The following is a 121,896-nucleotide window of genomic DNA, read 5'->3' as shown; positions in this document are numbered from 1 at the left end:
TACTTCTGAAAGGTCTCACATCATCGATTGTTTCCTCAGTTTGTTATTTCAAGAATAGAGGAAGTGCATCATACTATAAGAGCTGCTTGATTGCTAATTAGATCTGATAAGATGTGACAATAAAAATCATACTTTCTGCTCTCTTAACAGTTTAATCACAGTGCAATTAGAGCTTTATTGTGAGATAATGTTTTGGTCTACTATACTCAGTGGTGGTTGCAGCATGAAGATCTACAGCAGCTATAAAAAACCATTCATATAATTCAAAATGGTGCAATAAAATGTTTCCACGCTCTTTGGATTTTTGCAATTTGGCGCCCCCTTGTTGAATCCAAGTTATTTTGTTATACTCACAGCTCACTGTATTCTTTCTACTCTACTCTTTTTTTAAAACACAAAATTTAAAACAAAAAAAAATGACAACATGCATTTGGTCACACCTTTTATTAACCCATTAAAATTTCACAAACCAGTTAAATGCACACTCTACAAGAGCATTTTATATCATGAAAATCATTTATGTACAGCAATACAAAAAATATGCAAGGATTCAACACCAAAAATATTCTAGGCCCTTCACATCTATCTATATGTAAGAGCAGATACATTGTGGTTACAGATTACTGGAAATATTTTAGAGTGGAATATTAATATTATTAAATGTTTAGATAAGCAAGAGTGTCCTAAAATGGAAAGTGGTTTGGAGTTTACTTGTAACTTTGTCTTAAACTTGGACCTTGGACTTTAAGATACTGCTAAAGTTAAGACTGTTGAGCAAAATATGAGAATTTACTTACAACGTCCTGCACTGGGACTAATGCAGTGCCTTGCAAATCTATTTATACTCCTTATTCAACATTTTTGATGCGTTGTGTATTTCACTGGGATTTTATGAGATAAAACAACACAAGTTGTGCTCCTGAAGGAAAACACGTGGTTCTGAAATAGTTTCCACAAAAAAAAAAATCTGAAAGGTGTGGCTTCCTTTTGTTTTGAGACCCCTATACAAACTCTAGTACAACCAGGTAGTAAATAACTTGTGTGTATTCTTATCTCAGTATAAATCTAGTTGCTCTTTGAAGGCCTCAGATGTCAATTAGAGAGGTTTGGAGCAGATTTTGGTTATAAAATAACATTGCAAGGTTTTTTTGTTGTTGAAATGGATGGAGATAATACATGGAGTAATAGCAGGAGACAATCTTTTAGAACCTGCAACATACATAAGGCTAAAGGATGTGGGTGTGAGAGAGTTTGTTGGGGTCGGGGATGACCCTACACATACAGCCGGAGCCACAGTTGAATACAATGAAGCGGAATAGTCAAAGCACAGACCTAAATTTGACTGAGATTTGACTGAGCTAACTGTTGCTGTGTTGATTTAGCTATAAAACCCCTAGAAAACATGTTGATAAAATGTGAACATTTCTAGAGCTTTTAATAGTTTTGCAAGGCACACCAAGACTACAAAGCTTCAGGCAGGCAATATAGTTCTGTCCAGGTGAGCAAAAGGACAAGGCCCCTTCAAACAGGTAAATGCTGCTTATTGCATAGAGCACTGAGGGAAATCTGCCAGCTACCGTAAGAAAAACACACACGTCATCGGATCCTCTGCGTATTCGCCCCTGGGTTTCCCCAGCTGACCAACCTGCTGTTTAATGAAGCTAACAGGGACAGAGAATGCCAGACAAAGCAGAAATAAAAATAAAAAAAACACCAGAACTGGTAGTTTCTTGTCCCAAATCAGTCAGAAAAAATTTGGTCCCGTCTTTCTAATGAAAACATGCGAAACCTCAGTCGTCCGGTTCGTATCTGGAACAGAAAGCAAAACGCGTGATGGTAAACAAAACTGATCGTAACTGATAAACGTCATGCAAGATGCATCACAGTAACTGAGGACTGTGTTATTTTTAGAATATCAGTGTAAATGTGAAAACCCACTTCTGCAATCGTTTCCTAATTTCTTTTATCTGCTCGTTCTTCTTGGTCAGAATCTCCTTCATGTTGCGGTACGCTGCAGTTTGCTGGAATTTCTTCTCCAACTCCTACACACAATCCACAAATGCCAAAACATTAAGAGGGGAAAGAAAAAACGACAATAGCGCTACAAATTAGAAATCTCACCAAGACTGAACTTCAAATGTGATCTGATCAGTTCAGGGGGAAGTGCAGGAGAAAATAACTCTCGTTGGCACGACATTTTGCGCGCTTTTCGCACGCACAAAAACACCGAAGGTAAAAGGGAAAAACACAAAACTCCTGAGATGAAGTCAGCTGTCTGATCTTATGATGTTAGTGATCATGGAAAAGTCTTGCTTCCTCCATACCAGTGTCAAAAAGAGGAAGGCTTAGAGTATTAGAATAAACATTCAAAATACAGGATCTCAGAAATGTATTAATATCTCGAACTCTTTGTTTTTATTTTAGATTTAGTTGTGTTAAAAACACAAACTTCCCTCTTTTTATGTGATACATCAACACAAAGTAGTGCACAATTTTGAAGTAAAAGGAAAATGGAGAATGTTTTTTAAAGTTCATCTCATTTCTATGCATTTAAATGCATTCTAATTGATCCAAGTTATCAAACAGTATATTAAACTCAGTTTATGATTCAAATCAGTTTAAAACGTTTCTATCTAAGGAACCACCAACAGATTACATCCAGTTATTGACCTTACAGCATTACCTCAAACTGAGCATGCATGTAGCGACAGCGGAGAGGAAAAGCTCTGCTTTAACAGGAAGAAACCTGGTTCAGTATTAGCAGGCCTCATCTACCACGACCAACTGGGGGTGTATATTTTTATAAGTTGTGGGGTGTGTTTGTATTTAGCCACCCCGAGTAAATACTTTGTAGAACCACTGCCCCTTTACCAGTTTGAATAAGCTGAAATTATTCAAAAATAGCTCAAGTAGATTTATTGGAGAGTGTCTGTAAACACCAGTTTTCTAGTCTTTGCCACCGACTAGAAAGCGGATGTCGTACCCAAGTCTGGGTTTTAACTGGGCCGTTCTAATCTGCACCCTCACAACATGAAGCTACCACCACTATGCTTAATCCTGTTAGAACAGGTTTTCCACCACATGGGGATTTTTTATGTAGGTCAATAAAACCGATTTGATCAGAGCAGCTTCTTCCACAAGGCATCTGAAAGCAGGATTTTCTTGCTGTTTTGTGATCAGGTTTTCAACTTGAGCAGCTCCTGCAGAGCTACATGGAGCTCCTGAATGCCTCTTTGATTAATGCTTTCCTTGCTAAGCCTGTCTGTTTAATAGATTGAACAGAGCTCTTCGCTCCAGCACTTTGTGTTACAGCTCTCTGTATGAAACGGCCTCTACAAATAACGAGACAAAATGTGAGGATATTTAAGGGCTTTTTCTACTTGTGTCTCATCTCACAGACTGAACCAAAATGATCTGAGGATCACAAGGTGAGTCCATGGAGTCCAACTTCATTAATGCTTGTTGCATTAATTTATCAGAAAGAGAAAAGGCTCTACAGCAGGTACCTTCTCTGCCAAGGCCAGCTGCTCCTGCACTCGCAGAAGTTCATGCTTGGCAGTGATTAGACTCTCCTTCAGTTCCTTTTGGGTTGCCTTGTTGGCACTAAGCGATCTTTCATAGTCCTCCGTCAGAGCTGCTACTGTGTCCTCCAGGTTGTTGATTTCCTTTGTTTGAGCAGAAAGCTGAAACGTAGAAGAAAACCAGTTACGGCCTGAAAGGCAATCACTGGCATTACACGGCAAAACAGCATCCACAGAGTTCATCCAGGTTCATACATACCATGCAGATAATAGCAAATGGTGGGAAGCATGCAGGCGACAAAAATCAAAAATAAATAGTAAAGATAAAATAAAGGAAATGGAAAGCAGTAGTGAAAAGTAGCACAGCATTTTAAATGCAATACCTTTTGCTCTCCTTGTGTCCTCTGGACATCCTTCAGAGTTCTCTCTAATTTTGCTTTCTCATCTAGTGCACTCATGGCCTGATGAAATTAATCACATATAAAAAAAATTATCAACTAGCTAACTGAGAAAGATAAAAGACTAAGTTTAAAAGGCCTTTTTTTTAACCTGTGATTCTAAAGTCCGCAGCCTGGATTTCAGTTTGTCATTGTCCTCTTGTAGTTTCGCTATCTCCTAAAACAGGATAGAAATAGATTTGTTGGTTTGGAGCATTTTATTGAACTTTGTAACCAGAGAACAAACGCTCATCAAGGGTATAGAAGCCATTAATGTTGGACTATTAATGATGCATTTGAGAATCTGACCACTCTTGTTATCAGAAATGGCAATTAGTTTAAAGGGCTTGTTTTCCTTTGGACAGATACTCTAAACAATAGTCCATATATTTTCAAAGGGTTCCGGTCCAAGGCAATCCCAGGTGCGTGGGAGGCAAAAACTTAGATGGAGACTGGACTGAGGGAATGTACAAGGAATGTTCGAGGATCTTCAACAACAGCCCAGTAGCTAACTGTCAAGCAAGTTAGCTACTGGGTAGAGGAGCAACCAGTGGCACTGGTGCGCTGCACCAACTGAGAAAGGAGCAATAAAGAAGGACAACTTTGGACACAGTTAAGTTTTCCAAGAGAAGAAAATAACCCCAAACATCCTGTCAGAAGCTTTTATGATCAGAACCTCGTAAGACACCCAGCCTGCATTGCACCTGATTCTGATGTGTCTTTGTGCAGCTGGTGGGCCCACATCTCTTACTTTGCTGGTACTTTTTGGACTATGTCAAACTCCAGGATCCACAGCTCAGCGGTCGGCTCACTCCAGGTTAAGTTTACTAATTATTTTAGTCTTCCAGTCACAAATGACTAAGAGCTGTCATTTGTGACTTAGCCAGAGACTTATTAGCCATTGGAGCTGAAACCCTTAATAATGTAACCCCTACAATCTTAATGATACAAAAAAAGATCAGCTCTGTTGCAGAAAACCAACTAGTTTTAATGAGCTCAACCATTTCTGATGAGAAAAGTGGTCAATCATCACCACCAGATTTTTTTGCCTGGGTCTTACTGATGGATCTAAAAAAAGTTTAGCTAAGGTCCAACTTTCTAGGCAACAATAACACAAATGTTAAATGTTTAAAGTCATCAGCCTCAAACAGTAACTTCATAACCATCATTATGGCTATGATGACTATGGCTGGAAGCGTACACAAAAAAATAATTTTACCTTGTTAAGAAGCTCAGACACCCCACCCTCATTCAGTGGTGCCAACTTGAGTTTACTTGCTTCCTGGTTTAGCTAGAAATGAATTCAAGAGTCATACAGTCATGCAAAAGCATTGCATTGCACTGCAACATTTATTTATTCGTTTTAGACATGGCAACATAAAACCACAGGTGAACCTCAGTGACGCGTGACTTCTGAACCACACTTCTACAAATATAGGCCAGGCAGCCTGACATTTACAACAAATGTGGGGGCAGGTAATCTAAGAAGAGGTGAATTTCGCCTGATGTCTGAAGAAGAAAGTGTTTTGCAAACCTTATTAGTTATTTTAAAGTCAGTCTTCTCAAATTCAGCCACTTGCTCTAACAGCTCCCTAAAAGGGCGAGAGAGAAAAAAAGATATTAAATGCTCATTATCTGAAAAATTAAGTGGATAAACAAAAGCTTACATGCTTAAAAAGTGTAAACTGATTCTACAACCACAATTGGTGAGCAACACTGAAGCACTAATAAGACGTTCATTTCACAACAGTTGTGTAACCTCTGTGTTGATGTTCATCTGTGCTAACCCTCACAATCTACTATTTGGCGGTCGTGAATGTTTGGCAAAGGAAAAGTGAACTCCCTCGGTCCTGGCGGCAGTTTAGCACTTATGTTGTAAAGGCACATGCTTGTGGTGAGCAGCACTGTTCTCTACAAAGCTTGTATGTGGTTTTTTAAAAAGCATTTGAAGACACGTAGCCCTATCACAAGGGGCGTTTTCCTAGCTTTAGACACCTATTCAGTCACGTACAGCTGTAGCCTGGAGAGGAAAACAAAAAGGGTTCATGAGTTGCTCATCCACCCACCATGTGCCTGCTATACTATAAACAAAGTATCTTCATCAAAACACTGTGTTTTATAAGGTGAGAGGTCACGAGGGCAAAAGTTATATTAAGTTCAGTGAGTTTGAACCTCACAGTCAGATCAAACAGGTCTTCAGTATTAAATTTGATGAACAGAAAGCGGTTTTGTAATGTTTAATTTAAGTGAGTATCATTGAAAATGGGGTTTAATTCAATTTAAATGTTGTCATAAGTCATATTTTCTAAGTTTCTTAAAAGAGTTGTTGTAGATGCTTATAACTGTGGGTAGGAAGGATCTACTGTAGCAGTCAGTATTACAGTGATTCCAAAGATGCCTCTGACTGAAGGAGTTTAACTCTACATTGTTTCCTCATACTTGTTCAAACACTTTATCGCGTCTTGTCCATCCCTCTTAATAATCGAAAAGTTACATTTATTTCAGTCATTCCATTCAAAAGGGGAATTTGCTATATATTGTATTTGTTAGATTTATGTTTGTTAGAAAATAAAAAAGTCAAACACCCAAGTCAAAACATTCTTTGATACAGAAATGTCTGCGTTAGACATTAGTTTTCAGGTTTTACTTCAAAAACAAGTTATCTCAAGTGATGTTTTCTTCTAGGAACTAATGCAGAGGTTCCCAAACTTTTTGCCACTCAGGCCAAATCTGTGACCTTTGTCTAGACACAATGATACAGTGAAAATGTCGGTAATAACTTTTAAATTGACTTTTCTTTCTGGTAAAATATAAAATAACATAAAAAAATTTATTTAAATAAGATGCAATTCCTTCTGAGAATTAATCTCTGAAACATAAGCTTCTATTTTTGCAAACAAATTCATTTACGAGGTAAAATCCAAACAAAATATGTAGCTTATAACCTACCAAAATTAATTTGAAAATGCAATGAAAAAGGTGACAGTTTGTGGTTTTTAGCCCAACCAACTGCAGATCTAAAGGGAAACCGACACGATGGAAACCTGGGTTGCACACATGTAGATCAGTAAAGACTGCTGACCTTTTTACCCGGTGAATGACATGCTAAGAGATCTGGATCTGAAAAGAACTGAAGAGGAAGTAAAATGTGATACAGTTCAACGTAACTGTTAACATTTAAAGGGCTGCCTGTTTCAGGCGCTACTGTTAACTTAGAGTTCACATGAAAAAGAAGAGAACGGTTGAAAAATGTCCACCAAAGCAGTGATAACGAGTGAGTACGGCTATAACGTTTGGATTCTAACAGCCACCCATGCTATGACTGTCTGGATGCCAGTGTGAGTTTCACTGTCAGGGTCTTTCCAGCTCACCTGTTCTCCAGCTCAGAGACATCGCTCTGGAGTCGAAGGTAAAACTTCTCAGCCTGAGAGAAAAGCTGCCTGAGCAGCAGCACGTTAGTGTGGGCCGTGTTGATCAGCTCCATCTCCACCTCCCCCCGGACCACCATCTGCAGCCCGTCCAGCATCTCCCTAACCTCGTCCACTGTGTAGGTGTCCTCCACCAGCCTTCAGACGGAAATTCAGGCATAAAAATCAATGTACAGAGCCGTCCACATTCACTTATTGTCACCCATGATAAAGATTTTTTTTTGTTGCTCTTCCATAAGCTTAAACTCCTCTTTATTAAAGCCAACCCTTGTTTTGAGTACATTGATTGAGTGAATTAAGAATATTCTGGATTTGGATATGGTAGAAGGTGGATTTGTGTCTGAGGATATAAATCTGTGTTGATTTGGGCATAAGTTCTGGATCATTACTATGCTAAAAGATACAATTACGGTATATTTCCTGTGTTAATTTCCCTTATTTAGATGGGTTTTTTTCAAAATCTCTCAGTATTTTAAAGAGTTCCTGCTGACATTTTTAGATAAGAAACAGGCCCACTGCATCACAGATCTTCCACTGGACAGGTGATGTTACACATATTCATTCTCAGTTTCATGCCAAACCCACATGGTGTGTTTGTTGCCAATAAGATCAATCTCAGTCTCATCTGACAAACCATTCAGTTCTAGTTAACTGGTACTTTATTGAGTAAAAATATCAAAGTTTTTTTGTTTGTTTGTGTTTTGTTTTTTCCAGAAATGTTCAGTTCTGTAGATGTTTTTCCCACCATCTGTCGTCTGTACTGTATAATGTAGGGTCTCTGGTGCCTACCTGCAGTGGTCATTAAACTCTGTAGACAGGTAACCAGTCCATCACAGTTCAACACAGAGACCTACAGGACTAACAAGCATGGACAGTCACACCGAAGGGGAATTTAGAGTAACCTAACAGGTACTCTGTGGGACTGTGGGAGGAAGTCGGAGTGAAGCATTGAAAAGTCCATAAGGAAACATTCAAAGCTGTGATTTGAACCTCTTTTTGCTGCAAAGCGACAGAAAGACTGTGTCACCATGCAAAAAGACCATTATTACTATTTTTTCTAGCTTTAGGCATGGCTAAAAGACAACATGGAATAAAAGAGTAAAATTTCCTTGATAGTCTGATCGACTTTAAAAAGTGAAATATTAACTTAAAAGCTTCAAGTAGACCTCTTTTTAATTCAAGCTGTCATGGAATGCTGCTAATTTTTTTATTTTTATTTTTTATAGCTTGGGATTTCTTTTGACTTGTCTGCTGTGTTCTGTAATCTTCACAATGCTTTGTTTACTGATATTCCCTAACAATCTTACAAAAGCTCAGTTAAGTAAATTAATTTTTTTGGTTGTAAAGTAACAACAGCTGACAAAGATCAGGGAGTGTGAATACTTGCATGGTACTGGAATTTGTCTTCAGCACGTGATTATACAATTGGTATTAAATATGAATACAAGGCAATATTTTCACACCAGTGCTCTGTCCACTCCAGTACAAGCTCTCTCTATGGATGTACATAAACATCTAAATAAAAGTACATGATCACAATGACGGAGAAGTTTATGACCAATCACCTGCTGTCTTTGAGTTCTTCAAAACATGAATCAATAGCCTTGAGCCTTAAGAGCCTCTTTGAACGAGCAAATCGCATGTAGTTGATGATTTCAGACTGATGGTGTTCGTTAAACCCAAAGTCAGCCTTTGTGGAGACAAAAAGAAAACAGATTAGCAAATAAATTGTGCATCAGGGTGCATAAGAAGACAGAAGGTTGATGTAATAGCAACACCAATTAGCTTATCAGCTAACTTGAAGAGGATTTCCTCTTCCCAATACGTTACAGGGCCTTTCCACATGAGCTGGTAATTCCATAGAGCTGCATGCTAGCTATAGCGTTCTACTCTAATGGCAATTTATTTAAAAATAGGATCATTCAACACTTCTACAAGGAAAGAGGAAGCTAGCAGCGAAGCTCGCAGCAGCTACTTACCATAATGGCTGTTTTGCAACGTAACTAAATTAGCTTGAGCTGATCCTTAAAAAAAAGAAGCAGAATCTATCTAATTTAGAGAACGTGCGCAAGGAAGACTAAAAGCCAGAGTCGATATGATGAGTTCGAAATCCAGTAAAATCTTTTATATGTTTGTTTAAGTAAACAAATTGAGAAAAATGTCCGTTGTGCCACAGCTGTAAGATTATCCTGGAGATATGCTAGCCTAGCTAACCAGCTAGTGTTTGCCTTGAGAATGCCTTGGTAACGGAATATAGCGTCATCACCTTGGTTACCGGAGGTGCGTTCACGGGCTTCACGGACAGGTTGTGACACGGGAAAATAGTCTCACTAAAAATGAATTATTTCATGTAAAATTCCGGATTTTCATGAATAAAGTCAATATAAAGCGCAAAAATTATTTCTATCCGTATTATTGTAGGTATAAATTTAACTTTTTAGGTAAATGACCAATCGCTTTTGTACTAATCGCTAATGTAGCGCAAACAGTTCCTTTTTATTTTCTTTTATATATCACGTTTAATACTGTATATTTATTAATTTTTTTTTACCAAAATACATTCGTGAATTATTATTATTATTATTATTATTATTATTATTATTATTATTATTATTATTACTTCTACTACTACTACTACTAATAATAATAATAATAATAATAATAATAATAATAATAACAACCACGTACTCTTTCGTATTTTGGGGGTCATTAATGTTATTACCATATTGTGTGGTTGCATAAATACATTGGTTTGTTAATATTATTAAGTGTTTTTTTGTATCTGTGTATGCTTTGCTTATTTACATTACTATTTCTTTCGCTTGGTAAGCAAGGCTGCTGCAGGTTACAGTAGAAACCAGTAGATGGCAGTGTAATGCAGGAAAAATTCAGGGGAAAAATAACTAGCAAAGCGGGTCTTTTAATCCTATTACACTGGAGTAATAGTCCCATGACACACAATAATTAATTTTATTCACTTTGAGGCCGTATCTGTTTCCATTGCAGGTCATATGTTAAATCAGTAGTCCCCAACCCTGGTCCTCAGGGACCACTGTCCTGCATGTTTTTGATGAGTTCGGACTCCAGCACAGCTGATTCATATGATTGTATTATCTCCTTTGCATTCCTGCAATTGCTATAGAAGTCGGTTAATCACCTATTCATTTAACCCAGGTGTGCAGCAGGGCAACACCTAAAACATGGAGGGCAGTGGGCCCTGAGGACCAGGGTTGTGGACCACTGTGTTAAATGACAACGTTTGCAATATAATTTCTCTGCATATAAGAAATATGCGTAAAACATAAAAATAACCGTATTTGTGCTGCAGAAACCCCATCGACTTTACCTGAGCCAAATAAAGTTTTCACAGTAATTGAGTGGGAAAGTCTTGTCATACTAACGAAAGCCTAAAGAGCTTCACTCTCCATCCTGTTAAGGGGAGACTCAAATGGGGAAAGAAGAAGGAAACTTTTCTTTTCCTCATGCCTCTCTTGCTATAACTGAATTAGTCTAACAGGCAGCGCATGGTTTGTCACCCAGGCAGATGCCTTATAACGTGACCTCTCTGTGCTGCTCCGCTTGAGTTTTAGTGTAACAGATCAGTCATTAAGAGAGGCCAGGATGTTTCCTCTATATCTTCAGTCGCGGTGAGTTGCTGACAGTTTAAGAGAAGGATCAAATGCTGTTGATTATTTTTGCTTACTATGTTTCTGTGATATTACATGTTAAGGCTTCTGTACTGTTCTGACTGTATCTTGTGATAGTTGCACCTATTTTTGATGACATGCCATCAGTAACACGAAGACATTTATTCGGAAGATGCCAAACGGTGACTGCATTGTAGAATGAAAAGGTCAGAAGAATGAAATATGTGTACTTACAATAAATTACACATGTAGAATGAGTGATGCAACTTCAAAGCTAGAAGAAATAATAATTAGAAAGTCTAGATTGCTTAAAAATTGAGTAATATAGGAATAAATATATACTTTGATCATTTAAAAAATTTAAATGGTATTTATTGTAGCTGGGATTTAACTTTTTTCCAAATATGTTACATTGAACATACTTGACTGTGAACTTCACTTGAAATTTGGTTAAATATCTTTGATTGTTGATAATAAATAGATTGTATCTGGATGCTTAGAGTTGTTTTAAATGTATATCTGTGGTAGACCTGTGTGCTCTGAAGCAGCCTGTAAGATGCGTGCGTTGATTGGGAACTCTCGCTAGATGGCGCAATAGTCGCTTTTTTTTTTTTTTTTTTAGCAAAGCTTACAGAAATAAAGCCTTTTTTTTAACCTTTTTACCCAAATGAATTTGCTGTTTCATGCTGTTGACTATTCAGCTATTTTAATTAATTTTGCTTAAACCATAACCAAATGTACCATCAAAGAGATTCAGAGTTCAGAATTTTCAAACTGGAATTCTGTGGAAAAGTTCTGAGCAATTAACCACCTACTTTTAATAAATAACTTCATTCAATGTATTTCTTTTGTATACATAAATATCAGTTTCTCCCAGAGATTAAAACTACATTATAAGTTGCTGTACAGTGTAACAATTGCAAGCACTGTTGCCTTTAACCAAGGTCTTGGGTCTGAATCCCAGTCCAGGATCTTTTTACATAAAGTCTGCATGTTCTCCTCATGCTCGTGTTGATTCTCTCTGTCTTCCACCCCACAGTCCAAAAGCATGTCTCTTTATGGTTAATTGGGCTGTCTGATTAATCCCTAAGAGTGTGTGCGTGGTTGTGTGTTTTTGTGTTGCCCCATGATGACTGAATGCATGTCTGAATAAATATCTAAGATATACTGTTGTTATCATGATGCACATTAAAGCTTCTTTGTGGGATGGATGGTACATCTTTTTATGACTATACTTTTCCAGCAGAATGGCCATGTTACTCTGTAGATATATGAAGTTATTTTAATGGATTTTACAAATAAGTGTGATTAGTACCTTAAAATCAATGTAAATAATGTAAATAATATTATAAAATAATAAAATTACAAATAACAATTTTCCAAATCAATATTTTTCAAAATGAAATCTATGACACCAATACTTACTGTAGGTATTTGTGTCTGTTGTACAAGCAGGGAAATGCATTACAGTGATAAGCTATTGTTTTATGTATCTTCAATTGACCTCCAAATAGCCTCAGGAAATTGAAAATTACATTAAGGCCGAGTGCATGAAGTCTCACTTTAATATAGGTGTGTTTCTGTGTCTTGTATTTTTTTGTTTCAAGAACGTTTGTTATTCATTCAGTGAAGTTGCTTGCAGCAGCCAGAAAATTTTACTTAAGAGTTGCGATACTTCATAAGTAAATGTAAAGTGTAGTGTAGTAAAACCATAGAAGTAAATTTTTCCTAAACGTTACTCAAGTAAATGTAACAATTACAATGCGCCTGTGATTTTAACATCTCATAATCTTTAAAAAAAGGCCCATAAAAAATTGTGGTTTACCCCTTTAAAAACGCTGCGTTTTGACAGAATCGCAAAAGCTGCTTTAAGGTCTGCTTTGGTAGTATCCCTCCATTCAAACGTCAAATGAAAACCAAATGAAAACTGTTCTAAGATCAGCTTGACACTTCCGCAATCACCAATCAGCTGACAGCCGCATGACAGGGTAGGTCTCGCGCCTGCGCACTTTATTGCCTTTTGGTCTAAGGAATATGGCAGCGTCCTGACTCTTGTTGGGGGGAAACACAGCGGAACTGAGTAGGTACCTGTCTTCAGCGTCACGGTGGGAAAACTGAGGAGCACTGGCCGCGGTCAGAGGAGGGAGGGGGGCTGAGGGACGGCTACATTTAACACCCATTAGTGATTTGACAGGTAAATGCTATCGTTAGCACGTGCCACTTCTGTCTGCTTCGTGTTTTCTTGATTGAGCTCCGGTGCTAGGATCTAATTGATGCGCTAGTTAGCCGCTAACCTGTAGCTAACCCAATCTTAGCCTACCGCTGCCTCCACCTATTTCAATGCAACAAACGCTGATTTAAATGTATTTCTGGTGTGGCTACCGTCCGGGTTAGATGAAGCACTAGCGTCAACATACCAAAAGAGCTGCTGTGTTTGTTTTTGACCGTGGAGGCCTGCTGCAAAGAAGTAGCTTCCTGGGAGACAGGTAACGTTAATTCTGTCTGTCATGGATTTACTGCAGCTCACGCACACACTGGGGCTTAAACAAGTGACATTATCCTGCAAACGCTCTTATGGCAATTAGATTTAGGCTTTATTTTTTTAAAAGATTCAACGTGTAAATTATTTAGCGCTCAGAATCTTAATTGAGCCCCCCAAAAAATAAAGTGAGGGTAAGTTCCTGGCCTTTATGTTCCTGTGTTGGAAGAGTGATTGCTTCATGTAATTGGCAAATACAGGGGGGTGTTGCAACGCTTGGTCAGATGAAAATACTAGAAAGGCATCACACTCTGATATTCCTGTAACGTTTTACTTAATTGATGTCATTCAGAATATCTTAATCAGCTCTTCATAACGCAGGTGTCACGAGTTTAACAATTGTAGCTGGACATAAAAGCAGCAGATAGGACTAAACTGATGTCATGGCACATGACTATTTGAACCTTGAACCTCACACTGATGCTTAAGTAGTTTTCCAGTGATGGCCTCTGAATTAAAACTCTTTCCAAACAGCTCTGAAAGCTGAAAGTGTAACATGAACATCTCTTTGCAATTTGAAATAACTTTTTTTTAAAACAATTGTAAATGTTTCAAGACAAACTAAATCCGTAGCTTGTGTTGATCTTTCTGAATGGGTCTGGGTTGCATTGGATCACATACAGTGACGACATCTGTCCCATCGTTTTATTATCATTTACTGTTTATTTGTAGAGTTAATTATACCCCAGAGTTGTGGCTATAATTTCCAAGATGAATACAAACAAGCTTAATTTTGATATAAAGCTATTGGTGACCACATAAAAAGCACTTGATACCCTTAATGATCAGATTAATTATCAGTCCCAAGCCTTGGGATTGTGTCAGAGGAGGTGATCCAAGGGGCTGGAGTGAGGGAAGACAGAGCCTCTCTGCTTTGGCTGCTGTCTTTGCGACATGAATTGGATGTCTACCATTAGGTGTAATTGGCCATATTAGATTATCTTGGTCATAAATCTCAGACCTTTTAAATTGTTATTCCCACCTGAGGAAACTTCTTTTTTTCTAGCTTTAAGCTTGGAAATGGAATGCATAAATGAATTGAAACCTTTAACAAATTCCAGTTTTTCTTTTTTATGACATAATGCACTGAACAAATAAGTCAAATTCATGTCTATTGCTGTTTTGTAAAATGTTTGTTGAAATTCTGCAACAAAAGTTTAGTATCTACACGCGTTATAAACACTTAGATATGCTTTGTTTTGAGCTATGATCCACACAAAGTTTTCTCCTCAGTTCTCTAGTTATTGTATGTTTTAACAACCTGAGAGTGATCCAGAAGAAGTAGGAAGGGCAATCACATGACCCAGTCCTGATTACTAGCCACTCTCATCACAGTAAATTTATGACAGCCTACTACATACAGCAAACTTCCCAGTTGTGCATGTAGCCAGTTCATAGACGTGCATTTAATTAAAACTTTGTGTAATTTCCATAATAAAGGGATACCTGAATGATTTGCCAGTTCTTATCTAAAATGGCACTTCTAAAACTCACCTCAGCACTCTAGGAATCCCTCACCATTCAGTCAATAATGCAGCTTCATTTGCACACTGGAATGAAGAGGAAGGAAAACTGTAGTAGGACTTTTCCAGGATCCTGGCTGAGTGCTGACACAGGTTCCCCTTGTCACAGTTCAGCTAGCAAAAGCAAGTGACTGTACTCAGAATAAGAAAGGCAGCTATTTCCTCCTCTTGCTCTACTATATTATGGTTTCTTTGAAAGGTTAAACTTTCAGATGTTCCCATTTAGTTTGCAAGCTTAACTAAATCATGTAGCTTCTGAATAACTTCCAAATACTTGTGCTTTTATTCTTTCATTGAACACAAACATATTTTTATTTTGAACTAATCAACAAATATCACTGACTGGATTGACATGTATTCCTCTGGTTCACTGTAATACATTTTCAGGTGGTAGACAGATCCAGTGGCTTTTAACAGTGGAATTGGACAGCAATCATGGGATGGCTCTCACTGTTATTTAATAGCTGTTTACAGTGTTTCCTCTCTGACTTGAGATTCTCCCTCCGAGTTAAAAAATGTTGAATGATGCTGTGAAGAACTGTGTGTTGGAGTGTGTCTTGTAAATAAGTAGTAATGACTTGCAAAGAATCCCCCTGGATCAAAGTTTGTGTTGTAATAAACAGTTTAATCCCCGCTACCATAAAAGGGTCATACTAAAAACATAATTTTCTGCCTATGTTTTAGGTCTTGGGAAAAGATGAATATCCTGAAAGACAACAAAGACCTGGCCTGTTTCTACACCACTAAACACTCTTGGAGAGGAAAGTAAGGCGCACATTTTTGTATTCTTTTTAAACATAACCAGTTTGTATTATAAACTGACCAAAATCTCAGCTCTGATTAATGTGGTTAGGGAGAAAATCCTGACTCAGGGCTTCTATTGTGTTATCTTTGTTGAGGATAATGGGTCCTCAGACCTCAGTCTGCAGGCATGTGATTGATCTGTTTTGCTTCACTTTCGGGTGAAACCGATAGTGCACAGAGGAAAAATATAGTCTTTTGCAAGAATTCAGTATGTTGATATGCAGTTGTTTTCTGGAAGGTAAATTATATACATCCCCTTTTCTGAAACATAAGTTATGCCGATTTAATCTTTGGACAGTAACACTTTTCTGTTGGCAGAGGGTACACAGGGTGACGGAACTGCATGTGATGCCTTGCAGAAGTGTTCCTACCCTTAAATATTTTTAGATTTTTTTTCATTTTACAACCACAAACATGAGCAGCTTGCTTTATTGGTTTAGGTGACAGATCTTCAGGGCTGGATCTCTTCACACGTCTGAAGTCTTGGCTTGCTCTTATTGGCCAGATATTTTAGTACTCTATCCATTTTCAGACAGTGGATTGAACTGAGCTCTGTGAGATGGTCAGAGTCCCTTTGATTTAAAAAAATAAATCCTAATATATAACATTAAAGTTTGTGGTTGTAATGTACTGTATTGCTCTGCATGTGTAATAGTGTCCATTCTTCTAGAAAGTCTGGTTTATTTGTGGAGGTGCGAATGTGCTATCTGATGCAATTTATAAAAGCAAACTTGGGTCACGGTTCCGTTGAAGTGAACTGTGTTGCTGTTAAAGTACATATGTAAAGAGACCGCTCCAAAAGTAGGAAGTGAGCTAAATGCCAGGGTATTCTGCGTAAATGCAACCAAAACAAAAACACGAGAGTGTGGTGGTAGCAGGAGAAATGGCTCATAATCTTTTTCCAAGGACAAAAGAGAAATCCTACAACTTCTAAAATCTGACACGACTCCATTTTTGTTCATTTTTGAGGTGAAGAAGGAAGTTGCTATCATGTCGTCTTCAGAGGTTTTTGTTCCTTAAGTGGTGGTTGGTGCACCACAGGTGGGAGGGGAGACATTTTTGAAGGATTAGTGTGTTTGACACAATGCAGTGTGAAAATGAACCGCACCAGCTGAAAGTGTAAGAAATGTTGCACTTTTGGTCCCCAATCCAACAGAGTCCATCAGGTGTGAAAACACCCGTAAAGCATTAAATGCTATGGTGTATGAATTCTAGAAATGGATAAAATGTTTAAGAACTGTGTTTCAGAGATGGTGGATAATGGAGGCCCTCTGTGCTGATATAATGCACGCTGCAGTTCAAGTCGTGTGCTTGTCAGATCACATTACCAATACATGCTTTCTAAATGTTTTTGTCCCGTTAAGGCCTCTCGCTGACTTAAGTAATTTAAGCAGGGCTGCAGGGCATCACTCACTCAGCCTCCTAATGCTTCCTGGTGAGTCCAGTTGATGCAGCGATACAGTATAAGGCTCTTGTGTTTATCTAAATTGATCTGTGTCCTGACTTGTCATCAGTATAACGAATCTAACCCAGTTTTGGTGAAATTATCTTACTGAGAGAAATCAGATAGCATTGCTTTTTCTGAAGAAACACAAAAGTTGAAAGATGTGCGATTGAAGTGGGCAAGTCTGAACGAGTCAGAAAGCTGAAAGAAATGAAAATGAAACCTGACTTGGTGCATGTGTAGTGCAGATATTTGGGATTAGCAAAGCTATGTGGTTGCATTCACTGACGTAAAAGTATGAATGCTGGCAGATCAAGCACAGCTGGGGTGGAGCAGGCTTTTATGAATTGGGTCAAACACAATACATTGGATCCATCTGACTTTCATTAGCTCAATAGAAGAAGAAATAGTTTGCATGTTTTCTTTTCATCTGACTTCATAATGTTTGATTTCCCAAGACAGGCCTGTGTGGGTTATGTAATATGCAAGTGGTTTTCTGTGAATTTTTTTGTTAAAAATATGAATTTACTTCTGCTTTCTCTTTTATTTTGCTCAGGTTGAAATTTAAAACTGTTTTCTGCTCTAAGTTTTTCTCTTCTTTTTTTAAAGGCAACGTGAGGCCGACTACTAAACAGTATTTTGTTGCTTTGATGGTTTTAATTAGCTTTTTTTTGTTTCTAAAGTTGTTTTGGGGATATAAATTGGTAAACATTGCTGCATGTCTGGAAGACCTAATTATGACCTGTTTGTGCTCGTTTACTAAGTCTTGTGACTGTCTTGGAAGTTACTGGGTCTTTATGTTTGTATCCTCTGAATGGAAGGCTTTCCCTTTCTGTAAAAATGGATTCTCCATGGACTCTGTCACATTTAAGAGTTTATCAAACATCTGTCTATTCATCTTTTTGTGCAACCATCCTTTGTTCTGCTCATTTGCATTTATCCATTCGTCTGTCTATTCCTGTTTGTTTCTCCACCTGTATCAGCCCACTAGTGTTTACTCAGCACGCCTGCAGCTTGATTCAGCCTTACTGCTATAAGAATTTTCCACCAGTGACAGTTATGTGGTACCAACCCCTCTTTTATACCCTCCTTTCCTGGGGCTAAAGCATGCAGAGTCAGCCTTCAAAAAACACCACCTAAGAAGACTGTCACTGATTGGCTAGGGGGCGGTGTCACTGGTTGCACCACAAGTGATTCCATTACAAAACTGTGACTGAGTTGAACAATAAGTCATAAACTGAATGTTCAACAAAGCTTTCGTGTCCTCCCATTTGTCTGTGTGTCCATTCATTCATTCATTGTCAGCTCGTCTTCCTTCCTGTCTCCCTCCGTCTAGGTCTTGCAGATTTCCCCATTTAAAGGCTCATAGTGGTTCAAGCATTTGCCATAAAGTTCATGTTCAATCATTTTATACCTTAAACAATATCTAGTAACCACTGCAAATTATGGGAATATTATTTTGAAAAATTATTCAAATATGTTTAGAAGCCCGGCTTAATCTTTTTTATGTATATATTTATATCATAACTTCTCCTTTTTGTGCATGCATATGTAAATCACAGCTTGTTTTCACTCTTCTCTGAATGCTGTCGTGACTTTAGTGTTACTGTAAAACCTACTTTATCATGTTGGTGCATGGGCTGTTTGTCCTGTGGGTAAAATGACGCTTTGTTTGTATAATCATATGTGGTGTGGTTACTGGGCTCTTCTTCAGTTATCGTTTGATTCACTCTTTGTGAACAATGTTTGTTTGTTTTGTTTAGTATAAAATGGAGTTGTACTTATCTGTGCTTCTCAGTCTGTGTTATTTGTGCAAAATAGGGGATAATTTGCTTACAGATGGGAGGCGGTAGTGAGGAGTCCTCTACAGGAAGTTGCCTAATGTGATTTATTATGAAACTTTTGAAGGAAAGAAAAGCTTTAAAGACATGCGGTTTGCTTGCACCATCTTCAGAATTATGCACTCTAAATGAAGCTTGTTGTATGATGTACTTAAATGAAGTATATAGGAAAACTATGCTAGGATACCTATCACAGAGCTCTTTGTGCTTTGGTATCTTAATTGAGGGATGGAAAATTGGGTTCTGAATTGATTCATCTCTTTATTCCCTGTAGCTGGAGCAAAGGCAGAAATATGGCCGAAAAGAAGACTCTGCTCCATTCAAATCCTATTATCATCTTACAGTTTTCATTCTATGTAATCAAATTACAGCATGGTGCTGATGAATGGGATATCTTTATTTTTATGCACATATAGTGCAATAAGGCTTGTAAAAGGGCTCATGAAAGCTCAGGTTTCTCCAGGTTGATTTACGTGTCTTCCAGGGAATGCAAATCTGAGGTTTATTTGTGAAATCAAACGCCAGTGTTACTTTTGCCTTACTGGTTGCAGAATCACTGAGTTAACTGAATAAATCCCAAGCTGTGGTGAGATGACTTAAGCAGTTCTGAGTCTTTTAATGCTATTATTTCTGTTATATCACGTTTAAAATCCCCCCCAACAAATTCTGGGCACAGTGTGGACATGAACTCAGCTTCTCAAAGGAATTAGTCAAGGATATTTGGATTTTGTCACTGTGCTAAAATAGAAAGTCAGCCCACAGTCTATGAATAATTAACAAACTTTGTGCTGATACTCATTTCGGACCAGTCTGAACCAAGGTCAAGACAGAAGAGGAGATGCATGGCCCAAAATATCTAAACCAGAAGCGCCCCAATTAGTGCAGGTGCATTTTTAAAAAGCAGATTGATTGGATGTTAATTAGTTTTCTGCTTGGTATTTTTTTTTCCCATAAGCAGTTTTGCGAATATATCTACAAGTTTGATGCTGTGATGTTTAAACCCTGAAATGGGAATATGCCAATATGCATGCAGTCACATTACCTCAACTTAACCATTTCAAACCCAGATGTCTGGGTTTTTGTCTGGTTAGCCAAAATGGCAGATTTGCTCTAGATATGTTATTTCTGGCTTGCTTACAATATTCTCATGGTATGATTACCTACACTATAAATATCTCATTGCATGGTGCATAGACATACATTTATAACAAACTTGCATTAATATAATCTTTTTGCTTTTATTTAAAGTAGAAAAAACATAAATTGCTGCAGTTATGCATGCCTCAGATTTTTTTTTTGTTACACTCATTTTGATATAGACTTAAACAGCCGTGTAGAATAAACACCTGCTTAATGTTGTTGTAGTTTTCTGTAGTGCAGAATAACTTTATGTGCAACAATGCAACCTAATTGTTTAGCTCCTTTTATTTGTCATTCTTTTTCACTACTGTAAATATTTCCAAACCAAGGTGAACGTGGTTGGAGAAACCCACCAGGCCTGGAGGCTACACAGTTGTTTGCTATAGATTCCACTTATTTTGATCGTCCTGTCAGTGCACTTTAATTCACCAAACAGATGAATCACTTAGCCTCTTAACTTTATCATCATTTCAGTGGTGATAGTGCTTTGGAGTAATTTTACAGGGCGTATGATGCCAATCCTAATGTTCTACTTTAGCCTCGCCTCAGGTCACTGCCTGTCCTGTCTGTTTGTATTTGTCAGGCACTTCAGCCTCAGCTGCAAATGCATTATGTAGAAGTAGCCTCTCAATTATGCCCCCCAGCCCCAACCTGCTCCCTAGCAGTTGGACAGCTGCTGAAACGGTCTCTGCACCGCACCTCCTGCTGTCCTGCCATAATGAGGATGTGCAAAAAGGAAAGATGCCAAGTCGGCATGTTCTGCGAACAGTATCAATATAAGGGAAACGGCATGAATGTAGGACTGACTGGCATGTTTCTTATATTTGAACTTTAAAATCTCTGTTTTACACAATGGAAGATGTCAAATAATTATACATTTTCAAATCCGTCAACAGAATGTGATGAATTACTCGAGCATGCCAAGTGAAACTATTTCCAAACCGCGATGAGACACACTTCAATTTGGCTGTTGGTTCGTGCACATCCCCACAAGCATTCACTGTTTGGCACACACACACACACACACACACACACACACACATATCTTTCACACTTCCTTCCTACTGTGTGAGAAAGACCAACTGTAACAGTTAATGAATTAGTGTTTGTTGCCTCGGTGTCAGTGACTTGTTTTATAGGATCCAAAGTCGCCAACATCAAACCGTTACCTTTCTCAGTCATTAATAGGATGGAGAAAGCAGCAAATCTCAAGTGATTAAAGCTTCTGCTGCCTTTACTGCAGTCTGGGACTGGTGATGTGTTGATGGAAACAGTTGGTGAGATGTTAGTCATCTTATCTGTATCATATTTCATATTGACTCAAACATGCCGGAAATGAGCTAAGCAATGATGGGTTTGATAGCTGAGTGCTGTTTGCGTCATTTTTCTGTCTTTCCAAGAGCTATTGTACCTTTAAATGTCATTACTTTGGGCTATTGAGCCAAACCTGTTGTTTTTTTAAAAGGGAAATCTTAACACATTAGTGAATTTGTAAAACTAGGAGCTGGGTTCTCAAATCTTAATTTATTTCCAATCTATACAAAATTATTTATAAAACTCAAGTATTAAGATGCATCCCACTAATACACTGCCTGGCCAAAAGAGGAGTTGCATCCAAATAGGTACAAGGTTCCCATTGGATAATTACTGGATAGGCCATTATCTTTCAACCAAGCACACAGCACAATGTGTAGCTTCTCATTTCTTAAAAAACATGTTGAAAGACACGTCCTGTGGTCATGGAAAGTATGCAAGTCTGTTTCAGAAGTGTTGAATCATTGGCACCAAGCAGAGAAAACATCTATAGAGACTGCAGACACGACTGAGTTTGGGTTGAGAACTGTCCAACGTATTATTAAAAAGTGGAAGGAAAGTGGTGAACCATCGTCTGAGAGGAAGAAATGTGGTTGGAAAAAATCTGGAATGATGGTGATTGGTGATCAGTTAAGCATTAGATGACCCCAAAGCGAAGAAACACAACAGTAGAACTCAGGACTATGTTTAATGGGGACAGTAAGACCATTTCCATGTGTAAAATGCGAAGGGAAGTCAATGGATTTGGATTGAACAGCTGTGAGGCCATAAGAAAACCACTAATCAGTGAGGCTAACCAAAGAAAAAGGCTTTAGTTTGTGAGGGAGCATAAAGATTGGACTCTGGAGGACTGGAAGAAGGTCATGTGGTCTGATGAGTCCAGATTTACCCTCTTCCAAAGTATTGGGTGCATCAGGATAAGAAAAGAGGCAGATGAAGTGTTGCACCCGTCATATGCCTAGTGTCTACTGTACAACCTGTTCTATTATACAGGGACCAGGAGCCCAGTCTTTGTCTCATCTGACCATTGAACACTTATCTAGAAGGGATCGTACCGACTGCAAATTTCAGTCCATTTGAAGGTTTTTGTGGTAGGAATTTCTCTCCTGGTCGGCACGTTCTCAGTCCATGGTGATGTAATACCAGCATCAGAGTGTACACTGATAGCTGTTTTCCAGTTCATTTGATCCTTGATTGTTCATAAACGTCCTAACTAATCTCCTTTCATCGAAGGCTGTTAGTTGGGGTCCGATGGTTGAAGCTTTAGATACGATCAGGTGTTCCAGTAAGACAATCAAAGATATTCTTCAAAACTGGTTTTGTAACAGGTTAAACAAGCTAAGATAAGGTGTCAGTGATGGCCTTATCAAACCCCAACCTCAGTTCTGTAGTATATCCTATATTTGAATGAATGCTACAAATTCTGCAACAAAATGGGCAAAATGTCAGCTTATTGATTTTTGCAAAGTGTGTTGCTTCTTAAGGGGCATTTAGCCAAGAAATTAAGGGTTTATGAATATATTTGACCATGTTTTAAAGTCTAAAGTACAAAAAAATATACAAATTATATAAAAATAATTGTTTTTAGGTCTTCAAAGACATCATAAATCATTACAGAACAAAAAACTGGGTCACAGGAACTGTATATTCTGACCTGTCTCCTCTTTATGTTGCAGATACAAGCGAGTCTTTTCAGTGGGAACGCATGGCATTACCACTTATAACCCAACAACGCTAGAAGTAACAAATCAGGTCAGTACCTACAAATCAGGCTTTACAGAAACTCTGGTCTTACAGGAACCCCACTCTGTCTGCTGTTGCTGTCTGAGATTTTGTGATGCACTGGAAATGGATTTTTAACTATTAAAAATCCACTTGAAGTGCATTACTTCAAGCTGTGGTATGCCTTCACATATTGTAAGGTTTTAGTATGCTGCAGACTGCAGGAAAAGATATATTCCAGTTCTGATCAGGCCAGCATATGGAACTATATTTCATAATCAATAACCATTAAGCAACTCCTCATTGAAACCTCTCATTCTAACAGAAGACGGCATCATTTTAATTTTCATCAAGTAACTGTAGAGAGTGCTGTAAAGCAGGATTTTAAGTGACAAAATGATAAATGAATCCAGATTATTGGTGAGAAATTGTAATCGTTTTCTTTTTTAAGGATATATGTATTAGCGGTTCATCGAGAATGAGATGGTGATCAACTGGTCTGAAATCCAGAAATCAAATGGTTTTCAAATCAATGAACTAACATTACCAAAGCTCCCAGTTTGTGCTAACTAAAGGTGTGGTTGTTAGTGAGTAAATAAGACTTAAGCTGATGTTTTCAGGATATAATTTGCTGGTTCGATTAAAATGGAGCTGAGAAATCAGCCACAAAATTCAAACAAGTGCGCTCCTAATTCTTTTTTTATCATACGTCAGTTGATTTAATTTCTTTCTCTGCTGCCAGTGGCCTTATGGAGACATCTGTGGCATCGGTCCAGTCGGAAAAGGCCAAGGGACAGAGTTCAGCCTCACATTCCGCAAAGGCAGCGGCAAGAAGTCAGAAACGCTCAAGTTCTCAACGGAGCACCGGACAGAGCTACTCACAGAAGCACTGGTCAGGAAAAATACTGTCATCAATATTTTCTCTGTTTTTGTCTGTGCAGAATTCAGCCAAATATTTTTATGAATGGCCAAATGATTCTCTAGTTTTGAAACCCAAATATGAATCAGCAGATAAGGTGGTTTCAAATTGTAGGTTGGTGAGTTCAGCATTGAAAAACGCCAACAAAAATGAATTTTGTTTGTGTGTCTTTCTATTTTTGATTTGCAGAGATTCAGAACTGAGTTTTCAGAAGGGAAGATTACTGGTAGGGTAAGTACCGATATCTAATCAAGACACTAAAAATAAGGGAAAATGAAACTCACTAGATCCTGGTTTACTGAATTTTGCTAAGTAAATAAACACCCACTTTCAAATGGAGGTTTAAAAAAAAATCTCAAATTATCTGGTCTTTAGAAGATATCATTGTGAAGATGAGATGAAAAATGTGCATAAACACATGTAAATAAACTGAAGCAACATTTAGTTTACTGAAATTCCTTGACAATCCTGGGAACCGAGAGAACCAGTTGAATCAGAACTAATGGCCAGAAATATAATGTGTTGTTCTTATCTTAGATTTTCTAAGAGATAAAGTCTTGACCTGAATGTTTGCCATATTAATGACTGTTGTTGTTTTATAACATACGTGTGATTAACATTTCACAGCGTTACAACTGCTACAAGCATCACTGGAGCGACACTCGGAAGCCGGTTAATTTAGAGGTGACCCCTGGTGGCATCGACCAAATCGACCCTCACACTAACCGAGTGGTGTGTTCCTACGACTACAGAAACATAGAGGGCTTTGTCGAGGTTTCTGATTACCAGGGAGGATTCTGCATCCTTTACGGCGGCTTCAGCAGACTAGTATGCATCATTAAAAAGGATATAGAAAAGTTTAATTATGTGCTTGGCTGTGTGTTTTTATTTTCCTATACTGACTTTGCACATTCAGGATTCTCGGTTTCTTGTTTCTTTTAGCATCTTTTTGCCTCTGAGCATCGAGATGACTTCATCCGGAGCGCCATCGAACATGCCGGAAACTACATCGGCATTATGCTGCGCCTGAGGAAGGAGGCTCTAACCTTTGAGGGTTTTGTGACCGACAGGTTGGGAAAGTACAGCTCAGACGAGAGCATCACGTCTCTGGCAGAGTTTGTGGTGCAGAAGATCACAACACGGCACTCGGTAGGAAGTATAAGAAATGTTTAATAAACTAAAGATGCATCTGACTTTGTTTAGTTTTGCTTCATTTCTGTTCATTTGACCACTTCTACTTGGTGTAAAGGTTTATACACCAAATTTTACTTTTTTTATATCATAATGTCACTTCCATCTTCTTTTAATTGGGTCCTTTTGACTTAGCAGGTTGAAATATTTAGTTCAGGGTCAACTGCTTGCTTCAGCAGTTTATGTTTATTATATCGGTGTGTTGTTGTGCCTTCCAGGAGCCGGTTAAGCGAATCCTTGCCCTCACAGAAACGTGTCTAGTGGAGCGCGATCCTGCTTCCTACAACATAGTCACACTCAAACCCTTTGGAGAGGTGGGATGCAACACAAACATCATAAAGTCATAAAAATGTTACTGCTCAGTTTTACTCTGACAAATCGGAATGTTGAATTATATTTGTTTCATTGCGATTAACTGCAAGTAAACATCTAGAATAGTAAAGTTTTTTTTCTCCAACTCTGCGTTGCTGTTCCCTCAGGTGTTTGCTCTCATCTGTGACGCAGATAACCCTCAGGTGTTTACAGTGGAATTCATCCGAGGCCAGATTAGGAAGTACTCCTCCACTGAAAGGTCTGCAAACACAAATCTCTGTGTGTTTGCTTTAGATTTACAACCCTGAGTGTTTTTTTACTTTGCATAGATGTGGCTGTGCTTCTCAGCCTTTAATCTGCTTTGCACATAATAACACAGACTTGTTTTTTAATTGTGTGTCCAGGGACTCCCTTCTAGCCAGCCTCCTGGATGGAGTCAGAGCATCGGGCAACAGGGACGTGTGTGTCAAGATGGCCCCCACGCAGAGAGGGCAGAGATGGGGTTTGCTCAGCATGCCGGTGGATGAGGAGGTGGAGAGTTTGCATCTCAGATTCCTGGCAGCGCCTCCTCCTGGTGAGTTAAAGCTCTTTTTCTGAATGGGGTTTCATTTCAGACAGAAACACTGAGCTTTCCAAAATCTATATTTCACCCAATTGTCATGTGTATTTTGAGCCAAATTTTAAAATGAAAATGCAGTTAGGCGTGTTTTTATCTACTGGTCTGGTTCATCACCCCAATAATGAACAAGATATAGAGGTTGCAAACTAGCATAGACCACATGACACAGAAAGCTGGAGAAAGTCCTCCGCTTCTGTTCTGGAAGTTTGGACTGGGAGAGTTCACTATGTCAGAACTTTTTGGGCAAATGTGTTTCCATTTCTGCTTTGGGGCATTAACTCTTTTTGAAGATGCCAAAAACCACCTCAAATGACTGAAAACATTTTTTATAAAGTTGAGAAAATTATTTAAAGTTTTTCTGTGATACTCCAAAATGCACATAAAAATATTTTATAAAAATACTGCTATAATGAGTAAAGAGACAGATTTATACATTTCTTTCGTGGACATGTTGTAACTTGGGGTGTAGAAAAGATAATATAAAATGATGCTGTCATATTTAGACTTCTAACTCTTTCAGGAACAGATGCCAGTTTAAAAGCATTGATTTCTCTCTTTGAGGTTTTTAATAAGTTAGTTGTATATTAAAGAAAAGATTACTGTAAAAACATGTTTGTAATATTGGTAAACCTCCCAAAAGTCTTGACAATGTAATTCTGCAAAAGTTTGAATTTTTTCAGAAAGTTTATCTCTTTTTATATTTAAATGCTTTTATATTTTTTAGGTGGAAACTTTGCAGATGCAGTGTTCAGATTCAATGCCAATATATCCTACAGTGGAGTTCTCCATGCAGTTACCCAAGATGTGAGTTTGATCAGTTTTTGTTGCTCTGTCCAGCTTGAACTTGGACTGAAACCCTTGTCTTTTTTCGGTCCAGGGTCTTTTTTCTGAGAACAAGGAGAAGCTCATCAACAACGCCATCCTGGCCCTGCTGGCCCAGGAAGTGGAGCTACCGGCTCTGAACTCGGAGCTGGAAAGCCATTTCCAGGCCATTCGACGCCTTGTGGCATCCAAGGCCGGCTTCCAGGCCTTCACCCAGCTGCCTAAGTAAGATGGCAGCACTTTGTTCCTCATTTATTAAAATCTTACAGTGCGGAGCTGCTGGTGGTAACAGGCATGCTCTGTCATTCCAAGGTCTGGTCAAGGGTCTGGACTCACAGATGCAACGTAAATATGAATCCATGCATCTCAGTCTGCCCTTTTTGTCTGTATTTTATATTTTTCCCCTCTTTTTTACTGTCATCCATCACTTTTTATTGAAGCTTTTAGACAAGCAAGACAGAAATTAGATCATTTTCAGCCTGACAGTCTGTCTTAATACATCTTGGCCTCCTGTCTTCAGCATTTTATCATTTTCATTTTTATGCTTCCATTTCACTTTTCATTATTTGCTGTTGCCAATTCAGCTTTCTGCTCCTTTTTTTCTATTTTGTCATTCTTATTGGGTCACTGAGATGTATGAGAGGAACTGTAATTGACCATTTTTCCTTGTAGCTTTTGAGGCTGATGAGCCAGAATTGGCTTCCCTGACAGATTCATTGCTGTTGTAGCTTGCTGTTTCCTCTCACAGACTCATAAAAACATCCAAACCTTTCAGAAATGTTGATTTGATTATTTAAGCAAAAGAAACAACAAGTCGCTTAAGAAGCAATGAATTATTTGTGTATCCAACCCCAGACCTGCATTTATATTAATTTGTTGGTTATTCTCATGAACAGCGATGAATTTATTGGAGCATGAATTTAAATAAAAATGTACATCTTTATTTAAATTTGTATATGTGTTTGTATGTTGCAGGTTCAGGGAAAAGTTGGGAGTAAAAACAGTCAAAGCTTTAAAAAGGAACAACAATGGTGTGACTCATGCTGCTATTGACATGCTCTGTGCTCTTATGTGTGTAAGTGTATTTTAAATATTATTTCTACTATATATTGTATTTACAGCAACCTCCATGATTACTGAAATCTCTGTAAAGATGTGCAAAAAATAGGCTAATTCAGTACCTTTTATGGAAATTATTTTAAAACTGGAAAAAATATCCTAATTTTAGGAAAAAACTCCCACTAACAATTTAACTGACACACATAACGATTCCTTGAAATTATGTATGAGCATTTATTATTTACATTTTGTTGACTTGGTCAGTGTCTCTTCTTGTAAAAAATAAGTAGGTCCTTCCAAACCATAGGGTTGCCCTACCATTACAAACGTGAACACGTTATCTCCACTCTTTGGGAGTTACAGCCAATCGGCACTAAGGAAAATAAATGTTGCCTCTTGGCTGGCTGCTTTCCAAACACCAACCAATAGCATGTCAAGTAGAGTTGCATTTTGGTGTTTGAGCTTCCTAAGCTGCATTTCCCACAGAAAAAGCCACCAAGTTAGTCAGGGGTCCACTATATTGCAATGAAAGATAAATAGGAGGTAGAAGTAATTGTGGAAGGGACTGCATCATAGTTTACCGAGGTTGAGATTATTCTGCTGTTTTTTTGTAGCCCATGCACGATGACTATGACCTGAGACAGGAGCAGCTAAACAAGGCCTCTCTTCTGTCCTCCAAGAAGTTTCTGGAAAACCTTCTTGAAAAGTTTATCACCAATGTGGTAAATATTCTTCCAGTTGTCAGGAGCTTTGCTGGAGCTTAAACTTCAATGCAGTTTGGTGTTCGGTTATGAGTTTGGGTTTTTTTATGTTTTTTTTTTTTTTTCATTTGTTTTTGACAGGACCATGGAACTGGAGCTCTGGTCATCAGCTCCTTATTGGACTTCTTAACGTTTGCGCTTTGCGCCCCCTACAGTGAAACCACTGAAGGGCAGCAGTTTGACATGCTGCTGGAGATGGTTGCCTCTGACGGACGAACATTATTCAAACTATTCCAGGCAAGAAGGCTGAGTCTGCAGATAATTCAGATTCTTTGTTACAATTAATTTTTTGCACTTTAAGTGATTTAAATCAAACTAATCCCATCTCCAGCATCCTTCCATGGCGATCGTTAAAGGAGCTGGTCTTGTGATGAAAGCTATAATTGAGGCAAGTGTTTTGTTAGGAGAACTTATTCTCTAAATCCTTGGTCATTTTTATTAGGTATTGATCTGTGTTTCTAAATGTTTATATTTAGGAAGGAGATAAGGAAATTGCCACCAAGATGCAGGAGCTGGCTCTGAGTGAAGGGGCCTTACCAAGACACCTGCACACATCTTTATTCACAGTCAGCGCAGACCAGCGGATGCTCACTAACAGGTCAGCTCTCAATAAATGAACACATTAATGTGCTTCTGTAGAGTTAAATAGTTATTTTGAACTAACTTAGATATTTTTTATTACTCGTGAGAAGCGTTTAACTTGAAATGAATGCCAGATGTCTAATCTGTGTGTTTCAGGCAGCTGAGTCGTCACCTGGTGGGACTGTGGACAGCAGAGAACCCTGTGGCTATGAACCTCCTCAAGAGAATCCTGGTACGCTTCTTAACTCTTACATTGATGCTGTGTGTGAAGAATGACTTCCAATGTTTATATCTGCCTGCCTGTCACTTGTTTTGGTATTTTTGTACACTAAAGTCACTGATTTGGTTTTATGCCTGCAGCCAACCGGCCTGCTGGCTTACTTGGACAGTCCTGACTCAGTTCCAGAGAAAGACGTGGACAGAATGCACATCCGGGACAACTTAAAAATCGCTTCAGTATGTCTTTTCCTAACATATTTTCATTTTAATTGCAGTTCGCTTTAAAATAATTTCCTGTTACTCTTCTGCTCTTCCTTCCTGCAGGATCAGCTGAATCGCAACAAGGTGCCCGAGTGGCAGAGAATTGCAGGTAAAGCAGCCAAAGAGGTGGAGAAGTTTGCCAAGGAGAAAGCTGACCTGGTGCTGATGCACTGGAGGGATAAAATGGGCATTGCCCAGAAGGAGGTGAACATGTTTTCTTTTATTAGAGCTCAGTTGTAGCTTTTGCCTTGAGACAGATCTCTGCTTCTGTTGCTGGCTGCTGAGATGTTGCTCCTGCTGCTGCTACAGATTGCAGAGCCAAACTCATTCCTGCTGTTATTTTGCATGAAAGCAGTGTCTGCTGTGGTGCTGGATTTTGCAGGGTATCTTAGTAAAGATTACATTTTTCATCTAAGGTCTGTGCTCTCTTTTAGAGACATTACTGGGAAGTTTTTTGAGATTAACTTTAAATGCAATCTAAGTGTTTATAAAAACCACTTTGCTATTTGGCCTTAATACGTGTTTTGCAGGAAATGAGTGGGTGTGTGTTGGCATTTAAACTGGTTCATGAAACCTTGGTTCAGTTTTGCTTGTCCGTTGATGTCTTGGTTGCTTAAATCCATTCCTCTTTCAGGTTTTCTGTTACAATCTGACATCTTTTGCATCTTCCTTACTTTTCAATTGCTGGAAATCATCAGTCAACACTGAGGGTGTTTGATCTGCTCGCTCTCTTCACTGTTCCTCAACCACATGCATCCATTTCTTAACTTTTAACCTGTTGATTTGTTTTGCTGTGATTAAAAACACAGACATCTACTCACCCTTTGAATATTAAAGATTTAGCTACTGCTTTGCACGTCAGTCTCTTTAATATTCACAAAGTAATGACCTATGACCCTTGTTGTGATTGATCTGTTTGATCTGAGGAACAATAACCTCTCTGTGTCTCTATCCCCAACCCTCCCCTCTGTCACATCTGGTTTCTGTGCTGTCAAACATGCAGCAGGACAGAAACAACTTGGTAAGTAGGACTAACCAATGAGTTTCACGTCTTCCTGTTCATTTTATTCTCTCCCAGTTCATAAATGCACCATTTTCCAGTTTTCATCTCACATTCTGGGGCCTTTCTTTCCTCTATTTTGCCAGTTACCAGTTGGTATCCTAACCAAATGAAAAATGGGGAAAAAAAATGATGAAAATACAGTTGAGTAGATAATAAATCATATTCCACTTGTATTACAGGCAGCTAATTAACACTCAGTGAATTAGGTATGAGTAACAAATGTAGCAATATTTTATTCAGGTGGGAAATGTTTGTCATACTCTTTAAGTCTGTTACACAGATCAGGTTAACTAGATGAATAATTTATTTACAGGGACAAAATAAAAGTTGGACAAAATGAGGTGAATTGGTGAAGTGGCAAATTGACCCTTGAAGTGTTTTAACTTCCATCGTCTTTTTCTAAAAGTTTACTCATGTTGTTGCCGTTTCATCTTCAGTTTTACTGAAATGTTGGAGATCTGATGCTGTGATATTAAGTAACTAAAGCAGCCATTAAAATGTTTGTTTTTTTGTTTTCAGAATCCAAACCAAAAGCCTGTCATCCTGAGAAAGAGAAGACAGAGAATTAAGATTGAAGCAAACTGGGAGCTTTTTTATTACAGGTATCTCATTTTGATCACAAATCTAATTTAATATGCGACACATGACTTACTTTTGTCCCATTTTTACAGCAAACTTTTGTAACTGAAGTTCTGCTTGTTTGATTTTAAATGTCCATAAACTGTTTGGTAGAAATTATACATTGGTAGTGTTCCAGCTTGTGCAGGAATAAAACAGTTATGTTACAGATTCCAGCTGGACCATGCGCGCTCCAACCTCATCTGGAACCTCAAAACGAGGGAGGAGCTGCGTGACGCTCTGGAGGGAGAGATGCGCGCTTTCAGTGTGGACCGCGAGCTCGGCAACGCCACCGTCATTTCCTGGAACCACCAGGAGTTTGAGGTTTGGACACGCTTCCACCCTGAATGGGTTTTTTTACTTGTTCAGAAATCACAGAAGATGTGCATGTGAATCTGTGCAGGTGAAATACGAGTGCCTTTCTGATGAGATAAAAATAGGAGATTATTACCTGCGGCTGCTGCTGGAAGAAGATGAAAATGAAGAATCGAGTGCCATCAAGAGATCGTAAGATTCCAGTTCCCCCCTCTGTCCACAGTGATTATTGAACACCAGGTCCTTAAAATATGATTCAAGTCATGCCTCTTTTTATTTGCAGATATGAGTTTTTCAATGAGCTCTACCATCGCTTTTTGCTCACTCCCAAAGTCATGATGAAGTGCCTGTGCCTACAGGCGCTTGCAATTGTGTACGGCAAGTGCTTTGAGGAGATCGGTCCTTTCGCCGACACTAAATACATTGTTGGCATGCTGGACCGGGTATGTGCAGCCAAACGGTGCAGGTGATGATATTTTTTTGTGTACTGTCCACAAGTAAATTGTGAAATCTTGTTCTTTTCATAGTGTACAGACAAACTAGAGAGGGACAGGCTGATCCTCTTCCTCAACAAGCTCATTCTACATAAGGTAACCTGGAAAAAGGGAACAAATTTGCACAAGTGTGTTATCTTACTCACATTTTTGTGATTCCTTTTTATTTATTTTTCGTGTAGAAAAATGTGAAGGATGTGATGGATTCAAACGGAGTTCGTATCATGGTGGACTTGCTTACTTTAGCCCACCTGCACACCAGCAGAGCTACCGTTCCACTTCAGGTAAAAACTGTAAAGTTATGAGTTCCTGCACTGAGTTTGATTTAAGACCATAATAAATAATTCCAGTTGTTTTTCCACTTTTTAATTTTTACTAATATCACACAAATACATATACAAATCAAATTAGGTTATTATGGTTTATAATCTTGACCAGCAGGCTCTGGGTGCCAAAGGCCCCAATTTTGGAACGCCTGATTTAAAAACTGTCTCTTTAGTCTTAAACATGATTCTTGTATTTTTCCACAGAGCAACGTTCTGGAGGCATCACCAGACATGAAGAGGGAGGGTGAAAAAGAGTGGTACTTTGGGAATGCAGATAAAGAAAGAAGAGGACCTTTTAGTTTTGAGGAGGTGAACAGAAATCAAATTGGCTTTTGGATTATCTTTTTTTTTATTTTTTTATACACTTTATTTTTTTACTACTTGTATGTATTTTTTTCCTTCCTTGTTTAGGTTCTAGTTCATATGCAATCTTTTCTTTCTATCTTCTTTCCAGATGCAGGAGTTTTGGAACACAGGTGTCCTGACAGCAAAGACGCGCTGCTGGGCTCAAGGGATGGACGGTTGGCGCCCCCTACAGGCCATCCCTCAGCTGAAGTGGTGCCTCCTGGCCACAGGCCAGCCAGTGATGAACGAGTCCGACTTGGCTACAATGATCCTCAACATGCTCATCACCATGTGCTCGTATTACCCCAGCAGGTGCTTGCTGCTGCTTTTCTGGTGTTTTCCTCCAGTTTCTAGAAAAAGCTCATGAAGACTAATAATCTGGACGATTGCTTTTATTTCTTGTGCAGGGACGAGGATAACGCCATCATCCGACCTTTACCTAAAATCAAGAGGATGATTAGCGACAATGCCTGTCTCCCACATATTGTCCAGGTATGTCTGCAGTTTGGGTGCTACAGGTGTATTATACATGGGCAGAATTTCATTTGTTGGTTTCTCTTGTTCCTCTCAGTTGCTGCTGACATTTGACCCAATTCTGGTGGAAAAGGTTGCCAACCTGTTGTACTTGGTGATGCAGGACAACCCAAATCTGCAGCGCCTCTATTTAACAGGGGTTTTCTTCTTCATCATGATGTACACAGGCTCCAACGTGCTTCCTGTAGCGAGGTAATAACGCATCATAGGGATTATTATTAGGGGCTTACCTCATCTTGGAATGTTGCTCTTTTCAGCCTGCATGCTTGCTTGGAGATAAAACTCAGTGTTAAGTTTTAATCTTGCTAGGGACATTTTAAACGTTTGGACTTGGCGTCATGGTTTTAGAACGGTGTGAAATACAACTTAAGTTGTTTTCCAGATTTGCAAAAGTATGGAAGAAGGAAATGGAGTCTGAAAAAATATTTCCATTTTCTATAAATTACATCATTTCATCCATCTGGGCTTTACATTATATCACAGACAAATGAAGTGTCACAAAATCACACCATTCTGCTGTTTTTACTTTTTCTTTTTGTTTTTCCTTGTCTACCTTTGTGTCTTTTTCTTTTTCTCTTATCTATCTATCTTTCTTTCTTTCTCTCTCCCTCTATTTTTGACTCATAATGATTGAAACGTGGATTTTAAAGGATAAACAATCAGTTTTCACCCTTTGAACATTGGCTTAAAAGCAATAAGAACATTAGATGTTAAAGTCTGGAAGAGTCTGGAATTTTCTCAGCTAGGTGCTTAGAAATCCTGGTGTGCCGGATGCATGAAATAAAATCTGTGAAATTCCTCTTTTCTCTGTAGGTTCCTGAAGTACACTCATTTAAAACAGGCCTTCAAATCAGAGGAGGTGACTATCATGACGCTGACATTTTAATTCAAGATTCTGTGACAGAATGAGATCAGAATGTTATTTAATTTATGTTGCTTGTGCAGTCCAAAGGTCAGGACATCGTGCAGCGCAGCGTTCTGGGACCAGCTTTACCAGAAGCCATGGTGTGTTACCTGGAGAACTATGAAGCTGAGCGCTTCTCTGAGATATTCCTTGGTGAATTTGACACACCTGAGGCCATTTGGAGCAGTGAGATGAGGTGAGAAGTGACCTCTGCTTTGTAAAACAAGTTTATTTGCAACATTATTGTCGCAGCAATGAATGCTTCCGTCACTTGATCTACACCTGCTTCTTATTTTGTTTCAGGCGAATGATGATCGAGAAGATTGCCGCCCACATTGCTGACTTTAGCCCCAGGCTGCAGAGCAACACTCGGGCTCTCTACCAGTACTGCCCCATCCCTGTGATCAGCTTCCCTCAGCTAGACAACGAGCTCTTCTGCAACATTTACTACCTCAGGCATCTGTGCGACACCACCCGCTTCCCCAACTGGCCTATTAGAGACGCTGTGAGTTTTCCTTGCCTTCTGTGGTCTGAGACTCTTATTATTTCAGTATTATAATCGACTGCTGTGACTGCTGATGAAGGTGAAGCTGCTGAAAGACACTCTTGAAGCCTGGAAGCGGGAGGTGGAGAAGAAGCCGCCCTCCATGTCTGTGGACGACGCATACGATGTCCTCAACCTCCCCAAAGGACAGGGCCAGTGAGTGGAAGGAATTCACTGCTGTAGTTTTCAAAGTGCACTGAAAAAGGGGAAACTGACTCAAATATTCATCAATATTACCTTTTTGGTGCAACTTCATCTACAAGAGATTTGGGTGGTGTCAATCTCTACACACGTAGAGATTAAATTTCTGCTCATGTTTCTTTGCAAAATAGTTGAGGGTCAATCAGATTGGATAGAGAGCTTCTGTGCACTTTCATTTTCAATCCATGCCACAGATTTAGAATCAATTTTAGGTCGGGATTTTTAACATTTTAACACACCAACAAGTTTTGATCCATCACAAAACAATGAACCTCTGAGACCTTTAGAGAACATCTGGATTTATTTTTAGGTGTTGAATGATGGCTAATGGTTGGACTGGATTTTATTAGAAAGAAATGTAGAAAACTATGTCAACAAATACTTAATGCAGCCCTTTGTGTTTTCAGACATGAGGAGAGTAAAATCAGGAAGGCTTACTTCAGACTGGCGCAGAAGTACCATCCGGACAAAAACCCAGAAGGAAGGGTGTGTAAAATGATTATTTTCATGCTAAATGTTTGCTTACGCTTGGAATCCTTATTGTAATTCCTCTCATCTTCCAGGACATGTTTGAGAAAGTTAACAAAGCGTACGAGTTCCTTTGCACAAAGTCTGCCCGGATCGTAGACGGTCCCGACCCAGAAAACATCATTCTGATCCTCAAAACTCAGAGCATCCTCTTCAATCGACATCAGCAAGGTTTCAGCATGGATTTAAGCATCAGCTCTACCCATGTGAAAGCAGCTAGCACTGATATGTTCTGCTAATACTGACACTTTGGCTACTTCTCCAGAACTGGAGCCGTACAAGTACGCCGGTTATCCCATGCTCATCAAAACGATCAAAATGGAGACGGACGACGAGCAGCTTTTCTCCAAAACATCGCCTCTGCTCCCGGCCGCCGCTGAGCTGGCCTTCCACACGGTGAACTGCTCGGCTCTTAACGCCGAGGAGCTGCGGCGGGAGAACGGGATTGAGGTATCGGCACTTTAACCAGCTCTGAATGTCGCCATGTTCAGATGAAACATCCACCTTTACCCTGTTGGTTAATGAGGGAAAAAATAACAAACTGTGTTTGTGCAGATTTTACTGGAGGCTCTTTCTCGGTGTGTTGCTGTGCTGACTGCGTCCAGTAAGCCTAATGACATGGCTGTTCAGGTAACACACTTATAGGTTGATGACTGTAAACATCTTTTCTATCATTTCATGCAGGTGTTTTTGTGTGTATGATTTAAAAATGCAATAAAAAGATTTGAGAACTCTGAAATGTTCAGTCTTTAAAAGAGTAAAGATTTACCCTGAGAGCCATGTTCTTTGTTTGCTGTAATCTCTAAAACCTGGTTTCCATGACGACTCCATGCAGGTGTGCGGGCACATCTGCAGGTGCTACAGTGTGGCAGCCCAGTTTGAGGAATGCAGGGAAAAGATAATCGAGCTGCCAAACATCATCCGGGACCTCTGTCACATTTTGTTCTACGGAAAGGTGAGCATCCTTCATGGGTCACTTGTGTCGGGAAAAAGTATTTTCCTAAAGGAGAAATGATCCTGAAAACACAATTTTTATGGTATTTAATTTAACTTATTGGCATTTTAATTGAGGCAATAAAATGTGTTGCAGTTTTACAGCATCTAAATCAGCAGAATGTTTTTTGAGGAATAATTATTTGGCTGCTTACATAAGATATAACACAAAATATATATTTGTATGAGAAGACATTTGAAAAGAAAGGCAGGCCCAGCATTTTACTGCACCATTCATTGCCATAGATATTAAGGATGTCGCCTCTTCTTATTTGGTGATTAACAAATATTTTTAAGGAACTCCAGTAGGACGTTTTCTGTTCAGTAAATGCATCACCTTTCAAACTTTCATTTTTGCTTTATGGTCAATGTCTTGTGCCATTTAGTATGAAAACCAGAATGTGTCACTCAGACTGTATCAGCTGGTACAAATCGGCTTTAATCTGTCGTCTTTTTCTTTCACATCACATTTGTTTGAAATCTGTGCTATTTTCATATCTTTAACTTCAAAACTTTAGCAGCAAGTTACTCCGTCACAATTTTAACTCTTGTTTTTGTCCCATTTTTGCGTCACTTGTTAAACAGTTTATATGTTGCAGTTAGGAGATGCTGAAGTATTTTGTGCTGATTTGTGACTGTAAAGTGAGGAATATGGTCAGTCAGGAGGTTTTGCTGTCTCCAGTGATTTATTTTCTCCTCCTCATCTCCTCTCAGGGTCTCCCAAAGACGGCGGCCCTGGCTGTCCAGTGCATCAGCTCCTTTGCCATAGACTTCTTCCTGCAGACCCATCTGTACCACGCTGGCGTGCTCTGGCATCTTCTCGTCTACCTGTTCAACTACGACTACACGCTGGAGGAGAGCGGCGTCCAGGCCAACCAGGACACCAATCAGCAGGAGGTGGCTAACAGCTTGGCCAAGCTCAGCCTGGTGGCCCTCAGTCGGCTGGGGGGCTACACTCAGACACCCAGCCTGCCAGACGCCAACAATCCCGTCGCAGAGACCAACGGCGTGGACGGCACCCCACCGGAGAATCCCACCATCCGCAAGAGCTTAGCTGCAATGCTCACACCGTACATCTCAAGGAAGCTGGGAACAGGGTCTCCAGCTGAGGTCAGTGAAAAAGATCAAATATCATTTTTTTTAAGAGTTGTAAACTCCTCAAAAACTAAAGCGAGTGTGACTTATTGGGGGTTTAGGTTCTGAAGCTGCTGAATAGTAACTCGGAGAATCCCTACCTGATCTGGAACAATGGGACACGAGCCGAGCTGCTGGAGTTTCTGGAGGGTCAGCAGGAGGGAAACATCAAGAGAGTAAGAATAAAGACTCATCAATCATCGCTTAGCGAGTCGTCAGGCACAGTTATTCATGAAACGGCTTTGTGGTTTTATCACAGGGAGAAAACGATAAAAGCTTTGGTGCAGATTTCATGTTCAGCGATCACAACAAGGAGCTCATAGTGGGGGAGATTTTTGTTCGGGTTTACAACGAGCAGCCGACTTTCCCGCTAGAAGTGAGCACTACAACCTTATTATTTCTTATTATTCATATTTTTCTTATTTCTTATTCTTATTTCCTAAATAAAACCGACCTTATAACGCTGCTCTGTCTTTAGTACCCCAAAGCATTTGCTGCCTGTCTGCTGGACTACGTGGGCTCTCAGGCTCAGTACCTCCACACGTTGCTGGCCATGAGTCAGAGTAACAAAGTGGAGTCCCAGCAGCACGCCGAGAGGCTCTGCTTCGCTGAGATGGCCTTAGAGGCTCTCCGCAACGTCATTAAGAACAACCCAGGTGAGATGTTGCTCTGGTGAATGTTTGCTGGTTTTTCTCCTCTGTTCTTACCTCTTCCTTCCCAATAACTTCAGGTTCTGAGTCGGAGTGTATCGGCCATTTCAAGCTGCTCTTCTCTTTGTTGCGGGTTCATGGAGCCGGCAGAGTGCAACAGCTGGTTCTGGAGGTAACGATAGATAATTATCCTTCCTGTCTACAAGTATTTATGCATAAACATATAATTTGTCTTCATCTTTAATATGCTTTAGTATTAAATTAATTTGAACATTTTTTCTCAGGTTGTGAATACAGTGACATCAAACCAGGAATGCGTGAGTAACATTGCCGAGTCCCTGGTGTTGTCCAACCTGTTGCTGCTGCTGCATTCACTTCCCTCCAGTAAGAAAACACAAACATATTTAACGTACTGCCTCTTATCATTTTTCGTAATGGATTTGTTGACTGGCATTGTTGTTGCTGCTTCCTTCAGGCAGACAGATGGTGCTGGAAACCCTCCATGCTCTCACTTCAAACACAAAGATAGTTAAAGAGGCCATGGCCAAAGGTCAGTAAGTCCACTAGGTTTCTTAGAAACTGTTCATGTCTTTCTAAATGTCATATTACTGAGTATTTTTGTTGGTCTGTGTCTCCCACAGGTGCTCTGATTTATTTGCTGGACCTGTTCTGCAACTGCACACACCCTCAAGTCCGCACCCAGACCGCAGAGCTTTTCTCCAAGATGACCTCAGACAAGCTGGTCGGACCAAAGGTCAGAATGGACAGATAATAATAAAGCCTCTGAAAAGACTCTCCTATATTCGTATCTTTAACTCAACCAACCTTTGGTACATTTTTTCCTCCTTCAGGTGCGTCTGACGCTGATGCGTTTCCTTCCCGGTGTGTTTATGGACGCCATGCGAGACAATGCCGAGGCAGCGGTTCAGATATTCGAGGGAACGCATGAAAACCCTGAGCTCATCTGGAATGACACCTCGAGAGAGAAAGTGTCCACCACAGTGCGAGAGATGATGCTGGAGTATGTGTCTGAGTTTGGTTTATGATCATCGCCTTTTAAACAGATGAGTGGGTTGGAAATTTAACAGTAAATCCTTTATATCCTTTATCTTTAAGGCACTTCAAACAGCAAAAGGACAATCCTGACGTGAACTGGAAAGTAAGTTTGAGCTGCTGGTAAATGAGCCGATTTGTTTTTTCTGTTCTCTGCATTTGAATGGATTTGTTTCGTCTGTTCTCAGTTGCCAGATGACTTCACTGTGGCTTACGGAGCGGGACAGGGTGAGGTGGAAGTCGGCGGAGTCTTCTTGCGCATCTTCATCGCTCAGCCCGGATGGGTTCTGCGGAAACCTCGAGATTTCCTGGTGTCGTTGCTGGAAACGTTGAGCGAGCTGCTGGAGAAGAACAACCCCAATGTGAGCACCAAAATGTTGAACTAGACATAAGTAAGCCTGGAGTTTCTGATCATCTGCCTGACATAAGCTGCCTCCTGCAGGGCGAGAGCCTGGAGACGGTTACCACGGCGGCCGTTTGCCTTTTCAGCACCCAGAGCCATCTGGCCGACCAGGTTCCCCCTCTGGGTCACCTGCCTCGCATCCTGGCGGCGCTCAACCACAAAAACAACGCTGTGCCCAAGAGCTCCATCCGCCTCATCCACGTCCTGTCAGACAACGAGGTCAGACGCTCACATGCATCGTTCATGTAGCCAGCAGCTGTGCTGCGTCATTTAGCCACAGATGAATCTCAACAGTGATGGGATCGGCAGGAAGTCGAGCATAACTTTGAAAAAATATGTATATTTTCCAGATATTATCCTCTGTCCTCAATGTCTGTTAGAACCATCTGGTGTCCGTTTGTCTGATCCACTGATCAATCCTTCCATTTCTCCATCCATCCATCTATCCATTCATATATCAGTCTGTCCGTCCTTTTACCATCAATCTGTTCGTCCATCCATCGGTCCGTTCATCTGTCCATGCTATTTTCCTCTGAGCTAAATTGTGATTTTTGATTATTCTTCTTTTTTTAGCCTAATTTAAACATGACATACCGGATAAAAGCGTTTTCATTCTCACCTTTTTTGTCTAAAGACCGGATTGTCCAACCTGAAATATCTATCCAGGAACAGATTACTCTGATCATTTGAGTCTGACAAAATATGTAAAATGTCCAGGAACCATGTAATAACCCACTTTCCAACTCTCTGATCACAATGTGCAGCTGTGCGTTCGCTCCATGGCGTCTTTGGAGACGATCGGCCCTCTGATGGCCGGGATGAAATCTCGAGCAGACATGGCCGGGCTGGCGTGTGAAGCTCTCAACCGGATGTTTCAGAAAGAGCAGACGGAACTGGTGGCTCAGGTAAGCTGTGGCTGCTTCTTGAACTTTCCCTGTTACCGTTCAAAATAACATCCTTATTACTGATCCACAGGCCTTAAGGGTGGAGCTGGTTCCATACCTCCTGAAGTTACTGGAAGGCATCGGCCTGGAGACGCTAGAAAACCCTTCAGCTACTAAAGCGCAGATAGTCAAGGCGCTCAAGTCTATGACTCGCAGTTTGCAGTATGGAGAGCAGGTACTACATTTAATAACTAGGGAAATAGCATGACAATAATTGTTTTACAAATAAAAACTCTTTCTAATTGCTGTTTCAAAGGTGAATGAAATCCTTGCGAGGTCTTCAGTGTGGAGTGCCTTCAAAGACCAGAAGCATGATCTTTTCATCTCAGAGTCTCAGACTGCAGGCTACCTGACGGGTAAAGTCTCGTTGTCATTTCAGGCTCTTAACATTAATAACATCAGCAAAACTTTGCCAGTTACTAATAATGTCGGCCCTCCTTGCTTCTCTCTGAGCTGGTGATGAAACTTAATGATTTGCTTAATCCTAAAAATCACTTGGCTGATTCCTCCAAGCAATCCTTTTTCTATCCAGTCCCTGTAACTTCCCGGCTCTCCGCTTCCCTTCCCTCTTTGTGCTCTACGTTTCCTCCTCAGGGGTTTCCACTCCTTCTCTCCTGGCCGCCAGCAGCCCTCTGCGGGGTGGGCTCTAGACTGCAGAGCTGGGCCCCCACAGCCCTCCTCTTTCTTGCTTTGATGCAGGTAGACTCTTGCCTGGCTCCTACTGTCACATAATTATCCTCCCCTTCTTTCCTCCATCCTTGTTCCATCATGACACTTTCCATTTCAACGTCTTCATTTCAGTGGTAAAAAATATATACATTTATTCACTGTGAAGGCGTGTGAATACTTTTGCATGTCAGTGACTCCTAAAAAGTGGAGCATTTGGAGAAAACTACTTTAGTTTCTTAACTTTTACATCTTCTTGGTTCCATCTTAGGGAAAGTACATTGATGAGCTCTGTGGACATTCACTCTTTAACCATTATAGCTCATCCTTGGCGCTTACCCTCTTCTAAGTCCCGTCTTGTCTGCAGCCTAACCCGTTGTCCCTGTGGCCTGCAGGTCCAGGAGTTGCAGGTTACCTCACGGCAGGAACTGGCTCGACAGTATTGTCCAGCGTCCCACCCCCTGTAGACAACGACAGCGGAGACCAAGGCTGAAAGACCGTCATAGTCGCGCTAAGGCTCCCAGACTGCCCTCTGCGGCTCGGAGAGGGGGCCGCTCGGCTCCCCAAACATCAGAAGGGACGGGAGAGAGAAGACCGAGGAAGACGGTCACCAAATTCTCTGCGACTCGTCCTGCAGCATCACTCTCCTTCCCCCGGCTTTCAGATGACACTCAAGTCTTCAAGATTTGCTTTCTTTTAACAAATGACCATATTTGGATTTTCTTTTCCTGTGCTACTTATTCTTCTGACAGAAAAAGGTTTACTTTTTTGTATGAATATATTTTTTACTCTAGTTTTTTTTGTTAGAAAGCTGCAGAAAGACCAAGTCTTATTAGGGGAATTTCTCTCCTCTTCTTTCAGTCTTCTTCTTTATCATATCCCAAAATCTTCTCCTCGTCCCAGAAAATTTGGCCGTGTTTGTGCTCACTTTTTACATAAACGTCACAATATTATGACTTGGAAAAGAAATGACATTGGATATTTAAAAAAGAAAAAAGTGTGTAATCTCCCCAGGAAAAAATGCTCCCAAAACTGAAGTGGACCTTTCTGATTTTTCTTGTCCAGCTCTAATAGCCAGACTTTAATTCCTCTGATCTTCATCCTTCTTCTTCTTCCCTGCTTACCATGTTTTAAGCAAATCTCTCCCAAGAATGCAAAAAGCACTAGACTATTTAAGTAAGGATAGAAACTTAAAGTAACCACAGGAAATGAGCTTCTGCAGACATGACGAATGACTTTGACTCTGATTCTGAATCTTATGTGAAAGACTAGTGCAATTTGTGAGATGTTCAATGTAATATTACGTATATAAACTTTCTATATTGAATGTACATTTAAAAAGGAAATCAGTCACATCTTGTACATAAAATTTTAAGAATAAAAGGGAACCTCAAGTGTTGTTCTTTTGTATTTAGATTTGTGATGAAAAGCCTGAATTATAGTGAGACAAGTTTATTTATCCAGCACATTTCAGCACCAAGACAATTCAAAATGCTTTATATTATGAACACATAAGATAAAAAAGAACTACTTTCTAATCCAGACTTTAAAAAATTATGTTCCAGTTGTTAATCGAAGGCAGCCCTAAACAAACATGTTTTAGCGTTGATTTAAAGGAACTCTGTTTCAGCAGTTTTGTGGAAGTTTGTTTCAGATTAGAGGAACATAGAAACACCGCAGTGAAGTTAGTTTCAAGTTGGATATTCGATATTCGAGCTCCGTGGAGTAACCGGCGTTTAGCCAAAGGTTGAACCGATTTATGAACGCAAATGTCGGCCGGCGGTTCTCCACCGCTCGCGGCCGCAGCGACCGAAGGTTGACTTAGGGACTGTCAACAAATTACCGAACCAAACATTCCTGTCAAAGAAATGTTAAATGCCTTGAATTGTAACCAACCAACTAATTGTAAGTGTAAGAGCCATATGAATAAAATGAATGATTATTGAGGTGACGGGAGCGCATGCCTTTGACACTTGAGTGGTGGGTGTGTCGAGGTGGGCGTGGCTGTCACTGAAGGTATGAATGCGAGCCATACTGGCGTGCTGGCTTATGTTTGAGGAAGTGGGTGCACCGGGTGGTCATAATTTCTGTTGACCGTGTTTAATGCCGTCTATTGTTGGCACTATTGGATGGTTTGGCCTGGTCAGTCAGTGTAAGATCTGAAGTAAGACAATCAAAGTGGAATAAATAGTTGATTGCAACAACAAAGAAGCGGCTTGGACTTATTTGAAGCACGCGTCGGACAGTTTACAATTCCCCGAGTTATCCCAGTGCGGCCCTCAAACATCTTTAGCTTTGCCGCACAATTAGTAAGTGCTATTTCATGCTTTTACATGAGACTCGATATCTATCAAATTTTAAAGTCATACAATATTTTCAATTATTTTAATATTAAATAATGTTCTCTTCAATAGCCTCCAGGTCATGTGACCTATTGATTCAAAATCACTTTCAAATAATTATACTAGTCTCTATAGATGAGGCACAAACTTGTTTTGCATTTTTAGCCATTTTCCATTTTTAGAAATTTTTTGGTCAAAATTGAGGGTTTTTCTTCAATAGCTTCCAGGTTATGTGACCTGTTGATTCAAAATCACTTTCAAATAATTATACTAGTCTCTATAGATGAGGCACAAACTTTTGTTTTCCATTTTTAGCCATTTTTAATTTTTTAGGAATTTCTTTTACTCAAAATTGAGGGTTTTTCTTCAATAGCTTCCAGGTCATGTGACCTGTTGACTTAACCCTTAATTTTGACAGAAAAAATCCTAAAAAATGGAAAATGGCTGAAAATGGAAAACAAAAGTTTGTGCCTCATCTATAGAGACTGGTATAATTATTTGAAAGTGATTTTTAGTCAACAGGTCACATAACCTGGAAGCTATTGAAGAAAAACCCTCAATTTTGACTGAAAAAATCCTAAAAAATGGAAAATGGCTAAAAATGGAAAACAAAAGTTTGTGCCTCATCTTTACAGACTAGAAGAATAATTTCTGAGTTATTTTGAGTCAATAGGTCACATGACCTGGAAGCTATTGAAGAAAAACCCTCAATTTTGACCAAAAAAATTCCTAAAAATGGAAAATGGCTAAAAATGCAAAACAAGTTTGTGCCTCATCTATAGAGACTAGTATAATTATTTGAAAGTGATTTTTAGTCAACAGGTCACATGACCTGGAAGCTATTGAAAAACCCTCAATTTTGACCAAAAGAATCCTAAAAAATTAAAAATGGAAGTCTTAAAAGTCTTTAAGTGTGCAATGTTAGAATTCCCAAGATGAATAAATGTTTATAATCATAAGAAGGCCAAGTGTCTTTATGGGTCCAGGATGGAGGAACGGTCCTCCGGGTTCCATTCATTGGATCCTGGAGGACGACATGTCAACTAATCTACTCAACTTTGACCCTTGACCTTTGAAACTGTAGTATGTAGCTTTTATAATTTTTTTACATATTTGTTAAAACTGTCACTATGTTGTGACAACATGAGACTGATAGTCTGTGTAAAGATCTCCTCTGCCTTCTCCCAGTTCCATCTAGAAACACCCAATCAGAGGCAGGTCTTAGAGCTGTCAGTCATCATTCATGTGGCGCTGCTCATCCCCTTCTTCCACTCCTTTACTTATCCTCTGCTATGCCGCAGATTCCTGATAGTAGAATGCTAATGCTAGTTAGCATGGCCAATGATGCAGGCAGATCAATGGTTGTCTTTACATGAGGGCGATTGACAGCGCTGAGTCTTATTCCCAAAACCATAAATACTGATCATATCTCCAATTATTGCGATTTTACTGATTGTGTTGGACCTTTATGAACATCTTCATCATTTCACTCGTATTTAGTGAACAGTTTTATTGATGAAGAAATGTCTTCACAGAGGGAGGAAGAGGAGCAGCCGTCCTGCTGTGCTTTGTGTCAGAAGGTTCTGATGGATCCAGTCTCTACCAGCTGTGGACACTGGTTCTGTAGACAGTGCATCAGGTCCTACTGGGACCAGTCTGCTCCATCTGGACCCTCCTCCTGCGCCCAGTGTGGAAAACAACCCAAAAGAGGAGCTGGACTGCTGACAGTAAATCATAGCAGCTGTGCTCCAGGTGAGACTGAACACCTCCAATCAGAGCTTCCTCCTGTTGTCTGTTGAACCAATTCAACGTCTTTAGATGGGATTTGTAAATTCAAGGTGTTCAATCTCTTTCTGTGATCAATTATTTCAGCTAAATCTGTTTCCAGCTGTAAATGGATCGAATGTGTTCAACCAAACAACCTGCTGGGTTTGATTTAAAATGGATCTGTTTCAGTTGTTTGTGCTAAATTCTTTAAAACTGAACAACACTTTTAGACTAGAGCAGTGTTTTTCAACCACTGTGCCACAGCACACTAGTGTATCGTGAGTGATCGTCAAGTGTGCCGTGGAAATCATCCAATTTCACCTACCGTATTTTCCAGACTATAAGCTGCTACTTTTTTCCTACACTTTAAACATGCGGCTTTTCTGTGGATTTTTCTTCAACCACCAGGGGGCTCTTTAGCAGGAAGGGAATCATTGGAAATGAAAGAAGAACGTGCCAATTTTCATTTAGAATAAGCACATGCTAGCAGCAGGCAGAACGGAGAAATGTTTTCAAACTCGGATGATGCAGCTTCTAAGTTGAGGAGTATCGATCTGGCAGTACAGGAGGGAAATAAAGCCACTGCACGTAAACTCGGCGTGAACGAAACCGAATTTGGAGACGGAGAACTGCGTCCTTAATAAATCCAGCAGTTGTTAGGACACAGCCCTCTGCTGGGTCCTTATGGGAAACCGAGAGCGCAGATATATATTAGCCGCACCGGACTACATGCCAGTGCGGCTAATATGTTGTACGTTTCTGGAGGGAGGGGGATGAGGTGAGGGGGGAGGGGGAAGTTCAAAATATTTGAAGGTACGGTTTATAGTATGGTGCGCTCATAGTCTGAAAAATACAGTAATTGGTCTTAATCTGCAGAAAGAACAGGAAGTAACTAGCAGCAATAGCTCATCTGATGGCCTCAACCAGGAAGGAGCTACAGCTCAACACCTGGTCAGGTGAACCTCCGATGAAGACAGGAAAGGAGAGAACAGGAAGTTAATTTCAACAATAAATTAGTCGACGATGTGAGTCAGTTAACGAGAGCTGGTGCTGCTTCAGTCCTGATGGTTTCTGTCCAGACACACTTGCACAAAAAAGCAAAACGGTATTAATTTAAACTGACTATTTCATTAAAATGGCCTGTGTACCACACAGCCAGAAGAGGTCAGAGGTCGTAGCTCTCTCCACTGTCTGCATCCTTTAAGCTGTGAACAGAGGTCCAGGCTGTTTCTGTCTCTGCTTGTTTGGATATGTGCAGCTCATTAGAGCTTGGTGCTGTTAAAATCAGCCAGAACCACCAGGAGAGTCTGGGAGGGTTTCCTGTTATCAGCTCTGTGATCTCACTTCCTGCCTCAGAGGTCAGAGGTGAGGATGGAGAGATGGAAACAGCCACCAGAGTGAAGGAGGAGAAACTCTGCCATCCGCTCCAAGCAGCTGGAGCAGCAGTGGAAGCTCTCTGTCCAGGATGTTTCAGTGAAGCAGAGCGAGGCGGATCGCTGAAGGTCTGACTGTTGGACCAGAGAAGGAGCCGTTCATCAGTTTGGTTCCCCAGAGAGCTGATGGTCACCAGGTGGATGGATGGAGCCACAGAGTGCTGCTGAGGTTCTGACCAGGACCAGAGAAACTGACCAGAGATCAGTCCTGATGGTTAAGAGCTGCTGTCATGGAGAAGAGGCTGCAGGGAGGAAACAGGAAAACACAAAATAAGAGTCAAGGTTGCATCTGCAGCACCATCTAGAAATTCACTGATTGTTTTTGATTTTAGAAAAAAGACAAATTCTTGTCTGGAATGTTTTTAATTTCAGCTCCTGGAATCTGACAGTATAATCAATAATCACTGATTGATACTTCATATTTCCTGCTGATTGTTAGTTTGTGTGAAACTTGACTGATTTGCTGCAGAAGCTGAGTTTGTAGTGATGGAGCTGCTGGTGGAGCTGACAGAGTTTAAGAGCTGAAGTCAGCAGGTCTTTATTGAAGCAGCAGCATGTTGGCATTAATAGTCATGAGACTCTTTAACTGGTCCTGTTGGACTGGTTAACCTGCATCCTGTTGGCTTCAGCTCACATCTTTTATTTTTTATTCAGGTTGAAGGGCTGCAGTTTGTCAGAGATCAGCTGTTCTTCTCTGTCCTCAGCTCTGAACTTTTCAACCCTTCATATCTGACTGAACTGGACCTGAGCCACAACGACGGCCTGAAGGATTCAGATGTACAGCAGCTGAAGTTTTTGGTAAAGTATGTAAAGTAAGTAAATGTTTGCTGTAAGTCCAGCTGCTGGCAGCTTATTGAACTGAACCAGTTAGCATCAAAGCAAAGATCCAGTGTTCCCAGTAATGCTCTCTGAACAGACCTGAAGGCCCTGCTGCTCTTTCTGCTGGATGTGCTGCGTCACTGACTGCTGCTGGAGAGAAGCTGGAAACACTGATCTGATCTCTGCATCTTTCTTTTCTCTGCAGGTTGACGCCATGATCTCTGTAAAGTAAAGAATCGTTTGTTTCCTGCTGATCCTTAGAAGCTGCAGCAGTTAATCTAATGACACTCTGACTGGATCATGATGGTGACCTTTGACCTGAAAGATTTTCATCCCGTTTATTTGTAGTTTTTTATATTCTTTGTTTGTATCAATAAAGATCAAATGCAAACTCGAGTCCATTTTGTGTCTTCATGGAGTTTTTGTAAAATTCAACATTGATATTTTTTCTGATTTATTTTCATCCAGAAATATTAAAAACATCTCAGTTCAACAGTTTTTAAAATCCTCAGCCGTCCAGTGACATCACTTCCTCTGAGAAGCAAACAGGGAGTAGATTATGGTTGTGCTGCTCATTCATCCAATCAGACGCCGTCTTTTCTCTGCTCTCAGTTCCTAATTGGTGCAGCAGATTTCTGTGATCTGGCAGGTGAAATGTTAGTGCTCCAGAACCAGGTATCAGCTGGTTCTGGAGTATGCTGCTAAGCTCCACCCCCAACAGGAAGCTGGATGATGTCACAGACTGTGCTAACAGTTCAGCAGTGAGGTTTCAGTTCTGGTTCTGGTTCCTCCAAACATGTGAACTGAAGCGGCCATCTTGTTTCCAGAAACTGACAGTATTTTTAAAACGAGATTTAAAAAAAAAACTTGGGTAATATTCTGATAATGTTGAAGAAACAATTTTATTGCAGTGTTTCCATTAAATAAGAAATACTGAAATCACATGTGAATTTTAATAAATATTTAAAAACATGCAGTTCCATCATCCAACTACTTCCTCTCGTCTTGACAACAGATCTTCAAAGTATTTTGATGGTATGCAGTTTAATGATTTGTAAACTAACAACCGTATTTTAAAGTTTTAGAACTTTAGAACTTTTCATTTTAGAACTCTGTGTGATGTGACACAAGCAGCACATTTCTGGATCAACTACAGCTACAACAGAAGCTGATGCTTACTATAGAATTGTTCCTCTTTAGGTCCGAAGTTAACTTCAAGTAAATTTATATTCAGCTGAAGAATCGAAAGCTGACCCAAAGCAATTTCTCTCAATTTTAAAACTTAAAAGATAAATTTGAATACTTAATTTCTGAATATTCATAAGCACAAATGTTCTTATGATGGTTGCAATAAAGAAATAAGCATTATCTTAATGCTTAAAGAAAACCATTAAGATAATCAATTAAGCAAATGTGAGGAAGACAGCGGGTTAAAATATGAGACATATTTACTTTTTGTTAACCAGAGCCCAAAACTAAGGCAAGAGGCAAAATGCTGCGTATCTGTAATATGTCCAGTCTGAAAGACTGTGGATCTGCCATTGCAGCTGCTCGATTCCACTCGGATGGATTAGCTTGTTACACCGGAAGTTGCGCCAACGGCGCGAAGAGTGTCAACAATAACTCCAGTTTGAGTTAGCCGAATTAATATAACATGAATAAGACAACATTTAATTTATGTCTGTTTATGCATTTTGTGGATAGTATTAGTTACGTTGTATGGATGCTTAAAATGTTAAATAAGCTTGACGCATTCAAAGTTGTAAAAATAACCGTTTAAAGTTTTAAAGGTTAGCGGTAGATGTTGAGAGCGAATGTTTAGCACGTTCGTAATGAAAAGCTACATTTGTCATGAGTATATAATCTATCTTTAAATTTTCTGCCAGTCAGAGTCTTTTTCCAAGAAGTAAGTACTTCAAGTCTTATGTTTACTAATTTGAATATATGTAGGTTGTACTTTATGGTAAGTCTAAAAGGTCTCTGCTGTTTTCCGTTTTAATAAGGATAAAGGCTCACTTGAAGTTCCAATAATAACACACATTCGTAATTCATGTCAAGTCTTCTCACTCCTCATACGTCGAGTTCAACATGACTAAAGCAGGGAAGGAAGACTTTATTGTGAAGTTTGTGGAGGGTGAAGGATCCAAACCAGATTATGCAGTCAAAGCATATGAGGTAAATATCACTGCTGGCTTAACATTGTTTCTGTTTGTAGTTCAAGAGATTTTTGAGCCCTGCTTCTGTTTGCAGTTTTAACTCTAAGTCCTATTTATATAGGCCATTCTGGAACTGCAGTCTGAAAAGTATTTAAAAACCATCCAGGAGGAAGATGTTTTACAGATGGACCAGAAGGACAAGTCTCTGTTTGTTTTCATCAACTTCACCACTCCAGCTTTCCTGCACTGCAAGAAGGTCTGAACCCGTTGTGTATGCATTTTGCAAACCTGTTATGCAGTCTAATTGAGTTTTACAACAGTAAGGAAATTGAGATTATGACAATTATGATCTTGTATGTAACATGCCTTTATTCTTATTTACATTTGATCCATAGAATTAAATTCAATTATAGACAAAACACCTGATAATTTTAATTGTTGGGCTGTAACAATCAGATCTCGGGGTTTCTTTTGGGCCTATGTTTTTATTTTAAATGTTATAACTGATCCGTGTCTCAGCTTTTTCCAATTGATGCCACTTTTGCTTCCACAGCTTGGGTGCAGAATAGTGAGTCCACTGGTGGTGCTGCACTGCCTGCAGCAGCAGCGCTGTGTCCCTAAAGCAGAAAAACCCGTGTATAACATGGCGATGGCTGACGTCACCATTTCCTGCACCAGCCTGGATAAAGCAACCCGAGTTGGTTCTGATGATTTTGTTTGTTTGGTTTTTTTAAATACTCCTTTAAAAAAACACAGAATTTTGGAATAAAGTTTAGAAAAGTTTGACATATAAATGTGCTTATGTGTGTATTCTGTCTCCCTCTGCAGGGAGAGGTGATGGATCTGGTGCAGCTCATGGGCGGACGGGTCTATCTTGATCTTAACGTGTCCGTCTCACACCTGATCGCTGGGGAGGTAGGAAGCAAAAAATACCTGGTGGCTGCCAACTTGGGAAAACCCATACTGCTGCCCACATGGGTCAAGGCATGCTGGGAAAAATCACAAGACAGGTAAACACCTTAGAGAGCCTGGTTGATTCATTAAGGGATAGCTTCTGTTAATTAGCATGGAAATATTAGATTTAATTACTGAACAATGCACACAGTTTTACTCATCCTTAAATTTTAAGCACTTTTTTTCTAACTGAAATCTTTTGCAGCAAATTATTCTAGTTAATTCAACACAGTCTGTTAAAGAAAAGTTGACAGGAAAAGACTTGATTTTGTGTTTGGTGAACAATTCTTGTTTTAATTTGACTAAATGTGGCTCTTTTTGAAAGACTCACTAATAATGGTAATTTCACTGTGAACTAGATTTTCTTTTTAATTTAAGATATCTTGGTAAATCAACGTATTGGTGATGCCATGGCCTCTAATGAGGGCATTAGACCCCAGAGAAACCTGAAGTCATTACTTGATGCTCAGCATCAATGCACTTAAATTACAAGGTGGAGTTTTTTTAATTTCTTTTGCACTTTCCTCTCCAGTCTCTTCAGGTACACAGACCTGCCAGTTGAGGACTTTCTGTGCCCCATCCTGCTTGGCTGTACCGTTTGTGTGACTGGTCTCTCCAGCACAGAGCGCAAAGAGGTGCAGCGGCTCTGCGAGCAGCACGGGGCCAAATACACCGGCCAGCTCAAAATGAACGAGTGCACACATCTCATTGTTAGTGAACCGACAGGTAAAGTCCCCACGATTTTAATTTGTCCAAGAAAAAAAATCTCTTAGATCTTTTATTGCAGTTCTATTCTTAAATATGATATTCTTTTCCCATTCTTTGTTACTGTTGTGCTGAGAGTTTATTTTTCGTTTGCAGGTCAGAAGTACGAATGCGCCAGGAAGTGGAACGTGTATTGTGTGTCTTTGCACTGGCTGTTCGACAGCATAGATAAAGGTTTCTGTCAGGATGAGAGCCGGTACACGGTGCAGCGCAACTCTTCAACAGCCACACGACCCAACACCTCAACTCCTACAGGCACCAGCAAGAGAGAAGGTACCCTGCCAATTTCTTCTGTTTTTGTTGATGCATTCATAAATAAATACAAATCCACGGTGGCGTATTAGAGCTGTTGTTGATAAAATGAGAAAAAAAGGCCACTGTGGTGTAAATTTCCACCAAAACTCAAATTTTTTTAGATTAATTTTCTATATTTACAAGGGGGGAAAAAAACATTACAATGTCAAAGTTTTAAATTTGCAATTAAAAAAGAATTTTCCACAATTAAAGGGAAAAAAATCACAGTTTTTAAGATATTCTCTGACATTGTAAAGTCAGAAATTTGTAAGAAAAGGAAAAAAAAAGCAGATTTTTGTTTACTGCGATTATTATGGCAGATGTTTGCAACAGAAACTGACAGAAGTTCTCTAAGAATAAGGTGGAAAATGTATGAATTTATCCTCATCTGGATGCTTTCCAAAACATAGATCTGGGCTAATTTTCTACTGACAGATTAGTGTATCTTTATTCGATGCTTTAGCCATCAATGTGCTTCACTGAGCTATAAATCATGACTTCCCCCTGCTGAGGTTTGTTCTTAAGGTTGTTGTGCATTTTTTCTGTAGATGGTCCATCTTTGTTGGGCCTGAGCAGCATTTCTGTCAACACCAGTGCGGCGATAAACGACACCGCCCTCACTAACGTCACCATGAGCCGCGTGGAGACGCCAGACCCCATCGACCGGTTAGACCTCACTGTGTGCCCAGCAGATGACGTGTTGGACGGTTGTAAGGTAGAACTTGGTCCACATCCTCACACAGCAAAGTCATTCCTTTCATTTTTAGACGATTTTTAAAATGTGATTATTGTTGCGCAGTTATATTTAAGCGGTTTCCCGGAGAAGAAGCTGGAGAAGCTGCGGCGGCTCGTCAGCGCTGCTGGAGGCCTGCGCTTCAACCAGCCCAGAGAGGATCTCACTCATGTGGTTGTGAGGGAAGTGGACCAGGACCTCCAGAAATTTCTGTCCACAGCAACTCACAGGTTTGAAATCCCGTTTTCTGATAATACTTCTGTATTTTGGTTGTAAATGTGGTTAATTTTACTCTTTTAAATGATCAAATTATTCAAATTAGAGGAAAAGAAGTGTTTATATCGCCCAATAAATATTAAGCTACTTTCTAAAGAAAGGAAAACAATGTCTGAGTCCAGAAAGAAATGGCCAGCTAATCACCAAAGCATTGTGGGAAAAAAAAGCTTAACACCTAGAGTGAATATTAATGGCACCAATAGCTCAGACTTTCTATGGCAACAAAACCCAAGCCAAACAGAAAGAGTGGAGTAGGCTGCAGAAAACAATAGAAATAGATTCTTCAACTTGGATCGACTGAGCCTGCAGGACTTTCAAAGAGAGTAGAGGACAACTAAGCTCAGAAGTTCTGGGCCTTCAGCATTTTCTCTGTAGCTTTGTAGAGTTTGTGGATGGATTTTGGTTGAGAAAACTGTTAAAGGACGCTTCACCAACTAAATCAAATTAAATAATCTGTTCCTGTGTTTCTTCTCAGGCCCCATGTGGTAACAGCACAGTGGCTGCTGGATTGTTTCTCCAAAGGCACGTTGGTCCCAGAGGATGGATACCTCCATCCGGACTGTCTCCCTCCAGGTTCAGACGCCGTCTCTGTTTCCGCTCATCCTCCGGCGAGTCGTCGCTCGTCTTCCGGCCCACCTATTGCCAACCCGAACACTCCCAAGGAACCAATAACAGACGAGGATCTTCTCTCACAGTACATGGACGACGACCCCACAGTGGGTAAGAATCTGATTAATTAATTCTCAGATTAAATAATTCAGAGTGAAATAATTTTTTCGTTTCTTATCTGTAAGTTGATCTGGCACCAGCAGCACCAGAGAATACCAGCAGGAAGTCCTTCAACAGAGCTGCAGAGCCTCAGCCGGAGTCCTGGACGCCCCTCCATGCTGGGGGACCAGAGCAAGAGCCACTGCCGCAGGACGGTTTGTTTTCTGGGAAATCCTTCCTGCTCGTGGGTTTCGGTGTGGAGGCTGAGGCTCAGCTCTCGGCGCTGCTGAGAGAGCAAGGAGGCAGGCTGCTGACGGGCCGCAGCCGAGTGGTGGCGGACTTCGCTGTGGTCCCCCAGCTGGGCTGCACAGTGGAGGCCACCGTGGACGAGGTGGTCACTGACACGTGGCTGGTGCGAACTCAGATTATTGCCTTATTTTTCTGATTTGTCTTGCAGAGCTACATTTATGTTCTGATTTGTTTATCACAGGCCATGTGTGTGGAGAACGAGCGCGTTCTGCCGCTGCCCTCTAACCCTCTGTTTACCCCCGTTCCTGTGAGGGAGGGCTACTTTCCTCTCAAAGACTGCGTCCTGTCTGTCAGCCAGTTTACGGGAGCAGAGAGGGAGGCTCTGGTGGAGCTGGCCAAGCATCTCGGAGCCAAGTATGTGGCGCATATTTTCACTTATAGCAAACATTTTCCCCATGTCAGAGGTGAAAGAAATCTGTAAAAAAAAAAGTTATTTGTAAGTTAGTTTTGTCTTATTTTAAGTGAATTAAGGTATTTGCACTAAAAACCTGACAGAAATATTTGGTAAGATTTTGTTTTTGCAGCATACTCTTCTCCTGACTGATACATTCGTCCAGTCAGATGTTCTTGGTGTTTATTACGTCACATTGAATGTAGAGAAAGTTTTAATACAATGTAATATTTTTGTCACAACCCTGGCATTTTAACAGGGGTTGATGTATAAAATACTCGTTTTTCAAGCTGTTTTTGTGTTTTGGTCAGGATCATTTTAACTCTCTGTTACTTGTCTTGTTCCTTTTGCTGTGGGCTTCTTGCTCAAACCTTTTGCTTTTCTCCCTTTGCTCCTCCAGTGTCCAGGATTACTTTGTGCGCCTGGCCAACCAGAAGAAAGGCATGCTGGCCAGCACTCACCTGGTGCTACAGACCCCTGATGGAACAAAGTACCAGGCAGCTAAGAAGTGGGGGCTTCCTGCCGTCACCATGCACTGGATACTTGAGTCAGCGCGGACTGGGAAGAGGGCGGCAGAGGAGAAATATCTGGTGGATCTGCCCTCCTCTCCAGGTGGCATTCATATTACCTGCAGATCTACTTTGTGTCGCTTTAATCCCGTTGAACTTTGAGGTTTCTACTGCCAAAAATTGAATTTTGTGTCAAATTAACTGTCACCATTTGCAATTGCACAGAGAAAGAAGATGAGAGCTTCGTCGGCGGATCCCAGAAAGCAGCTCCGCTCCAACCCGCTCGCTGCTCCCCAGAGATCCCGTTGCTGGGTCCGCAGGGCGGAAAAGCGATCACGCCGCTCGATTGCGGTCGCTTTCAGAGCAAAGTGTTTCGATCTGTGTTGGACGAGATGAAGCCCAGAGAAAACCCGAGCACACCGACACCAAACCAAGATGGCGACAGAGGGAAGTCACTCCAGAAGGAGCCGTCCCTGCAGCTGGACACTCCGTCTCGGTTCCTGGTCAGGGACCAGCTCTTCAGGCCATCCTTTAACTTCAAGGTCAGAACTCTTCCTGCACCAAAAAAACAGACATTTAGTTTTAACCTCTCAGGAGGGAATGTGACAGATTGATCTTTTCACTTTTTAAGGATGCACTCAAAGATTTGGAGACTCCTGGCGGAAGATCTAAACCCAGAGAAAGGGTGGAAACTCCACTTACCAACGTTATCAACAGGAACCTGAAGGTTGCTCTGGCAAACAGCTCAGTGAATAACGCCACAGAAATGCAGGAAGTCTCTGCCAGCCCGCCGCTGGTGAAAACAACCGAGAAGGAGGTCAGATAAATGGCCATTTTTATTTTAAACATTGTTGTGCTGCGCATGACTCTACTGAGCTGACAATGTGACTCTAATAAAGTACTCAGAATATGTATATCGTTTTAAGAGTTTTTGTTTTCTCAAGATCCCTCAGAAAGACTCGGGACCCCTGACTGGTGTTGTGATCTGTGTGGGGAAGAAACTGAGCAAGATGCAAAGTGAACTGAATGCTATTGCTGCTTCGCTTGGAGCTGACTTCAGGTACTCTGCAGTTAATGCTAATTAGCTATAGGGATGTCTTTCTTCATGAAAAAATGTTTTACTTATAATTATGGATTTATGAACCACTTTTACACAGAAATATAACATTTTATGCCGCTAGTTTAGAGTTTTGCAGCTCAAGCCTTTTATTTCAACTAAGAGGTTGATTGAAACCTCAGGTAAAAATGATAATTACGTTACGTTCCATATTTAGAATAAGTATAAAGGCTTATAGTAAATTTCTTTCTTTTTTAGCATAATTGTATTGGAAACTACAAACTTAAATCTCAGCACATTTATTCAGTGGTTCAAAAAAATTTAATAATCTTCACAAAATAAATGTAACTGAAATGTTTGTATTAATATTGCTAATTTACCTTTAAAGGTTAGTCAGTCCATGGACTTCTCATTAACAATCAGTGACTTTCTGTTTGTCTGGGTTATAAATATAATTTCTTCAAGCTTTTCTTCATAGACTAACGACAGGAAGAAAATCAGAGAGCAGTCAAAAGCGTTAACTGGAAACCAGGATCTAAAAAGAAATACATTTTAGAATTTTACCAGATATGCTGATTCTGTCTGTCTTGTTTTTAGGTGGGCCTGTGACAACACAGTGACGCACTACGTCTACCAGGGTCGTGTTGGAGACAACTCCCGTGAATACAAGGCGGTGAAGGAGAAGGGCCTGCATGTGGTGTCCCAGTACTGGCTGCATGCTGTAAGCTCACATTAGGAAAAATACGTTTTTACCTCAAACTGATTATTATTTTTCACCAAATTAAAATGAAAAATTACAGCTCTGTCGTTCTAGAGATGTTTTTATTTAATGCAATATTTAAATTCACAACATGTGGGGATAAAAACAAATGATGAAACATTATTATTTATACAAGTTTATGTTTGAAAAATATATACACCTACAATTAAGATGTATTTATTTAAATAATTTCTGAAATTATAAGTTAATATGAATTAATTATTTAAAAGTGACACTTAAAATTGAAAGTTGTGAGGACTATTTGTGGCCCTTTGAATACATTTTTCTACCCACCTTACCAGAGATTTAATAATGGTACAAATTTCCCCCCTCTAGCAAATATAATAAAATTATTTTTGCTTAAACTGTTGCTTTCGAAATAGATCCTGGCATCTGATTGGTTAAGCTCCAAACCGATTGTAGTTGAATTAGATCATTTAAAATGACCAGAGCATTGTAAATTCATAATGTGCTGAATTGTATGACTATGAAAAAAATACATTCAATGGAAAAATTGAATGTAATAACTAAAATGGGAATTTTATTATTGATTACAGGTTGAATTACTTTTTTATTCCTACTTTTATTTTATTCTTATTTCTAATTGTTATGCTGACACATCCAAGTAATCATTTATTTATTTATAGTTTATTTAATTACACTTTTTTTGCCATGTTATATTTTCTTGTCTTAAATAAAGGAAGTAACCTGTTAGGAAAACAGTTTTGCCTCTTCATGTTTGTTTCATGCGTTTCTTGTTGTGCAGTGTGCTGAGGAGCAGCGACGCGTCTCCGAGTCTCTGTATCCCTTCACCTATAATCCAAAGATGAGTCTGAGCCTCAGCCAGGTTCCCAGCAGCTCCCAGAGATCTCCGCCTTTAACACGGACACAACGCAAAGACGCCACCGAATCAAAACACAACAAGGTTGTCACATCTGAGCAGCCATGTTAGTGTTTTTGTGTCTATTTTGTTAATAATGTGTTTATTTTTCAGTCGGCAGTTGTTGCTGCAGAGAAAAGCGCAGTCGTGCATCCTGTGAGTAACGGATGTGTTGATCAAGACGAGGTGAACGATACCACAGAGAAAAGAGGTGAGGAGTTGTTGAGCTGATTCCACTAACGACTTGAGAACTTGACGACTGAAGTGAGTTCGATATTGTAGATACTCTGGAAATGAGAGAGAATCTGCAAAGACAACTTCAGGAGATCATGTCGGCCACCAAAATGACGACAGGCAGGCGGGCTTCTGTCAGACTGGCCAGGATGGGATCAGGCTGCACCGACTCGGGTCCAAACACGCCTGAAGGCAGCCGGGCTGGACGCAGTGGGAGCAGACGAACCCTGGAAGCTCTGAGGTACAAAAAAACGGTCATGTGACTATGATGGTGATGCAGCACGGGGATTGTTTTGAGTGTTTAACTGAAGCAAAAAAGCAATGTAGCTTTTAGCTAGCTAAGCTAGGCTTGTGGCATCAACTTACTTACTTTGGTTACCTAGCAACTCACTCACGCTTTGGTTACCTAGCAACAACCTTTGAGTAACTTGTGCAACAGCAATTAAAATTTCACCACTGTGCCTCATAACTGCTTAAAAATAAAAAGTGAAAGAAGGAAATGAGAACAAAATGTTTAGAGAAAACTCTGGATAAAACAGGAAAGGTCCCATCAACAGTTTGGCAGTATTTCAGATATTTAAAACAAAAAAAACTAATCGATAATTATCAATATCGACTGATATGAAACCCTTATATTCTTCACTACTAGTCCCAGTAAAGTAGGAATAGAGTAGAGCCTTGAAGAACCCCAAATAGATCCATCAAACATCTATGATGAGAAACCTTTAATTGCTTCTCACTGATGTGTTTCCAGGGTAACCAGAGAAGCGGTGACGGACATAAACACAGAGCCGTCTCAGAGTGAGCAGATAGTTTGGGACGATCCGACAGCCAGGGAGGAGAGAGCGAAGCTGGCTGATAACTTCCAGTGGCCTGGGAGTCCATCCCAACACTCAGAGCCCCTGGCGGCAGCACCGCCTCCCACAGCAGAGCACGGACCGCACCTCAAGGACTCGATGACGGACTCTGAGCTGGTAGAGATGGGTAAGAAGATCCGTGTAATAACGTGGAAGTGTTGAGAATCGAAGGTAAAATTTAAGGCCTACATTTACTTTAAAATGTATCCTTAAATTTCCTCACAGCTGCTTGTGACGTTATAAACCAGCAAATGGGTCAGAAGGTCGTGGCGCCTCCATCAGAGGATCCAGAAGACGACATCCTCACTCCTAAAGCTCCCAGCATCGCCTTCCCTCTCGCCAAACCGCTAGTAGCACCAGAGCCACAGGTAAGTGCTTCTTGGAACCTTCTTGGTTATTTCCAGCACGGCGCTGCAGCTGTGAAGGTGTTTCGTTTCTGTCAGGAAGAGAAAGAGGAAGAAAAGCAGCCGCCCAGATTTCAGCTGTCGTCGCTCAGCCCTCAGGAGCGAATCGATTACAGTCATCTCATAGAGGAACTCGGTGAGTCGCTCAGCTGTTCTGGGGATCAAATGTCAAAATACTTCAGTATTTTTATAAATACAGCATATTAAAAAAAACATCAACGGTCTAAGTATAAGTTATAAGTTGGAGTTCCGTTCTCTTTTTTTAAATATCTGCCAGGTGTAGTTTACTGATGCCATCCATCTCTTTGTCCTGTAGGGGGCGTCGTCCTGGACAAGCAGTCTTTTGACCCCAGCTGCTCCCACATCATCGTAGGGAGTCCACTGCGAAACGAGAAGTATCTGGCCGCCATGGCAGCCGGCAAGTGGATCCTGCATCGCTCTTACCTGGAGGCGTGTCGCTCCGTGGGACACTTCATTCAGGTGGGAGCCTGAAGACAACTCCACTGTGTTTTATCTATCCGGTGTAGCTTCAATCTGAAAATATAGGGTTAACATCTGGATTCAGCTGGATTTGTTGTAACATCAGATGGTTAAGATGTTAGCTTTTCGTCTCTACACTAATTTCTTCATCAGATTCATTGATTATTTGGGATTTTCCTCTCCTTTTGTCTCCTCTTGTGATGCAGGAGGATGATTATGAATGGGGCAGCTGCTCCATCTTGGAGGCTCTTCCCTCCATCACCTCTCAGCAGAAGAGACTGGCCTTGGCTGCAATGCGTTGGAGAAAAGCTTTGCAGGGAAGCTCTGAACACGACGTACGTACCAGATCCATTTCTAGGCGAATTATCACTGTCACTCACAGGTTTTTAAAAGATAAGCGTCTAAAACTGTTTTAACTTGACTAAGGATGTTTCCTATTTTCCAGGGAGCTTTCAGTGGCTGGACTGTGATGCTGAACATCGACCAGAGCAGAGAGTCGGGCTTCAGGCGGTTATTGCAGTCTGGTGGAGCGAAGGTTTCTCCCTGCTTTTATTTTACAAGCCACACGTTACAGGAGCTGTAAAACCAACATTCATGCACCACAATTTGGCACTTCACAAGACAAGCAGATTAAATTTATTATATACTCTAAATTTATTCCAGTCTACAGACGGATTCAAAGTCTACTATGGATTCTAGTTCAATATCAGCTATAAAAACAATGCCGGTTCTCATGCTAATTGGTTTTCAACCGTAAAAAATCCAACTGCTTCTTAGGTTTTCAGTAATCCCTCATACTGAGCAACCTCTGCAGAAATATCTTCCATAAATTTATGGAGAAAATGTTTCATAAAGCTCAGAATGAGTCCAAATAGAAAGTCAAAAAGCGTCAAAAAGAACAAACAGTTTAATTTCTTTCTTCTTTTTTTTAATATATAAATGTAACATTTCTTGAAATGTGTTTGAGTTATCGCCGTCCGGTCATGTTTTCTCATCTGTTTTCCCTTCAGGTGCTGCCCAGCCCCTCCCCGTCTCTCTACAGAGAGGCCACTCATCTGTTTGCAGACTTCAGTCGTCTGAAACCCGGAGACTTCAGGGTGGACGTAGCTGAGGCCACGGCACAGGGAGTGACATGCTTGAAACCGGAGTACATTGCAGATTACCTCATGCAGGTGACTGACTGTAAAAATGCTTTATTTGCTTAGAAAGTAAATGTCTTAAATCTGTTGGATCTCTTGGTGTTTTTGCAGTTTTTGTTGATATTTTGTGTTTTCTGACCTTTCAGGAGCCGACGCCGCCCATCGAGTTGTACTGTCTGACTGCAGCGCCGCCTGAGGAAGATCCGTTCACACCGTCCCGTAAACGTAAAGCAGCAGCCGACCCCACCAAGCTGAAAAAGAGCCGACTGAACTGAAACCTTTGCACAAAAAACATTCCTGCAACATTTTCATTTGAGTGAAAATAACTGTAAATAAGATTTTTTTTAATGATTTATGAAAATGGAATAAAATAAATGTAGCATCTGTTTTGTCATTCCTGCTGCCTCTGTTCCAACCACTGCAGTTGCTGCTGCTCACGCTGAGTCTGGATTGATGGATGACTGAAATATGGTGTGCAGAAAATGTCGAGTCATGGTTTGCAATTGGGTGGAGTAAAACACTGCGGCCAGTAGAGGGCAGTGCAGGCATTGCATTGAATCAGAAAGGCCAGAGTGTAAACTATGAGTTAAATCCTATTTTAAGACTTGTGATTTAATACTTCCACTTTAAAGCTGCAGAGTGGTCAAAAGTAAAAGTTAATTTAATGTTGAACTTCTTTTATTTATATTAAGACATAAATATAAGATGTTTAGTTATTTTTAATATTTGTAACCCTTTTAACAGTCAACTGGTTTCCATTATGAAAGCATTCTTATGTTGTCATGTATTTCCATGCAGTAAACGCAGAGTTTTATTTTTCCTGCTGATGTATATCTATGGTTCAACAATGTGCTGTTTCATGCCAGATTGCCAGCTGAGGCTAGTCGTTCCTGTTCCCTGCCATATGGACAGATAAGTGGTTTAACCTCCTAATGGATGAACCCGCTGCCCTGCAGACGCAGGGTTGATCTGTTAGAGGAGAATGGTGATTACAAGACAAAGAGCTGCCATGACTCAGACGTCAGAGCTCAGTCAGGGCTTTAAATCAGCAGTGGAGTCCCTGAGAGGCATTTACAGATTTCTGCTTCCAGCTCCTGTTCTGCCCAGTCTTTGTATCTGAGATACGGCATCCTATATTTTGTCAAATTGGTTCTTTGAGGTTCTGTTGATCAGATTGTCTTTGTGTCTGACCAGTTGTAGTAAAAAGCCCATAGATCCCACTTGGGATCAGCTGTTTCAAGCCCATATTTACACCTGGACCCCATATGGGTTTTATATGGGAAGATAAATATGCCTAAAATAAGATTATCTAAAGCATAACGTATTGTTCCTCCATAGTGCAACTCTAAATGAAAAGTGAAAAACCTTTACATTTCCAAAACATTATTTGTCATATTTGCATACATAAGGTTGAGAAATCCCAAAAAAAAAAAAAACATTGGGGACAATTAAAACCCGTTTTGTTCCTATTCTCAAGAATCACTGATTTACTAAAACCCAGAGGGCCAAAATGTCCATTATGAGCCCAGGAACATCAAGTCAGAACAAAATCCATGTGGTTCCCAAACACACATGATGGTTAGGGTCTTTTGTGTTGACAATTTTTGGCTTGCTGCTGTTTTATTGCATCTAAGAGGATCAAACTGATTTCATTTAAGATCTTCATGGGGACCCAACTGGTTTTGTTGATGGTAAAGGTGGGACTCATATGGGAACTAGATTTTGTACACTGTTATCTGCATAAGCACCAATCCAGTCTGAGAAAAGTCCATATGGGGCCCATGTACGGTAAGCGATCTGTTTTGTTTCAGTAACATTTAAAGTTACAGCAGTTGTATTCTGCTTTTATCACCTGGTCATTTTTACAGACTATTGCATAAACTGGTTTTCTTATTTCCCAATTGAGAAACAACTGAGGACTTACATGGGGAGCCCAATTGGTTTTACAAATATACATTGTAACATAGTTGGTTCCTTAACAGAAGCCTATTTAGTACCCATACAGCCTGATTATAATCCTGTTTGATGCTTTACACATCCAATGCAGGTAAAACATCGAACCCAAGAGGGTCATGAATGGATGGCATCATATCATGCCCATTTCAGATCAAGCTAAGTATGTAGGGAGTCTAAATTTGTATTTAGTCAGTCAAAGTGGGTCCCATAAATGGGGCCCATTAGCAGCCACCCACATTTAATATTTAGTCTGGACAACCAAAGGATTCAATAAGTCTGAAAATGCGTGTTTGACTCATGTAGTTCAAATTTAACCTGACCAAAATCTATTTGTGACCCATTTAACCCTAGACAAATCCAAATCCAATTTGGTACCCATCTCGTCCGTGAAGTGACATTATGGGACTCTTTTAGTGCCAATTTACTCATACCAAAATTAATTTTAAGAAAACTGGGTAAAATTCTATTTGCAAACCTTAGCTGGTCTGTTTTGTGCTGGCATAACACTGGTTTGACATTAGAGTTTAGGGATATTTAATCAGAATAAATCATAAGTCAGTTAAATTGCTTAAAAATTAAAAACGTAAATTTCTTCTGAAAATAAATCTTAAAAAGAAAACCTGGAGAGCTTTAAATCAAGAACCATTAAAAACAATGACGTTTTAAGGGCAACATGTGAAGAAATTGAGACCAACTGACTCAGGACGTTACTAAACGAAAAGTATGTTTTATTGGCTCACTCTGCTTGGTAGGGAAGGCTGTTATCTAATTATCAACAGGTGTCCCATAGAGGTGCTTTTATGCCCCCCTCTGCTGGCTGGCAGGACTCCAGGAGTTGAGTCTTCCTGACTCTTCATCATCGCATCACTTCATCCTCATGTGAGAGACAACTACCTTAAAACCCTAAAGCCTTTGAGCCAGCGGGTGAGTTTTCACCACGACCCTCCGATCAGGGAGGAAACTGCAGCAGTCCTCATTAAAATTCTCCGTCCGTCCTCACTCCCCGAGAAATCCTCCTGGCGGTGGATGGGTGGCACCGGCGTCCTGCGCACCGAGCCACCGCGGACCGCTGCTTCATCACCGGCGGCGCCTGAGGAGAGGAAGGACGGCTGCTGCTTCACGTCCGGGTCTATTTATGGCGTCAGCACCGAGAGAGGAAAGGTGGGCTCACATGTTCGGGAGTCCGGCGAGGGGAGGCGCCCTGCGCATCTAGAGTCCGGCGCTTTACAAACACCAGCCGGCCAGGGTACCCGCACGGAGACTCGGTCCGCGGCTCTGCTGGCTTCTTCTTTTCTGCGTTTATTAACGACGGGGACGGGCAACATGTGCGCCTGGGCGGTGTGAAGTCCGGCAGAGCGGCTTGTCGGATGCGTTTTTCTCGGATACGGCAAGTACCCGACGTTTCAGAGCACCTAGTGTCATAGGTAAGGACCTCCACTTTATCCCACTTTCTCTGCACCTTAATGACTCATTGCTTCTTTCATATTCAGAGCATCTCATATGGGTGTTACAAGCAATCGTGATCTCCTGTGATGGTGCCAGGTATAGGATTTTGAACATCGTGAATACTGCAGGAAAACCAATGTGATCATTAAGCTGATTGTACTGGATGATCAGGATATTGGTGGAATAAAGTAGAGGACAGTCCAGGATAAGATGCTGGGATGTTGGTGGTGAGGTATTTGAAGATTCCTGGAGATTCCCAGTCATATTAATGCACAGGAGTTGAATGGATCTTGTGTTTTCATCATCCATCATCTCTGGTTTGTAACTCTTGTTCTACAACATGAATTATTGGGAATACCATGCATTGAGTGATAGTGTGTGAAGATGCAATGATTGGTTTGCTTTTCCTCCACTGATAAACTTTCTCAAGTCTTACAACTCTCACTGCATCTGCCTCAAAGATCTTCCAAAGTCTTAATTGCTTTAACGACCTGGAAGGAACAAGGCAAACAAAGGAGACAACACTCCTAAAAATGTTCAACTATAACACCAGATGTCCTATTGCAGGACAGAACCCTAAGCTTTGTACTTCTTGGAATAGTTGGCTCACAAATCAGCTTGTTAGAAACAGTTTTTTCCACATTCGGAACATTTCTAAACTCCGTAAAATGGTGACTCACGGTGAACTTGAGATGATTGTTCATGCTTTTGTCTCATCGAGACTGGATTATTGTAACAGCCTGTTTACATGTCTTAATAAGAGGGAGTTAATGCGTCTGCAGGTAGTACAAAACTCTGCTGCACGATTGCTCACCTGCACCCACAGGAGGGAACATATCACGCCCATCCTCAAACGCCTGCACTGGTTGCCTGTGTCTTATAGGATGTACTACAAAATCTTGGTACTGACTTTCAGAGCCCTCCATGGACAGACGCCAGACTACATTAAGAACCTCCTACAGCCTTATGTTTCGATTAGGAGTCTCAGGTCGTCGAACCTGAACTTGTTGACGGTTCCTCGGACCTTTCTTAAGACTCGTGGAGACAGATCTTTTAAAGCTGTGGCGCCCCGCCTATGGAATGAGCTACCTTGCACCATTCGATCTCTACATTGTATAGACACTTTTAGGAAACAACTTAAGACCCACTTTTTTAAACTTGCTTTTTAATGTAATATTGTGTTTTAATGTTGGTATGTTTGTTTTAATTTGTTTTCAATTGTTTTTATTTTTATAAATTGTGCAGCACTTTGTGACTCTGGTCTGTGAAAAGTGCTATAGAAATAAAGCTTACTTACTTACTTACTTACTTACAAAGAGCCCAGATTTAAAGTGTCCACTAACTGAACCTGCCGGCCAGCCCTTCCCATTGTGTCAGGAATGTTTGGTCGCATGCTGTCCACATAAACCCCCCAAAATCCTTTGTTCTGTTTGAAGGGGGACAATCCTCCAGAGCCATGTGGGCCATGAGTGGGGGGATGGAGCAAGAGGGGGCATCTGTAGCTGACAGCTCCCTCAGAGCGAGCTGACATGCTGGGATAGCATGAATGGGGTATTAGGGAACACATGAGCAAAGCACTTACGGCTAATGAGGACATTTATGCTGTGTGTACAATGCTTAGTGACCGGTTGGGTTTATCCCGAGGGACCAATAGGGAATTGATGATGTTTCATTTTTGATCGAATGAAGCAAAGGGAAAAATGGAAATGACTTCTGTGAACTTGTTCATCCTCAGTTGTTGCTGCCGTCTTCAGGCATTTAGATCTAATTGAGACAGGAAGAAACATACAATGTCCTCAACTTCACCAGTATGGAAAACTCCTGCACAACACAGTCATTATGATAATTATCAACTTAAACAGTATCGAGGCAGTCCAAATCAAACGACAGATTATGAACATGTTCACAAGTGTATCCATGTTCTTAGAAGTTGGAAGTTTTAAGCTGAAAACTTTATTGGAGGGCATCTTTAAGTACAATTTCTGACCAGCCCAAAATCCAACATGGCTGCCACTCATAAAATAAAGAGAAAGGATGTAAAAAATATATATATATGTCCCGTTGCTCATCTTCCAAGCTTGATTTTGTCAGAGCAGTTTCATAATAGCGGTGAACGTGTGCAGAAAAATGGGAGAAAGTGAGTTCTTACAACACATTAATTAGACTTGGTTATTTTTTAAAGTAGATGTGACATTAAAATTATGGATTAGACCCATATCAGGTGCCAAATAGGACATATACAGTTTGTGCATGTATGGAGAACCATTTTGTGTTAGTTTATGTCAAGTTGGGTAAAGCATGTCTTTAGTTTACAAAGGAACCCATGACTTATTACAGTCAAGCCAAATTCATTTTTAAATGTTGCAGTATTGGCCATGAGCTTTTACTTTGAAAACTCACCCGCAATTTACACTGCATTAGCCTTTAATTCAAAATATAACCACCCAGATTGTCTAAATTGTCATTTACTGCCGACTACAAATTTATGTGCGCAGGCGAAGACGTTAGTTTTAAGCAGTTAAACTTTGGAAAATTGACTCAGCCTAGATATGAACAGTACTGTCAGAGGTTTTATTTGCAGATTCATCTGAAAAACCAGCCTGATGATGTCCAAAGATCAATGAACTACCATTGTTTTGATCAAATATGACCTTAACATTATTTTTAGTCTCAAATTTGAATGATAAAAAAGCTTTCTGTCATGAAAAGTCCAAAGAAAAACTCCTAAAAAACCTGGGGAACTGTTTATCCGTCATAAAAATCCAAGAATACATCATCAGCTTTGTGAAACCTTTAGCTGATTTAATTTTGAGTTTACAAAAATTAAATCATCTTAGTAAATGAGAATCACTGAATTTATCAAAAATAATGGCAGTCAAACTTTGAGCTCGGTCACTTCGATGCTGCCCCGTTCAGCCTGACATATGCTGTCGGCTTTGGGAGGAACTTTTCACAGGACAGCGGCTGAACAATCTCAGCAGCTGCTCTCTTATCACCAGTGTCAGGAAAAGGTCTGCATTAACAATGGAAAAACACCCGGAAAGTATTGGCTGTCCCATCCAGCAGCGGCGGGCCTCTGTGAGGCGAGCTTATCGGAGGAATTTGCAGGAAAAGGGAAACTCTGGCTTGTGACTCCTGTGGCTAAACGTCCAAGCTGATGGGAAAAGGGCCGGCTGGGGACTTAGAAAGCGGGAATTATAATTATAAGTCGGCGTCCCTCATGACTGGTGCAAAGTGGTACAGGGTGAGGTGGAATGTGGCCCCCATGGGGCCTCAGTGGTGCACAGCCTGTGCTCAGGTTGGACTTTGAGCTTTTCCTTCACCAAACAGTAAACGGTCCGAACCAGAATTATTTTCTAAATGCTGCACTTTATTACCTGCTTTGGAAATTACTTCTGTTTAAAGGGAGTCATAGGTTGTAACTACAGGGGGAGATTCCAAGTCGAAAAGCAGGGAAAAGCTACTTAACTCAACAATGGCAAAAAATAAATAAAAATACTCAGCCTTTGATTTTGTCGAGCAGAACCCCTCAACCTTTTGGTATTGGTTCTCTTAGTCATAGTCATTCTGTACGCAGCAGTTTCATAATCGCGGTGAAACACAGACCATGTGGTCTCTGGGGTGAACAAAAGGCCCGATAAACACCAGCAAACACACCTGCCCACGCAGAGCAGTGGCAACAGGAAGTAAAGTGGGAGTTGGAACTGACCGCTATGGCGACGGGCACAAGGAGATAAGACGCGCGGGAAACCATCGGAGCATGAGCTGTTTAAAAGGGGGGGGATTCCTGACATTCCTCAGCTGCAGCCATGCCACTCCGATCTGCACCTCCACCCTCTGATGGTCACCTTCTGGGATGCAGAAAACGACCGGCGGAGAGTTGGTCGTTTATGTTGGTTATGCAACATAACCAGAGATGTTTTCCGGTGTTGCTATGGAGACTTTCAGGAAGCTGAGCAGTCAGATAGCTGGTTGAGGAGCATCTTCTTCACGTGTTTGTAGCTTTAATCTGGAATAAATCCGGAACATCAGCGACTCTTTCATATGTTTATAAAGATTTGGTGCTTGAATAAATAGAACAAAATGTTCTATATTCACTCAAAATACAAAGAACTAAGGTGGACATTTTTGATTCTCAGAAGGTTTTACTTTATGTTTCAAAGACATTTTTATTCTCAAAAACTTATTGAAACATCTTCTTTCTGTGTTTAGACCAGATATTGTGTGTATGGTTTTAACACAGTGAAATCCAAATTGCTCTTTCATGTAAAATTCAAGGGCATAATTGATTATGATCAAAAATTATTGCACATGCATGGATGAAGCATTTATTGTGAAAATTAAAACCAGGACAGTTACATTTGCAACACGCGAAACAGAGCTTGTTTATGTCCTGACACACAATGATGAACATGAATAAAATAAAAATAACTAATTAAGAAGAGAATAAGATCCTTCTTATGACCAACCTATAATTATTACCCAAGTTGTGTAATATAAAAAAAACATCATCCTTTTTGTTTATTGGCATCTTCAAGTGAAAATAAAAAAATCTACCCTTTTAATTTGAGCACATTTAATCAGTGACTGGAATAATATATTTACTGTCTAATGTTTTAATCTGACCTCCTGCCTTACTGGGTTAATAATAAAACAGCACTAAAAGGTTTATTTCTGTTAGCCTCTCCATGAAATAGGAAAAACTAGAAGATGTTACTTTAGTAGCGCAGAAACTACAAGATAAAAAGAAAAGGCATTGTCTGTCCTACCATCACAAACATAAATGCAGAGTTTGCTAAACACTACTGGAACTACAACTTGAACGATACGCAGTGGAGAGATGAAATTTAAGAGCTCCAACGTTGGTCTAGTGGGAAACAAAAAAGGAAACCGCGTTAGAGGATCTATGGTCCTGTGAGCCTTTTCTGTTTTCTACAAAGTGTTTAGATTCTTGTTAGCATCAGAGAAATACCAGCAGGCTTTAAAGGGAAACTGCAGTGGACTGGGTCTTTCAGCAGCTTAATGGCCCAAAACGTGACCAATTAAGGATAATATAAGGGACGGGAAAAGAATCTCTAACAACAATAATCTCTAAAGATCTCTAAAGATTAACAATAATCCAAAGATTATTGTTGGAAAACTTCAGCAAATGCAATCAAATTTCAATGTATATTTCTCTCATGGGTGCCAAGAAATTAGTTGGCTTATTTTCAGAACTTTCTCCTCTGCTTTGCAATATTTTGAAACATTTCATAATATTCTGTGGTAAAGCATTTAAGTAAAATAAAAGAAATGCAACATTTAGTTGTTGTTTTGAATCTGGCATGTTATGCTTCGCGGCTCAGAGCCGCATGACTTTTCTGAAGCTTGTGAGATGTGAGGTTGTTGAGTGAAATATCTCGACAGATCGGGGATGGATTACTCTGACGTTTTGCACAGACATTCATGTTCCCATTTTAAGGTGAACTGATCTTCTTACGCAGCAGACACTTAGACTTCTCATGCCTTTAAAGGCACAGGAGGAAATCGTCCTAAACCACTGAGCTTTGTATACGTGAGTGCGGTGACGGATCCCTGAAGTGCCCAGTTTTTCTTCAGCTGCTGCACTTTAAAAATACTTACAGTTCTGCAAAGATTGAATCAAATCTCTTATAGGAGGAAGCCAGGAGTCTTGGCTTTACTTTGGTCTTTATCGCTCCAATCTGTGAATTAGCATCTTGCATCAGTTTCCTTCCTACTGCATTCTGTTTGAAGAGAATTTGTTTGTGTCTCTAAGATCAGAGAAGCCTTTAATCCGACTTTCCTATCAGAGAGAGAAATATTCCAAAGAGACGCAGGAGAAAAATCAATGTGGGTGTTATTGGGTGTGTTGGATAAAAAAATAACTGCAAGAAATGTTTTGGTTTTGGATCCACTAGTGCATTTCTTTACCATTTTGTGCAAATGATTGAGTCCAATGGGATTATGGTGGTAGGAGAGGTAGTAAGGGTGCTGTTGACTCAGGGAATGACAAAACAAGCAGGTGTATGCCGAGTGATGGTGGGGAACACCTGTGAGGATTATTCAGAGCTTTGACTGGATGTCAAGCTGTGACCCCAAATAACCAGGAAGCAAATCATCATCCAGCTTCTGTTCTCAGGTGGAAATAAGAAGCTGGGGCTTCTGAGGAAACATGTTCCTCTACGAAACATCATGAAGTAGTAAAGACTCCCCAGAAAGATCATTTCAGTTTTTACACGTCTCTCATTTAGATGCCAACTGTTTGTTTCTGGGTTAATATAGAGATTAAAATAATGTACTGCAGAAAAAAACACCAGATGTTTTACAGATTCACAGACTTCATTTTATTTAGATCTAATTCCTGTTTCATTGTTTAAGTTTCCAACTATCCGTCCATCCATCGATACATCCATCCATCCCTCCATTCAACCAAACGTATGTCCGTCCATCCATTCATCCATCCAACTAAACATACGTCCATCCATCCATCCATCATCTATCCATCCATCCAAAACCAAATCCATCCATCCATCCATCCATCCATCCATCCATCCATCCATCCATCCATCCATCCATCCATCCATCCATCCATCCATCCATCCATCCATCCATCCATCCATCCATCCATCCATCCATCCACATAGTCAATATCAAACAGAACTTTTCTAAGTGGGGCCCCAAATCAAAGCAGCTTCGTATGTTGAGGAATTCGGAGTCTCCACTCCTTCCTCCAGGATGGATCTCATTATTAGGTTCTCATCTCACTGTCAGCAGCTAATAGTTGCTGTGAACTGATGAGATAAGAGGCAGCAATTTCCCTACCTAATCTTAGAAGCTTGGTATTCTTCATTTTACCACTCTTGTTTACAAATTGCTGTATTTCCTTTCCTCACATGCAAGGCCACCTTAAGATACTGTGAGTCTCACTAAATCTGACTTACATTGAGCAAGAAACAGCATGTGGAGCTTTTGAGATTTTATACCCACCACTTTCAGTCTGTGTTATGCCCCATGTCGCACAGCTTATTTCAGGGCTGCTGGAGAGTATGATTGATGAGACCGCCACAGTTGATGGGCTTTCAGGTGAAGTGTTGGTAAAATCATGTCAGGTAGGACGTGATTTACTGGAGAGGCGTCTGGTCCATTCAGCAAAATACATCCTAAATACCAAAAAGGCTCTGGGTGTTCAGAGGAGAAATGGGAACTTTGCAGAGTGGTGAAAGCTTTACTTCTTCAACTTTTTTTAAGCATTAAAGGCTTTAAACATACAAAAAACATTTATTAAACTAAATATTGTGGCTTGGGATCTGGTTAGGACGCTTCCTTGGTGAGGAGTCTCATCAGGAGACCCAGTGTAAAAACAAATGGATGTAGTTAAAGAGACAAATAAAATATATTGCATACTGACATAAAACAAATGCTCAAAAGATTCCCCAATGTGACCGATTTAAAACAATTCTGCAAAGAAAAGTTCGTTAAAATTTCTCCAGAGTGAAAAATTCATTATCTGTCATCACAAAAACATTTTATCCCAACTAGTTTTTAGCTTTCAACCCAATGACTTTCTCGCACAAAGTCTGGTTGGTTTGGATTTAACCCTCGATAAATTAAGTCAGTTCTTGAAATCTGCATTTCAGATTTGCTGACATAAATATGAATTGGGAAAATTTAAGCTGCAGACAGAAGTAACCTGTCAGGAGAGCAGACACTTTTTCACAACGTGGCATATATGCTGTCGTTATAAGCTGAACTGTCATGGCTTCCTTTGCATGAGTAGCTTTGTCACTCATGATTTGCCAAAAGAAACCTCCAGTTTCTGCTGAACTGTTCCTCTGTATGACAGCTGCTGCTAGAACCAGAACTGAGACTGTACTTCTGATCTCTTCTTTGCCTAATGTGTCTCGGCATTGGACATTTTTCCACAATCAAGGCATCGAGCACCTCTGGGAGGATCCCTCAAATGTGAAACTATCAGCACAATTCACCTCCTGATTAAAGAGCATTAATTATTCCCTTCTCCTCCTCTGATTTGCATCACAGTCTAGCAGATTTGCGCCTCGGGGGGCAATCCGAGACAGACGCACTCCTGAATTTATTTAGCCACACAAAAACTATAATGACATGGGGAGATTTTGGCTCTTTTGTGTGTTTGTAAATGTGTTTGTGGTGTCAGGGATGGTGGTTTGGCAACCGTGTCACCATGGAGACAGTGCCACTATGGTGTAGGATGGATTTTTTTTTTTCTAAGCGCACACAATTGGCTTAAAAAGGAGCAATGGCAGAGCGATGTAATCTGATTGGACGAACTAAAGGCTCTAGAAACAAACTCCTGCTCTCTTAATGTTTTATAATATGAGGCTACATATTATGACTTTGGATTGCTGTGCCATGAAAGGACATATTGGATCTGTTAATGACAGCAAACTAGATTTTTTATTCTAAATATAAACATCTTTGGTATTAATATCTACACAAATAAAATGCATGTGTGAATGTGAGTTGTACAATCACATTAAAAGGTATTTCAATACCTCCGGATGTGCAAACGTCTGCTTTCATACCCTTTTTACTTCTTCAAATGTCGTCAGTTGTATGTAATTTATTGGGACTTCATGTGATGAACCGGCACATATAGTAATATCTATGGTAACTCTGGATGAGCTGCGTTGATCCACAGTTCAGTTAGCTGACATGGCAAAGTCTTCCCTTATGGGAGAGTGGAAGAGACACAGAAAACGTGTGGAAAAATTTGCTCTGATGAAAAACCAATGAGGACAAAATGTAAGTTTTTGGGTTTTGTGTAAAATGTTACCTTGAGCACCTCATCCTCACTGGTAAACATAGTTGTGGCAGCATCATACTGCGGGGTTTGAGAATAACATTATTGGAGCCAGGGCTGCGCAATATGTCGTAAAACATAAATTTTCTAACCCTATAGTCAGACAGAGCGTTAAAGAGGAGTGGCAAATGCCAATGAGGTGGATTAGCAGAGCTGGTGTTGTCATCTAGGATTTGTATCCAGAGAATATAATCCCTGCTGCCAGCATATGTAGCTGTTAGCAACTCATGACAGTCGTGAAACTGTCATACAGCAACAGCCTTCAGTCAGAGGCCTCTTGAGGTTCATTGCGAGACTGACTGCTACCTGAAATCTTTAGTGATCACAGCATCACCATCCACTTGGAAGATACTTGGATGGTCTGAGTTACAGCAGCATTTACTTTCTCTTTGGGATAAATACAGTGTTTTGTAATTTAATAGAAATTTATAAACCGATTTAGCAGCTTCCAGCAGAAGAATTATATTCATATGTCAGAACGGCTCAGTCAAAGTCCAAACCTGAATCTAAGTGCCAGTTTGTGGCAAGACTTCACAACCACCTCTCAGTCAAATCAGCCTGAGCTTGAGCTGTTTTTGTTGGTAATCTGGTTAAATGCTTGTTTCAGTGGGATCTGCTCCTCGAAAATCAATTCTTACATTTTCTTACATGTCTGTATGTCCCGACCAGACCAGACCATTCCGTCTGGGTTCTGTACCCAGTGAATATATTTTTTCTGTGGTTTCAAATGAATACATAGTTTATGGGCCGTCCCTTAAGTGGAACCTCAACAAGGACACATTTTAAAAGCTATTTTCACAGCATACTTACAAAAATTACCCATCTGAGCCATCTCAGTCACTGAGAAATGAACTGAAAGTCCTGAAAGGTGCTTTGTTTAGTTTGCATGTTTTGCACGGCTCTCAGCTGTGGTCCTCAAATAAATCAGAGTAAACAAGATACAAAAACCACTGGAATGGTTATTCAGACTTAGAACAATGGCTGCATGCACAGCTTTCTCTTTTGTGGCGCGGTCCTCTGCCCTGCCATCATCTCTCTGCGCTCTCCCGTGGGGAACTCGCTCTGTTCTTGACTCTTTTGCCAGTAATTTGCTCCTCATCCCGCCATGTTGTTCACCGTTGGTGATGGAGGTGCAGACACCTGCTAATTCTCTCTCAGCCAGCCAGCCTCTCTCAGTCTCTCAGCCGAGCGGCTGACATTTAACAGGAAGAGCTGTTAACAGGCTGCAGGAATGTCACTGACATTCACTTTGTATGATGTGGGATAGGTCGGCCCTCGTCTTACTGTCGCTGTGCCCAGGACTGAATCCAGCATGATGGTGATGCACCATCAGCCTGGCACTCCCGTGTCCTTCTGTAATGAAACGAAGCAATCACAAAATCCTGATGCTGTTTGTCCACACGCTGTGCTTCCTTCAGCAGGTTAGGATGGGTCTATTGGCTCTGCAAAACATGCTCATGCCCTTCTTTTTGCACAAATCATTCTTCGATAATGAGATTTTAGTTTGGTCAGTTCGGCCTATTTTGAGCTCTTTTTTAGAATGAGCTGCTTGTCTCTTTAAATCCAAATAAGCTGCTGCTGGCCACGCCTCCAACTCATAATTATACAACCGTACATCTTTGAGAAGCAGAAGTGGAGCCTCCTGCACAACGAATATGAATGCAGCAAGTGGTTTCTGGATGGTAAGTCAACAGAAAAACACTTGTCTTCTCCAGCAGCCAATAAAAGCAGCCGAACAAAGGTGCTGGAGCTCAGCTTGGGTTGCTAGGTGACGTCTGGGCTTCGCTGCGGTTGCTAGATAATTTGTGGCATTACAATTGGTGTTTTTCTTTTGAAAACTGCAAAAACCATCTGACATCTGTTTTTAGAAGCAATAGAAACACAACTGGAAGTACAAAAATGGGAATTAAACCCTGACTGTTGACTCTGTGTGACGTGGCGTCATCTGATTTGATCCAGGCTGACTATGACTTGTTCCTCTACGCATCTTTAGAGATGAAGCAAAGCTCCTCATCCTCTGGTAATTAAACTTCTGTCGCTGGGGCGTTTTTTTTCCTCCTGGTAAACTGTCAACACACAGACGCCCCTTTCTCTGAAGCCGGCGCCGATAATTAGTTTGCCGAGGGGTTTGCAGTGATTGCTTCATTATTTCTCCACCAGGCATGTACACGAGATGTTTGATGGATGCTCGAGAGTAATCCAGGCAAAAGCAGCTTACAGGGTATATGTACATTGTTGCCCAACACCTATAAGAACAAATCACTGAGGAGCTTAACAATGAGCTCTGCTGTTGCACGTGGGCTTCTGGGCTCTCAGAGTTGTGAAAGACGGAGTTATCAGCAGGGTGCAGATTCCTCCGAATTGCTTTGCTTCATTTTTCACCGCCATGTAGCTGGATGCCGCGTGCAGGGCAGCGATCAGCCGCCCATTTTTGTTTGAAAATGAGTATTTTTGTTCTCTGAGATCTGCAAACCTAAGTCTGGGTTCGGTTGGAGGGAACTCTGGTGAATGAATATGTGGTGCCAAGCAGACTGGAGACCGCTCCAAAAGCAGGAAGCAGATTATACTGCAAGGCATTCTGGGTAAAAACAACAAAAACAAACATACAAGTATAATGCTAGAAGGAGAAATGGCTGGCAACGACAAAAGAGAAATCCTATGACTGCTAAAACCTAATGCTACTTCATTTTTGTTTGCATTTTTGAAAGAAGGACGTTGCAGTTTAGATTTTTATGTAATTTGTTTCAGTAGTTCTTGTTGCAGCACAGGGTATTTGTAGATTATAAAATGTTCAGATTCTGCCACTTTTTTTGCTGTCTGCTGCCTGACGGTAATCCAAATAACATGTCAGGAACTCAGCCCCTCAGTCACCTCTTATTCTGACTGAGTTCCCACAAGACAAGGCCTCAGTAGGACCTTCGTTTTAAAATGTCAGCCCCGTCAGGTCGCCATGCTGTCATATCTTCTGTCATCAGCTGAGCATCAGTCCCAGGGCCGCAGATAGGCTCGAGTCATTACAGCTGTGCCCGCCACTGGTCCCCTGTCCATCAACCTTTACACGTCTAGCTCCAAACCAAACATCATCTCTTTATCCACTGAAGGACGCAGAGGTCACTCGTCTGGATTGGAGACTAAAGGCTCCGTCGCTTTAAAAACAAACCTCCTTTACAGAGTCCCAAGCACAAACCTAGGCATGCTGCAAAACATACAGTGTGTTCTTCTTCTTGTAATTGGCTGATTAGGCTCTGTGTCTGTTTGGGGAGCTGAGTAACTGAGCTGCTCATCCACTAGTAAATCCTCCAGTCTCAGGCACACAGTCCTTGTGTTTTTGTCTGCCCTTGTCTGTTATCCTGATTAAAACGGAGAAGGCCTAACTCGTTGTGTCTCTCAGAGCACACAAGCCAGACACTCTCAGTACAAGCAGCTCTTGGCATTAATCCGTCTCACTAAAGGTGGGGGGATGGAGTGGGTGGAGGATGAGAACAATGCAACATCTTTCCCTCGATCCTTCTTGCTCTTTTGGCCACGTGGTGATTGCCTGGCGGGATTTCCACGGGTCTTGGACGTTCAGTACGGATGTTTCTCTTCTCGTCCACTCATCCCAGCTGCACCCCTCAAGGAAATGAGGTACAATGCTACCCCCTCATGCCTCTGACAAACATCCTTCCACTGCCCTTTGTTCCTGCCTTTGTCACCAGACAAGAGGTTGCGTCTAGAGGTTATGCATGCAGAGCGAGAAGCGTCATGGAGTTTCTGAAACGTGTGTGTTGTTGTTTCTATAGTTTGCAAGTGAATGATTGTGGCAGGAAGAGACACTGTGGAAACAATACACATTTCTAAATATGTGTCATGGTGCAGACTTTCTTTCTCTTCCATGGACATTCCTGAATGTGGCAAGGGGCCTTATTTCCTGCCTTACGCCAGGCAAACAACCCTATCTGCGTGTTTCAAAGATTATATGATAGTACGTGTGCAGGAAAGTATTCCTTGCACTCCCTCTTGTGAAATATTTGCCCATTTAGATCTTCGAATACCGATCTCTAATGTTGATCTGGAGACTCTGTAGTAGGATATTTTTTTTGATTATGTTATTTAAGAATCAAATGTAAAAGTTAGTTTGTAGCTTCAGGATTTTTTTCCTAACCGACAGTCCTGTAGACTTGGTTCAATTAAATAGTGAAATTAAAACTTTTCTTATGTTATAAGCCGGTGCAGTTTGCTTTCACACTGAATGAATCCTCAATTGCAAACCTGCACATTGAAAATGTGTAAAAAAATGTATTCTTCATAAACTATCATCATCCTAGATACTTTGGAGATGTCCTAGTTAACCTAAGTTTTTATAGTTTCAAAACAACAATTTTATCGTTTATCGCAATAACTTGTGAAAAAGTTCTTGCCACATACAGCCAAGGCATAGTAACAGAAATGAAAACACTTTAGAAAGATCGGAAAAACAAAACGTGGAAGTTGATGCGCACATAACAGACTGCAGAAAAAAGACCTGTAAGTTTAGGGAATCAAATTCCTAAATCCAGCTTTCCAAACTAGTAATTCATCTCTCTCCACCCTGCTTGCTGAGATAGATATATGGCTCCACCTTGTTAGCTTGATTTAAAATGTTTGAGATGTTTTTTTGTCTATGATTAAAGGATTTGCATCAACCAAAACCTGGTCGATGGGCATTTTGAGCCCAAATCATCATCATTTTCAGTGCTACACTTCTAATCTGGTCCTCTCAAAGCATTTCATGTTCTTGTATGACGTTTATCTGAATGATACAAAGCTTTCTGAAAGAGGAGCGCTTCAATACTGATTCCTCCTTTCATGAACCTTTATGTTGGTGAAGCTCCTCCAGGCTGGAGGGCGGCTCAGTTCTGTCCATGTCACCGTTTTTCCCTGGTGGGCGGCACTTTGACAAACGTCCCCCTCGCAGCAGCGAGCTGCAGAGCGCTAATACCGTTTCAGCCAAAAGTTGACATCAAAGCCTCATTGCTCATGGTGACTTAGCGAGTTTTTTTAGCGATTTCTACCTGCTCAGTTCTGGAGGGTTACTGTGATTTCTGCTGGGCAGCTGGAGGATTGATATGGCCTGACAGCGCCCTCGGCGTTGCAGAGTTATTGCTGTGTCATGTTATTTTATCTTGTTTGTCTCAATTTAAATCCCCAGGAGAAGACTCTGGTTTTATTAAATATCTGGAGTTGAAAATAACTTGAACAGAAAACACGCTGTTTTCTGTTCAAAACAGAAAACAGCAAATTGGGATTTGATTTTTTAAATCAAATCAAATCCCAATTGTTGTATATTTTCTTTTATTTTTTTTTACTTGATAGACATTGCTGCTGTTACAAATAACAAGTGCTCTTCTTATTTTTTCTATTTTTTAACTCTGTGCCAGAATTACAGCGATTCAAAATATGTAATTTTATGATGAGTGATTTCTAAGGGCAGTGCTTTTCTGGCTCCGCTTGCATTAATTCATATTAATGTTTCATGCAAATGTTATTCCAAGATTCAACAAATTTAGTATGCAGCCTCTGGGGGGGGGAAGCAGTAAAAAGAAACTGCTTTGACTCATGTTGAGCATTTTGATTTGGCATTTATCTCCTGCTGAGTCACTCTCTTTCTCCTCACTTGTACTCTCAAACCAAGTCCCAGAAAAGTGCCGTGTCCTCCAGCAGGTCTGACAGTATCGTGTGATTGGTGTTCAACCTGCTGCAGATGAGCTGTCAGATGGAGGGCGACCATTTCACTGCTTAAAGAGGAAATATCATGTTGGCCTAACCTCCCACCTTCCTGTAAACGGTGGAAGATTTGCTCTGCCAATCAAAAGTTTTTCTACACTCTGACTTTGAGATTTGCTCGCCTGAAATATCAAAATGCTTTGTGAGCTGTGGGGAGGATGTGGAGCAGAGAGGCTGGGACCTCTGACAAAAATCAATGATTGGTGTCCAAGTAGGTTCCTATGGGAATTAAAAGAGCGTACGATTTACTTCAAGGAACACTGGATTTTTGGCTTGAAAGTCAGGCTATAGATGTTTGAGTAAGGGATAAAAAGGGACTTTAAAAAGTCACAATTTTTATCATATTTAGACTTTTTAGACCAGCTTTATTCTCAATTTGACTTTGTTTGCGTGCTCACAGGGGAAGAATCACATAATCCTAAAAGCGCAGGAGGGAAATCTTCAGGCAGATTAACCCAGAATTGTAGCCTAACGAGATAAAATCTGAAAATTTATAAAGCTGAGAGCCAAGATGGCAAAAGAATATGAATTAGGCAAAAGGTGGAGAACAACAGGTGAAAATAGCAAGGAGTGACTGAAAAAGGAGAACATTTGTAGTTAGCAGAGTGACAACAATGAGCAGGTGAGTCTTGGGCTACGCAGGCAAATGTGACCCAAATCCAATTATTTTATTTATTTTTTCCATATGTACAATTCCAAACTTTTTACCCCCAAAATATCAGATTTATGCCACTTCCATATGTGGTTATTCAATTGTAAATGTATCCAATAGTTTTCAAAGCATCTGCAGTCAGAACAGTCATTTCACATTTTGTCCAACTTTTACATCATTGACGTGAGCCATGCATCATAATTACGAACCAGAAAAAATGGCCGACACTTCCTTCGTCTTGTTATGATCTTGTGCCAACACTGTCAGCTGCGATTACTCAACAACTTTAAAATCAATCCATAGATGGTGGCGTCATTATAGCGTCGCTGTCAGGCCGTAAACTGTTCGAAGTCTGATTGCGATCGCGTTTAATTAGTATAAAGGATCGCACAAAAAAGGATCTGAAGACCTGCTGTGTGAACGTAGCCTAATTAACCAAATGAGCCGCATGAGCATGAAGTGTCTGCAGCTAAAAGTCTAACTAATTTTTATTTTGAGAAAAGCGTGACTCAACTTTAAAGGCGAGAAGAGAAAGGATGAAGGTTTGCATCTTGGGCCTTTTTCTTTCCGCAACATCTTTGAAAATATGACCATCATCTGCAAAATGCCAACGATTCATCCTGGAAAAACAGACATGAATCAGCCAACAAGACAATCAGCAAACCACCTCAGGAATATTTTAGTTCAAAGTTAAAATCTAAAGTAGTGTGAGTAAACATGTAATCTTTGAATAATTAGGTAGCCTCATATTATCTACTTATTTATTTCCAAGTTGATCAACCTCACGTCAGATGATTTTCCAGATTTTCTTTTTACATAAAACATCAGGGGAGTTGCTTTAGATATAAAACAGCTACAGAAATGTTTTAAACCTGTTCTCACTTCTGACAGGAAGAATGATGATTTTTATCATTTTGAGGGGGAACATGCAGCAGACTTCCTCCTAATGTTTCATGCATTCAATCAGAGCCGTGAAATCACCTTTCACCTCCAAGCCTTCTTTTCATTTGCTCCTGCAGGGAGGCTATTTTTAGATCCTGTTACCAGTCCTGACAAGTCTCAGAAGACGCGACACACCGTGGTCTCGTGTTGTTCTTGATCATCAGCGAGCCGCCTGCTCAGTCTGAGGGTCACATCACGATGAAAGGGAAGAGGAGATGGAGGGAGCGGAGGATAGAGAAGGATGGAGGGATATTTACGAGTCAGACAGCAGTGAAGGCGAGCTGCATCCCAATATCTGTTCCTTCATGCCTATAACTCTCAGGAGAAAAGGAGTGAAGCTTGTGCAGGGATTTGCAGGTGAACCGACAGTCTTCAGGTACGTGAGAGTCTGTGCAAATAGTGGAGTATCTTCCACTGAGGAGGGGGTGAAAAGGTCCTGAAGTATAAAAAAATCACAAATGAACAAAATATATAAGAAAAATTGTATCTTTAAAGCAAGTTTCTGGAAATGTGGTAGAAAAGAGACAAAACAACATAATGGATAACAAAAAAGATGACAGGAAATGTTAATATCCTGCAGGAATATACCTTAAAAACATTAAAACCTTTTTTAAAATTTTGTAAATCTAACATTTTTAAAACAAGAAAGAAAATTTTACAAAAAAAAAATCCTGGTTAAAATTTAGGCAATTAAACTCGTCAAAGTTTATTGAAAAGCCAAAGACATTTTTTAAACACTGACTTACAAAACAGGAAAGTAAAATATGTGCACAAGTTTGACTGAACATAAATCTGGTTCATATCAAACGCAACATTTGAAAAAGACCCAAACAAACCAGAAACAAAACTTTTTGAAAACTTTTAAAATTATAAGATTATTACAGTTTTCATCATTTAGGTTGAGGTTGCAAAATTACATTATGTTTTAATAGGGATCATCTGTCTGTCTATGTTGCATTAAATTACATATTTTCTGTCACTTATGTAAAGAAGCTGTTAAATCCAGTTAGACGTCTGGGTGCAGAGTCAAACCGAGCAGCGACTTGAGAACAGAAACCCAGCAGCGTCTCCTGTGTGCTGCTGTCTGTCAGCTCTGACTTTTAACGCTGATCACAGCGCCGCTCCCTCCATCACTCCCAGTGCTTGATCTCTGCTCTGTGGTCGGTCTCCTCTTTTTGGTGACATAACAAGTCTGTCACAGGTTATTCCCGCCGGCCGTGTTTCCTGTCAGCACACCAGGTCCTGCATTCAGAGAAGCAAAACAGAGTCTTTCAAACTCCCACAACTCCGCAACAAATATGTGCAGAAACCAAAGAGCTTGGATTTCACCAAACGTTTAACTCGGACTGAATGATTGCTTGCAACAATGTACTGTTCAGAATATTGGTTTGACTTTGACTTCACGTTGTTTGAGCTGAATAAAAGTGTAATTTACACCGCGAAATTTGCAGTACCGTAATTCGGCCACACTGAAAAATCCCAACAATTTCTGAAAGGGAAAACGTTGCGCTTTCCAGCCAATATCGGGTTATTAGTCATTTCACCCCTGCCGTAGCAGGGAGTGAAATTAATCTGAGAGCCACTCTTTTAGTAGAAAATAACTTGCTAGATATTGAAAGTTCCAGTTGTTATGGATAAACAGGCAAATATATTTACTCGCAGGACATTTAAAGAACTTCATGCAATTAAAATAAGGAATAATATCCAGGCGGAGAGTTGAAATTTAAGAAAGAAAGCCCAACCTCCTGAAGAATTGACTTGGGATCTGTCTTGGTATTCAGATGATAATTACTTGCACTGAAATTTTACAGAAAATCATCTTCAAATAAAGTCCAGCCCTCAGCATGCCAACAACTTGACAGGAGACCTGCAACTCTAAACACGAGCCGCCCAACCTGCACAACCGACCTGCTGTTATTCTGGGTGTTTATTAAATGATAATACCATACACATGAATTTAAATTAACTTTCAGAGAGAGTAGAAATGTTCCAGTTATATCAGGGGTGTCAAACTCATTTTCATTTTGAGCTACATCAAAAATCTGGGGGGTTTTATGCAATTAAAATCACTGATTTACTAATTTATAAGAAGTTTTTACAATATTTGCGCTAATGTGTGATGTTAAATGTGACTTTTTACTAATCGCCGTGTCAGTCACAGACTATAACTTCACAGTGAGTAAGGCTGAGGCAACAGTCACTTAAACTCAATGTTTTTCTCAAACTTTTGAGAAAAAATTTCAGTACAAATCAGAAGAAAATGTGGGGATTTGTTGATTTTGTGAGAATTTTGCATATTTGTGAAGAACTGAAAGGACTTGTTGATGTGATTTGGAGTCCACAGGGCCACATAAAAAGCTGCAGAGGGCCAAATTTGGCCCCTAGGCCTTGAGTATGACACAGATCCAGTAGACTTACACCAGCTATGATGTTCACAGGAAGTTAACAATGGCAAAGTTTCTACTTATAAATGGTCTGTGGAGCAGCCCTTGGCTGGCTACCGTTTATCTTTTTCACTGGTTCTTCGCATATTTATACACCTACAGACGTGCCTGAGTTCTTCTGATGAATTGCTTCGGTCACTGGTCTGTGTCTGCGTGTGCTGCTGAGTAATAAAGAGGCCGGTGCCGTTGCTCCACTCCCACTCAGCCGCCCCTGAGCTCCTGCGCTCAATGCTCACTGAGTGGGATTTTCTTTGCTCAACGTGTTTCAGGCTCATTCATCCTTTGAGAGCTGCAGCAACACGGATTCTATGAAGTAAGGTTGCTAGGAGAGGATTACGCCAATATGCAATGTTTTCGAACCCGTCTCAACGAGGCGTCAAAGTAAAACAAAGACTAACTTAAAAGCAACCCACACATCTGCTGAGATTTTACTCCCTTGTCTGTTTATAGCTGCATACAAATGCGTCATCTTTAGCGCTGCGCTACGCTTGTTTTCAGTGCTGATGTGTTAGATTTATCCTCCTGGGAACAAAACTAAGACGGCTCGTTCAGTGAGCACAGATATTGATCAGCATGATGCAGGAATCTGGAACAACTGTGGCTACATAAGTGCAGGAATTTCAGTTTGAGATATTTTTTTTTTCTTGTGAGTCATTTGACAATAAGAAATCAGCTGTTGTAACATTTTGAACAAACTTCCACTCCTACATTTGCAACACGAAAGGTGTATTTTTACTGAAGGCGTAATATCAGAACAAATAGAAACTAATTTAGCTTTTACAGCCTGATAAAAGATAATCAAACAAAACAAAAATAAGTACTCAAAATAACCTGTAGACTAGTCTAATAACAATTATCTTAGCTATGAATTAATTGATTATTTTAATGATTAACTGATTAATCGGATAGCAAAATGGCATGTTCTGCACATTTTTATTTTAACCACTTAAGCTTGTTTCATGCAAAATTACAAATGCATAAAAAATACAAATAGGCAATTTAATTCCTTTTGTAAATAAGAAAATAAACATTTCTTTGCCTGATACAATAACGTCTTTTTTGTGTGTAAACTTGATCATTTCTAGCAAAAAATAATTTAAACATCAACATGTGAAAAGCTCAGCCCATTCTGCTTTATTTATTTTATTAACTGACTAATAATTGGATAGCAAAAGGCGTCTAATAGGAGATTTTTTTTTCTTTTTTTACCAAATTTGAACCAGGTTCAGGGTAGTTCTACCACTAACGTAAATACAAAATGTAAACACTTTTTGCACATTTTTGGTTTAATTACTTCTCAGAATATGTTGTTCTTTCAGCAGTTGTCCTTTTTTGAGTCTGTATACTCTTGTTAAAGGAGCATTCAGACTCTTAAAATGAGGACTTGACTGCTAAAGTTTACTTTGTGATAAGTAAAAACAAAGTAAAAGTGCTTATAAAAGGTATTTTCATGTTGCTATTTGCAGCCTTGTGGCTGGAACAGGTAGGTTTACCAGCAGAGAAGAAACAAACAGTACCTTAATACTCTTTTAATGCTCCCTGTGCTGCCATTGGGCCTGATGGGAGGTGAGTGAGCTGACTGATAACCTGAACAACCTCCATGAAACAACACCAGCAACTTTCTCTGCCACGTTCAGCTTCCAGGCTGACTCAGAGATTCAGCACAGCATCCCAGCCATAAGGCTTCTCATGGAAAAATAGCTGCTGCTGTTTGCTCTTATTTGGGCCTGTTGTTTCCTCTGCTTCATTTATCAGGTAGCTGAATTATTTAGTTATTAAAGCCCTGCAGGTCAGACAAAGAACTGCTGCTATTACTTCAACTTTCTACCGACTTTTATCAAGACTTGTCTATGTAAAGAAATCTGTAAAAAATCTCATATAATTTGTCATCATTTGTGATTTTGGAAGTTGACGATCAACATCAAAAGTTCCCCAGATATGAAATCTTGACTTCTGAGTCACAGCAACGATCTGCTGCGGATTGAGGCGTCATCTTCCTCCGCTCAGGAAACTGAACAAAAAACAAAAACCCATCAGGCATCGTCTTATCGGAGAATGTCTGCTGATTTCCATCGGGGGGAAAAACGGCATCAAAGGAAACATGAACGACCTCTGAGACGGCACGTTGCAGAGAAAGGGCAGGGTCGTGTAAAATTGGAAATGGAGCTGAACGATCAGACCAAACAGGGGCTGCAGTTAATTCAACTCGGTTGAAACCAGAGTTTTACCTGCATGAAATTACAGATACAAAGCTTTGCAGAGCACTTTTCAGTACTTTGAAACAATCCAGCAACAAACCAAAGAGTGTTTTAATGGGGGTTTCATGAGTTAGACTAACAAAAACAAAAATAAAAGTTAAAAAAATGTCTTGGATGTTAAATTTACGTGTTTTATGAATTTATATTCAGCTTGTTTTAGTCAATAAAGCATCTGTGAACACCATTTTTTTCTTTTACACTGTAGCTTTTGCTGTATGTTTAGGGTTTCTGTCCTCATACAGTGAACATTTTCATCATGCCACTCTTATACCAAAGGCTGGGAGTGAGACGTGGTAGTTATACCAGAACTGGAGGGATTTGGTTTTGAACACTGAGTTAAGGGTTTGTTGTTGATGGTCCAGTTATCAGTTAACTGTGTTTCACACACTCCCTTTTCTCTCCTGTTGTGGGGAAACTCTCAGGCTGCAGCCGCTAAGCGCTAGCAGCCAACCTGCTCCCTCCCCTCCCCATGTACAGAATGGAGGGAAGTCCAAAATTAAAGCATTGTTGTCCCTGCGAGCGTTGGTCACACAGAAATCGAGTGACAGCCTTATTTCATTTTGCCATCTCGGCTGACCTTGCCACTGGCCTCTGGTCCCCCGCCGCCGCCGCCCTGCGTCCAGACGCACCATTCAGAGCCGCTACGAGGACCAAGACCTGTCTCTGAGTAGCAAAAAACAAGCAGGCTGTGAGTGAATTTTCCTATTTAGTTTGGGTTCAGTGAGGATTTCTGAGTATCCCCTCCTTCTCCTCCCTCTCGTCTGAGCCCTTTGAATGAATGTGAATTTACAGTAATGTACCATTAAGGTTGCCATGGCGAGGGCTGCCGCTTGTGAGCATGTCAGTTGCCATGCATGTTTTATTTTTTTCCCCTCTCCAGTTGAAGAATGGGCAGCGTGTGGAAAGTGTTTCAGAAATATTTGCTTTATTTTCTGTTTGTGCTGCTTGTTTTTCTCCGCAGACACACAATGTGTTGCTTTCCTTTTATTTGTTGCAAGAAGTTTTGTTTATTTTGGACTTTGAATTCAAGTGAATGCTACGATGGAATATCATTTTATTTATAATTACAAGAATAATGTAATATTATGAGAATGAATGATTTTATCAGAACTCCAACACAAAAATAAAAATAAATTAAATGTGGATTGTTGAGCGTTTTGTGTATTTATACTTAGGAATAAGTTTTACAGATTATACTTAATGCAAACAACTGCCTATTTTAAAGAAAAAAACCACATGGACTAATGTAGTTATCAAACACATTTTGATAACTTTATTGAACCTTTTTCCTTGTTAAAGCAACTTATTTCTTGTCATTTTGAGACAATTTTCTGGTAAAATTGCATCTTTATTCTCCTACTATTTTAATTAGGCAAACATTTTCATAGCCTGTCCCTAATCATCCATTGTACAACTCACAGAAGGGATGATTGAAATAAAAGCCACTCTTATAAGTTATTTTTAATGAAATATCAATTAAAATCAGAAATCGGATCTGGTACGACAACTGTAGATTTTGTTTATAAGCCATATTTTCCAGGTTTTCAATTTTATCACCATAAACAAAAGACCCAGAAAGGACACAGAAACCACAGTGATGCTGTTTACAGAGAAACTGACAGCTGAGACTCAATATGTGACAAAACTGTCTGCAGTTTCTGATGGACCTTTACACATCGGTGAGGTGCTGCAGCTTCTCGTCTTATTTTCTTATGACACTTCAGTTCAGAGCTGAAATGTGATTCACCTGCTCAGCAAAGGAAAAACTTCCCCCTGTTCTGCTGTGAAATCAGGTCCATCGCCGTGTTTACCTCCCCAAAGCCTCTCCAGCATGTCTGTTTGCTTACCAATCTGACAACATCAGACTACATCTCTTTGGAAAATTTTATGTCTTTAACTTACAAATGTACTCCAAAAGACGACACTTGTTAATAGCAGAGCAAAGGAGTGAAGATATGAATGTAAGAAGACGCTGTTGATTGTGTCCTTACACCCGGATGATGGTTTGGGACTTAACCAGCTTGTGTCTATCCATCCATCCATCCATTTTCTTTCACCCTTGTCCCTCAGTGGGGTCGGGAGGGTTGCTGGTGCCCATCTCCAGCTAACGTTCCGGGCGAGAGGTGGAGTCACCTGGACTCCAGTCTGTCGCAGGGCAACTCAGAGACACACAGGACACACAACCATGCACACACACACACACCTAGGGGCAATTTGGAGAGGCCAATTAACCTGACAGTCATGTTTTTGGACTTGTGTCTAATTCAAATATTAAAACAGCAGTAAGAAAAACAACATATATATTTTTTATGTTTCTACTGTATTCTTGCTGCATTAAAACTTTGTGTGGAGAATAAGGCATCTCTGTGATGCTGAAGAGTCAAAGAGCAAAATTGTGAAACATCGGTTTCTACTTTATAATCTTTATATCCACAGTTTGTAATCTTTATTTCTCATCTGCAGCAGGGGAGTTATGCAGAAGAAAACACACACAGCCCTCTTTTTCTAATCGCATTAAAGATTTAGTCCTTTGCAGTATTGCAGTTATGGTTGTTTACACCTCGCCGCACCTCCGCCGAGCTTTCTGTTAGCAGCTCAGGAGTTTGTATAAAGGTTTCATCATCAGACAAAAAATAAATCTGAAAATGTAATTATCTGTCTAAATGCTTCATCACAAAATCAAAAAACAGATTGTAAACAAGTATTTGTTGGTTTTTTAATATCGTCTTTTCTAGCTTCCTGCAACAGCTAACTGTGCTACATTGCTAACCCCCAGAGTTTAGGTTAACAGCAAGTAGTCATTAATCAATAAATTAATTTCTACAATTGTTTTCATTACATTAGAAAATTTACCTGCAGTAATAATAGCTAATTTTTTATGTTAACCAGTTTATGTAGATTTGATTAAAAAAAAAAAGTCTTAAGTTGCTGGTAGTAAATAACGTTAATGTGTAATATACTTACTCAAAATGAACAAATTAAAACAGTTGTGCAATTTTTTATGTAAAATTTGAAAATAGTACCATTTTTGATTCCTAAAAAATGTTTTTTTTTTGTGTGGCAGCAAGTTTGCGTATATTTTTTAAGTAAAGTCCAGTTGTTGCGTTTTACAGTGCAGGTGCAACACCACCAGTTGGCCAGTTGGTGGCATCAGAGCATTTGTAATGATTTTTTGACGATTTACGGCTTAGATTGACAAAAAAGTTGACAGTAATTGTTATTTTCTCTGCACGACCATGTAGCATCGACGGGCTTCGCCTCATGTCTCATGATTTCTCGCCCTTTGTCGTCTCTGATTGGTTTTCACCACAATGTGAGCCTAATGTGTGTGTCTTTAATCTACAGGGAAACTTTCAGTGTCAAAATCATCTTATTTTTCCTTGAATGACTGGTGGCACTGTTGTGACCTCATATTTTTATTTTAGTTGCACTATCTAGAAATTAGGTCCAATTAATTGCATTTATAGAGTTCTGTAAATCCTTATTTTTAAATAGTTAAAGTATTAAGGGAACCATTTTAGGACTAAACAAAGCAACAGAAAACTGAATCACGGCTTTTATGAAATCCAGTGCAGGTGGAGGTTTTTTTTTTGTTTGCTTCTTTGTTTCTGTTGTTTGCAGCAATATTTTCTGCTGCCACAAAACAGCCAGTGGTTACCTTCACATTTTTTGCTCCACATATTTACAGCCATTATAAGGCTGCCCCAATAGCAGCTCTGTAAAAACTGTGACTCAGATGTTGTGTGTTATTGTGGCCTCATTGCGTTTATGAAACGAAAATGCTTGTTCAAAGATCGGCTCTGTGGCCTTTGTCATCTGTCCTCAGCCGTTACCAACAGAGAAACAAGCCGGCTGCAGTCTGAGCCGTCACCAGATCCTGTTTTACATCCATGAACAAAATCTCTACGTGTGAAACCTTCTTGATTTTTACAGGCGTGTGAGGCCTGCAGTGCTTCTAATGTTTCTCTGAGATGTTTTGTGACCTCCTGGATCAGTTGTTGACGTATTTTTGGAGTAATTTTGGTTCATTAGCCATTCGTCAGGTTCAAAACTGGACTTTTCTGGCTGAAGTAGACAAAATATTGGCTCTGTTTCGTTTTTCTGTCAGATTGGTTCTTTTTAAAATTTTGTTTTACATCTCATTAATCTTACCAAACACGGAGAACCAACATCTAGTTTTATTAGAACAAGAATCCAGAGAAACACCTACTTGTTTATAAATTGCGGACTATTAATTCTTATTCTTATTAAACATGGGAAACCAATATGTAGTTTTATACTTTTACCTTTTTGTCTATCTTTTAGCTTTGTTATTTTGTTTGTATTTCCTTCTAATTCATGTAAAGCACTTTGAACTGCCTTGTTGCTAAAATGTGCTCTATAAATAAAATTACCTTAATTCTACATCTGAGTTTGAATTATTGATATAATTACTTGAAAACTGATTTTTGTGTTTATTTAAATAATCTTTATCCAATTTAAAATGTTAAAAGAAAAATAGTAAAAATATTTTTTCACACTTTATGAGTTTTGATTTTTGAGTTTGTCTCAATTTTATATATTTTTAGGTTTGCACTATACATTGTGACTTTCAAATTTCAAGTTTGATCAAATGCAGCATTTCTTCAGTCCTCTGAACTTTTAGAGGCCATTTTTAAACAAAAGTCACTTCATAATGTCAGCTTATTTGCAAAAACTGGACTATTATATAACATTATTTCTTCATTACTAAATAAATTATTTTCTTACCTTCATATTTTTCATACAAATAGTTAAACTTTCATGCAATATCTTAAAGTAGATCTTTCAGTGGCTTGTTGTTTAGCTTTTCAATGTTTTGTTGGGTCTGGCAAGGCCTTCAAGCATGTGGATTTTGCATATTTTGAAAAGGATTTGGAACTTGGAGCTTCATTTCCTCTGAAGAATTAAATTCATAAACATCCCACAGTGCATATGCCCTCTGGTTTTTTCCAGTGTGAAATCAGACATGAAGCACATGAGTGGTTTTAAATTTAGTAGAAGATCTGATTTAAGAAATAAAAAAACACCACTTGATGAAAAGCAATGGTTTAGTTAATAAGCTTTAAGAGGGTAACCTTAATGTGTAAAAATCTGCCCATAAATACAAAATAATCAGACTTTAACTGTGACTTGGATGTGATTTTGATACTTTAGCGGCAGGTTTCATCTTTCCTCTTGTTTTTTTTGCAGAGAACCATGAGCACTGTGGAGGAGGAGCCGGATCACATGATACCATGAAGACAAGTCTGCAGGTCCTGAGCTGCCAGCTGCTGAGTGAGTAGAGGAAGGGAGGAGAATGAGGCAGAACAAAGCAGAATGAGGCTCAGAATCTGACTGAATGAGGCAGAATGAGGCTGAATGAGGTTCAGAATCTGGCTGATTGAGGCAGTATGAGGCTGAATGTGGCTGAATGAGGCTCAGAATCTGACTGAAAGAGGCAGAATGAGGCTGAAAGTGGTTGAATGTGGCTCAGAATCTATCTGAATGAGGCAGAATGAGGCTGAATATGGCTCAGAATCTGGCTGAATGAGGCAGAATGAGACTGAATGTGGCTCAGAATCTGATTGAATGAGGCTAAATGAGTGAGAATGAGACTGAATCTGGCAGAATGTGGCTGAATGAGGCTAAATGAGGCAGAATGAAGCTGGCTTCTGGGCAGAGTGAAAGTAAACATTTCACAAAAAAGAATTGTAATTTGTACTTTTATGTGTTTTCTATGTGTCAGAAAACTAGTTCCATTCATTTTTCTGCTTTAAGGATGCTCTATCCAAATATACAGTTAGTTGGAAAGTTAAGTGGAAGGAAAACATGTGATTGAAAACGTTGCTTATTAACAGAAATAAGCATTTAAAATATAACACTTTGTGTAATAATTTAAGTCAAGTCAAGTTTATTTGTATATTACATTTCAGCAAAGGCATTTCAAATTGCTTTATGTTAAAATTACATGTAGTTAAAGCATTAAATTTTCTCAAGTGAAATCGTTACATTTTAGATTGTTGATTAATGTTTCATTTATGATGTTTCAAAAGCAACTTTAAACAGGTGGGATTCGGTGTTTTCGTTGTTTTTGTTGTTTTGGGGTTTTCTGGAAGTTTATTCCAGATTTGGGGTGCATAGAAGCTGAATGCTGCTTCTCCATGTTTGGTTCTGGTTGTGGGTACAGAGCAGAACCAGATCACCTGAGAGGTCTGGAAGGTTGGGCAGATCTTTAATGCATTGTGCTTCTTTTAATTTACCAAGATGGATCTGCACCTATTAAAGTCTAACCAAACAAATCCCACAGCGGAGGAGAATTTAGATGTCTAAAATATTCTTGCGTTTCGTTTTTGATTGATGAAATTACCTCCAGAACCCTGCAGTTTGCAGACACGACATGATGTGTTTACTGCCTCCTCTTGTTCCTGCTTGTCAGGTTTGTGTTTCTTGAAATGTACCAGCTCAGGGAGGAGAAGCGCTGAGCCGTGGCAGGATCCCAGCGTGGAATGTCACATGAATATGGAGCAGTGAGGTCAGGATGAGAGCCACCAGCGCTCCAGGACGGTTTGTTGAAATGGCTGATGATATCTGGTATTTACCCCCCGAACAGAACCTCGGGGCAGAGGAGCCACAGGCAGTTTCTGACAAATCTGCCTCAATCCCTCGGAGGAGATAAACCTGGACTGCTGAGTGTCTTAAGAGTTGGGAGAAAAGGAGGAAAAATTCTGGGTTAAAACTGTCCAAACTTAATATCACAACCATTTTTTGGAGATTTTTTTCCCCCTTCAACTAAATCCTTTCTTTGAAATTATAATCCCAGCTTTCTTTTATGTTTTTTGTTGGAAGTCCAGCTGAGCCCCAGGTTTCCTCAGGCTCGCTTTCATTAGGCTTTTCTTTTTCGGTTAGATGGAGCTGAAGGGCCCACCTGAGACCCGCGTCTCTGATTTCTCTGGGTGGAAAAGAAATCTATAGAAGAAGAAAGACAAGAGATGCTGCAGATACAGCAACTAAAAGATTATTTACTTTGTAATTGTAAATTCTCTCCTCTTACATCTTATTATAATGACTTTCTTATCTTTTAATTAGAGATTCACAAACCATTTTTTCTACACATTCAGCTAAAGAAATTATGACATCTTTTAAAATGGACTATTTGCAAAGTTTTCTGTTCTGTGCATTCCAGTGGTGTCCAATGTGTGGCTCGGGGCCATGTGTGGCCCCTGGATTCTTCATATTTGGCCGAGCATGTCATGTTGGGATTAATCTTTCGAACCCACATGCAAGAACAGGACCAGAAGAGATGAATAAAAGTACAATTATGGTTTATTGAAGTCAGGGGGAGAATGGAGAGGGGGAGAATACTGGAGCGGAGGACCAGGTCGTCTTACTGCCGATGAGAGGCACAAAGTTAGAAACTGCGAGGAGATTGTTGTCCAGAAATAATCAGAGAATGCTTACTTGAGATGGGTGGAGTGATCAGCTTGGGTTTGTGCGAGTATGACTCGTTGGAGAGCGGACAGTGATCATTAACGGACGGAGTAGCGGCGTAGGTTCCTCTTCTTGTCATATCTTTTCTCCGGTGAGGTTCGGACTTGGGTCTCCTGACCCGGAACGCTCCGAAGGGGAATCCACCGGAGAAGGATCCACGAAGGGGGGAAGACGAACACACGAGGGGTGGCGTCTGACCGGTAACACCGGCAGCGTCGGGGGAAGACACAGGAGGTAGGTGATCCACAACAACTAGGAGACAGCTGGATCATCTGACGAGGGAGACAACAAGGAGTTAGTATAACGAAGATCACAGAGGGCCTTTCTCTGGAACGATTGTTACCGAGGTAAGCAAACACTCGGGTGATGAGATGAAGAGGAGCTGCTGCTTAAATCCCCGGTCCACGCCCTCCAAAACGAGCTGCAGGTGTGTGCACGGGATGAACCCAGCAGCTTCTAAGGGCTCAGGGTGAGGGCAACCTCGAGAGGACGCCAAGAGGAACAACGGGTCCAGTAACAAAAACTCCAGTCCAAAATAAATAAAAGAAAAACAAAATAACTGGGGGGAACAGACACGGAACCTGACAGAGCAGCATGAACTGTCGATGGAGGTGTTCTACTGCTCTGTCAGACACGGAACCTGACAGAGCAGCATGAACTGTCGATGGAGGTGTTCTACTTTTAATAAATTATTCCTACAAATTAAAATCTTCCTTGAATTTAAAATGTTATATATGATGAAGAATTAGGGGCACGCCAAGAAAGTAGCAAAAATAAAATTACGTGAATAAAGGCCTAATACGACAAGAATAAAGTACATATAGGATTATTGTAGCATCTGCAGCTAAAAAGAACATCAACATGAGGAAAAATTCAGCTATTTCTGCCTGACTTAGCATCAATACAGTTTATTGACTGATTTATTGATTATTTTTTCAATAAAAAAATTTAGATTTTATTACAGACTTTGAATCAGGTGAAGCGAAAACTATACCAATTGAAGAAGTTTTGGGTAGAAATTATTTACAGACAGAAAAGTTTTTCATCTTAAATTTAAAATGTATATATTTTTATACTAGTTTTGGCTCAACGGCATGTTTTGGAGTCTGTATACTCCAGTTGATCTAATCGATTACTGAATTAGTTGATGATTATTTCAGTAATTAATTGATCGCAATTAATTGTTTCAGCAGGTATCAACTATTAACAATTTTTTTTACATGACTATTTTAACCTACTATTAAAAGATTGGACACAGTTGACGCAAACACAGCAGTAATTATTGTAGTTTTTTATGCCTTTCAATGACAGTTTAACTTAAGCATTAAGTATGTTTGTCTTAAAACAAAAGTCTAGAGGAAATCTTTGAAAGAACTATTGATCCAGACTTTTGAAGTTCTTGCAATATGGAAGTGAAGTGCATATAAAGAAGGCCAGTCAGTGAAAACAGGTTTAATATTCTAGTTTTACCTCATTAGGTTTCTTTTAAGTGAACATGTCTAAATGGTTTGTAAGCGAGAACCATAACCTCCTCAGACTCTGTTTTTTCCAGATTCCAGAGAACTTCCTGTTTAATGTCTCTCCTTCCTGTCACATCCCATCGCTGCTGTGACAGCAGCTAGATCGCTCCCCAAGTAAACAGCGCAGGGAATCTTTGTTGCGCTTGTTTCTGCATTCTCTCACTGTCTGATTCTCAGATAAACAAGTTCAAAGCCGCTGTAACCTGACAAACAATTTCTGAGCCGTTCAAACAGGAAGCCATTACCCTGCGCCGAGAGCTTTGCCTCTTATCTCTGAGCTCACATCTGTTGTATTCCCCCCTTCTCTCCACCTCCTCCACACTCCGCCCATCCAGACCTCCTCCAGCACGTCCCAGACGTCCACAGGATGCGCCCTATCTGTCTGTGTCCGCCCCTGGGACACAGATCTGCCCGGGACGGTAGACATCCACACCCATAAGCAAACCAGAGGAATTTGTCTGTTTGTGCCTTTGCTGGGATCCATCAGGATGAACTCCAGAAGCGTCGCCGTTTATCTCCGCGAACGTCACCGAAACAAATCTGGAGATTATTGTCTTCTATGCAATCAAGGCTCTAAAAGGAAAAGCACTTAAACAAAGAGAGTTTAAGTGCTAGTAATTCTTAATGCCACCTTTTATATCTGTTATGCTTCCTTGAGCAGGTTAGGATAGATCTGTGTGATGTTCAAGATCATTTTAGTCTGCTCAGTTCTGCCTATAAACATTTATTTGAAAAGTTTTATGTTTTTTATTTTTAAATGTTTTCTTTTCCACAGTAAAACTGAAACCGATGGTGGAAGTGCAGAAACCTCTCACATATTTTCCGTAATTTATTAGAAAACGTTTGCGGCAGTTTGGAATAAGTTGAAGGCAGTAGAAATGGGAATATAATCCTTTTACGTGCAACTAATTTCTGTGATTAATGGGAGCAACTTGAGAGTGCATCAGTAGTTCATTTCCAAGCTGACCGTTATTGAGCATCTTGTCATATTTTGGTATGTGGCTAATAACTGTTGATGAATTTTTAAAGGTCATTAATTGGGAAATTAATCAAGCTTTGATCCCTTGTGGATTTATTCTGGAGGATACAACAGAGCAGAGTTCTTAAAAATAAAGCACTAAAGATAAAGTTAAAGATCTAAAGCCAAATTATTTTAGTGATTCATGAATTAATCAAATATGAATTATAATAGGATTGCATGATTTTGCATTTATTTACACTTTATGATTGTCTGCTAGTTTGACAATCATAATCATAGTTTCTACATCAGTTATTCCTTCTGTCAGGAATAATATGTTGCTATTTACTTGCTCTTTATGCCGTCATTATTGCTCCATTACATCCCTTAAGGTGAAGCTGAGCATTATAGAGATTCATCTCCAGGTATTAAATATTTTTTTCATCATTAGGTGTGCGACATTGTCTCAGTCTCATTAGGAAACCAGTGGGAGACGCGCGGAAGAAGCTTGAAAGTGATTGCAGGGACTAACAAGGGAACATGATTAAAAGGAGTGATGAATAATGATATATGCAGAGAAAGATGATATTTGTATATTTATAATTAGACATGATACAAATTACAGATCACATAAGTCAGCCAAGGTCACAATTTCTGTCCAGGTGCAATAATTTAATCTCGGCAGCAGTTGGCCAACAGCTCTTTAGTGATAAAAGGTTTTGTCTGCCTGAAGCTGATGGATCCGATCTGTTTCTGTGTAACCTCACTGCTTCCTCTAAGCTTTGAATTAGAGGCTCCCAATGCTTTCAGCAAAGCTCCATGTTTAAGGTCGACTTTGATTTCAGTCTTTTTTCCTCAAAAGACGTGTTTTGAATTCAAGCTTCGTTAAGGAATAACATGCAGGCAGGAGCGTGTAGGTGTGGTGTGATATTGGCTCATTGGTATTCGGATCTGTGCTGTAGATATTTCTCTCCTTTTGCCCCGAGGGCATCAGGGGGTAAAACACGGAGGGTTTTTTTATTACTGTGGAGTGGATATGATCAGCATTAATGAACCTAAATGTGGCTTAGTGGTGGTGAGGGCATCTTTCAAGACTGTCTTTAATTTTGGTGCCTTTGGTGTCTAAAAGAAGATGTTATACATGTTTGCACACAGACTGGATGTAAAATATTTTTTTAAATAAATATAATTTTCATAATGACTTCATTAGGAACTTAGACACAACTGATGTGTTTCAAATCTAGACAGTTTTGCTTCTAGATTATGATCTTGTGGTTTTGTACTTTTGATTAGAAGATGCAGAAAAAGTTTGGACCCCCCTGTAAGAATAATAATTCTGACTTTAATCTAGAATTTATTTCTATGACATCTAATCTGAAACACAAACATGGACATCTAAAGATGTGAAGTTAAATTATCTGAGTAAAAAGTCTGAATTCAGATTTTCTAAAAAAAATTTGTGAAAGTTTTTAAGGGAAAGTTAAAGATCCACTTATTTACTCTGTTTGTTTTTAATATTTTCTTGTTTTATTGATTTTCTTGGTGCTTTATATTGTTTTAATTTGTATCAAATTATATTTTTGGTTTTATCTCCCTGTACGTGTTCAACACTTTATTCAAAACTAATATATACATACAATTATTACTATTACTTTGGTCACAGATTAAGCTCTGAATTGATTTTTGTATTTATTAATTTTTAATCTTCAGTGGAAAGAAGAAAAAAGCTAATAGGAAAAAGTATTATTTTGAACTCTCTACTGTATAGTAAATTTGATTAATTTAACTTCATGGCTTAAAATTGTAAAGCCAACTTTTATCCTTATTGCTGTATTCGAATTGTTTACTATAAGGTTTTAATGAGATCCAGACCATCAGAAGTGATGCTCAGAATAATAACTACTAGAAGACTTTCCACTCTGAAAGGTGGAACTCCTGCTTATAAAAAAAAAAAAAAACAACAATATAACACCACCAGATCGAGATTTTTTATTTTTATTTCTGCACCCACAAACCAGTGAATATTTACTTGTCACTTTGGCCACATTGGCAGTGAATCTGTACTTTGTTTCCTCCACATTCAGTGAAGTTATTTCCTGTCATGCGGCTGAGCGGGGATGACAGAGCAGCAGCAGTTCAGGATCAGAGATAAACCGTCACCATTACGATGACGGATGAGTTTCCAGTGTCTATTTTTGGCTCCTTGTAGAGCATCCAGTTGGATTGAGCTACTGCCAGCTGTTCTCTGGTGATGCTGTGAAATCAGATCCAATACTGGTTTCACAAACAGACTCTTGGAACGCGCAGTGGTGTGTGAATTTGGTGCAGAAATGGCAGCTTCCAGTATTTAGGACAAATCGGCAGAATTTAATCAAAAACTAAGAATTTAGCAAGCAGGAGTAAATGTGATGGTTACCGTTCCACCGAAGTGAGTTTAGATGCAGTGGCTGCCACTTTGGACCCATGACATTGAGTCTAATGTTGAGTGATTGGTGGGACAAAGCCTTTCCTTGGATCAGCGGGCAGGATCCTGCTTTACACCATGATTTATTGATGTCCTAGAAAGCATCAATGGAGGACTTCAGCGAACGACGCCGGCCTCCCATGCATTCAGAATAGCTTAATTCAGCAGGTTTGTTTGTTGCATAAATTGCCTTGCATGCCATTTATGTATGTAGTTGTATAATGCAAAACAAGTTAAAGTCATTATTTAGCTAAATGAGGGTAAGAACTCAGAATAAATATGCATTGGCATTGTTTTCTGTTTTTTTAGCAGATGCTTTTTTCAGATGATCAGCTGGGTGGCAGTGATGGCATGGAAACTGATTTACCCAAAAAAGATGTCTAGCAAAGACGAAGAGTTACCTTCAGCTTAGTGTTCCCATTAAAATCTACTGGTTTGGCCTTGTAGTTTTGTGGGTTGTGTGAGGAAACTGAACATTTTGATCAATAGATTATTTTTGGTGACAAGGATAAATAAAATAAAGCGTTCCTCCTACATTCTCTCTCTCAAATCCCATTTTCTATATCAAATCAAGCTTTTATTCATTTATTCACATAGTTCGCTTTGTTCCTCTACGCTGCCTCCTCTTTGCACATTTTCCCACCCTGTCTGACCCTCATGTCTCATCGTATTGTTAGTGCTTCGGCGCAATAATAGATGTTCATAAAGCTTATGCTTCTTGGGTCTTTTCAATCATCTCTTGTTAAATTGTATGCCTGTTTTTCCATCTCCGTTCATCTGGCTTTTATCTTACAAACACCTGCTGGAAGAAGTTTATACTAACATTTACAAATCCAACAAAAAGCTGCAATATATATTATTATGTACCTGTATAAAAGGTAAGATGGAAGTTTAAGCAACATTTGCTGCTGATTTGACTGACTTGAGATTTCCCCAAGGGTGTTATGTGTTGTTTAATCCACTTATAAACGTTGATATAATAAACTCATTTAGTATCTTTCTTGCATTTGTTTATGCTCATGGAGAATTTTACAATAATAAGTAACTGAAAACCCCTAAATTAGAGTTGAAGTACATCTTAGACAATATTTTTGGACAGTTATTCTCACTTCAATCAGCTATCAAGAAAAATCTCCTTTTCCCATCTAATATCTCAGAGATCATCTTAAAAGAGGAACTGTTATGCAAAACTCACATCCTGCACATTTTTATTCTTTCATTTTGATCTCAACTGTTTCTAAAATCAGCACAAGTAATTAAAAAAAACACCCTGATGGGTTTTTTTTGGCAATATGTTAATAATTTTCTTTGTTTGGAAATGGAGTGTTAAGTCACATTTGATGGGCACTGTGCCGTTACCTAGCAACCCCAATGATGCCAAGCTTGTTACCCCAGTGGAGTTCCACACATCATCTAATAACACAAGGGAACTCCAGTATGTTTGGTCAGCTGGTTTTACCGCTGCATGCACTGTACAATGGCTGCAATATTGCAGCCATTGTATATTATATATTGCACTTGCTGCTTAAAACTCGTAATCATCTATGTTTGTCCAGAGCAGCAATGATTTCCACCATTCATAATCAGCAAAAGTCTTAATGCCTTTGGATTGTGTTAAAGAAGAACAAGCAATCATAAATCAGCAACAGCTTAGTGTTTTTGCACCTGGAGACACAGATCTGTCACAAACCAGTCTAACTTGGTTAACAGAAAACTGTTCTGACCCTTTATTCTACATGTCTGTGTGGTTGATTGTAGAGGAGGATGATTATTGATTTGGAAGCAGAGTTTGAATCATCATTGAGTTTCTCCTGTCTGATTCAGATGTTCTTACATTTCACTCTGCTGTTTTGGCTATTTTTGGTTGTATACTCTTCTGGTTCTAAGACATTTAAATCAGAATGATCTTGTCTCATTTTCTCTCTCCTCCCTGTTTCTTTTTGAAGATGTAAACTTGGTTTCCTTGGTTACTGATTGGGGACCATAAGTGGCACTCTGAAGACCCTGAGTTTTCTGCAACCCCATGTTTTTCCTTTTATTTCCCAGTGACTCTGACTCAGAAACCCAAGGCTTTTTTATTCCCTCCCAGAGGAAATTCTCTTATGTTTGGGTTTGGGATTGTGTTTGGACAAAATAATATAATTAGAAGCTTTAATGGGAACTGTACAACCATTGTTTCCAAAACTGCACTAGCATTAAATAGGGGTGAAATATGAGTATTTTATGTACCAAGAAAAGAAAACCATTTAAAAATGTTTTACTAATAGGATCATTTTTATGTATTTGTTACATTTTTGATCATATAAAAAAGTTGAAACATGAGTTTTGTGTACGTCCATCAGCAATAGTCTCTGTAAGACCTTTATTTTTGGGTAAAAGGAATAAGGTATTAATTTACACCCTGTTTTGTTAGCATTTCATGAATTTATGTTTTACAATCTGAAAATCCTAAATCAATTCAAATCTTACCTGAATATTAAAATTATTCCTGTTATATTACAAAAACAGATAAAGGTGGAAGTGATCTACGTTTTTCCTGCTGTCAACAAATCCCATTTAAACGTGAAAACCTGACGCCTGATGAATCCTGATGAAGTTTATTCCTCTGTGGCTTAGGGCTCAGCTGTTGTCTGAATAATAGAAAATAAATAATAGAAAAGAATCAGTCAGCCACAGTGTTGCTCCTGAATGGCATACGTCTGCATTACCAGTGATAGCACAAACTGTCAAAACATGTCACTGCTTCCTACATCATGCTGCCATAAAATAAATACCTCCAGATAAACTCAGCATTTAGTATTCAGCAGTTCAACACTCTGAGTACTCTGTGTCCTTGTTTTAAAAATGTGCACACTCAGAGCCACAGACTCATCCAAGAGCCATAAAGGGTTATAATGTCTCTGATTTAATTGTGGTTGTTAGGCAGCTTTTGTGGGACAAATTAGCTTACCTGTAAATTCATGGATGCAAGTGCTAAACATTTTTTGTGTGATAAGCAGTTGCACTCACTTTACCCATCATTATGTTGTGGTTGATTGATGTAACTTCTGTCAGCATCTGGGGCGCGACATGGCTCAGACGCACCACAGAGGCTACAGTACTCAACGCAGCGGTCTCCCGTTTGATTCCCAACCTCGTGGCTTCATGTTTACCCTTCCTCTTCTCTTTCTGCTCTTCTTCCTGTCTATCTACTGTTGAATAAAGGCCACTAGTGCCACAAAAACTTTAAAGGGGACGTATTATGTAAAATGTGTTCGGCTTGGGCTGCCGAACGCAAATATCTCCAAGTTTGGAGATATTTATCCAAACTTTTTATGTATTTTAAGTAAAATATCTCATTTTAAAGTTTCAGTGTTTTGAGAGTTTTTTTTTTTTCACATATTGTCTATACTATGTTTCAGTCACTGTGAACAGGATTCAAAGCACATAAGGAAACAAACTTCATGTGCAAAGTTTGTTCCTAAACAATATTAAGAAACTGTATTTTCCAAAATCCTGGTAATTTAAGTGTATTTTCATAGTAAAACCTTCCCAGAATGATTAATAAATGAGTCGCTGTGAGCAGGGTTCGAACCTGCGCAGGGAAACCCCATCGGATTTCAAGTCCAACGCCTTGACCGCTCGGCCATCACAGCTGGATAGGTCACTTAAATCTGAATAAAAAATATATAGGTGGGATTTAAACTGTTGGAAAGGGAGGGAGACGAGGAATAAAGGATTGCTGGAAAGAAAGAATTAATTGGGATGATAAAAAAGGTCCTAAAACAGATGAGACAGTCGAATTAGACGGAGACAAACTGGGAGAAAATGATGGTTCTGTAAAAAACAGAGAAGCACATAGTTGGAATGAAAAGGGTTGTGCAAAGAGGATCCTGATGATACCTGACAACATGGAGGGATCAACGTTTTAAAATCTGTGCATCAGTTTCAGAAGATTAAAACAAAGGGAACAAACTGAGATTTGATAAATGCAGGTTAGCATCTGTGAAAGTCAACAAACAAGAGTTCATGTCCACTTTAGTTTAAGATTTTATATCCGTTTTGGGTTTATGTGGAAAACAGATTTACTTGCATTGCGGAGCAAACATAATACAGGCTTTTCACACTTAAACCTTCATTTATCTACTTAGACCTTTTCAGCAACTTTTAACAGTTTCCACTTTGCTGTGAGCAGGATTCAAACCTATGAGGGGAAACCCCATTGGATTTCAAGTCCAACGCCTTAACCGCTTGGCCATCACAGCTGGATTTCTTGTTATGTAATGAAGAAGCAACAAATGAATGTATTACCAAAAAATAATGGCAAACAAGAAATAAACCAGGGTTTTCCTGCACCTTTTCATCACATATTGATCAGACCAACCTCTCATCATCTGGCTCCAGATTTCAGATATTCTGGACCCCTTGGTTTGAAATCGCTGTGAGCAGGATTCGAACCTGCGAGGGGAAACCCCATTGGATTTCGAGTCCAACGCCTTAACCTCTCGGCCATCACAGCTGGATAATCTGAAATGTAGCCAAGAACCAAAACATGGATGTAACAAGTCAGTGGAGGAATATAGGCAAACATGAAGCTTCCACATAATCAGCTGTGTATCTGGTGAGCAACTTCAGGCGTGTTGGATATGTAGTCAGAAATCGCTGTGAGCAGGATTCGAACCTGCGAGGGGAAACCCCATTGGATTTCAAGTCCAACGCCTTAACCTCTCGGCCATCACAGCTGGATAATACAAAATGTAGCCAAGAAGCAAAACAGCTTCTGAAAACAGCCCAAGCTCTTAAAAAAACACCCAGCCGGTTTTTGGCAATAAGTTAATGTTTTATTGGTGTCTGGAAAATGAGCCGTTTCAAAAACCTTCCACTTGTTGAAGGTTTTCTGACTAGGACTCCTCTTGGGTCCTAGTCAGATTTGACCTGGGACCCAAGAGGAGTTCCAGTTCATTTGGTCAGCTGGTTTCACCACTGTATGGACTGTACAATGGCTGCTGTAAAAGACAAGTGTTTTGTTGTTGACTTGCCGTTCAGAAACCACTTGCTCCATTCTTGTTTGTTGTGCAGAGGCTCTACTAAAGCTTTTCAAAGATTCATGGTAGTATAATTGTGCATCTGTTGTAGTCACCTTTTGAGTGTAAATGTTGAGTTGGGGGGTAACATCATCTTATATGGATTTAAACCGACAAGAAGTCCCAACCTTGTTCTGAAGGAGGCTCAGAAAATGCATAACTAAGCAGACTAAAATCTCATTAAGTGATTTTGTGCAAACAAATTTAATGAACATGTTTGTATCGCCCATAGACCTGCCCTAATATGCTCAAGGACGCATCATTGGTCATCTTTAAAAACAAAAAGACATCTATCAGCATCAAACAAATAAGCACTTACAAGCATGCACACATTCATGCAGACCGGCAGGTAACATAGAATTAAGTGCCTGGTTGAGGAAGCTGGAATTGAACCCACACCTTTTAGCAATCCATGTTGGGAAGTGTCCATAAATGGTCAGAGGAGGAGAGAAATTAATAAAACCCTTCCACATGCCTCCCTCCTATGGATTTTGTGTTGTCTGGATAACAAGGGAGAACCGATAATCCCTATGGACAGCTGCTAATAGCTTGTCACTTCATGGGACCGATACTGAGGAGGCAAATGTGTCGGATGGTTTTAGCATGTTTAGCTGGTCGTTTTTGACACAAAGCTCTTTGGATTTTTTCACAGAATGAAGCCAGATAATAGCTTTTTAATTTACTGCCACAGCTGATGGCTCTGTGGGGATTTCAGAGCCTTTCCGTTACAATGTTCGGAGATGAAGACATCCTCTGTTACCTCATGCATGCAAGGGTTCACGCAGTGATACCAGTCTGCTGAATAATGCAGTTAATAAAGCTATTTAATTAAAGTAGGTGAGTGACACAGCAGTTGAGTTGATTAAATCCTGAGAAGCGTAATGAATTCAAGACGAGGCTTCCTGTCTGATCTGAACACCTGAGGGGGTCAGTTTTAGCTGCAGCTTGCAATAATAAGCTTGAGAGAAATAATGAATGCTCAAATCTGTCAGGCATGATGAAATATGTATTCATGGGAGAGGATTTAGTTTAGAATGAACTTGTTCTTGTTGATTACATGCTAATAATTAGAATTCCCTTGATGTTTCTGCAGGTGTTCTGGCATTTCTAGCACTGACCATTGGAGTGGCTTTGTCAGCACCGGAGCTGTACCTCAGCCACACATCCCAGGACACTGTCTCCATGGCAACCCCCCAACGCAGCTCCCCATCTCACGCCAAACCTCCCTCTCCGGACTGGCATCAGGAAGGCTCCACCAGTGGGGAATGGTCGTCCAGAGGCTCACCATCCTCAAAGATCATCCTTCCTACTACTGGCCTCCCTCCTTCCATCATGCTTGACACAAACACTGTCACACCAAGCATTGTGAGCACTGATAGCCTTGTGACTCGGCCTGTGGGGCCTAGTTCTGAAACTGTAAACAATGCCAGCGGCGTTATGTCCAAGTTTGAATCCGTTAGAGAGGATACAGACGAGAGAAAGAAGCCTCAGGATCTTACCGATTCCAGGCAGTTGTGGCCCTCCACTCACCCTCTCTCATCAGCTGATGTTGATCCTCCACGGGGCCTGAAACTCAGGGAGCAGGTTATTGGAGCTCCAGATTTGCTTGTGTCCCACACCATCGTTCTGCGAGAGGTTCCTGGTGTGGATGAGGCGCCCACTGCTCAGTTGTTGATAAATTCAACAGAAGGACCCGCATCGCCAGTCCCCAGCCCTTCAGAAAATTTTACTTCTCCTGCACTCATTATAGTCAAACCCACCGAACCGAGCATGAAATCACATAAACCAACAGTCATCTCTGTCAACTCTTCAAGCACCACCGGGAAGACCCCGGGGGTTCTGGGTAATGGCACAGACAGCCCACCTATGGGACACCAGCAGGGGCATGTAACAGGCCTTGCAGGCCTGTTCTCCAACAGCAGCTCCAGCCGGGCCGAGGAGGGGTCCACTCTGGGGAACAGCTCGAAGGCCCCCTCCACCGACAGCGGGAACTTCCTCAACAGACAGGTCCCGGCCACAACCAGCGAGCCCGCGGCAGCCGGTAACAGCTTGGGCTCTACCGTCAACCCGCAACTGTCACCAACGACCATCTGCCTAAACATGATGGACATCGTGTGGATCGTGTTGGCGATCAGTGTGCCTGTTTCCTCCATTTGTAAGTAGCATCATCTGTAATGCAAACATAAGAAATCTCCCAAAACGTATTGAAAAATCAAGACAAGTTGTTTAATTTTTCACGTTGGACAAGTTAGAAGCGTCTTCTACTGTTAGTTTGTGGGACAGAAGCTGATCATCTTTAGGGACTCTGCAGCACCCCCTAACGGAGGGAGTAGAAAATGAATGTAAAAGAATAGATTTGTCCAATTTGGGTTAATGAAGATTTTAAAATTAATGGGTCTGTGTAGAATCTTAATTAATAGAATATTTTTATACAGGAATGGTGCTCAGTGGCAAAAGCAATTTTCAAATGTCTTTCCAAATCCATGAAAAAAGCTAAAGAAAGAGGAGAAACATCTGCAGCCATCATCAGCCACATCATGTAACTGCTGAAAGGCTCTTCACCATCCGAGAGCTGAAGAATATACAACTTCTGGATAGAAGGAACCAATAGCAGAACAATCTTTCCGACTTGTCTATTTGTATATGATTACAGTCTGATGTCTTTCAAAAACATGTAAAATTTTGTTTCAAAGGTCCATGATGTCAACATAGTGCAATCATTACCAATGCCAATGTAGTGACCTTTAAAACTCATTATTGCAATGACTTGTTGGATCTAGTAGTTAGATACTGTTTAGATAGTTAACACAAGAGAGTATGCTGGTAAGCTGGTTGCCATGGTGACACGTCCCTGGAACAGCTGTGAGGCACGAGGAGAAAACTTAAGAGTAACAAACATTGGTACGGTAATTCAAAAACTACGAGTTGTATCTAAACAGTTCTTCGACCGTGAGCAGCAGAAGAGACCAGCGGTCGCTCACGGCAAGTTTTATGTCTCCATAATATTTTATTTAAGAGCTATGACAAATTAAATATACCCTCCAATACATCTTTTTTTCATCGTCATTTAGTCCTAGTGGTAGGTGAGCTGAGGTCTGGTGTCAGTTCTCTGCTCTTTAAAGGGATTTAACAGAAAACCACAGATTGTGGGGCATTGTATGATTTACTGTCTCAAAGTAGACAACTGTGTCAACGTCTAGATGTATACATTTTTTATTTGGTGTGAAACTTGTGAAAGTAAGAAGAGTTTGTTTGGAAAACTTTACAAGTTCTGAATTTGTCTCCTCAGCTTGTTGATGATCTAAAAGGCGCTCCCTAGAAACTATGGCAACGCATGTTTTTAAAAAAACAGATTTACATTTTTAATAAAACATAAACTTTCATAATGACCTTTTACATTAAATCTCCTCCAAGCTGAAACATGTTCTCACAGCTTTTTCGGCATATCTCATCTCCTTCCATTATTGAGTTTTATTCAGAGTAGACTTTCCTTGTCTAAATTGATCTCTAACATTTCTCAGGATGCATTTTGACAGCTGACAGAAACCCCCTCAGGGCTCCATCTTAATGGCAAAATAGTTTTAAAAGGGAGGAATATGTTTAACCTGAGGCAAAATACAGTTTTCTACATTTTAATCAGTTCTTTTTAGAGAAATTTTGTTTTTTTTTCTTGACAATCCTTGCTTGGATCTGACTAAAAACACACATTTCTTAGCTATGTTTTGGGATTTATTTTCTCCTTTCAACCAAACGTTATTCTGCAGTAACTTGTTCGGAGAAATGACAGCTTCTATCTAACTGTTTTCTGATCTAACCCTCGCTGTGTTGTCCTACTGTAGCTGTGCTGTTGACAGTGTGCTGCATGAGGAGGAAGAAGAAGTCAACGAATCAGGAGAACAACCTCAGTTACTGGAACAACGCCATCACTATGGACTACTTCAGCAGACACGCTGTGGAGCTGCCCAGAGAGATCCATACTCTGGAGAGCGAGGTACAAACCGCCGACACGCTACAGCTCTATCACCGCACAGCAGCACTACACGCTCCGAAGTGCCAGGACATTTACTTGCTTCACCGCAGGTCAGCAGAATGCTGCTAATGACCATGGAAACAACAAGAGCATCCTGGTCCAATCTCCCCTGTCAGCAAGCCTCCAGGTGCCTGCTGAAGCAAACTTAACGCTTGAATTGTGTTCACGCACTTTACAGCTTTCACTATTTTAGGAACAAGGAGAGAATTTCTCCTTAGGGTCTCTTTTTAAGGAGACTGAAAATTTTCATGGATTAGCTTTAAGCATTGGTTTAATTGCATTACAACATACTGAAAAAAAAAACAGCTTTGTTAAATTCAACGTTCCCCGAAAAGTTAATGCTCCTTATAAACAAGCTCAGCTGAATGTGTTTGTCCATAACACTGGAAAAAGTGTAAGTAAATATTTGCTGATCCCAGAGAGAAAAATCAAGCTTCAAATATCATATAAGCAGCTGTAGCTTCTTAAGTTTACATAAAACATTAGGCTTAATATCAAATTCAGTTTTAAGAACTCTTTTTTTGCCTTACCTGAGCACACAAACATTTTACACACTCAAATTATTTATGTTGTAAAATATATATCCATCCATCCATTTTCTTTCACCCTTGTCCCTCAGTGGGGTTGGGAGGGTTGCTGGTGCCCATCTCCAGCTAACGTTCTGGGTGAGGTCACCCTGGACAGGTCGCCAGTCTGTTGCAGGGCAACACAGAGACACACAACCATGCACACACACACCTAGGGGCAATTTAGACAGACCAATTAACCTAACAGTCATGTTTTTGGACTGTGGGAGGAAACTGGAGTACCTGGAGAAAACCCATGCATGCACAGGGAGAACATGCAAACTCCATGCAGAAAGACCCCAGGCCGGGAATCAAACCCAGAACCTTCTTGCTGTAAGGAACCTTCTTGCTGTAAGGCAACAGCTCTACCACCTTATATATATATATATATATATATATATATATATATATATATATATATATATATATATATATATATATGTGTGTGTGTGTGTTGTTATTGTTTGCTGGGAAATTTCAGAGCAATATTAAAGTTAATTGTATTTGAACAGTTTCCACGTTTTTTTTATTAATCTTAAAATTTATTTTGAAAATCCACTTCTAAAATAAATTTAAAGACAATTTAGCTACACAAAGTCCTATTTAAATACCTCATTAGCTTTTAAGAAGAACTTTAAAAACTTTTCATTACAGGTATAAATTAAACAGGAAAGTCTCTCCATATTTTACCATAATCTGATGATGAAACAATTAAAGCCATAAATCTCTCAGGCTGTCAGTTCCCAGCTGAATATTGAAGCATCTTGGTGCATTGCAGCGCCATCTACTGGAAAAGGAAATGCATAACATCTGCTTGGATTCCAAGTCTGCAAATTCACCTCTCCTGTTGTTCACTTTGTTTGCAAGTTTCTGTTTATCATCTTTGCAGTCATGGCTTCGTTCTGTGTCTCCTTTCTTGTGTTTCTCTGCTGCTGCTTCATTTGCATTGCCCTGCTGCCTGCGGGGCTGTCAGGACAGAGAAGATGAGGTCGGATCATGTATGGCATGCCCTTGGTGACAGCCAGGTGTTATTAATCCCCCCTCCTCTTGCTTTATGTGTTTCCATAGAGCAGATTTCTCTAACTGTAGCTTCCCTCGGAGTCCTGTAGGTAAATGAAAAGGCGGGGCTCCGATCATAAATCTAGACGGGGTTGGGGGGGGGGACGCTGTGTGATTAGATTGGGCCTCACTGATGAAACGGCCTCATTCCTGCTGGAAAACAAATCATTTTGTTTTTTTCCACACCTCCTTCCTCCTCCAGCTCCACTTCATTACCGCTGACTCACCACCATCAGCCCCCCGCTCTTCCCTCTGCCTTCACCTCTGCAGTTAACGTTTTCTTCTGAGTCATCTCTCCCTATTGTTTCTCAGCCTTTCCACATCCACCCCACTCTTCCTTTTGTTTTTATAGATACTCCACCCTGATCTCTTTATGCCTCACTGTGTCCTAGCACTCCATTTGGTGCTGAGTTTGGTTTAGGTGTGGTTTAGCTCGATCATGGAAAAAAGCATTTTTTTGGCGTGCACTGAAGGTTTTCTGTTTGAATTTTCAGGAGCATGACACTTGCCTGCCCCCTAATGGAGACTACAGTGGCAGCAGTGTGGTCCTGGTTAACCCTTTCTGCCAGGAGACCCTCTTCATCAACAGAGACAAAGCCTCTGCCATATAGCGATGGCTCCTGCTCCCCCAGCCTCCTCCTGCTGCGGCCGTCTATTTTATACACGGGGTAAAATATTCAGAGACTTTTAACAACACAAAGAGCAACCCGAATGAAAAGCGACAATAAAACAGACGCTATTTACGACGAGGATGCACCTGCTTATTTTTCTGATGTACATTTTCTACAAGAAGGCTTAATTGTGATAAAGATTTCTATTGTCTTTATATAATACAGAGTATATGTGAGTTTTGTCGCATTACAGTGGCTTAATAGTAATTGCACTGTGGATGTTTGCCACATAAAATCTGCTTTAGAAGATAAAGGTGTGCTATGAAACCTTTAAAGCTGTTATTTGTATTTTTTTTTTCCTTTGAAAATGAAGTCCAAAATACAAAAGCCTGCTGAACTTGAACATAGCAACTACTTATTTAAGGAGGAAAACAGAAATGAAAAATCAGGGCCTGTGTTTATCAACTCTTCAGAAAATACAGATCCAATTAGAAGTTTACATTATTCATCATCAGCAAAAAAAAATGTCTTATTATTTTAGGCTTTTAATGATTTATTTTAATCGTTTGTTTTCCAGGCTGAAATGATTATACAAAATATAACTGCAATTATTTTTTAAAAATAAGTATTGAGTGGCTAAGTTTAAATTTATTGTGCATTTTCTCAAATTGCAAACATGTTTTCATCTCCACAACTATTTGTCACAATGTTCCTTAGCAAGTTTAACCCAAACTGTATGGTTCTAAAAGCAAGTAATAAGGTAATACTACATTTATATTTGATTAAATTGGTGGAGTTAATTTAAACTCCTCTGTGTTTACAAAACAATAATCCCAAACACACCTTAAAGAATAGATCTAATGTGGATAATCCAAGCTTCTGGAACAGCACTGACCTCAAACCAGATAAAAACTTGGACCTGTACTTAAAAATTTAAATGAATGCTACAATTTCTATCAAGAAACCGAGTCTGATTTCTTGTCAGAATTATCCCAAGATTAAGTTTAGGTTGTTTAGTGGAAGTAAAAAGTAAAAAGGCCTCATCCTTAGAGACAACTTTTAAATTTAATTGATGCTTCAGCTAATTCCACACAGGAAATGCCTTTGGGGAAAGTTTGCTCATAAAAACTGCTTTGTTTGAATAGAATGAAAATAATATACAACACACATCATTTATATGATAAACATAATGTCCTTCATCTTGACATTTTTAATAAAAATGTTTCAACAGTTAAAATTTTAAAGTTATGAAAACGTTTGTGTATTTATAGATGAACCTGATGAAGCAGTCTGGTAAACGCAGGCCCAGATTCTACTGACTGATTCGACCAGAATATTTAAGAGCATTTGGATTTTAGAGAATTCAATTGATGTAAAATGACTTTTCCTCTGACGCGTCACCAGCTTTTCTGAGGAGGGACAATGTAGATGTCTTAATTTCTCATGTTGGCTCTTTATGTACCTGTGGTGAGGATGTGGGTGTGATAGAGAGAAATTAACAGCTTGTGCACTGAATGAGCATTTCAGCGTGACCAGATGAATTGTACCCTGCTTACCAAATATTCTGGTTACTGAAGGTTCACCATGACTTTGGGTCTTTGTTTGCTCGGTTTGGTCCGTTTGTCTCTACGTCTGCCTCTGAATGTCTGTCTGTCTCTTGTCTTTGTTGTGGAGGGAGCTTTTCAACACTGTAGGAAACAAAATAGCTCATCCTCTCTGCTGTAACCGTCTCCATTAATGTGTTTGTTGAAGTGTTGGATGATTATGAATCACATAAAAATACACTGAGGCAAACAGTTGTGTGCTGAATATGTCCTGTAAGAACTGGTTCAACTGAATAGTTTGTGGTCCCGCTGTCATCTGTTTCACTTTTGCATTGCTGCAGTTTAAATCAATAATCAATGCTGGCTGCTGCCTCTGTTGTTGCTAAAGATTTTATTTAATTTTTTCGTGTTGCAAGGCATCAGTTCTGAAATCACCAGGTCGAAAGGTGGTGCTGAACGACACAACGACACATGAAAATATCTCCTGCATCAGATGCTCACAGCTGGGCTTGTTGTTTTGCACGCTCAAAATGTGACAATTTAACAAAACGTTCAGTGGCACGGTGGAGCAGTGTTTAAACATAATGTTATTTTTTGTACTGTAGTATACACTGTAATTTTTACTGCTGAGCAATAAAACTGAAGAAAAACACCTGAATGACTGACTTTGCCTCATTTATTATCTTTGGAGTGTTTTTAATTACCAGATATTGTGGTTTATAAAAGCATTGAGCTTTTTCATTGCATTTCATTCAAACATACAATTCTAATTGACTGTAGGGGGGTAAGAAATGTGAAAAGCTAAGCATCATGTTGCTTCCTTTTAATGCAATTTGTTGTGTTGTTTTGTAAAATAACATCCTCCTTCCAAAAAAATTTAAGTTTGTGGTTGTAACATTACAAAATGTGGAAAAAACAGAGGGAAAACATTAAACCTGTTATAGATTATAGATTTTTTTTATATTTCTAAGTTAACTATACTGCCTGTCCAAAAACATCACACACACTAGCTTTAATTAATGTAATTAAAGCTTGTGTATTTAATTTGTTAAATCTAGGTGGTTACCTCTTGGACAGGGATAGCAATCCGGTCCAAGTAGTCATGCCGACTGCAGCACATTTATTGATGGAGTGAGCTGGAATTTTCCTTTTGTGAACCAGAACTGCGTCCGTGTAAAACCCGCCCATGACTCCTGTAATGTGATGTCAGGCAAAGCTTCAGTGTCACAGCTGAAAAGAGAGGCGACTTTGACATGCGTGTTACTTTCAGATTTTTGGGAATACCTCGTGCCTCCAATCAGAAAGCAGCTGTTACTTTTAGAACCACATTTAATCCTAATAGTACTAAATGTAGTTAAAGGAGATTGGTTATCTAAAAATAGATCACATTTGCATTATTCTGATTTCTGTCTGTAAGGAAGAAGTCCTTACTCCAAAAGCAACATAAAATACCATATTCCAGATTGCAAAAGCATCCAGGAATGAAGAATATGATTGTTAGTGATAAGTCATGTGGTCTAATGGAACTTGGTTTTTTGCCATAATGACCATTGTTGCATTTGGAAGAAAAGGGGCCACTTGCATACCTGAAATCACCAACAAAATTGGAAGGTTTGGGAGTGGCAGATGAGAAAATATATGAAAATGTTGAAGCAACACTTCAAAATATCAATCCGGAAGTTAAAGCTTAAGAGTAAATTGGTCTTTCAACTGGACAAAAACCTAACACACACAGCTACTTTGGTTACAAAGGGACATAAGGGCAATAAAGTCAATGTGATCACAAAACCCTGATCTCAGTTCCATTAAGACTTTGCAACTAGAGTTGAAATGGTGTGTGTGAGCAAGAAGTCTGTTTGTTTGTTTGACCTAAATTACGCAATTTTGGTCAAACATTTTGTGCATATCAAGGAAATATGCACAGAATAAATTATGAAAGAAAATCTAAAAATAATAGATCACATTTGCATTATTTTGGCATGTAGCAAACAGAAATAATGGTGTTTTATATGTTACGTTGTGTGAGAAATGTAAATGTAGAAATAGATATTCACTGAATATGGAGTGGGTTATTTTCTCTCTTTAGCAAACACATGCAAAACTATTATTATTATTATTATTATTATTATTATTATTATTATTATTATTATTATTATTATTATTATTACTACTACTACTAATAATAATAATTTATTTATATATTTATAGCCTTTTTCTCTAACATGCATGACACACATCCGGGTCATGGTGGAAGTGTTTCCGGGAGACGGCACAGGTTTGTCAGATATCCCGTGCATGGCATGGTTGACAGGATAGTCGGCGATTGGGGCGGGATAACTTCTTATACATTAGTCTATCCGCTTGTTACAAAAGTTAAACATAAAAATCAGGACTAACTTGATCTCTTCCAGTCGTCTCGCCAGCTGTCCTCACTCTGCGGTCGCGTCTTTTCTCACTTGTCATTGCTCGGGTTAGCTAACTAACGTTAACGTTGCTCTGTGCGAAAATGGCGGATGTACAGTCAGAGAAGAGTCTGGATGATTTCTTTGCCAAGCGGGATAAAAAGAAGAAGAAAGAGAAGGGCAAGGGGAAGGAGACCACGACCGGGCCCACGACGGCCGTGGTGAAAAAGACTAAGAAAGAGAAGGAGAAATCTGCGAAAAACGAAAACCAGGACGCTCAAGTAGAGAAGGTAACCGACGCTGCTGTTCGGGGGGAACTTTTTGTCTCGTACCGGTGTCGTGTCAGATTTGGTTACCAGAACGGAATCCGTGCTTCTGGAAGTATTGATAAACGAGATTTTATTTTGTACTACGTTATTTTTGAATGTCACGAGTGTACATTTTATCTACATGATTAGAATAAATCTCTGTTAGTGGCTAACATATGCTTGCCAATGGCGCACATTGTGACATGATACCAAAGCAGGCATGACACCCATGTAATCCCTTCCTCTAATACTTTTTGATGCAATAACCGAGCTGTCTAAGCACTAATGCATCATCATAAATTAGGATGTCACCGGAAAGTTAATTAATTTGTTTGGTACATATAGTATAAACTCATTCCACCTAGCTTTATAGCAAATGAAAACTGCAAATTTAGTTAATCAGAAAATTTGGACATTACAAAAGATAAATAACTAAAATAAAAGGGATTGTAGCAGGCTATGGCTTACACAGCCACGTTGCCAAACGTTATTGCTTAAGAAGCTGGCTGTTTTACAGAGTGCTCCACCCAAGAATGTTGCTAGAAAGTTGAGTGGAAGGAAAAAGTGTGTGTCTGTCAGAAAATGTTCAATTCAGGAATTTGGGTTAGTTTCACAAGCTATGACTGTGGTTGGTGTCCGTTCTCCAAGAGTCAACAAACACACAGACAAAGCCAAGACATGATCTGCAACTGTTGCAGTTAGGTAGCCACACCTGAGTATGGAGGATGATTAGGACCAAAAATATAAAAAAAAAAAAAATTCAGACTTTAATCACAGAATTCTTATCAGGAAAAATTCAGCTATGAAGAAAAAGTCTGAAAATAATTTGCTTTTTCAGTGTCCCTAATCCTCTTTTGTGCCTTAGCTAGATGCATTAAAAATGACTCGCATGGATTAAGGAGCAAACGAGCTGAACTTTTCTTCTGAGGTTCAATGTCTCTAGAGAATCTAGACAAAATGAAGGCCTCTGTTAAAACAGCTTGGGTGTTGTAAATGTCTCCGCTGTGCAACAGTCCGATTACCTCCATGCCACTCCAGCATTGATCCAGTAATTCATGCAAACAGAGCTTCAACCAGGTATTGATTGAACACAGTGTGCTGTGATTGGACATACTTATTGTATCGGCTGACATGTCTGTATTAGAAATCCTTTTATTTGTGGTGAGTAATGTTCTGGGGGACATGATCATAGCGTTTTATCAGTTGTAATCTGTAATAATCAAAATTAACTGAAATAAATGGAGCATATCAGGCAAAGTCTAATAAATTCATACAAGATACAAGTTAGACCTGTAGAAATGAATTACTGAAATAGGCTGCATGTTGCTTGATACAGGAAGTCATTTTGGATCTGATTGGTAAAAGAAATTACAAGATTATTCCTATATTATGGGTTTTTTGTTACTATGTTATATGATGTGAGTTCATAGTTTTGCTGCCTATAATGACTGGGGAGAAAATCAGATTTATTTATCAATTAAACTGTCTCAATTCTTTACCTGGCTGGTTGAGCATTATTTTAAATTCAGAAATTCCCAAGTTATCTCTGCGCTGTAATTGTAATTTTATATTTAGCGCTGTTTTTCTGCCCAGGAGGACGAGGAATGGAAAGAGTTTGAGCAGAAAGAAGTGGACTACAGCGGGCTGCGGCTCCAGGCCTTACAGATCAGGTGAGAACAAAACAAAGTGTTTTCAGCTGCTGTTGACTTAGGATGAATCATTTTTTCATTGCAATTTAATCCAGGTAGTTGTTAAAAATGTTTATTGAGAAACAGGGGATTCCTGGTGAGTAAATTCACATGACTTGGTGAAGCCCTGGGTCACTTTTTTGACGTGCTTGTTGTCTTTTCATGCCTTCCTATTTCCATTTACTACCTGAGACAAACAGCTTTGTACCCATGGACTCGAATCCTTCACAGCATTGTACATTTTGATTTAAATACACGTAAAAATCGCTCAAATCTCACATTATTTAACTGAATATGTCATTCATTTTTGTTTTGATTTCATTTGAAACCTGACGATATCTGTGAAAGGTCAGATTATGACATCTGATCAAACTAACACAACTTTTAAGTAATTTTCTGGTGGAAGATGGTATTTTTTTGGACTCAGAAACGGGTGTTGAAGCAGCTACCAAATATGCGCAAAAAAGTTGTCTATGAAACATCTAAAATTGCAAAGTATGAAATGGAAAAAGAGTAGAACGACCCACTGAGTACGCAGATATGTTTTATCAGTTCAACATTTTATTTTATCCTGTATAAAGTAGAAAAAGCAAACACTCTTTCCCTTAAAACCAAACACATTTTAAAACAGACTTCTTCAGGACACCAGTGACATAGAATATGTGTTTATTACTAAACTTCCCACATTAACCGCATTATTTGCAAATCAATTTATGCTCTAATGGAACCAACAGTGAAGAAATTAGGGGGAAAAAAGCAATTGTTACAATAAATCAAAATTCCTGTCGCAATGGTAAATTTTTCACAGTAACAATAAACGATATAGATCTGTGAACATCAACGTTCCCAAATTATTTGTCTGTAATTTGATGATTGCACCCAACCATCGAGTGAGAGACCTGGTGATGGTAGTCTAAATAACAGCCTTCTAGTTTATTGCCTCTTGACCAAATACTCTGGAGTAGGTTGCTTTTTATAGCCCACTATTTAATACCCTGTTGATCATCTGCAGTGATGAAAAAGAGGAAGAGGATTATGAGAAGGAGGAGGTAGGAGAGGATGGAGAGATCATTCTGGTCAGCGGAGACAAAGTGTCCGGTCCCTGGAACAAATCTGGCGCTGCTCCTCCTCGTGCTGCTTCACCTGTGGGTGAGTGAGCTGCTCTGTGTGTAACCAGCAATAAGAGGACATTGACTGCATTTCTAATCTAAGAGATAATGACTTTTTGTTGAATCATAATTGTTTTTTTTTTGTTTTTTTTTCTCCCATTGGTGCAGAGGAAGAGGAGGCGCCTGAAGCGAAGCCTGCAGGAGTCTATCGCCCTCCAGGCGCCCGACTGACCCCCAGCAGAAGAGCCCAGAACCAGGGTCCACCTGAGATCTTCAGCGACACGCAGTTCCCCTCGCTGCTGTCCACCGCTAAGCACGTCGAGACTCGCAAGTAAGCAGAGAAATAGGGCTGGAACGATTGATCAGATTAATCGTGATTATTGAAATATTGTCATCTAGTTTAGTAATCAATTAATCATTAACTGTAGAGTAAGAAAAGGCAATTTGCTAAAAGAAAAAAGAAAAACATTCAGAGGAGTAATTAAAGCAAAACATTTTCCATTTAAGGTAAGAACACCTTTTGTCTGTAAATATGTTTTACCCAAAACTCATCAAGTGGGAATTTTAGCTTCCCCAGCTTCAAATCCACTAAAGGAAAGCTACATTACTTGATTTTTGGCAATAAATGTTTATGTTCTTATTTATTTTTATTTAAAAAAGGAATTTGTTTGGCTCATTTAATGTATTTCTAATATTACATTTTAAAAAAACTTTGGAAAAAATCTACAGAATGTGCCCTTTTTTAAATCAATTAATCATGGGAATAATTAATAGAATAATCAATCACTAAAATAATCATTAGTTGGCATTTATTATATCGTTTATCGTTTATTGTGATAAGATTCTTCTGAGACGACTGCTGTTTTATTATCACATGTTAAAAACGATTATACTTCCATATTGTCACGATTATTTTTACTATTTTTCTCCACAGTTTGTATCATGACATCACTAAATTTGAAAATATGGTTAAGTGAATTTACTGTGTGCATGTTAGTGATACAAATCACACTACTTCATGTGTCTGCTGTCTTAAGGAAGTGCATTACAAATATGTCCGTTTTCTTTTTAAATGTAGTATTGCTGTTATTGCTGTGTATTGCAATCGCAGCCATACAGTCACCTAAAGACATAATAGTTTTTGCCACTGTTATTATCAAAAATATAGCGATAAAACTCTAAGTCCATTTTGCTTACCCCTCTTTGCAGCCCGAATCAAGACGTCGAGGTCAGATTGACGGTTTCACTGACTTTTGTTTGCGTTTCAGAGACAGAGAAATGGAGAAGACCTTCGAGGTTGTGAAACACAAAAACCGCGGGAGAGAAGAGACCGGCAGCGGCTCTGTGCAGCACTTGCAGCTCGACAACCAGTACGCCATCCTGGGGGACAAGTAGAGCTGCGTTCCCGACCCCCTGCCCCTTCCCTCCCCCAGCACAGTCCCCCCTCGAAGGAAGCTGAACTCCAGCTGTGCTGGCTGCAGTCCTAAAAGATCTCCTTTTGCCGCCACCCTTTACATCACTCACTCACTCACACGGTCATACACGACACCCCCTGCAGACACACTCCCGTTAAATAATTCACTCAACATGGTTTGGTTGGCAAAACTAGAGGATTGCATCAGAAGGGGCTGACGAGAAAGGGGAATAAGGAAACCCGAACGTGCGACGCTGCAGCAACAACAAACAGAGAAGTAGTTACCCTTTGTGGATTGTTTTCAGAGCAGCAGTTGTGTGGCAGAACTTCTCTCTGGACTTCAACTTGCTTTGACAAAGCCACAGAGGATCAAAGATGACTTTAGGCACGATGATCTTACAAACTTCTGTGAAAATATCTATTTTTTTGCAAGATCTTTACAACCCAGCCGCACGTGGTTATATTGAGGTGTGTTTATGTGTTGCGTTTGGGGCTTCAGGAGGCGGGGAGGGATGCCACCGCAGTGGCACAGCTGGTGGCGACGACATGGACTGAGCTTTTTCTGTGTTGCTGTGGTGGTTTAAAAAGAGGTGGAGCTAACACCAAGCTCCTCCCCCTTTCCCTCCACATACAAGCCGGCCTTCAGGCTCTTTGATTTAGAAACTTGAAGCTTTTTTTTTTTTTCCCAGTTCATTCGTTGACGATGACACTGCAAAGATCTACAAACACGAAGCGATAAGTTGCATTTCTCATTTAGAGTTTCTATATAAAGTGGCCTTATTGGTGGAGAGCGACTGTCATCTGAAGGGTTGTCTGATAGGCCGGTTTCTGCCTCTGGATCGAACCACTTTCATCAAACTAAGAGGGGGGGAATCAAAGCAGGAATGTAGTGCTGTTGTAGTTTTCCTGATGATGATGATAATGATGATGATGATGATAACAACTACTAACTCTTTCATATCCAATGTTTGAACTTACTGCTTCTTAATTTTTTTTTCTTCCAACATCTGAGAAAGAATAATTAAAGCTTGTTTCTAATCCTGCATCGTTCGGTTTTGATAACAAACGCTTCGCTTTGGTTTGACACCAGGAAGTCGCAGCCTTAATGTCGGGTTTTAATTGAGGCTTTTCATAGGTCACCTGAGGTTTAGTCCTTTTTGAAATCATGACGTTTGTGAATAATTTGACATCTGGAAGCATTCAGTGATTACCATTTGTGTCTCCCCCCTAAAGTGAGTAATATTCTGTCACAAAACAGCAGCAACACCAGTTTAAAATGCACAATTATTCTTTGGAGGATTAATAATATTTTGGATTTATGTACCTTGTATGTTCTTCCCCCATGAAAGCGAATACCTTTGGATGGAACTAGATCATATCCATGATGAGAAGAGGCTGATTATTTTCTTTTTCTTTTATCTGTTTACAGAAAAGTTATTGTTAATCTGTGAACCCACAGGCTTGTATGAACCCTTCTGCTCCTCTCACAAAAACATCATCAACTCCCATGTGGTCTCATTTTATCAGAGTAGGTGTTCCTGTCTTTCCCTCTTGTGTTTGAGCAGATGATTAACGAATAAAAGTTCCAGCTCTTTGGAGAAATAAGAAAAAAATATCACATGATCTTATACCAAGCATATTAACAAATAAAAAAATAAAGTTTTCTCTAAAAGCTGACTTTTATAATTTGTTTAAATACATTTTTTTCAGCCATTTGATATGCCTCTATGCTTGGTTTCTTTTATCTGTTTTTGCTGGTAATGCTTTTTTTTTAGTTAATTCTTGTAGTCAGATCCTTGATTACACAACAAAAACACCAATCAGGCACAACATGACTATAGAAGAAACAATCGTGATTATTTAAATTTCCAATTTATTTAGTAATCGGTTAATATAAACTAGAGTTTACAGAATTTGCTGAAAGAGCAGAGCAGTAATTAAGACAGGTGTACAAAATTCAAAAAAATTATAAAAAAAAATTTAAATCTGTAAATATGTTCTAAAACTCAAGTTTATTTTCATAAACCATTTCAGCAACAAAATAGTTCAAAGTGTTTTACATCATAAAAACAAGTGTAATAGTTTTAACTTCACCTGGTTTAATTTCTGTAAAACAAAAAAAATATATTATGCCTGTGATAATCCAAGGTATAATTGACACATTGTCTTTACATTTTAAGTCGAGCAGAAAGAGCTCAACTTTTTACATGTTAAAAGTATTTTTTAGCTGCAGCTGCATCCTTTTCTACACTAAAGGAATGCAATGTTTTTGTCTTTTAGGCAATAAAATGTTTATCTTATCTAAAAAATTAGTTGTTCATTTACATATTTAATGCATTTCTAATATTGTATTAAAAAAAAGGTTTAAATGAAAAATCAGAATGTGCAATTTTTTCATCTGATTGTCACAATTGATTAATCGACTTGAATGCTCACCCTAATTTGGAAAACAAAAGGTTGTGTTGCTGCCTTACAAGAAAGTGGTCTTATTGTTTTGCTTGATTGGTGGTGTGTACAATCAGTCACTCTTCATAAGAACTAGTTCTCAGTTCAGTTCAGCCAGGTTAAAGTGAATCCGTTCATGTTCACTTATACATTCTGAACTGAACTGGCAGCTCCAACGTCAACCAGCTCCTCTTTATCAGATCTTGTATGAAATAAAATGTAAAAACATTCAGTTGTGCCCATAAGTTTACATACTGTGGTGGAATTTCTTGACTTTACAGCCATTTTTCAGACAACATAAATGATAACACAAAAACTTTCTTGTCTCTCACGGTTAGTGGTTCGAAACCATTTATTGTCAAACAACTGTGTACCTTTTTCAAATCATAAAGACCCTGATTTGAGCGTCCAGGTTCGGCAAACTGCATCATTGAAGGTGAGTTTACCTAATGAATATGTTATTTTACTTACTAAAAAAAAAATCTAATTTGATTTGTTTTTTTGTCTTAACGTTGACTAAAGTATCTGTATATATACTATTTTGTTCCTGGCGCTGCATATTGTAAAACAAAGCTTAAAAACTAGCTTAATGGAAAAACTGCCGTGATGTCCTCTGCATCGTCGCCAACATTTTAAAATCCAAGTTGTAAAGTTGCAGTAGCCTAGTTCCAGCGGCCATATCTCGATCTTCCTACAAGGAAACAAATCATTTTATGAATAAGAAAACGCAACTAGAAAAATTCAGAAGAAATTTAAACCAAAGAATGCCCGTCGGTTGGTACCCAGCATTCTGGTACTAAAAATTAGCATCAATTCCAGCGTAAACTACAAAGTACTCAACAGTATGTGGAGAATTACAAGCATGTTGACTAACATGGACTTGTATTCCATTCAGTATGCTAAAATTTGTGTGTAAGCTGAAATTAGCCAAATGCTAATGTTAGCCTAAATGCTGTCAAGTGGCATGTTGGGGTATCACTAGAATGTTGTCTTACTCTCTAACTCTATTCAGTATGGTAAACATAGCTAATAAAAATAAAAATATATAGCTAAAATGCTTATTTTAGAGATAAAGCTATTGCATATAAACATGTTTCTGCCACGTCTTGCTGTTGATACGAGGAGCGGCCATATTGAAACACGATGTCCTCTTTAGAAGTAGCTGGGTGTAGACTGGGACTTGCTCCCAGTTTCCCAGTGGGAAATCTAGTTTCAGGGGACGTTCCAGTTGATTTTTTTTCCGACTGGGAAGTTGGCATTTCTAATGTCCGAGTACAACTTGAACGCAGCATTGGTCCTTAGGCCGCTATCGCTTTGGAATCGTGTCGGCAGCTCTTGAAATTGGTGTCGTTTTCAAAATCTATTTTCCCAGAAAACTCATTCTCTTTAGGAGCTCAGTGATAATGGAAGTTTTTTGAGTCTATTTTCCCTCCATAAATGATCATCTTATGCCGTTCTTACATATAAGATACGGAAATTGGCAGGAGACTGATGGTATTTTTCCTGTGAATAAACTTCCGTTCTTGTTATGTCACTTTGTTGTTTTTATTTAATAATTTCTAAAATAAATAAATGAATAAATAAAATAAAGATTCTATTATCACAAAAGTTGATTAAATCTAACTTGCATGCGTTCTTGCGCATATACTAGTAAGGCCACAAGGTGGTGCTGTTGTTCACCGAGGAAAAAAGTTTCACTAAGCGCGGGAATAAAAAACAGCTTTCATTTAAACACACAATTTAAGAGTTTCTGTAATAGAAGCCAGTTAAATGTTCATTACTTTAATATCTGGAATTGGGTTTAATTTATGGCTTCATAGCTTTGGTCCATGGTGATGCGTCTTGGCCTTTCATCTCG

General features: G+C 39.7%; 5 protein-coding genes, 1 long non-coding RNA gene and 4 other non-coding genes across 22 annotated transcripts; 5 read left to right on the top strand and 5 right to left on the bottom strand.

The window, feature by feature from the left end:
- Positions 1–429: 429 nt before the first annotated feature.
- On the bottom strand, positions 430–9,640 carry lztfl1 (leucine zipper transcription factor-like 1). 2 transcript variants are annotated; one of them, XM_008396575.3, is made up of 10 exons: positions 9,366–9,640; positions 8,952–9,076; positions 7,330–7,524; positions 5,493–5,550; positions 5,178–5,249; positions 4,071–4,136; positions 3,905–3,982; positions 3,507–3,665; positions 1,939–2,042; positions 430–1,809 (listed from the first exon to the last, which is right to left on the bottom strand). In XM_008396575.3, exons 1-10 carry the CDS (start codon positions 9,366–9,368, stop codon positions 1,791–1,793), a joined length of 879 nt encoding a protein of 292 aa, XP_008394797.1. In that variant the 5' UTR covers positions 9,369–9,640; the 3' UTR covers positions 430–1,790. The 2 variants fall into 2 exon arrangements, with proteins under 2 accessions (XP_008394797.1, XP_008394795.1); XM_008396573.3 differs by having other exon boundaries at positions 3,507–3,683; positions 9,366–9,639.
- Positions 9,641–10,992: 1,352 nt separating this feature from the next.
- dnajc13 (dnaJ homolog subfamily C member 13) lies at positions 10,993–43,219 on the top strand. Of its 9 annotated transcripts, XM_081601567.1 has the most exons (58): positions 10,993–11,033; positions 15,780–15,860; positions 23,315–23,390; positions 24,103–24,252; positions 24,469–24,510; positions 24,907–25,107; positions 25,222–25,428; positions 25,689–25,784; positions 25,950–26,041; positions 26,187–26,356; positions 27,126–27,205; positions 27,279–27,448; positions 27,536–27,568; positions 28,199–28,298; positions 28,897–29,004; positions 29,125–29,280; positions 29,375–29,431; positions 29,520–29,641; positions 29,782–29,857; positions 29,986–30,081; positions 30,169–30,309; positions 31,109–31,126; positions 31,688–31,770; positions 31,957–32,110; positions 32,190–32,293; positions 32,385–32,544; positions 32,629–32,691; positions 32,778–32,879; positions 33,126–33,230; positions 33,376–33,578; positions 33,674–33,758; positions 33,838–33,992; positions 34,614–34,659; positions 34,746–34,900; positions 35,008–35,209; positions 35,289–35,404; positions 35,857–35,935; positions 36,013–36,148; positions 36,243–36,427; positions 36,533–36,607; positions 36,813–36,932; positions 37,685–38,080; positions 38,167–38,280; positions 38,364–38,480; positions 38,583–38,760; positions 38,835–38,926; positions 39,039–39,138; positions 39,230–39,304; positions 39,396–39,508; positions 39,606–39,775; positions 39,871–39,913; positions 39,996–40,169; positions 40,250–40,429; positions 40,975–41,115; positions 41,186–41,329; positions 41,411–41,510; positions 41,749–41,853; positions 42,216–43,219. In XM_081601567.1, the coding sequence occupies exons 1-57, from the start codon at positions 11,008–11,010 to the stop codon at positions 41,802–41,804; spliced, it is 6,819 nt and encodes a 2,272-aa protein (XP_081457693.1). In that variant the 5' UTR covers positions 10,993–11,007; the 3' UTR covers positions 41,805–41,853; positions 42,216–43,219. The 9 variants fall into 9 exon arrangements, with proteins under 9 accessions (XP_081457693.1, XP_081457687.1, XP_081457688.1 ...); XM_081601561.1 differs by lacking the exon at positions 41,749–41,853 and having other exon boundaries at positions 31,112–31,126; XM_081601560.1 differs by lacking the exon at positions 41,749–41,853 and having other exon boundaries at positions 10,996–11,033.
- A 3,997-nt stretch (positions 43,220–47,216) lies between these two features.
- LOC145549303 (uncharacterized) lies at positions 47,217–48,577 on the top strand. Its single transcript, XR_014085201.1, has 2 exons — positions 47,217–48,174; positions 48,387–48,577. It is a non-coding gene; the product is annotated as an uncharacterized LOC145549303 (long non-coding RNA).
- A 1,164-nt stretch (positions 48,578–49,741) lies between these two features.
- Positions 49,742–61,473, top strand: topbp1 (DNA topoisomerase II binding protein 1). The gene is made up of 28 exons (XM_008396585.3): positions 49,742–50,087; positions 50,185–50,356; positions 50,459–50,593; positions 50,891–51,034; positions 51,166–51,347; positions 51,824–52,017; positions 52,153–52,329; positions 52,899–53,065; positions 53,150–53,313; positions 53,835–54,079; positions 54,154–54,479; positions 54,558–54,730; positions 55,168–55,379; positions 55,502–55,818; positions 55,908–56,093; positions 56,221–56,336; positions 56,931–57,054; positions 57,860–58,018; positions 58,088–58,184; positions 58,256–58,448; positions 58,962–59,191; positions 59,290–59,432; positions 59,508–59,604; positions 59,785–59,948; positions 60,155–60,283; positions 60,394–60,483; positions 60,959–61,120; positions 61,234–61,473. The coding sequence occupies exons 2-28, from the start codon at positions 50,270–50,272 to the stop codon at positions 61,360–61,362; spliced, it is 4,542 nt and encodes a 1,513-aa protein (XP_008394807.1). The 5' UTR covers positions 49,742–50,087; positions 50,185–50,269; the 3' UTR covers positions 61,363–61,473.
- Positions 61,474–63,880: 2,407 nt separating this feature from the next.
- tmem108 (transmembrane protein 108) lies at positions 63,881–111,330 on the top strand. Of its 3 annotated transcripts, none has more exons than XM_008396587.3 (5): positions 63,881–64,467; positions 90,581–90,664; positions 103,956–105,017; positions 106,702–106,853; positions 109,012–111,330. In XM_008396587.3, exons 2-5 carry the CDS (start codon positions 90,625–90,627, stop codon positions 109,126–109,128), a joined length of 1,371 nt encoding a protein of 456 aa, XP_008394809.2. In that variant the 5' UTR covers positions 63,881–64,467; positions 90,581–90,624; the 3' UTR covers positions 109,129–111,330. The 3 variants fall into 3 exon arrangements, with proteins under 3 accessions (XP_008394809.2, XP_008394810.2, XP_081457718.1); XM_008396588.3 differs by lacking the exon at positions 63,881–64,467 and adding an exon at positions 76,859–76,955; XM_081601592.1 differs by lacking the exon at positions 63,881–64,467 and adding an exon at positions 80,834–81,043.
- trnas-uga (transfer RNA serine (anticodon UGA)) lies at positions 101,353–101,434 on the bottom strand. Its single transcript has one exon. It is a non-coding gene; the product is annotated as a tRNA-Ser (tRNA).
- On the bottom strand, positions 101,962–102,043 carry trnas-uga (transfer RNA serine (anticodon UGA)). The gene has a single exon. It is a non-coding gene; the product is annotated as a tRNA-Ser (tRNA).
- On the bottom strand, positions 102,216–102,297 carry trnas-cga (transfer RNA serine (anticodon CGA)). Its single transcript has one exon. It is a non-coding gene; the product is annotated as a tRNA-Ser (tRNA).
- On the bottom strand, positions 102,439–102,520 carry trnas-uga (transfer RNA serine (anticodon UGA)). The gene has a single exon. It is a non-coding gene; the product is annotated as a tRNA-Ser (tRNA).
- A 1,586-nt stretch (positions 111,331–112,916) lies between the features above and the next one.
- cdv3 (carnitine deficiency-associated gene expressed in ventricle 3) lies at positions 112,917–119,270 on the top strand. 2 transcript variants are annotated; one of them, XM_008396591.3, is made up of 5 exons: positions 112,917–113,364; positions 114,979–115,052; positions 116,083–116,219; positions 116,348–116,510; positions 117,448–119,270. In XM_008396591.3, exons 1-5 carry the CDS (start codon positions 113,179–113,181, stop codon positions 117,572–117,574), a joined length of 687 nt encoding a protein of 228 aa, XP_008394813.1. In that variant the 5' UTR covers positions 112,917–113,178; the 3' UTR covers positions 117,575–119,270. The 2 variants fall into 2 exon arrangements, with proteins under 2 accessions (XP_008394813.1, XP_008394812.1); XM_008396590.3 differs by having other exon boundaries at positions 112,918–113,364; positions 114,976–115,052.
- Positions 119,271–121,896: the final 2,626 nt, after the last annotated feature.

Source organism: Poecilia reticulata, chromosome 20 (genome assembly GCF_904066995.2).
Source record: "Poecilia reticulata chromosome 20, P_reticulata-male-v2, whole genome shotgun sequence".
Classification (NCBI taxonomy): Eukaryota; Metazoa; Chordata; class Actinopteri; order Cyprinodontiformes; family Poeciliidae; genus Poecilia; species Poecilia reticulata.
The sequence above is the reverse complement of the archived record's forward strand: the minus strand, read 5'-3'. Positions and strand labels throughout refer to the sequence as shown.

Coding starts and splice junctions, on each gene's coding strand:
- lztfl1 (XM_008396573.3), bottom strand. Junction 7,525..8,951: donor GAAGAACTCAAAGACAGCAG/GTGATTGGTCAT, acceptor TTCCGTCTGAAG/GCTGGTGGAGGACACCTACA. Junction 5,551..7,329: donor GTCTCTGAGCTGGAGAACAG/GTGAGCTGGAAA, acceptor TCGCCCTTTTAG/GGAGCTGTTAGAGCAAGTGG.
- dnajc13 (XM_081601560.1), top strand. CDS start 11,008: ATGTTTCCTCTATATCTTCAGTCGCG. Junction 33,579..33,673: donor TGCTCGTATTACCCCAGCAG/GTGCTTGCTGCT, acceptor TTTCTTGTGCAG/GGACGAGGATAACGCCATCA. Junction 40,430..40,974: donor ACGTCCTGTCAGACAACGAG/GTCAGACGCTCA, acceptor CACAATGTGCAG/CTGTGCGTTCGCTCCATGGC.
- topbp1 (XM_008396585.3), top strand. CDS start 50,270: ATGACTAAAGCAGGGAAGGAAGACTTTATTGTGAAGTTTGTGGAGGGT. Junction 59,949..60,154: donor CCGTGGGACACTTCATTCAG/GTGGGAGCCTGA, acceptor CTTGTGATGCAG/GAGGATGATTATGAATGGGG. Junction 61,121..61,233: donor TTGCAGATTACCTCATGCAG/GTGACTGACTGT, acceptor CTGACCTTTCAG/GAGCCGACGCCGCCCATCGA.
- tmem108 (XM_008396587.3), top strand. CDS start 90,625: ATGAAGACAAGTCTGCAGGTCCTGAGCTGCCAGCTGCTGA. Junction 105,018..106,701: donor TGTGCCTGTTTCCTCCATTT/GTAAGTAGCATC, acceptor GTCCTACTGTAG/CTGTGCTGTTGACAGTGTGC. Junction 106,854..109,011: donor TCCATACTCTGGAGAGCGAG/GTACAAACCGCC, acceptor TTGAATTTTCAG/GAGCATGACACTTGCCTGCC.
- cdv3 (XM_008396590.3), top strand. CDS start 113,179: ATGGCGGATGTACAGTCAGAGAAGAGTCTGGATGATTTCTTTGCCAAG. Junction 115,053..116,082: donor CTCCAGGCCTTACAGATCAG/GTGAGAACAAAA, acceptor GATCATCTGCAG/TGATGAAAAAGAGGAAGAGG. Junction 116,220..116,347: donor TCGTGCTGCTTCACCTGTGG/GTGAGTGAGCTG, acceptor CCATTGGTGCAG/AGGAAGAGGAGGCGCCTGAA.